General features: G+C 47.4%; 1 protein-coding gene across 1 annotated transcript; it reads left to right on the top strand.

The window, feature by feature from the left end:
- The first annotated feature begins 12,169 nt into the window (after positions 1 to 12,169).
- On the top strand, positions 12,170 to 88,574 carry LMNB1 (lamin B1). The gene is made up of 11 exons (XM_078675598.1): positions 12,170 to 12,870; positions 25,149 to 25,305; positions 29,343 to 29,468; positions 30,019 to 30,186; positions 34,671 to 34,796; positions 36,262 to 36,482; positions 41,081 to 41,306; positions 43,152 to 43,256; positions 80,781 to 80,900; positions 82,675 to 82,797; positions 87,947 to 88,574. Exons 1-11 carry the CDS (start codon positions 12,506 to 12,508, stop codon positions 87,986 to 87,988), a joined length of 1,779 nt encoding a protein of 592 aa, XP_078531724.1. The 5' UTR covers positions 12,170 to 12,505; the 3' UTR covers positions 87,989 to 88,574.
- Positions 88,575 to 144,179: the final 55,605 nt, after the last annotated feature.

Here is a 144,179-nt window from a genome sequence, read left to right on the forward strand (position 1 = left end):
ATGACGTGTTACCAGGGAAAACTGGGGGCTATGACTTCTGCGCTAGAAGAGGAGACTAAAGTCTGGAGGGTCAGAGCGACATGTACCTAGGCATATCTAGTATCTGATGTTTAGAGAACATGTTGATAGAATCCAAAAGTTATCAGGGTAAAGGCTAATAGACATTAAGACTGGTGCATGCATTATTCTACATGTAGTTCGTGTGCGAGGAATATTCTATGAATATTAATACAGTATTTCCCTTACATGGAGACATAAAGGCTAGACCATGACGGAAACTATTGATGTGATTCAGTAGCTTAGGAATGCAGAGAAGGAGGGCTGGACTGATAACTAGAAACATAACATACTCTTGGCAGACTGGGAGACAGAGCCAGGCCGGGCCGGGCACTGCGAGGCAGGAAGTAAGTGAAGGGTCAGGGATACAGGTGGGGGCTGTATCGCGCCTCGGAGAGGGTTCGGAAGACAGGAGCTGAATCTGAGTCCGGGCCCTTTTGAGGCCTAGAAACGGGGACAATTCAATGAATTAACGTGCACACTGTGAAATGTGGCAACGTAGGTTTGCATAGGCCTAATATTCGTTGCTTTCACGAAGACTGGAAACTAGCATACTAGAGATGGACACAACTGTAATTGCGTCTTTAATCGATCATAGGGAATACATGCATATCGATCATGCACATATAACATAGGATGGGGAACACGTAGGCACATATAACATGGCAAAATTTACTTTTCCACAAATTGACTGTGTATACAAAAAAGAAAAGACCAGTGCCAGCTGAAGACTTTTCTAAAATTCCACTAAAAAAGAAGAGAGACTGTGCAACCTCTTCTATTCTTTACCAACCTATCTCTCCAGCTATGCCTACTACTCCATATGCCCCATACTCTCCTGCACGCTCTGACTACAACCGAGATGAAGATCAGGACGCAGATGTGGGTTTTGGATATCCACAAAACCCATATGTAGACCCCAATTTACAACCATGGAGAAGGGGGGGTGAGCCAGACTCTGAGGGGGCTCTACCCATTACAGACCCTACTGTATACCCAGCAAAACCATCACCCACAGAAGACACAGTGGCTTTTAACTCTTTACTAGATAGAGCAGCAAGCTACCATAAGGTAGACATGCATTCAGATGCTGTAGAAGAGGACTTTCTATTTGATACACTAGTGACATCAGAAAGATGTATCAAAGCAGTCCCCATGTTAAAGGGTGTCCTAAAGCACGCAAATGACATATTTAAAGACACTGCTAGGGCACGTGTCATCAACCCTAGAATAGAGAAGAAGTATAGGGCTGCACCAGTAGACCCTACTTACATCAGGGGACAACTGCCCTTAGATTCATTGGTGGTATCCAATGCAAGAAAGCGTGCTAATTCACAAACTACTGGAGAGGCTCCTCCTCCTGATAAGGAGTCCAAGATTTTGGAAGCATCAGGCAAAAGAGTAGCTGCTCAAGCAGCAAACTCTTGGAGAATAGCCAATACTCAAGCCTTGTTGGCTAGATATGACAGGGCACACTATGACACTCTAGAAGAACTTCTCCAACACTTACCTGAGCCTTACAAACAGCAGGCAGATGAACTTATACAGGAGGGAAAGCTCATCACCAATGCCTCCATTAAGTGTGCTCTAGACGCGGCAGACACAGCTGCCAGATCTATCAACACAAGCGTACTGCTTAGGAGACACGCATGGCTGCGCATATCTGGATTCAAAAATGAAGTCCAGGCTACAATTCTTAACCAGCCTATAAACCCAGATTTTTTGTTTGGTCCAGCAGTTGACTCAATTCTGGACAAAATGAAAAGGACACGGAGACTGCAAAGTCCATGGGAGCTCTTCAGTCCCAACAACACAGAGGCTCCTTTCGTCGCCCCAACTATAGAGGAGCAGCGCGTGGTAACACATTGCAGCAATCCTCCACATACAAAACAAATACACAATCCACATACAACAAAAACACAAATTGTGGTGGATACAGAGGAAATAATAACAAAGGCAGAGGTTGTGGAGGCAATACCAATAGATCCTCCACTAATACCAAACAGTGACTTTCTGGCACTACCCCCAGACCATACAACACCGGTCGGGGGAAGAGTACAACAGTTTCTATCAGCCTGGCTAAACATCACTACAGACAAATGGGTCAGGCAAATTATCCAACATGGCTATTGCCTAGAACTAACATCAACACCACCCAACATACCACCCGTACACCGTCCAATGTCACAGGAACATATAACGTTATTGCAGCAAGAGGTCATCAGTATGCTGCAAAAGGGGGCCATAGGACCAGTCCCATTCAAACACCAAGGAACAGGAGTATATTCACTATACTTCCTCATTCCCAAAAAGGACGGGTCTCTCAGACCAATATTGGATCTCAGGCCCCTCAACCACTACATTTTATCAGAGCACTTTCACATGCTCACTCTGCAACAAGTCTTACCACTGCTGCGGCAGGGAGACTTCCTAGCAACTCTGGACCTCAAAGACGCATACTTTCATATACCAATACACCCTGCTCACGGAAAGTATCTCAGGTTTACAATTCAATTCAAGGACAACACTACCAGTTCAAAGTCCTACCATTCGGTGTAACAACAGCTCCGCGGGTGTTCACAAAATCCCTAGCAACAGTGGCGGCGCATCTCAGGAGACAACACATTCATGTGTACCCATATCTGAACGATTGGTTAATACAAGCGCCATCGGCCCAGCAATGTGCCAGCCACATGTCAAATACCATTCATCTCCTGCACAGTCTAGGTTTCTCGCTGAACTACCCAAAGTCACAGCTACAACCCTCCCATATACAGCAGTACCTGGGAGCAACAGTAGATACACTAGCAGCAAAAGCATATCGAAACTCAGCACGGATCAACGGAATGCAAGCGTTAATCCAAAGGTTCAAACCACAACACTCATTGCCAGCCCGAGTGTTTATTCAACTAATAGGCATGATGGCCTCATGCATATTCATAGTCCCTCATGCCAGACTACACATGCGTCTGCTACAGGAGTGCCTAGCACAGCAGTGGAACCAGGCTCAGGGACAATTAAAAGACCTAGTGTTGGTGACCAGTCGAGCAAACAACTCTCTGCATTGGTGGAATCCACAAAACCTTTGCAAAGGGCGACTGTTCCAGGAGCCTGTCCCACAAATAGGGATAACAGCGGATGCATCACTGCTAGGCTGGGGATCCCATGTCCTGCATTACACAGTCCAGGGACTATGGACTACGCAACAGAAAAAGTTGCACATCAACCTACTAGAGTTGAAGGCGGTCTTCCTAGCCCTAAAAGCGTTCAAGAAACACTTATGCAACAAAACCGTGTTGATCTGGACGGACAACATGACAGCTATGTATTACATTCAAAAACAGGGAGGAACACACTCTCCACAGCTATCACAACTAGCGCAGAGTGTGTGGAAATGGGCCATTCAGAGGAACATGTTTCTCATGGCAGAACATCTCCCAGGCAAGGACAATCAAATAGCCGACCTGCTCAGCAGGCACATTCAACCGATGCACGAATGGGAGATTCACCACTATGTGCTCCAACCATTCTTCCAGCAGTGGGGACAACCAGAGATAGATCTGTTTGCCACAAGCAAAATCGCAAAATGCCAGTACTTTGCCGCCAGGTTCCCACATCCACAGTCGCAAGGCAATGCGATATGGATGAACTGGTCAGGCAAATTTGCGTACGCTTTTCCCCCAGCTCCATTAATACCGCTAGTAGCACGCACAATGCGCCAACACTCGCTAACGCTAATCCTAGTTGCTCCCACATGGGCGAGGCAACCCTGGTATACAACGTTCCTACAACTGTCAGTGGTGCCTCATCAAAGACTGCGACTCACACCCAGTCTTCTGACTCAGAGCCATAGCGAAATCCAACACCCAGACCCGCACAGCTGAACCTAGCGATCTGGCTCCTGAAATCCTAGAGTTTGGATACCTCAACTTGCCTCCAGACTGCATGAATATTATCAAAGAGGCAAAAACACCCACTACCAGAGCATGTTATGCAGCTAAGTGGAAACGTTTCGTCATTTACTGCAGTAACAACTACATAAACCCATTAGATGCTTCTACACAAAACATCATTTGCTATCTCTTGCACCTACAACGTTGCAATTTAGCCTACTCATCCATACAAATACATTTAGCTGTATTAGCAGTATATCTCCAAAACAGGCAACACCTTTCACTGTTTAGAGTGCCAGCAATTAAAGCATTTATGGAGGGACTCAAACGAGTAATTCCCACAAAACACCCACCTTCACCAGTCTGGAATCTAAACATCGTTTTAACCAGACTTATGGGACCACCTTTTGAACCACTACACTCATGCGAACTGCAATTTCTCACTTGGAAGGTGGCTTTCCTTATTGCCATAACTTCACTTCGAAGAGTTAGTGAGCTCCAAGCCCTAACTATTCAAGAGCCATTCATTCAAGTACATGCAAATAGAGTAGTTCTCAGAACAAACACTAAATGCATGCCAAAAGTGGTATCCCATTTTCATATAAATCAAACAATAGAACTGCCGGTGTTCTTTCAAAATCCACAGACAGTAGCTGAAAGGGCCTTGCATACTCTAGATGTTAAAAGAACTCTGCTATACTATATAGATAGAACTAAGACATTTCGAAAAACAAAACAGTTGTTTGTTGCTTTCTCACCACAACACAAAGGCAACCCTATTTCAAAGTTGGGTATAGCCAGATGGATCGTTAAGTGCATTCAGATATGGTATTTAAAGGCAAAACGCACCTTAACAGTTCCCCCTAGGGCGCATTCCACACGCAAACTATGGGCATCCATGGCTTTCCTAGGAAATATTCCTTGACACGAAATTTGTAGAGCAGCCACATGGTCAACCATACATACATTTACCAAACACTATTGTGTAGATGTACATTCCAAACAGCAAGCTGCTGTAGGACAGGCTGTTCTCAAAACTCTGTTTCAGACTGCTGCAGCTGACACAGGCAGCCACCACTAGGGGAGATATTGCTATACATTCTATGCACAGATATGAATTCAGCAGCCCACATGCCTCGAACGGAATATGCTACTTACCAGTATGCATCTGTTCTTGGCATGTAGGGCTGCTGACATTCATATCGCCCACCCACCTCCCCGGTGCCTGTCGCGGTTGTAGCATTCACTCTTTGCATGGACATCTCTTACTGTACTATACTCCATCTCTGCCACATTGGTGAAAAACAATCTGAGGATGGAGAGGGTGCCCATGCGCACTGTAGTCCGAGGGAGGAGCCACCTATCTTGTGATACTTCGAAGACTCTTCCAGGACAACAATGTCCGGACCCAACACTAGGCGGCGATCTATGCACAGATATGAATGTCAGCAGCCCTACATGCCAAGAACAGATGCATACTGGTAAGTAGCATATTTCTTTCGACACATGTCATAAAAGACTGGACAATTTAAAAAACAATACATTTGTTAAAAGCCAGGGACGAGCTGTATTACACTGTGATATTAGAAACATATTATTCCTACCAAATAATCATGTCTTCTGGTTATTCCGTTACAATTAATTAATTATAATCCTTTTGCATCAATATGTTAAAAATAAAAGATATACAAAGTTTAAAATCTAGTCAATAATTTAAGTTTAAAAAGGTGTGAGGTCATTATACCATTCGCGTCACATTGGTGGTAGTGCTTAAAAAAAGAAAAATTAAGATGAATATACTTTATTTATTTAAACGTAACTTAACTTTCTCCTTCGTATGTCCCACATCCAGTGCAAAAATTTAGAAACAGCAATTATTATACTTTCAGGACAGTCCGTTTTAAAGATCCTTAGTGCCTCTGTCCCGTTAGTAATGCCCTTCAGCAAACATATAGACTTTAACCACTTAAGACGTGAGAGTTTGTACTCTGGGCAGATAAGATGTGGGCTATGCTCTCTGGTTGGGTATTACAGAATGGGCATGATACACTGTTTCCGGTCGACCATTTGCCAGTAAACAAATTAATGGTGAGGGTGCCCACTCTGTACTGGTGAAACCGTTGCCTGTCCTCGGGGGTTGTAATAATATCCCAATAAGATTCATAGGTTGGTTCGTGCTTGAGCTCTAAAAAGTCTTGTGTGAGTGATGGGCCGTTGCATCTTTGAAAGTCTCGCATTAACACCATTGACCAGTAGAGCTCCTTTAGAACCTTGCGGGTGGAAAAGGGTTATCTGCAGGTTGCTCCCACAATTTACCCAGACCCATAGCGCCTTAACCGCTCTAAACCATGGAATTCTACTTGCTGAGTCCATATCCCGGACTCTGAGTAGGGCCTAGGCATACTGAGAGAGTTCTGGTGTAACCCAGAGCCTCCTCCAGTATGCGGCGGGTCTGTACCACGCCACATCCTCAATTCGCTGGCAACCCAAGTCTAGTTAAAGGGGCATGAGTGGCGTAGATGGCGGAAGACCCACTAATCCCCTCACAAACTTATTTTGGGAAATAACTAAAGGTGGAATGTTGCTAGGCCCCCATAGTTCAGCCCCGTACAATATAGAAGCACGTATCTTGGTATCATAAATTTTAAGTGCTGGGGCGATGGGTTTAGTGGCCGAGCAGCGCAGTTCCCTTAAGAGTACTCCCGCCAGTTGTGCGTGTCTGGCCACTAGATGGTTAATATGGGGTTTCCATTCAAGCCTTGAACCCTCCTAGGTAGGTGAAGGATTGAGTCTGTTCGAGCAATTCACCATTCATGGTGGCCCTCCCTTTCACAAACTTATGTTTGTGCATGACCATAAATTTGGTCTTCGACACATTAATGGTTAGTCCGTAATCTTTGCAGAATATTTCAAAGCGCCCGATTGCTTTCTGAAGCCCTTGTTGCGTCTTAGAAATTAAGAGTATCATCAAAGTGGTATACCATATCCCAGGGCCTGCAATCTAAATGCTACTAGTACTAGTACTAGTGAGCCTGCAGCACTCCTTGTGCCATCTACACAAGTAGCCTTTCAAACATGCCTCAGGCCTGCCATTGCAGTGCCTATGTTTGCAGTTTACTGCCACTTCGACTTGGCATTGAAAACTACTTGCCAAGCCTTAAACTCCCCTTTTATTGCACATACGTCATCCCTAATGTAGGCCTTAGGTAGCCCTGAGGGCAGGGTGCTGTGTACCTAAAAGTTAGGACATGTACTTCTAAGTTTTACTATCCTGGTAGTGACAAACACATAGATATGTTTTTCAATACTATAAGACTTACTCCTGTCTTAGGCTTGCATTGGGTATTCCATAAAACACTTTTAGGTTGTAATTCCTGATCAGAAAGGAGTAGCTGCATCATGTTTCATATATTTGGAATGGTAATCATATTTGGAATGGTAATGACAAATCCTCTTTACTGGTAAAGTTAGATTTAATATCACTGTTTTAGAAATGCCACTTTTAGATAGTGCAAAGCACACAAAAATGTCTAGCTGGCTATTTCGAAGGCTGCCACTAATTTAAGCAGACTGGTACCAAACTATCTAATAAGATGGTCAACATCGTTTATTCATGATTATTCTTCATGTTTTCATATTTATTTAAATATGACAGAAAGAAAAACACTTCAAGAAATTATATAACATCAAAGCAACTCTTAAAGCAACAATCAATTTGCAAACAGTTATGCAGATTATACCAGTCAGTAGCAAACAAACAATAATGTGAAAGGTAATCTGTGCCAACAATTTCAGAATAGCAACTGCGGATTACTGACCACAGGGGAATCAACATTCCGAGGAACATAGGATATACATTTTTAGTACATTATTTTTCCTGTTGCGAGCAATTTTTTTTACTAGAATTGGGCCCCTATTGGTGCTTTATGCTACAATCAACCTGTGCTAGCGTTACCTGACCCTGGCTTTTGGCTCGGTGTGCAGATGTGTGTAATATTTTTTAGCACAAACAGTGCATGTACCGTTTTTTTTTCTTTTGTTAGTGTATGAATTTTTCTATTGTTTTAAAGCTTTTCTTTACCACCTGCTTTTAATTGATGGTATTTGAAGGTGCAATTTTCCACAAGTTTTTAATGACCTCTCATACCTGTAATTGAGTGTTATTTATCACGTGTTGTTTTTGACATGTAGTAAATTATTGCATCCATTAAATAGCGCATGTGGACTAAGGACATGTAGTATTTAACACACGTGCTAAATAAAACATACTTTTTAACTCATGATCTGATGATTCATTAAAATCAGGTGCTATTTATTCCTGCATGTGGTAATCACCACTATGCCTAACTCATAATCAGGGCTAAAGAAGGGGATACGGACTCATCTCGCTCGGCAGATGCTGATATGGGTGGGTCAGAGCCTGAATTGGAGGAAAACACATCCAGTGCCTACAACCAACAGAGGTCAGTCAGCATCCCAGAGAGGATGTAGTATTGGGTGACACAAATGCTCCTACAGCTCCAGATGTTTTTGACAACTTCTGTCAACCAGAGCTTAAGTCCATGGGCCTGATTCACAAACTGCACTTTGTAGCACTACAAAACATGCTACAAAGTGCAGGTGTTGCCTATGCTTAAAAGCGTGGAGTTATCTGCCCTAACTGACAGAGCCTCAGCACATGTCAGTATAGGTTTTAGTAGTAAATGTGGGAGGGACACAGGGGAGTGGATGAGAAAAGGGGCAGATTTACTACTAAAGGGAACAGGCTTAGGAAGGAGTAAGAGGGGTTTACGGAGGGTTAAGGAGGCGTTTAGAAAGGGACGTCACCCACCTACACAAGAGTATGCCAATTGTAATAGTCTGGGGTGTGGAGACATGTAACTTACACTTTTTTAGTAAAGTTATATTCAGAGTTTGTGAAAAGCAAAAGTAGTAAACGTACTACAAAGTATAAAATTGCTCAAAAGTAAAACTTATCTTAGTGAATAAAGCCCATTATCTCTATATTAGTTGAGACATCACAATGGTCCAAGTGCAAAAAATGAAAAGACATTGGCAAACTGTTTTTGTAGTTGTCTTGCCACCTGATATACTACAAGACCGATTCCTCCAGTTGTCAGTGATATTTGTCATGGTAGGCTCTTTCTCGTTATAACTGTAAAAGCCATGTCTTTGGATAGAATGGATGGCTAAGTGGAGATAGCTATCAAAAGATCAGCTTTCACAATTAAACTCTGATTGTGTGTGTGTGTATTCAAGCCACAAATCCCAATGAATATTTAATTAATTACAGTAGGTACATATTGTACTTCTATGTTGTGGGGACTGTGCTCGTTATGTGGATATTATGGAGTAGGAGGTCTTATTCCTCGAGACCACCTTCCTTGGAAGGAGCACTTTGAGCAGCATTCATAATTTCTGTATGCAATCCAAGGACAATGACTGGATGAACACTATTTTGATCGTCCCATTCTAAGGCGTAGATTCTTCCACCTGTAGTTGATAATCCGATTAAAATATGCCCAAATAAACAAGAACTAGTTGTGTTATAATTTCCCAAACATCAGATCATCTATCAATTGCAGTTCTCCTCCTGTCACTAATCACAATTGTCAAGCATTCCTTTTATTAAAAATCCCACTCCATCCAGCTTAGCCTTCGTGAGTGCCTGTTTCAGTCTGGAAACAGGTGCATATCTCCTCTCATCATTAAAAGGCATCCTCGTTGGATTAAGGAGCCCTGAAGTAATCAGCAAGTACCATTCCTCCCCTCAACAGCTAGGGTTTGTTCATTGTATCACTTACCAGATGTCCACCAAGAGGCAGGCCTGATTAAAATGTGTACAGACAGACACTTGGCAGGAGGGCATGGTTGTGTGCCTAAGGAAGTATAGGGGGAAAGCATCTAGTGTGGCCTCTGATAAATCTATTGTGCAAGTGTCCTGCTCTGCTAGATATTAAGATTTCTGACAATTACATCTTGCACCTTCCAAACCACAATATATCCCTACAGTCTATAATTCATCTGGTTCATCCAGATTATTTATTACATCTCCAGACACTCTGGACACAACATACCAAGTCACATCTGCCACATTAACGCGTTCTAGGTTTAACAGTGGATTCCAGGCACTGCCACTTTGCAACAGCCCCATTCAGGAAATTCTAACTATCATCTGTGAAAAATCTGCTCACCAAAGAACTGGGATCAGTGAACAGGTTTCTACCAAATTAGGGGTCAGGTCTCCACACCTGCCTTTTGTATGCTTCTTCTCTGAAGGCACTGTCAGATACGCAACATGCTCCAGGACTTTAGATTTCATGTTAATTACAATAAATGCCTATGGATCCATTGCAGGAATTTCTCTTCACTGGGGCCTACTTTTGGATAGACACATTTATGGAATTTCTGCCTTCCGGTATGGTGGTAAACACTTCAGATGCACGAAGAATTGTCTGTGTGCAGGAACACTGTCTGCCTGTGGCTCGTTGTCCTCTAGCCCGGTGTATGGCCAAAGGTCATGTGCAGCAAGGATGGAAATACTTCATGGAAGCTGGCTGGAGTATATCATCAAAAATCCACAGAAATTCAGTGAGAAAAAACTACAGAAAGTGAAACCATGGTTAGGATTTGGTTAGAACACTTTAACTTACAATAAAAAAAATTATTACAACAGTTATCATTGTGAAATAAAATAGAAAAAACACTGAAATTAATAATAGTTAGCTATGGAATCAAAAACTTGCGAAACAGCCATGCAGACCCATAGCAAGTACACGAATAAGTAACATCACCTATAGGAACATCATTAAATAACAAACTCTCGAACCAATAAATAATACTGTACTCACAGTTGACTCATTTATAGCGTAATTGATAATGTAATCTGACCTGTAAATCATGCATGACGATCGTAATAGCTTTTTTTTACATCATGTATGAGGCCATTAGCACTGTAGTTGATGTGTAGTTTGCTTTTCTCTTTTGAGAAGTACCAGGACATGACAAATACATAACAGTATGTATCCAATTAGGATTGAAACCTGGCTGCTTTTTAACGATCAGATCTTCATTTTTAAACCGAAGTCGGAATAAATATTGAGAAAAGCGACAAAATACAGCCCCCCCCCTTCTGTAACATAAACCTAAAACAGAAAATACATAACGAAATCAGTTAGAAAGTATTTGAATGTTGAGAAAATTGTTTCAGAATTAATTTTTTTAAACAAACACAGGGATAATCGCCATGTTAAAAGAGAAGCTTTACATATTTATACAAATTCATTCACGTCCACCAGCTCTTGGTTGTTCCAGAACATTAAAACGTAAACCAATGGTTTATATTTTATTTCTAAGAAAACTGGAGCCCTAAATCAGATTTGCCAACATTTGATGATTCCGCATTTTAATTACTGTTACCGTGTGCAATTATTTTACACAATTCAGTTTGATTGCTCTATACAATGATGATCCGTAAATGTTCAAATAACACGACACGCTATGCCTAGCTGAATATGTTTTTACCAAAAGGCATAAAGCTGGAGAAGGCTAGGCATAAAGCTAGAGAAGGCTATACAAAGTAATGTGTCTCCACTTTCAGAAGACGATGGAGAGGGAGCAGTTTCCATAACAGGTACATTTCAGACATCCACTGGAACAAGTGTGGTGAACGAAACCGTAGAACAGCGGTTCTTAACCGGTAGTCCGCACACCCTTGAAAAATTGCAACATCTATTCTGGGAGTCCTTAACTGTTTAGAAAATTAAATAATATTGGCAGATTAATACATGATATATAGAACAAACAAAATCAAAAATGTCTGATATCTACTTGTGTCTGTATTTTTCTGTTATTTTAAGAGTGAAATCGAAGAAATTGCTTAGGCAGCGGTCCCTCACTTCTGGGAGGAACAACATAAGTCAGAAGCTTAAGAAACGCTGCCGTACAGTACAGGGAATATATCTCACCTCTTTAGTGGCGAATAATAAGAGGCTGTCTTGTCATATGGCAGCTCTGTTGTCTAAGTAAGCGCCCTTGTCCGCCCCCTGTCACGAAAGCCCATCGCACCCCTCCCCTTCTCGTCCACTACTTACAAACCGCCCCTGCAGCTGTTTGAATTTAGCTCCCCTGTTCAACAAGCCACGCCATTGGCCAGGTGAGAGTCACGTGGGGGAGATTCAGAGCGCGCGCTTGCTGGGCTGTTCATTTGTCGGCCCCTCCCCTTCAGTTTCTTTCATTCGTCTCGTCTGGGGAGCCAGCAGTGGCGGTAGGAACGGAGAGAGCAGAACTGGGACACAACGCTTTTTATTTTTTTAGTTGTTTACAACTTCTCTTCCCTACCGTTGCCTTTTTTTATAAATATAATTTTATTGCCATCTGTATCGTACATGTAACGGCAGCGTGTTGGTATCCTCGGATTTTTGCACTTTAGTTTTTGCTGGTTTCGCCAGGCGCAGCGTGCATTTTGGAATTGTAGCAGTGTCTGGTGTCTTGCATCCTCCCGGTTTAGTATTGTCCCCTTGCACGTCTGCAGCCTCTTTTCTCCCGCCGGCGACATGGCCACCTCTACGCCGGTCCAGGGCTCGCGCTCGAGCTCTCGCAGAGGCAGCGCGGTTGGCACCCCTCTCAGTCCCACGCGCCTTTCGCGGATGCAGGAGAAGGAGGAGCTGCGCCACCTCAACGACCGCCTGGCCATCTACATCGACAAGGTGCGCAGCCTAGAGTCGGAGAACAGTGGACTCCGGCTGCAGGTGACGGAGCGCGAGGAGGTGCGCACCCGCGAGCTCACCGGCCTGCGCCAGCTCTACGAGACAGAATTAGCCGACGCCCGGCGCGCGCTCGACGACACGGCCAAGGAGCGCGCGCAGCTGCAGATCGAGCTCAGCACTCTGCGCTCCGGGCACGAGCAACTGCAGAACAGGTGAGTTGTTTTTATGAGAGATGCTATGTATTGTAAACCTGGTGCATCTCTGTACAGTGAGCTTTCATGCAAGAATGCGGGTCAAGTGATAAGTATTCAAAATGTTCATTGTGCGTATGCGACAACGAGAACAAGTGGAACTGGAGGTTTGCAACTGCATTGAGCGAAGGGGACTTGATTCAAGCAGTGAGGGTAGACTGGTTGAGGTAACGCTAGCTGACAATGTTGTTTCACGTGGGTCGCTTGCATAGTTTGTTTATTTTGCTGTGTGTTCGTTCTTCCCGTTGAGGGATGTCGCACTCTGCAGTAGCTCGCATTTCTTGCCTATACATTAGGTACTCGATGGGAAGCCTCTTGTTCCTAGCGTAAAATCAGAGGTTTAGTCTTTGGGCTGCATTGTGTCTGTGGTGCATTGTTTCATGTTGCTTTTAGGGCGTTACTTAACTCTAAAACAGTGTTTATAAGGAGGACACGTGACCCAGTACCCACTAGAGTAACTGTTTCCTCCCTAAAATGGGGAAATGAGCGTGCAACGGATGAATTAGTTTCATTGAATATAATTGTATGTGGTTTGATTATTTTATCAATGGAACAACACCTACATGCAGCCTCTTCGGTAAGTCACACTTGCTGCTTAAGCCAAAACATGATTCGGGCCATTTAAGGTGGCCTGATGCCACCTGTGTTGGGATGAACTATTTGTAGTACTAACTGTCCACGTGGGTGGAGGTGAGTTTTGTCCCAGTCAAGCAAAAACTAGGGCCCCTGAGTACCAGGCAGAAGAATCGGGGGAATGAATACAACAAAGCAAAACAAAGGAGGCTGTCTGGTCCATTTAGTTGGAATAGCTCACCATAATCCAAGGATGCTTAAAAAGTCACGTGTGTGTATCATCGATTCAGAAAAAAGCATCACAAATCATCAGTCATTATCCTAGTTCTCATAAAAAAAATATGTAGTACTAACTGACCACATGGGTGGGGGTGAGTTTTGTCCTGTGAGACAGGTGCATGCTGCACCAAGCAGCTCATGCCTCATCTATAATTTGTCCGGGTGGTGTAAGGAGGACTTTCGCCTGCGTGATTGTACATACTTGGAATACCTGTGCTTTGTGTTTCGGTCATATTCAGTTGTGCGAAATACTGTTCTTCTGTGAATGTTGTACCGAAACACTAAATTGTCTGCCTTTCCCGACAATTGTGCATTCCACGAAGGGTGTAACTAAAGACGTTTTCACCCCGCTGTGTCATGTTACTACGTAGTTATTTTATGTAAACGCGCCTTTGTGTGCCATACACAGCTGTTGTCAAGTAAGTCTGAACTGTCATGCGGACTTATTGCGTGCACGCGTGTTTCCAGCCGAACACTGGTTGTGCTTGCTGTCAGCAGTTTCTTTTACCGTGCCTGGCAGAGTTTTTTTGCTAGTATACTGGGATTATATGCTTACAGGAGCAGGCGAGGTTAAAGGTCACAGCAGCTTCACAAATCCGCAGCAGAGCTCACGAGCCTGACATGCCATCTGGCGAACATTATAGCTGGCCACTGCAAACCAGCGTCTGAAGCAGCTGCACTGACACCTCGCGTGCACCTTTCGGACTTCATAAATATGATGTACTGGGCGCAAACTTCGTGAGCGTTTCATAGCAGTGGATGCTAGTGATATTCTGTAATGCAATTGTGCCAGCCTTTAGCCTTACGAGCTCCTTCTGGATTTGCCATTTAGCAAATGTTTCAAATATGGGCAACTAACAGCCCCGTTGTAGTAGCATACAATGACCGGTGCCAGCCATCTGTGAAAACCGGAGCTTGTCTCATGTCTTGGAAGAGTTTGTGGTGGAGTTCATTTTAGTTTATTTTTATTAATTGTTTTTTTGTAAAGCGAGTTCTCCACTCGAAATGGCGGTAAACATTACCTTACAGAATCGCGTTGCTTCGCAAGACGGGATGCAATAGATTTGTATTTAATACTTATGCCTGTATAAATGAACCTGTTAAAAATGTGTATATCGTTTACCCCACACACTTTCAACTTGATTACCATTTTGTATATACTGATTTGTGCAGCCTCAATGGCGAACTGCGCAGGATGAATTGAACCAGTAATAGGGAATTATAGTGCAGTTAAGTGTATGTTTGATGGGACTGATAGGATTAAGAACAATGTCTGGGCATTACTAAACCAGACAAGACTAGTGTAAGTTTGCTAAACAGCGACGCAACTGAGTCTATGCTTTTCCTTATAGGTTAGCTAGCATTTAGAAGTTCAAATTGAATGAGTTTCTTTTAATCAAACTTCAATGGATAAGCAGTTTGCATCCTTGTCATGGAGTTGGGAATCAAATTCATGTATCCACTTTTGGTTATCAGAACCAAACACGGGGTATGGCACCTGTTGCTCTCCAGACTCTGGGAAACATTTGATTATAGACAGCATGATAGTGGCCACAGAGGTCAGACTGCCAGTGAGGGAAACCACACCTACAAAGTGAATTCGCCTTGTATCGGATAGCACCGTTCATTAGGCCCATATTCGTCAGCTGTAGTATCTAAGCCACAGAGTAGGAGGGTCACTGCAGTGCTCCCAATCTGTTTATTTATTTTAGACCAATGGCCTTTAAACCACAATAAAATATGACCGCAAGTACATATATAATACATTTCATCTTATAAAACCATAAATTACCCATGTAAAATATATATTCAAATAAAATCTGCAGGTAATCCTGAAAAATACATCCGCACTCCTACTAATTCTCAAACCCTGCACTGGCTGCCCTCCTGACTCTTCCAATAGCACATGCTATGTCTAAAAAGCGCATATCAGTTGAAAATTCTGCAGTGTGCAGATAATAGTTTTAGGGCTGCATACGTGCTTCTAGAATATCCCATGCCAATACATGGATCAGAGAAAGGTAATGGGTAACATGGATATCGGTGATGGAAAACTGGGGACCTGTAGACATGCCAATCCTACTGAACCTGGCTGCATTGTACAGTGACATTGATTGTGCTGTACATTCTGATTTTGGTGACATAGGTCAGAAGAGTTTCTCTTCCTTGTGTGTGTGTTTTTTTTTTAATGAGTATGCAATCCTTTTTTGGGAGAATTATTCTCTTTTCATTGATAACTGAAAATTGTAGACAGTACAAGACTGATTGTGAGGAATGGCATGGGGTAGCAATGTGTAAAAGTATTTAGATGAAGTAAGTAGAATGACGAAAAGAGGTGGTGGCAAGTTGAGTGAGGTGAAAGTTGATCCAGAATGTTTGGAATGAGTTGAAGGTGGGAAAGAAGAGTCCAGGGAGGGAAAGTGAGAGAGGATGGAGAAACCTATTTTTGTATTCTGTTTTGGGCATTGTTGGATCAAATGTCATGCTGGTGCCACTAGAAATAAGTGAATGGAAGCTAGGTGCTTATCTGAATACGGGCTGCTGGTCTCGTGAATTTTGCTAGACGGTTCTCTATCATTTTAAAATATTTTGTTCGGTCTGCCCCTAAATTATATACATTTGTATTGCACACTGGCTCCAAACTCTTATGCTGCACCCATTTAAATTGAGTGCTACAACAGCTCATTTTAACTAGGCTGCGCCCACCCTCTTGAGCAGATTCCAACTACCACAGTCATGTGCTTGTATATGAATTTGGGAAGTATATTGGGTTAAAATACCATGCATTCTGTGTCAGCGTGCAATACAAAGAAGATATGCCTTTTTTAATGTTATTTGAATGCAGCATTGTGCTACAAATGACGATAGTAGTAAAATAATTCCCAGTCTTCAGTTTGGGATTCCTGCTCTTGAGAGCATATCGGTGCTCAGGATGCCACAAATTCAACCACAGTGTTGTGATTATTGTACCCAAATACCTAAATTGATCTTTCCTTAGATATTGGGAAGGTGGTCGGGCATTGATCGTTTAGTAACCTCACATTTTGCAGTAATAGCCGATTTACACCTCTAAAGTCTGGAAACAAAATACTGCATTTTCCAAATGTAAAAAATAATCCTATGATGATCTTGGACTCCTGCGTAGAGAAGTGTACCAGCCTGTAAATTATCTTCTAGTCACTATTCCACCTAAAACCCAGATTTTAATCTTTCTACCTAATTGAGGCGGCCACGGGCTTCAGTTTCGGGGTTAATCTTTCTACCTAATTGAGGCGGCCACGGGCTTCAGTACCGGGGTAAAAAGGGGGGGGGGGAAATCCCTGTCTCGTTCCTCTCCTAAATTGAGCAGACTTCATTTAGATTAACTTTCTCCACTCATGTTTTGTAGACCAGTATAAGCCATAGAAAACATTGACCAAATCCCATACTTGTCAAGGTTGTAAACATAAAGGCCCATTCAACTAAGTTGAATGCCTTTTTTGGCATCTAAATTTGAGAACTTGTTCTGACACTGATGCCAATTAAAGGTGATTATAGGGATACCAGAGGGTGGAATCTGTTTGATCTATTTATCATTTTGAATTGGGTATGAGAATCTGATTATGACCCAGGAGAGATGGTTTGTAATTACTTCTGCCGTCAGAAGGGCTTGGGCATTAATCAGCAATATGAAGCTGTATTTTTTTTTCTGTAATAAGAGTATTATGGTTGTTTTAAGATTTGAGACACCCTTCAGTCAACGCAGATAGGAATGTGGCCTGCTGTACAGTTGTCCATATGAGAGCTGCCTCCCATATGCTGCACACATAAATGAATCTTTGGCAACTTATTAAAATTGTCACTTCTGGAACATAACCCTGATATTTATATATTCAAGCAGACAGAAAGGGGGGCAAAGTAGCAATCCAGAAACCACAGGAGCACCGAGACCTAGGCAGATGTAGTGTACCTGGAGCAGGAAAATTCTATGAGTAAATTCAGTTTGGTACCCATTGGTGATGTATGTTGTGTTAAAATCTGGTTTCTGCTGTACATTATATGCCGGGTTGTGCAGCACACCTGTTCCTTCCTCCTCTCAGTCTCAAAGGGTTTGCTAGCATTGGGTATTCCTCAAGAAGCTACAAGAATGTAAGTCTAGATCAAATTAGAAAGTGGGTACAGGACCTGTGCTCCCCCTAACCCATATGGCTCCCATTGAATGAGATTCAAACCTTCAACCAGCTACATGCCATAATTTGCCCTCTACACATGTCTTCTCTGCCCTCCATCCCATTTTCCACAGAGCTCCTTCCATGGTCAAAGGCCATGGCATTTCTCCCCTCATGTCAGCACTTGCCAGTTACATTGGATGAAACCACTTGTGTGGGTGTAGGAATTCCTTCCTGTCCATGCAACTCCTCCTAATAGAAATAGACGTGAGGGTAGATTGAGATAATCACGTGTGTTGCTCCTAGGTGATTAATCAGCATTTAGAGTATTCACTAGAAAGATAGTTACTGAAGGTAAGTAACGCATTTGAGTTTAGTCAAATTTCAGGGGAGTGGTGAATTTGCTACTATATATCCTATGGTAGATGTCAACTTTTTTTGTAAACAATAATCAACATTTGTCATTCGACATGGGAAGCAACATCAGCACTACAAAGGAACATATGGGTGTAGATTTGTGTGTAAAATTACACACGAGCTAGCACTCAAAAGAGTATCATATACAAAATTAAGACCTAAAAATGAGCAGCAATTAACTACTTTAGGGAACGTTTAGATTAGAGACCTAACAGTAGACAAAAACTGTTCGAATTGGGAAGATTTAGAATAGTATATTGGCAACAATCGTGCCAAAATTAGAGTTGCAAGTGTCCATGTATTGAAAAATGACATTGCTAAATCTGAATGGAATCCAGCAGGATTGTTTTATTGATCGAAACGGAATTGAGATGGAGTGAGTCGGTCATTTATTTTCTTTGTGACTCGAGCTTTTTCTGCATAAAGGCTACGTGAACATTGGAGGCGTTAAGACTTCTCAAAGAGTTGACTCGCTTCTGTGAACATTTAGGAACCTATTGTAGGTATAGGCATGAACCTGCTTGGCCTTCAATAACATTTCTTAATGAGGGTTTTGGGGTCACCCTATTTGGAAGTGTAGAGAAATGCTGTAGCTAATGGTGCATTTCAGACATCCTGCAACAATATGGGTCTAATCTTGGTAAGATTGAAAGATCACTTAACATGCTGGTGGCTGGGAATTCTTAAACACATGGTAAATTTAGAGCATAAGGTGCATTTTATGGCTGTTGGGTCAACTACTCAATGTGGTATTATAGAAACATTGCAAGAGTTTGGGATTGTCTCCAACACATTTTTGGGTGGTTCTATAGGAGATGGTGTATATCACATTAGGAAAGTCAAATTCTAAAATCCTGGTAGGTTGTATGTGCACTTTAAATCCATCTTGCTGTTTTTCGTAATGGCCTTGGTATCACACTCCATTTCCAAAACACATATTTTACCTGTACTGTCCTCTGTAAGCTTGCACAATTCTCCCAATGTGCACGCTTTGCAAATTTTATAATGGGTCTACGGGAAAATCACTGGCTTTTTTTTTTGTGCTATTCTTTACTGGTCTTGAACATTTTGGGGTGAGTGCTGATTTGTAAGATGCATGCCTTTGAAGAGTGCAATAAAATGCTTCACTCAACAGTTGCAGTACTTTCCTAGATCCATCCAACTGGGCTTGTGGACTACTAAGTATCAGTATATTTCCTAGTATCCGCATGCCCTGACAGGCAGCCTATCCCACAATAGCAGGAGTTGCCTTTGGATAATCGAGGCGCACAGCTCTATAAAATTAATTGTTCCAGCTCCATCCACGCCATAAGCCGCCATTTCAAGGTCCAAAATAAAAACAGACTGAGGAAAGTGTGGGTGTGGGGTGTTTGAATTTCCTATTGGCGCAGTTAACATTTTGAACACGTTCATCATGTCTCAATTAGCACACATGGACATTGCTACATTACTCACCTTCACTCTAGTTTTCTATGGTAGCCAGTTAAATCACTTAACCGTTTTGCAGAAGACCCAAGCTATTACTTTGCATTTTTCCTTATGTCTTCAAATCATTTTCACGCCTTCCCAATGCAAGCAATATACAATGCTGCCAGTTCCCTTCATATATTTCCCAGTTAGCCCACTTTGACATCCAACAGTTGCATAGCAAGCACACATGCTGTTTTCCATAATGCATGATTTTCCTAGTATACTTATGTTGTGAACGTCAAAATGCTCTAGGTATCAGATTGCTGTTGCTACTTGTGCCGTGTATTCACTTCGTTAAGTGACATTACTGTGGTCAGCCTTTGGTGTTGGTATCTTTTTTGGACTATGGATAACATTGCTTGATCTTCTAGCACAAAAGGCATCAGCATTGGTAGCATGGGGAACTGGTTCAGTCTAATTCCAGGTGTTGAAATGCTGGAGTAGAGGTATTTTGTTTTCATCCTCTCCCCAGATGCTGTACTCACCAGAAGCCACTTTATGCCTCCTGCTCTTGTCTCCAGTGGAGATTTCAGAAGGACGCTTGCAGTTCTTTTTCTGAGAATGCACTGCTGAGTTTCTTGACCGGATTTGCTTAGTTCAGAACCACATCTCTAGAATTCATGCAGTTTCTCTTACAAGTACTTTGTTGCCCCTAAGTGACCCATTAAAAAATACAATCAACATATGTACGCTATTGTTAAACAACACTCCTATAGGCAATGTCCAACAGATTCATGTGGAATACCCTGCTCGGACACTTGTTATGCAAGATCATGCTACTAGCTCTGACCCGGCCCTATCAGTCTTTTAAAGGTACTTGCCTGAAAGTGAACCTGACTTTTTTTTAGGTCTCGCCTGTCGATGCGCATGCGCATCGAGCTTGCGAGCCTATTGCGGCTTAAACAACTTTTAACTAAGAAGTAAGGAATCGTGGCGATTCCTTGCAGTGCCCGTGACTTTTAAGCTCAATGCGCATGTACATTGAGCTTAAAAGCGCGTGCACAGCCGCAATCGCCGTCAGCCGCATTCCTCCGACACCTTTTGAAGTGAAGCTTAGCTTCACTTCAAAGGCCCGGCTTCTTAACACCCACATGCCGCTCTCCCCGCTCCGCCCCCTCCCCTGCCCGCCTTGTTTCTTTTCCTTTTTATTCCACCCCTCTCTCCTTCCTTTTCCATCTGCCTTACCCTGCTAGCGGCCCCTCATCCGTCACATGCTGCCCTGTCACCCCTCTCCCCTGCCTCTGCTCCGTGCAGATTTTACCCCTGCGTTCCGTCTCTCATGGCCCGTGATGCGTCCCTGACTCACTCTCAGACTTCACAGAGACTGTTAGGTTTCTTTGATTGTAAAGGGGATTGTTGGGGGGCGGGGTGTTTGCAGATGACAGAGGCGCTTACACTGCCGTCTAGTGAAATAGATGGCTTCCACGCCATGTCAAATCTCCCATTCGGCTCCGCGGTCCCTTTATAATCTTACATTTCCGATATGTGGCAGTCTTCTCTCATTCTGCCTGCATTGCTCTTAGGTCTCTTGGAGTGGCGCTACTGCTACAGCAAGAGGTTTGCTTGGGGGCAGGAACGTGGCGGGACTGGGAGATGATGCTGGTTTTACTCCTGACTACCGAGGTTCAACAAAAATCTTTACATTTTTGGCAGATCGCCTCATTTGCTCGTGCATGTAAACGTGAATGTAACATGCATGTTTGCTAATTGCACGTTCACCTCTGGAGCTTCTTGGCGCTGAATAACCGAGGTTTACTGTTACCCGCCGCAGTGATACTCATTTTATGTTTCATGTAAATATGTCATTTAAAAGCACTTGTATTTTTTACTGTCCCAATCACGCGTACACCCCTCCGTTTTGTGTAATCTAATTCACAGCACTGCGCTGCGCCAGATATACAGGGACGTGTCTGTAGAGCTCTGTTTGTCACTGCAACAAGATCTACGCTGTGTCGGTCAGGGGGTTTGCTGCAGAGGCAGTCTTCTGAGGAACTGCCTCAGTTGTGTGATCCTGGGCAACTCGCTCTGTATCACTGCGTTCAGATCGGCATTCATCAAAGTGAAGCAAACCAAAGCCAGTGCCTACCATTGTGTGAAAATAGGACAGTGTGTAATCTTATTTCAAGCAAAAGTCATACATCTCAGGATGCGCTCACAATCCCTAAGTTATCACAAATTCAACACCCTGCAAGTGGAATGTGTTAATTTGTGTGCGTGTGAATTCGAGATCCTACATTTTTTAATTAAATAGTGGAAAGTATGAGGTCCTAGAACAATGCCCTCGAGGGACCCCTCTGCCACACCCTGAAAACGCCCATTATTATATGTGCACACATGTTGGTTCTATGAGAGCAGTTACTTCACAGCCTTAAGGCCACACTCCATGTGACATCCCTTTTATGCACCATATGAACATGACCTGCACTTGCTTAATTCTTAGATGTTTGTATTTAGCCCCTATGCAGAGGGTTGAGGCGATGAGGAAGGTCACGTGCCCAGTAGATGTCCCAAGATCGTGAAGACAGGTTGTCTTTTATTCTGAACCCTCTCAGATGTATGCATGACCTTACCATATGCATGTTCTTTCATATGCCTGGCCCTAAGATGTCCCCAGACATGCCTGACCATAACATACTGTGAACAGAATATGAATGTACTTGCATATTTTCTCAGAGATGTCAGATGCTCTTGGGTGGTGTGCCTGCATGTACGCAAGAGCGTGTGTTGCTTTGACTAAAAAAAAACAAGCACTGGTGTAGCCAATAGGTCTCGCAGTAGGAAAGTTGGAGCTATTGGTTTTGTACATGACAAAGCCCTTTATGTTTTTAAAATTAAAACAAAAATAAAAGGCATTGCTATTTGCAATTGTAATAGCTCCAACTTTCCTACTGCGAGACCTATTGGCAACCCTTCACCCTCAACCTCTCACTCACCCTCACTCACCCTCACTCACCCTCAACACCTCAGCCTCACCCTCACTCACCCTCACTCACCCTCAACCCCTCACACTCACTCACCCTCAACCCCTCACACTCACTCACCCTCACTCACCCTCAACTCCTCACCCTCACCCTCACTCACCCTCACCCTCACTCACCCTCACCCACACTCACCCTCACTCACCCTCACCCTCACTCACCCTCAACCCCTCACCCTCAAACCTTCACCCTCAACCCCTCACTCACCCTCACTCAGCCTCAACTACTCTCACTCACCCTCAACCCCTCACCCTAACTCACCCTCACCCTAACTCACCCTCACCCTAACTCACCCTCACCCTCACTCACCCTCAACACCTCACTCACCCTCAACACCTCACTCACCCTCAACACCTCACTCACCCTCACTCACCCTCACTCACCCTCAACCCCTCACCCTCACTCACCCTCACCCTCACTCACCCTCACTCTCACTCTCACTCACTCACCCTCAACCCCTCACCCTCACTCACCCTCACCCTCACTCACCCTCAACCCCTCACCCTCACACAGTGCAATAGGTCTCAGACCATTTCAGTTAGAGCTTTAAGAAATGTTTATGGCTTTTTTTTATTTGTAATTCTTTAGCATTGGCTACAGGAAACAAAAATGCTAAACATTTACAAAAAAAACCCATAAACAATTCTAAAAGCACTAACTCTAATGGTGCGAGACCTATTGCATTTCCAATGCTTGTTTCTATTTGCAAGTAAACCTCCACTGAACTAGTGGTGACCAACCATATCAGTGTTCTAAACCTGTTTTCGGCACTGGGTCAATTTTTGCAACCTTGAGCAAATAACTTTGCTTCTTAACCCCCGTTTTCATGGGTAATAAAAATAGAAGAGCATTGAAGTTAGTTTGCACACCATCAAAAGCAAACCATAATTGGTAAACGCCCATAGATCTTGCCTATGCGAGAGCTATTGTCTTTGCCAATATCTATTAGCCATGTTGTAGAGTAGTATCAATAAAAGTTTGAGTGCGTCACAGCACACTCTTTTCCATGTAGTTTTTTGTGGTGGGGGCAACAGACAATGGAAGGAAAGAAGCAACATGGACATGGGGGAGTGGTTGGGGAAGAAGCGACATGGGCTAGGGGGCTGAGAGGGAAAGAATCGATATGGACAAGAGTTGGGAGGGCGAGAAGAAATACAAATTGTAACCCAATCACAAGCGAGCAGTGATAGGACACTAATCAAGGTGAAGCAATCAGCACTTCATCCATGAGCCACACAAGAGGAAGTGAAGCCGGCTAATGATAAGCAATGGACGGACTCCGCGCACCTTGTTATGTGCGGTATCTCTCGCAAGCAACCGTGCATGCATGCTGTCTTAGGCAAGACCTAAGTAAACACAGTTTGCTTAGCTTATCGTAAATCAGCATCGTAGGCACAAATAACAAGATCATCAAATGGAGACTAGTGCAGGAGCTATGGTGAAATAGTGTTCTTAAAATAAAAATATTTCTTGTAGAGATCTGCTCTTTAAAAATTAGCTTATGGCTTCTCGGATGTTTGCCTGCAGGGCTGGAAATGCGCTTTCATTAATGGAAATACTTTCCAAGATGGCTGGTGTTAGACATGTCTCCTATTGCATGCTGCAAGACATGTCTCCTATTGCATGCTGCATGTGTGGTGATTCACACAACCGGCTGCCATATTGAACCTGTAAATACATCAAAGTAAAAAAAAAATGGGTTTTCATGAGAGAGGGGATTAATGGCTCTGGAGCACCTGCAGCTGTCGGGGATTTGTAAAAATAAATGATGGAGCTGAAAATAATAGGAAGAGGGACAGCTAAGGGAATGCAAGAAGCGCTCTGGGAATGGGAAAATCATTTTTTATAACAGAACGAGGTGGGTAGCAATGAGGAGCATGGGGGGGGTGACTGGGCAAAAGGGAGTGCACAGCGGAGATTGCAAAGAAACATTACTTCCCATGGAGTTATCAATTTTAAAACTGTCACCTCAAGTATGCAATGGGAGGATACAACTCATCGAAGTCAAAACTATGATACCAAAATATTTCTGCGAGTGACAAACACACAATTTGGAAATAAAGTAAATAGTCAAGAGCCGACAACTAAGACCAGATCATGAGCAAGGAGCTCGCCCTAAAGCCACTCCGTGCTTGTAATGGATTGGAACCAAAAGGTCCGGGTAACAGACAGCCAAAGATGATGGTTGGAGATACCTAGAAATCAGAACAAGATCATTGCTTCTGTAAATGTTGCTGCTCTTTCTAATGAAATAAGGGTGGCTCCTTTCCCTTCTGTAATAAAGTACTTGACTTTGTGGTTAGCAATGCCTTATCAGTCAAACTGGTTTAAGTAATTTACACTTTTTTTGTGTGTTTTTTTTTTTTCTTTGCAGCTATGCAAAGAAAGAAGCGGACCTCGGAGATGCACTCTCAAAGCTTAAAGCCCTTGAATCATCACTCAACACAAAAGATGCTGCCCTTGCTACAGCCCGCAGTGAAAAGAAAGCACTGGAAAAACAACTAGATGACCTGCAGGAGGATTGTGCACAGGTGAAAAAGTACTAGCTTTACTTGCTGCTAGAACTCCTGCACCGCTTGTCTTGCATATTAACTTGAAGAGTTAACTGTTGTGGAAGAGGATTCTCCTCTGCTCTGGCATTGTTTTTTCACTTTAAATAAGGGTGTTTTTGGTTACGATTGTGTTTCGTTTCTGGCCTTCCACTTACTTGACAGCACTGTTGTCATCACCTTTTGTGGGATTCAAGACATTAGTGAGTGGAGTCATGTACATTTTAGAGTTCAAAAGATAGTACAACTAAACTACCTTATTTGATCACTGAATTTACATTTTTTTATCTTAGGGGAGTTATGTATCCGTGCTAAAATGAGTGGCCTGCTGAATGCTTTTTTTCCTTTGTTAGTCTGTGGAAATGTGGTGTTTTTAAATAACCTGTGGTTTCTCCTGGTGTATAAAGAATTTTCATGAGCTGCTACCAGAGTAATCTTGTGATTTGACCTAACCACGCTGTGAAAACATTTTCCATGGTACAAACGCATCATAATTATTTGCAGTATTTTGCATCTTCTTTGTAAGTTGTACCAGTGGTAGAATTGAGACTCTGTACAGCTACATTCCTGGACAACGAGTAGCAACCAAATTGCATCAATAGCATTGCATCTCATTAAAGACAAAATTTAAATGATTAATACAGTGATCCATCTCCTTGGATCAATATCTTTCTCTAAATTAAGCTCTTTGCTGTAAAGTTTTTGTATGGCATACATACTACATAACTTGGGAAAGGCATGCACATTGCTTTCTGAATGAAGGCCACTCCATCTTCACGGAGTATCGGGTGTTTTCAGTTTTTGGTTACCAAAATGTTGGTGTGGAGGCAAAGTATATTGATTTGTAGAACAATCCATTGGACTTTGTATGATGGCCTTAGAGCTGAAAGCCAGATTTAGAATTTCAGGATTTTTCTACGTACGCTTAACATGCCAAATTTCAGTACTCATTGATACAAGCTTTTAGGCTCCCTCTTTATAAGGAAATGTGTTTATTTATTGTCACCCTATGTTTTTGACTGCTGCTGGGTTTTTGACTGAGTGCACTGAAGTCTACTAACAAGACCTCCAAACCCTGACCCTAAAGTGCATGTCAAATTGGCAATACCCCATTGGAAAAGGCTAACTTACCTGTAAGTCTCTATTAAATTCTTTCTTTGTCATGACTTGTTCGCGGTGGAGTGAAATTGCATTGATTAGGTCTCGCCTATGCAGCGCGCACTCGCTGTATTGGAGGAGACCTTTAGGAATCGATTAGCTTTTTCGCCCAAAAACAGGCACGCTTTGCATTGCTTTCAATGGCAATGCGTTCACGTTTGGCGATTCCCTTGCAGGCGTGAACTTTGGCGACATCTGTTTGTAATTAACTTTCAAACAGATGGTGCCCCTGCTCGCTCCCACAAGGGAAGTGCTATGTGGGTCCTTTTTTTGTTGTTGATAGTTTTATTGCCCCTGTTTCCTATTTACATACAAGGGCTTAATTCGTTGCAGTTTCTTCTAATTCACGTCTGCTTTCCCGGCTACGATGCATATTTCGTTTGCAGGAGAGTCCGAGCTGGCACTTGTCTGGAATATTTCAGCATATCTTGTATTATGCATGTATTAATTCCCCATTCCCCTCCCTCCGCCCACCAGCCCCTGCCAGCGGGGTCTCGCTGCTGAATGCAGTGCCAGCTGCGTGCACTTCTCGTAACCAGCCCCCTCCTACGGGGCCGGATGGGGGCTGCGGACTGGATAGCCAAAATGGTCTGCTCTTCCATTCCCCACAATCTCTTGTTGCGCCTCCCGACGTAAGACAGTCGGGTTCGCCATCATGGCTTTCTCCCGTCTCCTTTCTTCTGCATCCTTTTCTACCTTGGGTCCCAATTTCTTTCCGTGGTGCAATCTCTCCTCACTAACCCCAGCTCTTCTTCTTCTCTATAACCTTTCATGCATTTTTCCTTACAGGTTCTTTCCTCTCGTCCCTCTCTCCTTTCCTCCTTGCTGGTAGCTCCTCTGGCTTCTCTCCTGTCTGTGACAGCCCCAATGCCCGTCCTTCCTGAACATGCTCTTTTCCGCTTCCCCCATCTCTCCTCTGTCCTTTTGCCAGCTCTTCGAAGCTTCCGCCTTCTCTAGTTTTTCTCTCCGCATTCAATCCTGTTGTCTGTCTGAGTTCATTTTCCTCATTCTTCCAGCTCTTCTCACTTACACCACCTCTTACCCCTTCCTCTCAGCTCCTGGTCACCCTGCTCTTGTCCTCTGTCATGTTACATCTCCTGCTGCCATAGGTCTTTTCCCTCCCAGCCACCCTTGGTCCTGTCCCTCCTCACTACCCTCACCTCTCACCCGACTCGCTGTTCTTTGCTTCTACCCCAGCTTCCACTCCCTTTCATACCCGGTCCAGTTGCTTCCCCCCCCTTGAGCCAGCCATTTCTGCTCTTCCGCTCAGTCCCTACCGTCTCTTGTCTACTTACCCTATCTCATTTTCTTACACCCCAAGTTCCCCTCCTTTAATTCTTCCTGCCAAGGCTGCTCTCTTCACACAGCTAGCTCCTGTCCCCCAGTTCCTTGTCCCTTAGTCTGACAAAGCCAATAGTCCTGGCTTGAAGTAGGTGTAATATAAATTGTATTATATATCTGGGTGCAATGAGAGAAGAGAAGCAGTAGAATACCAGTCTGGTGGAGCTCTATGCTAAGCACAATTTTTTAGTTGTTTAGTTGATGTGTTTTCAAGCCACGCCCTTAATTACATCGACCACACCCCTTTGAGGGACCCTCCCCCCAGCTTTTTCATCCCACTTAAAGCCCTGGGTATGGCACCATTGTTGTTAGAATTTCGCCTCGTCCCATATCCTGAGACTCTTTACAACCCTTCTTTTTACAACTGGAGAGCAGGCAGACCTTCATTCGTAGCCATGGCTGCAGATAGTGTTAGCTGTCTTGGAGACCCCACGTCATCAGTTTTTCAAGAAAGTACAAATAAAAAGTTCTGAAAAAGGACAGGCTTTGGGGCACAACAATTCAGACATTGGCTTGCATGTGTTTTTCATGGCTTACCATTGCTAGAATAGGCTGTCCCTCAAAACAGTGGCATTTTGTGGGAACTTTCTTCATACCATTGTGTTACCGTTAAGGAGCGCATTTAGAGTTTGGTGGCAAGGGCGCTCCGCTGTAGCAGTGACAGAGCACCCTCTTCCCCCAAACAAACAGTTCACCTGGCCAATTTAGAGGTGGGCAGACCGTAAGTATGGCGACAACGAAGCCAACTCCAGCTCCATTGCCAGCATACTCCTTCGACAGCCCAACTGGGTACGGGCCACCGGAGGTTAGTCATCTGACTGCCCCCAGATTTAGAGTTGGCACTCAACGGCTTTTTCTTGCTCTCTGGCCGCCAGGTAAAAACCTGCCAGCGAGGGAGATAACTTTTTTTTTTTTTGTGTGTGTGTTAACCCCCCCCCCCCCCCCCCCACCCCCCCGCACTATCGGAGAACAAGCATTGGCATGGCCAGTAGGTCTCACCTTTGAGACCTTAGTTATCCAGCACAATATCCTTGGTGCAACATCAAGTGTTGCATGGCTAAACACTTATAAGGTCCCAAAGGCGAGGCTATTGGCTATGACAATGTTTGTTTTTATTATTGCTTTTAAAATGTATGTCCCCGGAACCCTCCGGTGGATCTTTTTAGTTCTACTGTCTACATTCTTATAAAAATAGTCTATTTTTATAAATTAGTGTTGGACTTCTCGAGTCTAGATTTCTTTAATTGTTTTGGTGCGGTTTTAAATGCTTTGCACTTGTTCCTCTGTGTAAGCCTTTCTGCTCAGTGCCACAGCTACCTAGGATTGAGCTGAGGGGTTGACAGACTAATCCCAAGGGTCCCAAAGGGCTTGGTAAGTGTATTACAACACCACATAATGCACCCCGTTTTCTCACTCTTCAACCAGTATTGTGGTGTTAAACTTCTTGTATAACAACTTTGTTCCTTTTCAGAATTGTTTAAATGCATATGCTAATTTATAATTTTTGTTCTAAATTGTAGCTTGCAGCCTCCTTGAACTCTGCCAAGAAACAGCTGGGTGATGAAACTTTGATTAAAGTGGATCTGGAAAATCGCTGTCAAAGTCTCATAGAAGAACTGGAATTCCGTAAAAACGTTTATGAGGAGGTACTAAAGTTAATTAAAAAAAAAACACGCCATTTATTTTCCAGAAACATCTGTTTGGATACATTCCCGCACTTTAGCTCTTTACTTTACCTCTCCAGTTGTCTGCAGCCATCTAATGTCTTTGTACACATTCACCCCCTGACCCTAGCATGTCTTATTTCAGCCACTTTATCCCTTCAGGATGTGATTCAGAATACATTAGCATTATTCTTGAATGTTCTGGGTGCCAGCGTTCTTATCCTTATTGGATATAAAGTGAGTAGGATTGGTCTGATGGCAATGCACGGGTATTGGTTAAAAAAATATTTCTGGCTGGTCTGGAAAGATGTGTACAGTAACTAAGTGCGTGCTCCCCTTTTCTGTAACAGAAAGCTGGCATCTTAACTCCTCCTTGCTGATTGGTGTGATTCAGTGATCTGGGGATTTAAATGAGCTGAAAATGCCTTTGCAGCTTTGGCACTTCTGTAACTTTCTTCATGGCTAGCAACATGTAAACTGACTAGCACACAAGCTGTATGAGTACTTCTGTACACCTTTTCTTTGTTCCTAGGAAGTTAAGGAGTCCAGCAAAAGGCACGAAACTCGTTTTGTTGAGGTGGATTCTGGACGCCCGGACTATGAATTTAAACTGGCTGAAGCTCTTCAGGATATTAGAGAGCAACATGACTTACAAGTGAAAATATATAAGGATGAACTGGAGCAAACTTACCAGGCCAAGGTGCGTTTCTGTTTTTGCTTTTTGGTCAACTTAGTATAGCGTGAACATGACGTGCAGTGTTTTACATAAGAACAGTTGCTACTGCATACTAACAGTTTAGTAAAGCTCAGTAACATTGTTTCTTTTATGTAAGTCGGCATACAGCGTAAACAAATGTTGCAAACACGAACAAATTCCTACATTTGCATTAAGTCTCTTACCATGTAGAAATGGGATTGACCGGAATGACAACTAAAGAAAGGCAACCATAGTTTTAATTTGAACATGGCTATTGAGGTCATACCAAGATTGAGCGGCTACTGATGAAGATGGTTGGCATTCTTGTTATCAGGTCACCACATAGTGCCCTCCATGTTTGGGGGGGAGAACGGGGTAAGATATTAGCATACTCCACTTTATAGGGACCACCACATGAGTAGGGCCCAGGCAAACACTAGCATCCATGTCTGCTAAACCCAGACACTGTCTTCTATTGAATCGTCATTGTGCTGTGCTTCTTTTAAGGCAGTTGTTTAGCTAATGGTCAATTAATGTACTTGTGCTGAGGTAGCAGTTGCTAGTGCTGGCGGATGAAACTTGTCTGTTTGTGAAATGTGAAAAATGTAACCAGCATGTGCACTGTAACACATTGCTCAAACAAATGTCTCACAAGAAGGTGGCACCCAATCACTCTGTGTCTGATAGGCTGGATCCGACAGTTGAGGCGTGGGCTTTGATCACATCAGATATCCTCATTTCATTTGACAGGTTGTGCCCTACTGCATTATGCGCACTGAAAACCATGCCTTTGGTTGCTGCCTGTTTTGCGTTTCCCTGTTAGTGAACCTCAGCCACCTGACAGTCACCCTGGTGTTAGAATACGTTAGTGCTAATCATGCAGTTTCATTCTCCAAAAGAATGGCTAGGCTGTCCGCTTTTACTGCTATTTAAAGCGGTTGCTTTTTACAAGCAGGTCATATTTGTGCACATGTACAGTCTTGATTTGGAAAATATTTTGTTTATATTTGCCAAAATAAAATGCATACGGGGACGCACTATAATTATTCGAGGTAGTAGTTACTAGACCAGCAATTTTCTGTTTAGTGGTAGCAGATGAGACGCATGACCCAATCAATACTTTATTTGACTGTTTATGTCCATGTGTTAAACAGCTTATGCTTTGCAGACTGCATGATCTACCAAACCAACCCACTCTTGTGAAGTGCTGTCCCTCTCAAACGGTTGGCATCCCCTCCGTTTTCTGTTTAGTTCTTACAACATTTTTAATAGTTACACGTTGAGCAGAATAGCAAAATATACTCCTTTCTAGGGTAGGCCCGGAGCATACATTTATTTCCCATCTCGTGGAACTCTATTCCGTACCTTAGTGTACATTGATTGTGTCAATGAACATAGGCGCTGAGGCCAGGGGGTTTGTGTGGGAAGTACTGTGTACCGATAACCTCCCACATCTAACAAACCCAGAGAAAGAAGCTGGTAAGACAAAATCGTGGTTCTTTCAGTAACTAGAGGATCCATAAGAATGATTTTGGCAACCTGTTCTCTTCCGTTCATATGTGCCCCAAGTGTTACATGTGGCTCAACAGACCTATCAAACATGATTAGACTGTGGTGTCAAATGATATCCACAGCCCTCACTCTGAATATTCCATTCAGGTCAGCCTATTGTTTCTTTCCTGGGAGGCATTTCACACCTATCCAAAGCTTGACCACAGGTTGAGAGCTGGCAGAGGCTAATTCTAATTAGCCATCTGATAGTTCGGGCTCAGAAAGGCTACCTTTCTAAAAGTTAATTTTCCTTAATATTTATTAAACACCTGACTTCACCAGCACAGGCATGGGTAGTATATAAGAACAGAGTCCTTGTGTGATTACAATACTGCACCTTGGTGTACACCACAGCTAGCGAACCTCATCCTAATTGCTCCATCTATTTCAGAGAACTGACTATAGTAAGTGTCAATCTATTCCATATATAGAATTTGTTTTTTAATAACCAGTAAACAATGTAACATTTTTTGTAGCTGGTCCCATTCCCGATGTATAGTAATCTATACTTTGTTTTTTCATAGATATTCTGCATAGGACAGCTAGGCCTGTAACGTTAATCTTTTTTGGGCCATGTCACTGTAGGGGTATGTTAGCTTAAAATACCACTCAACCTTGTGGACTACAAGGCCTATATAGGGATGACTCGACTAATATTTGCAAAGGAGGTTATTACTTACAGGTTTACACTAAAACAGTCAGGCTAGACATGGTAGGCCTGAAGCCATAATTAGACTGATACTAAAGCGAATGGCACAATAGGTGCTGAAGTTTTGTATATAACTTCTGTAAAAGAAAACTTCAGTTTTCCCTAAAGTACTTTTATCTGGAACAAGAGGCATACTTTACCTCTCCTTGATCAGTTTCTGACACTTTGATCTACAGGGATGGGATTTTCTGCTAGTCTGAATTTCAGATTTTCACACCTTTCCACTACATGGTGGACTTATGTACTCCCCCCCAAAAAATTTGGACCTTTTGTTACCCCAGCACAAAGTGGCTCTTTTCAACTTTGTAGTAGTTGGGCACAAATGTTTCTACCTAAAATGCTTCATGCGTATCCTTATAATATACAATAGTCAATTTAATACAATTTATAATGTGCTTTTAGGAAAACCACTAATTGAGATGGATAACTATTCATTTTTGGTGACTTGTTACACATAGACGAATGTGGAAGAAAACTTAGAAATGGATGAGAAAATTAGCCTAGACTGATAATGGAATGAGAAAAGGTTATAACCAGGTAATGGGTATATCTTAATGTATATACGAGTAACCAGTGCTGAGAAGAGCCAGATTAGGCATGTTCTACAGCAGAATTTCTACGCGGGGGGGGCTTCATTGAAGATTTAAATCGTGATATAACCCTGAAGGAATGGTGTTGCAGTGAAGAAGAGAGCGAAAGGAAGGAACTACATCAAAAGTGGGGGCCAGGAGATTTGGTTAGAAGATGTTTAGTGGATAGCAGAACATGCTTCAGGACTTGTCTGGATTGTGCTGGGACCGTATTGGGGGAGATTGGGAGAGAGGTGGACATATTTGTCCATAAACCCACACCGAAGGCCCCAGGACATGAGTGATAGTTACTCCGCAAAGGTCGCAAAACTGCTCCTATCTTAAAACCTGTAGAAAAGGTTTGATACTAGGAAACCTCTTTCTGTGCTTGATCCTCTGATACTTCGAGCCTGCTTTCCTTCAACAGTATCAGGTTATGTAATTTTTCTATCCAAAATGTTGAGCCCGATGTTCAGGGACACCTCCGGGCAAGGAGATGTTTCTATCATAATTTGAAAAGTTAAATGGATTACACAGTTGTGACGCTATGGTCTTTGCGGTGTGCCCTACTGCTCTGACCTTGTGTTTAAAAAAAGAAATTAAAAGCCTTAAGGGGGATGCTCTAGTTTAAGACTAGTGCACCTTTTGCTTATTGCCTGTGGTAACTGATCAACACTGTAACTGATATTCTAACATCAAGAACAATCTGTACTTGCTTCACTTGTATGTTATTTCAATATGTGAAAAGTACCTAGTGTGGTCAAGATTTGTCCAGCCCTCTAAAACTTGAGTTACTATTCTTATGGTGTTTTTATTTTAATCTCCTTCTACAAATGAGGGAGGGGCGGTCTGAAATAAAATCGAGATAGATGATTTGTTTTTATGTGTAGAATTTTTTATTTTTTTTTGTATTCCGCATATTGCATCCGCAAAGACCACACCGCCGTATTTGTGAGGTTCTACCCTGGTGGTCCTGGACAACATAATTTTTGTTCGCGTTCCACTGAACACGTCCGTTTTTAAAAAAAAAAAAACTGGTAAAATATTTGACCGGACAAGTTATAGACAAAAGTTACATTTTTGAACTGTGGTTGAGTGTTCAGTTGGAAAAAAGAAACCAGTTTACACTCGACAAAAATATTACATTTCCAGGGTCTGATTCGATACATACATCCTGCTGTGCAGAGTTAACAACATTTTTCCATTTATTCTTTGATAAGGTCTTGTTCACATAGGTGAATTGTAGCCCGCAGCAATCCAGAGGAATAGGAGTGTTGTCTACAAGCTGACTGAGCTTTATAAAACTTATTTTTTTTTTTTTTATCTGACAATGAATTGAGGAGAAATGGGCCTTTCTGGTTTTACGTTTTTTTACTTTGGAGTGGGGAGGGGTTTTATATTCCACTTAAGATCATCCCTGCGGAGCTGCAGAAGATAAAAAGAAGTTATTTACACGGACACGCCTAGCTCTCCGAGCCCTGTGTAAAGTCTTCTCTAAGACAGGATGCGTTGTATTTTTTTTTCTTTTAATTTGTATGTGTGGCCAGGAAGTTGAGGTAGTTTGCCAGCATGCAAGAGATTGCTTAGCCGTGTTTCCTCATTTGTGTGCTGTAGTTTGCCACTTCAAGAACCTGCAGTGAGAGTTGTTTGTATTACAGCTGGAGAACGCCAGGATGGCTTCTGAGATGAACAGCAGTACGGCCAGCAGCACCAAAGAAGAGCTGATAGAAAGCCGCATGCGTATCGACAGCCTCTCCGCTCAGCTTTCTAATCTGCAGAAAGAGGTAAGCATGGACAATTTGTCGCTCACTAGTATCCATACAGGGGTGGATGCGGTAGCGGTGTGATGCAGGCCACAATGCGAAAGCGGTAATGGTTTAATGGAGTGGAACAGCTGAGGCTGGGAAAGTATTATTCTGGAACGAAGTGCATGCATTCTTCGTCAGAAAAGAACACAGAGGATCCAAAGTGTTTTGATAGGACAGCGGGCACAATGAAGGACTCACGCAGAACCCATTTCGTGCAACAACAAAAAATTCTAGTTATTTATGTTGTGCTGTGAAGAATGGTTTTCAAACATGTAGACAACAGTGGGCTTTTTTTCCTCTAATATTCATTGCTCTTCACGGTTCATCCTCCTATCAAGTAGCCGAAAAAAATAAGCTTCAACTAGTATTTTCACAAAGGTAGCATGGCACTTTACTCTGAATTACTGGTGTGTTGTTAAATGGTCAACAGTGTGACTTGGGAGTGCACAACTCCTTCGGGGGTTTCATCACAACTAAGCATAGCTAGTTTTTGGTGTTGAAAGACTATTGGAACTTTTCAACAAGGTGCCCTGGTTAAAGGGCTCAAGCAGCACTCGGTTGTATTTGTGCACTAGATTAACTGCAAGACTCTCAAAGCAGTTTTCAGAGCTGCTTTTTTGTTTAAGTTCATGCCCCAATATAGTAGAGGTTGAAAAGAGGAAGTCTCACCCAGCAGAGTTGTAACGTAGCAATAGATGAGCAATGACCATCTTTTACGAGCAGGACATGAAGCAATGTTTTTGTTTTTTTAACTTGGTGTACTCTACACCCTCCAATTTCCGGTATTGCTTCACTCACTGCTCCTAAGAGGTAGCAGTGAAAGTTGGTTCTGTGAAGATACAGATTTAGCTGCCGTTGTCAAGTATAGGTTGTGATGGGACAGGACCGACACGACAGATTGTCCGTTTCGTCTGATTCCTCCCCGCCCCTATACACACGCACACAACACACACATCTGAATGTGCGAGTTCTGTGGTACTTATTTTGGAGTTCAATCTTTTGCGTCCTTATAATTGATGCTCTTGTATGTGGGCCCGATCCCCAATCTGTGGGTAAAGATCGCCCTCTAGTGGGAAGTACTAGAATTAATCCTAAAACAACGGGTGCGAATCGATTCTACTTTCACAAGTGTTCATCTGTGACCCACAGTTTAAGCAGGTCTCCATAGATTACCTTGAAAATTCTGTTGGAGAGCTACAGGAAAGTGTTGCGTAGTTGCATTTTTTTCTACCTTAAGGTTGCTTATTTCATTTTTGTTTCCATAAAGTGTGGGAAATCTTTGAGCTTCTCCACTTTACTTTTTGGATGCACTCCTCTGATTTATTTCTTGGCAGTCTCGTAAATTGTTCACATTTGTTATAAATAGCACCATAGCATTCTTCCCTTCACCTGTTGTTTTTGGTCTGTAAACTAGTTTTATCTTTATTTCCCTCTTGTAAAGTCAAGAGCATGGCATGATCGGATGCAAGAGTTGGAAGAAACGCTAGCCAAGGAACGTGATAACTGTCGCAGGATGCTGGCGGAGAGAGAGCGAGAAATGTCAGACATACGAGGACAGATGCAACAGCAACTTAATGATTACGAGCAACTTCTGGATGTCAAACTGGCCCTGGATATGGAGATTAATGCTTACAGAAAGCTTCTGGAGGGTGAAGAAGAGAGGTAAAAAAACTGATTGGTTTAAAAAAAAAAAGTATTTGCTAATTTGGATTCATGTTTGTTTGCAATAGCTCTCCCTGTCAGACTGAGGTAGCAGGAAGTAGATGCTTGAGGCGAAAACCCAATGTTTTCCCTCTAGTCATTTCAGCAGTCCTAGTGGCTGCTGGAAATGCACAGTGTTCTTGTTTTTTTTTCAAAGTAAGAGCTTTTAAATCGTGGTCACTTAAATTGTACCTCTTATCATAAATGCCACTTCTACTTGGGGTGTATGGTGACTGGAAGATGGGACACTGATTTTAGTCCCAGGCTGCAGATAATTTTACATGTGTTCGAGTGCTTACTGCCTCCTCCCAGTAAAAGTTATCTCGTCCTCCTTGTGCGTGTATGAACAATGTGTGTATTTCTGATTGATAAATTCTGACTGCAGAATCCTCGACTTTTAACCCACCAGACTGTATATGGAAAATGTCCTGCAGCAGCTCCCCATACGCTAGCAAGGTGGAACAATGTGACTTAAGTGGTGGCATTGACCTGCCACTGGAAGTGGTCATTCAGACGTATATAGCTACTACCGCTGCACACAAATGTCAGTTTCTTTTTTGACATTTTCGTTTGGTGCCAAGCGTTACTTGCAAACACTCTAATGCACCCTAAGATTATTGGGGAGTGAGAAGACAAAATTGTACTTTGCCAAGCACAAGAATGTAGGCAGGCAGTGCTTGGCATCCTGGGCTGCTGTCTGTTCAAGGCTTGCCTGGTTCAAGTTGCCGTTCTCTGTTAAATCCAAGGCAAAGTCAACATTTCAGTCTTGATGCAAACAGTCTAAGCTGAGACAACTCCACCCTCCTGCTCCCTCTCCAGGGAGAGGATGCACAGTCTGCGTTCTGAAGATCTTACTTCACCACCATTGTCCTCTTTTCTATGGACCTGCTGTGCCCTGAATCCTCGTCAATTGACTCTTCAGCAGGTACAGGCCTTCAAGTAGGTGCTGCTTCAGGTTTTGTTGGAGGATCAAGGCCCCTCTAGAGGGCCTATAGGCCCATGGATCTGCTGATGTCTCCAGTTGGACTGTGGTTGGCGGGACACTTACGGAAACACTCGATTATGTTAGGCCTGTGCCTGGCCTCAGGTCACACCACCAAGCGTTGACTGAAAAACATGCTGGTTTGCCTCTGACCTTGGCTTCAGAGACTCCACTTCAAAAGCAGTTTCGGAGCCAGTGTAGAGTTTGGCTAAATGTCGTCAAATGTCATGCTATGAAGTCAGTTCAGCCCCATGCATAGGAAGAATTCCATATGCCTGTAATTTGACACTGGTACTACAGACAGACCAAGGTTTGTTGATTCCATTCTGATCCTGTATAGGACACTCGGGGCATGTGCCCATGTTAGACCGTGAAACTCTGGACAACTTGCTCCCTCAGTACAGTGATGCAGGTGTACACTTGGACTTAAAAATGATAATGACCTCTTTTGTTGTACTTGCTATTTTGTTCCCCTACCAAAAAAAGTGCCTCTTAATATGGTAGTAATTCGCAGAGCTGCTAGAGCTACAATACTGATGGACAACACAACTGCTATGCGATACTGCAATAATCATGGCACTGTGGGTGTCCCGCGTACTGTGCATGGAGATACTGAGAATCACTGATTGGTCCAGTGGGAGGTTTCCTAATTGTCAACCAACTGGCAGTCTCCCTAAATTCCTGAGCAGATGAGCTCAGCAGGTATCAGTGGAACATAAGCAGTGTTTGTACCTAGAGGTTGATGATTTGCGTTTTCGCATGCAACAGGTAGGTCTTTTTGCTATGTCGGAAAACACAATTTCTTGCCCCTGTAGTTTCTTCCTCTGGTATCTCGGGGATAAGTGTTTCTCCTTCAGTGGGACTGCTTACTCTCTGAAGCAACAGATACTTCACTATGGTATTTGAGGCACTGCATATCTTATTGCGTGGCATGCTTACAGAGTGATGCAGCTTGTGAATGAGATTTGGAGGAATATGAGGAATACCCTGTGATATGAATCATTCAAAACTCCACACATTTTCAGTGCTGATATTCTTTATCCAGGCATTTACAAAAATGTACATTGGCTGAGGGAAGGGGTAGGGAAATGGGGTTGATATCATTGTGATTGATCGGGAAACATTTGCCTTTGCTTTTATATGAACACCACTTCTTGGAGTGCTGGCCCACAAGGTTACGATTGCACATCACAATGCCAGAAGGGATTTGCAATAACATTTAGATAGAACTGTGCACAGAACAGTTGTTTCAGTTAAACACAAAAAGCCAGAACAATCGCCAAAGTTGAATAGATCCAGAAGGGCTGTGGTGTGTTAAATGTTGCTTATTGTCAGGTAATTAGGCAAGTTCACATGCAGGATTTCATCTGACTTGGACGTACTGGCTTTACCACCCCTTTAACTGCCAATTTTGGAGAAAGGTTTATTTGTAAGCACCTTGCTGGTCCAATTTCCCCAAGGTAGATTAGCGGGTGTGACCGTACTACATTGAGACATTCTGCTTGCCTTGTTGTTGACGGACAGTAATAGCTGATCTGGAATTTTGGCGAGCCTTAATTTGTCTTGAAAGTGCTATTATGTTTTTTACACTGGTTCTTTAATCTGAAGTGTGCATTCATAGGAGTTTGACCTTCACATGTATTACTTTTTGCCACAGTAGTGCATTTACTCTGTTGCCTAACAATCCCCTACAAACACCGGCCCTACTTTATTCACTTGACTGGCAAATCGGGTATTTTTACTTGTAAACATCCGGTGAAAAAGCTTTCTGTTCCATGGTACTGTTACTGTATTGTAGAATGCTCTAAATCTATCTTCATCTTCTTAAACTTGTTAATCATATTCTCTAGACTCACTTTTTAATTCAGTGAACAAATTCAGCTAGATTTTTGAAGCAGACCTCTCAAGGCTCCACCATTGTGCCGCTGTTTAACTCCTCCTGAGCCATCTCCCAGACAGCCCAACTTAATGCCTTTTCTATTTTAACTGTGACCTTCACATCATTTTGAAGCAGCAAACGACTGCTAATCTGGACCGCAGCACTCATGGCCTGTGCTTGGTGTTGTCCAGGGGATTCATCAGCTGAGGATTGTGCATGCTGGCTGTAGGCTTGCATGAAACACCCTTTACACGGTCAAGTCTTGCATTCCTGCAATACCATCATAAAAGGGCAACAATTTTCAAACTCAAGCTTGCACCACTTAAATCTATGAACACCGGATAATGTCTCCCAAGGTTAGAAATAGTAGGCAGTGTGCGCACGCTCTTCCTAAAAAAAAAAAAAAAAAAAAAAATTTAAAGGGGGGGTGTTAATGATTTAGAAAACAATTAAAAAAAAAAGTTAAATATATGAATTCCTTTATATCCAAGTTTAAGAGATGTTATGTTTACTATTTCCTCGTTGGCAAAAAAGTATTTGAAATTCTGAACTTGTGTTTACCAGTGCAGTGATAACTTGATCACTAATCCCATTTTACTACATATGTCACATGACTGGTGATATAATGTATCTTAAATTAGGATTGCCACGGTTCGAGATGCTGTGTGTTTTATCAGTATTTTCCTTTATTGGAATGCAATTGGACTATTTTGGTTGTTAATGGAATGAATGCCCTTAATGTTGGTGGTGAGGCTAAGTCGCATGTGATTTCTTTGATAATGTAATTTGATGTTCTGATGTTTGAGATCATGAACATTACATCTGGACCACTTATTGTTTTACTTACTATCAATAGTGGGTTTCAGCGGGTTGTCAAGTGACATCTGACCCACCCGCCAATTCCCATTTGTGATGTATGGCCCTGTTTCTCCGAAATCTGTTTGGCCTTGCGCAGCAACCGCTGGATGAGTGCCTTGTGCTCAGCAACTGCCCCACACAAACCAGCGATGCACTCTTTGCCCCTTAAAACGTAATCTCCCCACCGGGCTTTCGGTGGATTTTTCTTTTTAAAAAGAACATACAACAGCTACTCTAGCACCTTTTGTGAATGGAATAGCGCACTTGTGTGGCAACAAGTCTAAGGCAATGTTTGGAGCACCTCTAGGTACCTACATCCTAGGCAACATGGTTAACAGGTGACCAAGTGCCCTATGACCCGTGCCCCAAAGTTGTCGAGACAACCACTTGTGGACAAAGCACCTGTGTTTTTAAAGCAAGTTTGCACCAAAACCAGCCATTCAACTGGTGGCATTGAAGTCCTGCTTCAGCTCAGACTGGGCAAGCTGAGTGCTAGAGAGCGACTCTTGAGGCATTGATGGCGTCTGCAAATCCAATGGTAATCCCATCAATTGAAAGCCCTACGACAGCATAGTGCACTTTATAGCCAATTTAAAATCAAAACAATCGGATAATTAAAGCAGATGTCAGATTTTTGAAGGTATAACTTTCTCATTAAAAAATATACATTCGCTCCTTTGTTTGCTTTCCGTTGGGTAGGCTTGCTGGATAATTGTGACTTGTGTCTAGATTTTAAGTGGTTCTGCGTTTAATGGATGTTTATATGGCTTTGCTGCATTACGAAGAAAAAAAAATCTTAATCTACATCTGAAAATGCTATTTATTTCAAATTTTTTTTAGGCTGCAGTTGTCTCCTAGTCCAATATCCAATGTGACTGTTTCTCGAGCCTCATCGAGTCGTAGTGTCCGCACAACAAGAGGGAAGAGAAAGAGAGTGGATGTAGAGGAGTCTGAGGCTAGCAGTAGCGTTCGGATATCCCATTCTGCCTCTGCTACTGGAAATATTACAATTGAAGAACTGGACATAGATGGGAAATTCATACGCCTGAAGAATACCTCTGAACAGGTAGAGAAATTCTCATTTTTAGTTTCAAGAACTCAAGTCAAAGTCAAAAGATCTTTATTCGGAATAAAAGAACATCCATAAAAGTACAAACAAAATACATTTAAAAACATTCAATTCAATAATGACAATTGGAGAATAAATCCGAGGACAAACGAGCATAAGAACTAGTTTAAAGACAGTGGAATTCTTAGTGCTCAATGCTTAGAATATTGTTTGTGGGTCAAGGACAATAAGTGAATGTGTGTTCAGAAGCCTAGTTGGTTCAACCCCCTGTGATACAAACTTGTGTGCAGTGCCACAATGTGGTTGCAGGAAGGATGATGTGTCCAAAAATATTTGAGAAGTGAAAATCCGCGATAGAGGTTGCAGACAGTTCTGGACTATTGTGCAATTTGTTGTCTTTCCTAATAACACCCAAAAAATATCTACAACTTGAAACTACAAAAGACTGATTAGTTTTACTAAACTATAATGCGTTTTTTAAGGACTGTTTTTAATATCATATGGATAAAACCTGATTTAATTAAACTTTGTCGATTATATGCCAATATTTAGACCTCCTCAGTTGGGTGTAGCTTATTTCTAGTGGCATGCCTGTATGTGGTCTCTTGCTCACTTTGCCACTGGAACCAAGTGACACTCGACTGAAGATGCCTCAACGTAGGGTGACTTTACGCATTAGTGGTAATCAGCGTTGTTAGAACTAGGGGTGTGGCACCAAAGTAAAATGTACTGAAGGATCTCCCATGGGTTAGGTGAGAACTTTTCTAATGGTTGGATTCTACTAGATGTGGCTATTAGGTGCTTTAAATGCATTGCAAAGCTGGTGAAATTACCCAAAAGCAAATGTAAAGGAAATTGGGAGTGGTTAAATAAGAATAAAACTATAAAGGTATGGCCACCCACCAACATTTTAAAATACTGCTTCTGTTTTGTACTTCACACAATCCCCCCTATGTCAATGTTCCCAACTTGTCAATCAAAAAATTCAAAGTGCTGTTGGAAAATAAGACTCAATCGCATCTCCTACAATGGGCTGCCAGACTAGTTTATCCCTGCACAATATTAATGCAGCTGTCAAACTGTTACTTAAATTTCCTGTCATTGCTGTAAGACTGGAACTTTTGTATGTAGCTAGCAGTAGTAAGTGGCCATCGCAGTGATCATTGCAACATGCTGTTTACAGGTTCCTGCTTACGGGCATCCCTGAACACCATCCACACACCAGATGTTAATCTGTTAGGTGTAATTGATGTGTGGTAATTGCTCTCAGTTGCAAAGCTAAACTTTGGATGTTATTGGTGTGATGCATTAACTATTTGGCATACTAGGGCTACCACCCCAATACGGCCTCTGGTTTTAAAATAAATAGAATTTCTTCTGTTTGTGCACACAACAGACCAAAATTGCAAGTGTTTTACTGGAGTAGATGGGGGGTAAGGTAGTTGCTTGGACAGCATCATTCAGGTAATCTCAAACTGGCTTACTTCGTGTCTGGACTAAAGGACTACTGCCTCATTCCCGTGCACTCAAGTCTTTAAGCGCTATCCAGTGTCCCTCAGATGACACCCATTTCTCTACCCCAAGTCAAAAACCTAAGTGCCACAAAGTTCATTTGGCAGTTTCCAATTCCTTCTCCAAACTAAATGTGGAGCACAATTAAATGACTGTGTTGTATAAACTCCTGAAGAAACAACGAAAGCTAAAACAAACTTTATTTGAGGTTTTTTTTTTTCATTGAACGTTTAAGAATTCAGATTTTTGTTAATCGAAAAATCACTGAAGGAAAGCCTATTTTTTTTTTGTTGGTTTTTTGCTGTTAACTGCTTTTTTTCTTCAAAATAGGATCAACCTTTGGGAGGCTGGGAGATGGTGAAGAACATTGGAGACTCCACAGCTGTTTACAAGTTTACCCAAAGATATGTACTTAAGGCAGACCAGATTGTGACTGTAAGTGAGATCATTTGTTTAATTAGCGGTCACTCCATGTGCAAATTGCTATAATGTTTACCTCTGGAACGGCTGCATCTTTAAATTGTGTTTGCGCACGCATTCTAGGTGGCTGCATCAGTCTATCTTCACTGCTGCGTGCCCTTTTGTTAACTTCAGTTTGTTTATCCCACTGGTTGCCTGGTCTTCGTTCTATATGCAGTAGCATGTATTTATACCGTGGCCTGTGATAAAGTGTGAAATCCAACACAAAATCTCAAGATTGCAGAGAACCAGGGATTGCCTGGGCACCCACACACTACCTATTAGGTTTCCTAGTTTTATTTCCATCCTTTGTTTTGTGGCTAAATGCAAGTTTATCCAGTGTTCACCTTCTTTAGCACTGACCTATCCTTTTTGCTTTGGCTTCTGAAAAGTTGATTCTGCTTTAGATTAATATTACATTCCCATGCTGTTTCAATATATCTCCCATATCCAGATCGTGGTTAAAAACCTAGAATCTATGCCTATCCTTAAAACTGATCCCTGCTTCTGCACTGGCTCCAACCTCCCCATTGGACTGATTCTCTAGTGCATGTGGGGGGCCCCTCTTGAAAGTTTCTATCTTTTCAACATATTTTTTTTAAAGCTGCTTGGTCAAGCGCTTACTTGACCGAGGATTTGGTGGGCACGGTCTCCGTGCCATCCTGTACTGTGAGGGGTAACTTCATTTTTATTGAGCCTATGAGCTGGAATTATTGGTTAAGAGCTACAAACATTCATTACTCGTGTTTTGGATTTTTCACTACCTTCAGCTTGCTCCTTACCATCCTATCATCCTCCATGCCCATATCACATTCTCTCTGTCCCCACTGCTCCCAGGATTACTGTTATGTTTAGTCCCATGCACCTTAATGCTGAAAGCTCACAAACCCCCATTCCCTCCAAGCTACATGTCTTTACTAACCTAATTTTTGACTTTTTGGTCTTACTCCATATGATTTCAAGGGTCTGATCTCTCTGCACCAAAGTTAACATTGAGCCTGGCACAGATCTTATCCACTTCAAAAACAAATGTTTTGAGGTTGCTCCCTTTGTCATTGTTTCCAAATGTTGAGGGGAAAAATGTGTGCGCACCTGGCTAAGATACTATATTGGATTTTACAGTACAAACCGCATTAGCAGGCGATTGTCTTTGACGGATAACTTCCAAAGACTACTACAATCTGGCTTTGTCTGTACAGAGATCGAAGGACTACAATGTAAAATATCAGGTGGTATATAGTTGTACTATATTCTCAAATATGCAGCAAATGTCAACTGCGTGGTGCTGTAAAGCGTAAACTACAGCTATGTAAAGTGTGTGTTGGGGGCAGGGGGGTGCAGTGTCCTAAAATCGCAGAGGTTGAAAAGCTAGGCCAGGAACTAGTCAATTCTATGGGTCAGTGGAATAGCTTCCATAATACACACCTACCCATCGGCATGCCAAGTTATGGGCTTTAGATAGGGGTAGTAGCATGTGAATGTCAAGAGAGCAGAGGAATGTTGTGCGGGATCATGGGGGAAGACAGTCGTTCCCTGTCTCTTAATGGAAGTGCACTAGTAGAGCTGCCCATTGGGGAAGAATGGGCTGTTTGCGTAAGCTGCGTACCTTCTCATGGAGTGAGATGATCTTCCGCAGTGCTAGTGCTGCAAATCGGGTGCATCCTCTGGGGAGGACAAAGAATTGTATATTAAACCGAGAGTTGCAGAAGAACTCAACGCTCTGTCCCATTCCCTGTTGTGTAACACCCTCTGTCATCCTCTCATTTCTGTTGTTGTGCTGCCAGGTCAATCACCAGTTCGCAGATAGCTTTATAGAGCCAGGTAATGAGTATACATCTGTTACCCGTGGTGAGAGCTTGTAGAACAGAGTGTTGGGTTCTTATGTCACTATATCCCAAAAGGTGTGGCAAGTATGACGGAGCTGCCTGTGTAACAAATATTGACCTGGTGAAAGGCTGTACTCCTTTACCAGCTGGTCGAATAGTAGATGTCTGTCAGAGAAAAGACCACCCCTGGTGAGTATCAAGCAGTTCACTGGCAGTATAGAAACCCGGGCTTAAGGTTGTCCGGCTAGACATCCGGTCGGAACATAACAGCAGGAGAGCCATGTGAAAGAGGATTCATCCGGGTCATGCACATCCAGGCTGCTGCCGCTTGCAAAGGCCATGGTGTGGGAGGTCGTGCCCTTGGGAGAAAGAAGCCATGAATCGTGGATACCGCCAGAAGGCCATGTTGGGTGCAGGTCTTGGTTAGATAGCTTCATGCGATCCACTGGTTTAACTACTGAAGTTTAGCTGCTAGGAAATATGCCACGAATGAGGGGGCACCTAGAGCTCCCCTGTTTGATGCCCCAGATGAGGGTATAGAGAATGGTGTCCAGCTCCTTAAAGATGGAGCACAGTGGAACTGCGGGTAGATTTGTAAAGTAGTACAGACAGTGGGACAGGATTATCATTTTCTCCAGAGCAATCTTGCCTATAGGGCCAGAAGAAGTGACTGCCAAAACTGCATGTTCGAGGCATGTGAGCTGTAGATCACCTGCTGTGCACAGCCCACCATCTAGTGTTTGGTCCAGATGTTTGCACTTTGTTTTTGTTTGAAGACGTCTTTTCCAGTCACAAGGTAGGTGACTTCTCCTTTCAGTGATAGTGCCACGGGATGTGAATTGCTGCGCTCCAGTTCAGCACCTGTCTCGGGTTTGTCAACACGCATTCCACTACCCTCTACGGCAGATGTCTTCAAACTTTTGTAGGTTGAGCCCCCCCAGCTGAATTTTTTTAGTTGTTGGGCCCCCCACCACCTGACAGAAATTTCTGGACTCGACCGCCACGCGCACATTCCGGGCATATTCAGCGAATAACATTCAATACAATAAGAGTGTTTAGTAAACTGCAGGTTTGTGAGTGGGAGGGTGTGGTGAAATAACAGAGGCTTATTACACAGCTCAAAACACCACTTTCCAAGCTAAAATGTGTTCATAATAAGGCCAATGTACAGCTTACTTACAGCTCGCAGCAGTCTGCAAATCAGTGTCGACGTTGCATACGCAATGAGCGTGTATTGTTTCACAAATGATGCAATGCTAAAAACAAACCACAATGTCTGATTTCAATGTAGGAGCCGTGCACTGCTTATGCAGGAAATTGAGAAACGAGGGCAGTGTGGCAGACAGGTATTTTGGCTGATTTTGAAAATCACACAATGACCTTGTTTTGCTGTTGTGCGACTGGAATGCTCTCAGGCAGCCCTGGAACGTCCTCGACCGAACGTATAATTTCTAGCCTGCCGTGCCGACTGATGCCCGATACAAACACTTCTGTGCCCCATTTCTTGTACTATGACCAAGTCATACTTGAGGTGTGCAGGATAATAAATATCACTGAGCCCTCACTGAAACTCATCTTTCACTACCCAGTGTGGAGGACGTACACCTGTGAACACTAACGTGTTGTCACATTCACAGGCGAGTCTATTGGGTCAGTGTGTTGGCTTGTCTATCGTCCACAAAACATTAACAACAAACAAAGAAGTAAACTTTTACGTTTATTGCTTGTACTGACTAGGCCAGTAAGTCCTACTTTGATGTTTTATATATCCAAACCTGCCCTCTCTAATGACCGCATAATGATGCTACCCAATGCTTGTTTCTAAATGCCTCGAATCCTATGCATCATGTCAAAAGTGTCACCAGTTGGTAGGAAGACCAAAAACCAGTTCCTAAATGTTGGCTCTACTTCAGGACTGGAGATCCGGGCATGTTTTGCTTGACCCATGTCCTTGGCCTGGGCTCTTCTGTCAAGCACTTAAACCACCTTAACCACTGTGTATATTCTTCCCAGTCCCCAGCTTTAGCATCCAGATGAATTTACTGACCGTCTTAGCACTTAAAAAAATATGAATTCAAAGCCCCTACGAACAAAATGTGCTCACTTTGCTCTTTTGCCACAAACGGGCTGTTGGATTTGTTTTTTATTTGATGGTTTTATTATTTGTGATGTGCACATTACACATGGGAAACTAATGGCGGCACTTCATGTGTTGCCATCTGGGTCTTTTCAGAGTATTTATGGCCAGATAGCAGTAATCGCACCAGTGCATTGTCTTCATTTTTGGAAACCCTCCTGGATGCCTTCGTCAGACTAACACTTCAATTTCCGCACTTCCCAAATCTAGCAAGAACAACAACAAAAAAGAACAACTAAAGTTTAATTTTTTAATGATATTGCTGCGTTCCCTCATTGTGTTGTTTTGTTAGGCACGGGGAGATTAAGTGATTTGCCCAGAATCACAGGATGTTCAGCTTCTTTGCCGAGAGTCGAACTCCGGAAACTTTGTCGTTCTAACTCTCTTACTTGCAAATGCAACAAGGGCCAGAAGAAGTTTGATGTGATTTCATTTTAACCGCCTTTGTCCAGTTACTCTGTAAGATGAAGTAAAATTGAAAACTGAATGCATCCGAGAGACGAACACAGCGAAATTCCACGTACTGACTCACCATCTCAAGCCTGTAAAAAAATAAGGTGCAAGGTTTCTCGCTAAAGCAGGTAGAGAGATTGCATGAAAGTCTAGAATCCCGCAAAGCTTGCATAAGAAGCAGGCACCGGAGGCACCCTCCATGCACACAGGCATATGATTGAGGAAATGGATGGGAAGAGACCATCAAGAAGCTCAAATCTACGACTTTATGAGCACCTGTTGTATAATATCTTCACAAGGGATGACTCTAAACTGCACATTAGATCTGCTTCTGGCTAAAAACAATGCATGTCAGGTTCACCCATGTGATTCCTTATCACTGCTACCAAAGCCACACTGGCAGCTTCAGGGAGCACCCAGTGAAATCTAGAATCTCCCACAGAGAGGGCACTGGGGGTCCCCCAAAGGACTCGGACCATAAGTCACAATTTATGAAGGCTCTGCCATTTCGGGGGATACTAATAACAGAGAGAGGTTGATTATGTATTAAATGAATGCTTCTCTTAGAGTGTATGGCCCCAAAAAGTATGTCAATCATAAGCTTAGAGTACTATTTTGTGTCTTTCCACATAATTCCCTAAAACAGCCCATGCCACAATAAAGTGCGGATAAATGGCTCGCACCTCCCTTCACCCTTACTGCCTAGGAGGCGCTGTGATGCTTGAAGGACTGGGTTGGCCTTAGTTATTAGCTACATTAGAAAGTTCCACTTTGTTTTCAATCTTCCTTGACATTTCCATCGGTCACAAGAGCTGCACATAACTCTTCCCGACACTCTGCCATGATGCCAGCAATCTTCCGCAGATAATAGAGAAGGCCGTGTTCCACTTAGGAGTTCTAACTCTCCCAGGAGGGGGTTAATTCACCAAGCTGAAATGCTTCAGCTGCAGTGGGAGGCAAGGGGTCTCCTCTGCTAAAACCGAAACCGTGTCTGTTGGTTTGCTTTCGGTTTTAGCAGAGGAGACCCCTTGCCTCCCACTGCAGCTGAAGCATTTCAGCTTGGTGAATTAACCCCCTCCTGGGAGACTTAGCAAGACAAAAGAAAGGGCACGTCGTACCCCATCGATCCCCCTCCCTCCCCCTTCCACATACCAAAATCGTCCAAGAAGACATGCAGGGACGGAGTGACACAGGGAACAAAGGCGAGATTGAAGTGGAGTGCGCGCCCCCCCCTGGGAAGGTGTTGCGCCCCCCCAGTGGGGCGCGCCCCACAGATTGAAGAACACTGCTCTACGGTATTGTTTCTAGATCGCATTTCCTATTCTCCACGTATCGTTTAGAACCAAGAATCTTCGATCTGAACACTCGTGGAGTGCCTTTGTGCCTAACCGCGCCCGCTAGCAGTCGATGGAACGGACTTCATTCAAGCTCTGTTTCTGGTGTTGCGCCAAGTTTCTGTGTACAGACCTGCACGACCTGTGCAATGTGTTTTTCCCCGGAATACAACGAGAAAGACTGCGACTTGTGCCCATCGTTTCGATCGAAGAAAGACTCTCAGTGACTGCTGGGCTCGACGTCACAAAATGCAACAACCCGGCGGCTCTGTACCGGACATCTAAGTAGAAGATGCCGAGGAAGAGCATCATGTGTCCATGTCCGAAGCTGGCTTCTACATGGAAGAAGAGGAGCAAGTTCTGTAGTAGGGGGATCTCTGTGTATAGTCATAATCTAGTGAATAGTCCCGCTCATGTGCGGGGACCCCGGAGCAATCAAAAATAATCTCTTAAGCGGTCTTCTTTGCAGTAGTGCATAGACACATGAGAGGGAATTAAGGACAGATAATGCAGCCTGTATATGCAAGGCTACACTGTCCAGTACTTCAACTAGAAATGAAAAGGATATTCCACCCATATCACATTTAAACCTGTCAGCCAGGTTTCACCATGGAAAACACCCCCCCCTGTGCCTTTATGGAAACTTTCCAGAACTCTCCTGGTATCTTCCCCGGCCAACAAGGGACCGGCACCAACACCAACAAGGGGCGAGACAACTGTTTCTTATTTCTTATGCATGGTCTCGAAGATGACGGAAGTCCGGGGCGCGGGCACCGTGAGTGTGATGCCCAGCTTGGCCGCTCCTTGCAGCAAAACCTCCTTGAAGGAGACAATGTCGTCTATCGGGGACACCCTTGTCCGAGGGGAGTCCGTCAGGGTCGGCGAGTAGTCCCTGGCACTGGACGACTCCGTGTGGCGGGATCTAGACCTGTCCCTCCTACAGCACCGTCTGGACCTCGTGGACGAGCGATGGCGACTCCTGGACCTATCTCTCTGTCTTGAGCGAGACCTCGACCTCCGCGGCCTCTGGCGTTCCGGAAAGGAGGGCGTTCCGGAAAGGAGGGCGCTGTGGAGGCTGAACAGGGAGCCTAGGTTGACTAGAGAGGGGCAATCTTGAGGCCCTACCCCAAGTAGACGAGCGACCGCGCCACCGCGACCATGTGCTTGCTGAAGCCGAGGACTCCGTCCTGGTCCTAGAACGTCTAGGCTTCTTCCTCGACACTGAGCGTCTCCTTTACGTCGAATGTCGCGTCGACAGTCTGTGCCTCGACGTCTATTTTCTCCTCGACGGCGATCTTCTTGGCGTCGATGCCTCGACGTCTATTCTATTTTCTCCTCGACGACGGCGATCTTCTTGGCGTCGATGACCTCAGTCTCGACACTGATCATCGTCTCGACATCGTTGACTTGCGTGTCGGTGTCGCCTAGACGGCGAGTGCCGGCGCCTGGACCTCTCTCGACGTTGATGATGGCTCGACGACGAATCAGTCCTCGACGTCTACCTCGTCTGAGGTCTCGACGTCGGTCCCCCTCGGCGTCGAATGTCGACGGCGCTTCGACCCTGAGCCCTGGGGAGACTGGGAACAGACTGTGGTAATTCCTTTCGACGCCGAGGCAGTCGACGGAGACCGGTGGCGTTTCCTGGCCTTTTCCTTACTGGGGTGCCCCCCAGAGGCCGACGCACGGGCAGAGGAAGGAGCTCCTTCATGCCCAGACCCACCTTGTCCTTGCTGCCTTCTCTGTTCCAAACCTTGGAGCCTGGTCTTCTCCCTGTCCTTCAGGGTCCTTTTAGGGAACTGCAGACAGATATCACACTCCTCAGGAACATAAGAAGAAGGCAGGCACAGGATGCAAACCCTGTGAGGATTGGATTTTGGCTTTTTCCTGGAGCACTCAGGACATTTATCAAATAAGGCAGGTATATTTGATTAACAGCAGCCAAAACACCAGAGAAAGTCCAGCAAAGATGAGAAGAGGCAAAACATGTCGAGTGAACATACTCTAACACTTTAAAAGTGCATAGTTTGTAGGGAAAAAAAACAAAAAAAGGGAGAGCTCAATGCTCCAGGAGCCGGAAAAAAACTAAGTGGAGGAAGTTGCTGTGCATTCTGGGATACCAGGAGAGTTCTGGAAAGTTTCCTTCGGTATCCCTTTTTAAGCCACATAATGGCAGCCTATGGGGGCTTGTCCATCCTGTCCTTCCTCTATCATTCCAAGGATTTGATGAGTGGGGGGGGAGATTTTGTTTTCCATGGTGAAACCTGGCAGACAGTTTTAAATGTGATATTGGTGGAATGTTATGTTATACTTGGTTTTGTATAGCGCACGGCTACTCAGTGTGTCCCGGCGCTTTGGTTTGCACACCTATCTCATAACATAACAAGAAAAGACAACAGAAAAACAAAGAATCCAGAAGGAAGAGAAAAAAAAAAAAATCCTTTGCATTTCTCGTTGAAGTACTGGACAGTGTAGCCTTGCATGTACAGGCTGCATTATCTGTCTTTAATTCTCTCTTGAGTGTCTATGCACTACTGCAAAGAAGACAGCTTAAGAGATTATTTTTGATTGCTCCAGGGTCCCCGCACTTGAGCGGGACTATTCACTAGATTATGACTATAACTGAGATACCCCTACTAGAGAACTAGAGTTACAGGTAAGAAACTACTCCTTACACAGGGTCAACGTACGATGAGTTCAGAGACCCCCAATAACCAAAACCTATAAAGGCTCAGTCCTTCCTCTACCCGATGCCAAAACACAAAAAAGCCTTCTCGCTTGAGATAGAGTTGGCCCCATAGCGGCACGAACTGAAATCCCCGGTGCCGATAACCAAGCCTGTCCATCCTCCATCTTTGTCCAAGCCTAAATCTTAGGTACCGAAGAGTTCGGAGCGGAAGCTCTCTACGCCGAAAGCTACATCTAAAGAGACAAAGGCTCAAACAAAAGATTTTCGGTCTGATGTTCCACCTCTGGATCCGAAATAAAAAGAACTGGTTATCAACCCAGATACTGGGCATGTTCTGCCAAATTACCTGGAAAAAGTAAATTGGCACATCAGAATGAGCATCATATACCTCTAAAGAAAAGAAATATGGGTACAAACACATCACCACCTGATATTCACCTCCTTCACCTACTTATTACCCCCACTAATTCACCACCATCACCTGACTCGCAGGATGAGGGGGATGTGGGATGACAACCGGCCTCCAGATGCTGATCATGGGGAGGATTATCAAACTGTTCCACAAACACACGGACCCTGATTTGTATCCATCTAGGCCATCACCTCCCAATGACAAAATAGGTTATATTGAGCTTCTTAACAGGGCTGCTCACTATAATGGGGTGGAATTACATATAGAAACTTTGGAGGAGGACTTTTTATTCGAGACATTAAGCTCCACTCAAAAAATAATACACTTTACCAATGCTTAAGCCCGCAGATGGGGTTTTTAAAGACCCGGTCAGGGCAAGAATAATCACGGCCAGGGTTCAGGGAAAAAAGAAACCAGCACCTACTGACCCTGCTTATATCAAAGGTCAACTGCTCTGACACTCTTTGGTTGTCTCTAATGCTCGTAAAATAGCAAATTCACAAACGGGTGAGGCCCCTCATTCTGCTAAATAGTCAAAGTTAATTGATGCCTCTGGTAAAAGGGTAGCGTCTCAATCAGCTAATCACTGGCACATTGCCAATGCCCAGGCTTTGCTAGTCTGATATGATCGAGCTAATGATGATGAGTTGGAAAAACTTATCCAATATCTGCCTGATGAGCATAAAGCTAAGGCAAATGATCTCATACAAGAAGGAACACTCATTAACAATACCTTCATCAAATTTGCATTCGACACAGCAGCAGCACGTGCAGTAAACACAAGCGTGTTACGCCGACACGCATGGTTAAGAATATCCGGTTTCAAACCGGAGGTACAGGCCTCCATTCTTAATCAACTTTTTGACAAGAGACACCTATTTGGCCCAGCAGTTGATCGCTGAAGAAAATTGCAAAGGACACTGAGGTCGCACAGTCCATTGGAGCTTTACAATTACCTGATAGTAGAGGTTCCTTTCGCCCGCCCCTTTTACAGGGCTGGTTCCAAAACTATTACCGCAGAAAATCACTCCTCCTCCTCTTACAAGGGCAACAATCAATCGCCCTCCTCTTACAAGGGCAACAATCAATCGCCCTATCAAGAGTTTTTTTTCTTTTTAGGAGGTTTTAAAGGAACAATTGTAAGGGAAGAGGCAGAGGCAACTGCGCACACACTTCCCCGCTAATAACAAACAGTGACTTGCTTGCACTACCCTCTGAACATTTCACTCCGAGAAGAAGTCTCTCAATTTCTCCCTGTCTGGAACACCATCACCTCAAACAAATCGGTTCTACAAATTCTCCAATATGGTTACTGCCTGGCACTTGCAGACTCATCCCCAAACATTCTTCCAAGATCACATGCAATGTCACAGGAACATCTCACCCTTCAAAAAAAAAAGGTTCAATCTTTGCTAGAAAAAGCAACAATAGAGCTAGTCTCATTAGAACATCAAGGAACCGGAGTAGGCTCCCTGTACTACCTAATTCCCAAGAAGGACTGATCTCTCGGGCCTATACTGGACCTCTGAGAACTCCATCTATACATTCAATCAGACCACTTTCACATGGTCACTCTACAACAAGTACTTCCACTCCTTCTACAAGACCACTTCCTGCCCACTCTGGACTTAAAGGACGCCCATTTCCATATCCCAATACAGCCTGCTCGTCCCAAATACTAAAGGTTCGTTGTAGCAGGACCGCATTATCAGTTCAAAGTGCTCCCATTTGGAGTAACTACGGCACCCAGAGTTTTCACCAAGTGCTTAGCAGTAGTCGCAGCTCACCTTCGAAGATCACACATTCACGTTTTCCCATATCTGGACGACTGGCTCAGAAAAGCCAGCTCGCAAAAAAGCTGTCTGTCGCTCACTAAACAGTGCAGTTGTACCACGATCTTGGATTCACAGTAAACCTGTCCAAGTCTGCTCTACAGCCATCCTACACACAGATGTATCTGGAAGCCGCAATAGATGCACAAAAGGCTTTGGCCTACCCCAATCAGGACAAAATCTGCAACATGCAGACTCTGCTCAGCCTCATCGCTCATTGCCAGCTCGAGTTTTCATGCAGTTACTAGGGATGATGGTGTCTTGCATACAAATAGTCCCTCGCGCAAGACTTCACATGGGCCCCCTTCAAGAGTGCTTAGCACGTCAGTGGAACCAGGCTCAGGGTCGGTCATTGGATATAGTGTTGGTGGACGGCTGCATCCATCGCTCTCTGCAGTGGTGGAAAACACAACTTTTCAAAAGGGTGGTCCTTCATCGACCCGGTTCCACAGATAGTGCTAACTAGCAGACGTGTTGCTCACTGGTTGAGGAGCTCATCTCCAAACCACTACAATGCAGGGCATGTGGAGCCTGCAGCAAAAGCAGCTCCACATAAACCATCTAGTGCTGCTAGCAATATTTCTAGCGATCAGAGTTTCAAGTTCATCTAGTTGGCAAAATGGTCCTAATCGTACAGACATGACAGCAATGTACTACATACAAAAACAGGGGGGGGGGGGGAAGACACACTCTCTCCAGCTGTCACAACTAGCTCAGACCATCAGGAGATGAGCCATACATCACAGAATGTTTCTCCTGGCAGAACACCTTCCAGGAGTAAACTATCAGATTGCAGATCTGCTCAGTCGTCAAAGAACAGTGGGAACGCCACCCTCAAGTTCTCATCAGTCTTTCAAATGTGTGGCTTTCCAGGCACAGATCTGTTCGCCACAAACGAACGCAAATGCCCAAACTTCGCATTCCAGGCATCCACACCCATTGTCCAAGGGCAATGATCTATGGATAAATTGGTCAGGGATATTTGCCTATGCTTTTCTGCCTCCCACTCATTCCATTAGTGGTTTGGAAACTCAGACAGGCGTCCCTGACATTAATCCTAATTACTTCCACATGGGCTCGGCAGCCCTGGTTCACTACCCTGTTGGAGCTCTCAGTAGTTCCTCACCAAAAACTGCATGTCACTCCCAATATGCTCACTCAGAGCCATGGAGAAATAAGACCTCCAGATCCCAGCCATCTTAGCCTTGTGATCTGGCCCCTGAAATCTTAAGAGTATGGCTACCTTAATTTTCCGCCAAACTGTATAAATATTATCAAAGAGGCTAGATGTCCTACCACAAGCGCATTCCATGCAGAAAAATGGAAGCTATTTGTGATATACTGCAATAACAAGCAAATAGATCCAATGGACGTTTCAGTTGAAAACATCGTTTGCTATTTACTACATCTGCAGCGTTCTAATTTAGCGTACTCTTCCATACACGTAAATCTTGCTGCATACCTACAGAACAGACCTCTGTCTCTTTTTAGAGTGCCTGTCACCTAAGCATTTATGGAGGGACTTAAAAGAATCATTCCTCCAAGACTTTCACTTGCTCCAGTGTGGAATCGCAACATTGTCCTCACCAGGCTAATGGGTCCACCCTTTGAACCATTGCATAAATGTGAAATACAATTTCTTACTTGGAAGGTAGCTTTCCTCATAGCTATCACATCTCTGAGGAGAGTGGGTGCGCTTCAGGCACTAACCATAGAAGAACCATTCTTATAAATACATCAAAACAAAGTGGGTTTACGGACCAACCCTAAATTTCATCCAGAAGTAATTTCTGCCTTTCATATCAACCAATCTGTTGCGTTGCCTATGTTCTTCCCTCAACCCGATTCTGTGGCAGAACCTGCTTTACACGCTTTAGATGTGAAAATTGCTATTTACTATAGAAAGAACACAACCTTTCAGCAAAACTATTTGTTGCTTTTGCTCCACAACATAAAGGCAATCCAATATCAGTCGGGCATTTTAAGGTGGATAGTCCAATGCATGCAGATATGCTATGAAAAAGCAAAAAGAACTTTAACAATTCCCCCTAGAGCATACTCCACTCGCAAACTAGGGGTTTCTGTGTCATTTTTAAGAAACATACGCATAGATGACATCTGCAAAGCTGCAACATGGTGTACACCTTACACATTCACAAAACACTATATTGTGTAGATGTGTTCGTAAGACAGCAAGCTAGTGTTGGCCAAGCAGTTTTACGTACACTATTTCAAACCACTGCAACAGCTACAGGTTAGCCACCACTTTGGGAAAATAACTGCTTTTTAGTCTATGCACAGCATGTGATCTACAGCTCACATGCCTCAAACAGAAAATGCTACTTACCCAGTATGCATATGTTCTTGGCATGTAGAGCTGTAATGTCACATGCACCCACCCGCCTCCCCAGGTACCTACACCTGTTGCAGTTACATCTTACTTAGATATATACATACATGGACATCTCTTACTTCTCTTACTAACTCCGTTAGTCTATGCCCATGTGCACTCTTGCCGAAAGGAGGAGTTGCCTACCTCGTGACTGTTTTTGTTCAAAGTAGTCTTTTCCAAAGTGCAAACATCCGGACCCAACATTAGATTGCGGGCTATGTACAGCATGTGACTCTACATGCCAAGAACAGATGCATACTGGGTAAGTAGCATTTTCCTTGTGCTCGGATTCTCGCTAGGACTTTGCAATGGTTCCCCTCATCGAGGTTCACTCCTAGGTAGCAGATCACCTAAGCGCACCAGTGCAGGCTATCTCACTACTCCGGCTCAACTCTCGCAGTTACATGTCTGGGTTAAGAGGGTAGATGGATGACTTTGCCCAGTTAACTCTGAGCCCAGCTGCTGAAGCATACTCTGTCTGGGTGTCCCAGAGGGGTGATAGGTCTGTCATCACATAGGTACAGGGTCACATCATCTGCATGCACTACGAAAGTGGGATGCCCCATATTTGCCCCTCCTTGCGCAGTTGTATTCCTAACTGCTTCAATGAAAGTACAAATAGCAGTGGGGAGAGTGGGCAACCATGTCTTGTCCCTCGATCTACTGGGGAAAAAGGCCGAAATGAGGCGGCCCATGCAGATCCAGGAGATGGCGTTAAAATATGAGCCGAGTGTACGCCAGGAGCTTATGACCAATACCCGTGCATGTGAGGACTGTGAATAAAAAAAATGCCAGGTTAGGATATCAAATGCCTTCTCCATTCTAGGATGAGGCAGGCTGCCAGATGAAATCGTTGTTGACCTGATCATGTACATGGAAAAGACAGCAGATGTTCTGGGAAGTGCTGCTGCCCGGGAGGAAGCCATTTTGGTCATTGTGTACAAGCTCCAGGAGTTTCTGGGCGTACCAGTCTTGTAAAATCCTGCCCAAGATTTTATAATCTGCCCCGCGGATGGCTATGGGTCTATAGAATGTGAATTGCTTGTGGTCCCTGTCCGATTTTGGGATGGATACTAAGATTACCAAAGAGTGGGAGCTCACTGGATTTTAAAGCAACATACTACAGTTCTTCTAGGGTGTGTGCCAGCTGGGACGAGAAGGCGTGGTAACATTCAAGGGTCAGGCCAACTAAGCTTCGTGTTTTGTTGTTTGCAATATCCCGGATTGCCTGCTTCACATCAGTGGACGTTATTGCAGCATCTAAGAGCCTAGTGGATGCTATGTGTGTGCAAGGGTGAGATCTGCGAAGAACATGTTGTAGTGGCTCGTCGTAGTAGCTGGTAGTTCCTGGCATATAGAGGAGTAATAATCCTAGAGGACCAGTAGGATGTCATTCTGCATGCGTGCTGCGAGGCCTGTGAAAGTAGCTACTTCTGTGATGCGGCGTAGCGAAGACTCTTTCCAGACCAGGCATGTTTGGAGTCCGTTCAGATTTGTCCTGCTCCCTATGGACTTTGGCTGTTTGCCCTGCAAAATTGTGTAATGACGCAGGTGCTCCAGTATGGTTGCGTACGTAGTCTTCGCTTTGGCTATTGTCTGGGTGAGTCACGGTCTGCTTCTTTACCCAGTGTGACTAGGTTGCTCTCAGCAGCTGTAATGTCTTTCTGGGGTTCTGCGGGTGCCCAGTATGGGTGGGTGCAGATGCCTCATCGTGGGTCCGGTGTGAAGGAGGGTTGACCCCCCCCCCCCCCCCCCCCCCCTTTTGTGAGCTCATGTATGCAGACGTTGCTTGTGCTGAATTGCTGAATGGTAGTTTGTGCCAGGGGTTGGAGGGTGGCAAGCACTGTTTCGCTTTCAGGGACTTTGTCAGTGAGCGTGCGTTGATCATTGCCCAAGAAACTGATTCCTGCAGTCAGGGAGCCAAATCTAGCTTCCATGGAGATCAGGAAGTGCCCTGTGGCCGCTAGGAATCTGTCCAGCTTGTCCGATGTAGATGGGGTGGTGTGCTGTCTTATTGTGGAGTGTCTGGGATAATGAATGTCAAGGTTGCTGTGGCCGTGGTGGACACAGTCTGCGCATTGCTGGTTTTAGGTACTGGCTGACAATGGCTACACCAAGGTGAATCAATGCGGCACTCCTTGTAAAGGAAAAGGACTGGCCAGTGTAGAGATGCAGGAGAGGAGGGGGTGGAGAATGTAGATGCAGCTGATGTTTCTGAGGAACAATGATCGGCAAACCATCCATGCGTCCCCCTGGAAGTGACACTGATGCAAAGAGGCCAAGGTGCCAGGGGCAAGAGTTATCCTTGCTACGGTGAGCCTTAAAGAGGAGTGGAAAGGTTCTCAAGATTAACCAGCAGGGAGGAAGGCACCTCATCCGTGTGATGGGAGCAGTTCGCTACAGGGTTCTCGTGTAGTAGCAATTGGCTCTGGGACTCAGATGCACGCCACAAATGTGGCGCTGAGGCGGATGTGCCAGGCCCTGGTGTGTAGGGGGCGGGGGGAGCTGCCAGGAGTTGCCCGAAATCTGCTTGTATGCATGCTCAGTCCCGTCAACGATTGCCCCCCCCCCGCCCCTACTTTGTAGGTTAACCATGGGCCCCTCAGTAACCCCATCCCCACCAGGTCGCTCGTGGGTGTCTTTAGGGTAGGATAACTGGAGCGGACTCTGTTCTCCCACACAGCAAGGTGGCTGAGACTGTGTGGTAGTTGAATGCTGTTGGACTCACCAAGAGGCTTGTTTGAAAGGTCTCCAGGGCCCAGGTGTAGATGTTTTGCAGAGGTTAACGTGCAATTAAGAAACTCGAGCACATCATCTGAAAGCCAGGCGATCCTTGACAGCTAGGAATTGAGCACCGTTTAGAGGCTTGATAGCCCAGTTTTGCTCAGGGAGAAACATTCTTGCATCAGTTAATTTCAGCAGCTGTTTAAGTCTACTTTCCTTTGGTTAAGGGCAAACGTCCCAGAACTAATGCCACAGACTAAGGAAGGATGCCTGCAGGTGGTAGCAGGAGAAGTGAAGCATAAAAAGCATGTGTAAAGTCCACCATGAAAAGGATTTCAACCGCCAGGGGGAAACTAAGGCCAACAGACAGTTGATTATGGCAATCACTCATTGTGAAATGCGCACTGCGACTAGATCCATATAAGGCGGTACCGAAGGCAAAAAAAACCTTGCCCCTCCCCCTAACACCACATTTTTTTTCTATTTTACATCTATCTGGCATTGCCAGATTAAAAAAAAAAAAACAATGAATGATGCTAAGCCATTTAAATACTTAGTTGTTAGTTATAGATATAGAGTTATATTTGACTAGGTCGGTCAGGCAGTGTGACCAGGTTAGTTATTACTAAGGGTGGGTGATTAACTCCAGTCTGCTGGTGGAGTTTTCAGAGCACGGAGTTCTGTCAAAACTCCGCCAAATGCTGCCTGAGTTTTTCCTCACTTGCCTCGCCAACGTTAAGATGGTGGGCAAGTATTTGTGCCCCCACCCAGTTTTCTAGGGCAGTTGCGGCAGGTCACTACTGTTCGCTTTGAGAAAGCTACCGCTAGAGTTGAAATTCTACTCAAGCCTTAGCAAAAAAGCAGCACCCTCTGGAGTGCCACGAGGTGGGCTTCATGCTGATTTTACACCGTGGAACAAGCTCCCAGTGCTAAAAATCAGTGCAACGTGCCAAAATTCAGCCACTCGCAGAACTTGGCGGAATCTCGTTGAGTTTTTAGCCAACTCCACAGAATTCCGTGCAGTGAAACTGAGTTCCGACCAGCCCTAATTATTACTAGAGGGCATATTGACATTGAAGTTACCATACCAGGAAAAATACCTTACCAGTGTGTCTAACTGCATGCTTGTCAAAGAACTGCCACTCTTGCATGCACAAGAAACATGCATGGGAAATATGTAGGGCAGCTTTAAAGTTATGTATTCTTTTTGCAAGTATTACTGTCAGTTGCTTCAGTTGGTAATTACTTCCTTGAAAAATTCCAAGCAAGTTATTACACTGATTTCTTTCTATTCATTGCTTGGTAATATATTAAAGTAACATGCTGGTTTATCAAAGACCCAATAGTAAAGACTTGTTTCTAGCCTGCCATCTAGTATTTGGTCTGGAAAACTGCTATAATTTCTCCCATGTTTTCTGCTTCATCCTTAGCTGTAGTGAAAAGGATACATTCCTGTCTCACACTGAATCCCACAAATGCAAGAACTAGTGCTTTAATAGTGAATGAAGAACACAGATTATTTATCTGCCACACTGGACCTTGGGTATAAAGTCGCACAAATGCGGAGGTGCTTCAATACTAAGATCTTGGAAAATCTCCACCCTGGGGTTAGGTTCTGTAGGTAAAACCTCTGACACATTCAGAAGCTGCTAACAACTTAAAACTTACAGACCATTAATGCTCAATCTAACTTCTACCTGCGCAATACATACTTACATTGAAAAACCTACAATCTCTTGTCCTTGTCAGCCAGTTCTAGGCCTGTGAAGCATTTCTTTTCCATTAAGACGGACCACAAACCGTTGTGAACATGGGCAAAAGTAGTGGGATTAACCTGTGGAGTGTAGAAATGCCATAATTATTCCTTGTGTAGAAATAGCCGGTACCAATGTGGATGACCATGTCCCAACCAGTGGTTACAGTGAGGAAGGTTTACCCGGGCTCTGAGCGCAGTCACACTAGTCCTCTGGAAAATGCTGCATTTGTAAAAACCAAAGACTCCTAACACCACAACTTAATCTCTAGGCAGATTTTAATGGTTCAACAGCACTGAGTCACGTCCTGACCCTAAGTTGTCCTTGAGTGGGCACGTTTCATTGAGTTCTATCCCAGAAGTTGAAAAAGCATAGTCTTCCAGCCAAAATTTAAATGGATGTTCTCGCACAGTTCAAGTTCTGCAGTCTTAGCAGCTGGGCAGGAGATAGGACCTTGAATAAATGCTGTGCCGTAACCCAAGAAAAGACCATCCATTTTGTCCCAGAAGTGTACATGGACGCTAAGTGAATAAGATGGCTGCGCCTCTAATGCAGGTAGTTAAATAGCTCAATTTTCAAGATGCAGCCATGCTAGGATTCAATGTTACAAAGCATAAAAACACACCATATACAGCGGCGTCTGGCCAAATCATTTTGCTTTTAATCTATAAGCAATGGCAAGACTACCAGAGGAAGAATGCAACCAGGGTGCTTACATTTACTACATTTCCAGCTCGTCGGCATTGACCAAAATCTGGATAATCAATATGATGCTTTGGAAGGGATCGAAGAGAGACTGGTTGCCTGGAACACTTATCAATTCGAGGGAGGAATAGAGTCTTCCGTCAACCTTCCAGTCTCCATCAAATGAGATACTGGCATGTGCTTGATTCAAAGGGTGACCTATGACCATGGACTGCCTTACCAATACAAAATTAAGATAGTCATTTCAGTGACCATATAAGAAGTTTTTGGCCTGTGATAGCCACAAGTACTTAAACCACAAGTACTTAAACCACATGATCCAAACCTTGGGTGGGTTTTAACATCTACTTGCATATCCATTTTGTTTATATTTGATCTCTTTGAAAAGGGAATTCTTTTTCTTTGTGTTTCACGGACCCAAACCATCAGGGTACCTCCCTTATATTGTTGGAATATCTCAAAACTACACCACCATGATTCCACAAGCAAAGCAATGTGTTGAATTGAATGACTGAATTAATATCAGCCACTGGTTATTGCTTGTGATTTGTTCCAGTCCATCGTTTAATAACCTACTTCAAGTTAAACACATGTCCAGGTAATCCTGTAATGGTGAATACCTATCTGAATCGAAGAAACTCTGCCTTCGATGGCAGACTTGCTTACGTCATTAATTCCATCTTTACTACCTGCTTCCCACCGGGTTCTTGGAGGAAACTTTGTCATGTAGTTCTTCAAATATAATTCTTGCTCACCCTATTAACTAGAATTCTCAGCCACCAAAAGTAAATGGTTTAATTCATTATAAGATAGCATGCCTGCTCTCTCGCTGCGCCTTCCAATGAGGTTACAAACAACGCCCTCTGGTTCTTGCTGTTGAAATATTCTTCTAAGCAACAAAAGCCTGAATCTTATTAATTTGTTCTCTGTTGCATGTGTTTGGTTGCTCACTATGACCCTTTGCTAAAAACCCTCCTAATGCACAATGTTCACGATCCATGCACAGAATATGCATAAACGAAGAAAATCTTCGAGTTGTGTGTATTTTCTGGTAGACTTTTAGCCGCAGATACCGCAACTTTTGATTATTCCCCAGGCGTGTGACTAGTCTTGAACTTTTCCAGAGTTCCTCTGCGTGCTGGAAGATGGCACCATGTGGCTCTGCACTGATGCCGTTCGGCTCCTGAAGGGACGTGTGGGCCCCATATAAGCTCCACTCCTGCATGCTGATGTTTTTTTTTTTTTTTTTTGCTCCACCAGACGTGAATCCAGAGCTGCTTCTCATCTGAGACCCCTACCATGAGGTTTTGTGTTTCTCTGCTCTTAAAAAATATTTTAGGGTTCGGGGAGGTCAACCCCTAAGGCAGGTCTTAAACCCTGTTGGAAGCCGATGTCTAGGATGGATCACTACCCTGTATGATTGTGGTGTCTGTAGTTAGCCAGAATTCAAAGACCTGCAGAGACTGCGTATTGATGAATTAGAGGCCACCAGGGAACGCGAGGCAAAAGTTTGTCATCTAGCACAAGAATACTCTTTGATCCTCTCAAAGTTCTGCTCCCCAGGTCTGTTCCTGGAATCGATGGGGCTGGTCTAGAGGCGGTCTTTGTTGCGTTCCAAGTCCTCTGGTAAGCACACAAAAATACAAGAAGTTGAAGGTGAATTTCAATCCTTTGCTCCATTCACCTGATTAAGTGTGTGGTCAGTGCCAACCTTCTTGCTCCTGCTCTTGCAGTCGGCCGACTTCAGAGCAGAATCTGCAGTTGTTTTTGGCACAAACTGAGATTTCTGTGCCTTCATTCAATCTATGCCAGATCGAAGAGTTCGGTGCAGCTATGCCATGTTACTTCGGATCTCAGCCGAAACCCACTGGTGCGCCCATGGGTCCCACGGAACCAAGAGGTCTTTCACATGGACTATCGCAGGCGTGTGTGCCCTTTGTGCCAGCTGCGCCCTGTGACCCACTTCAGCCCCAGTTTCAATGCTGCACCTGGCACCCATACCCAAGTCAGAACAGAGTACTCTAACCCAAGTAAGAACAGAGTACGTCAGTATCCACCTCCTCCCGAGGAGACTGTCATGATGGTCCTTTCTGATGATGACTGGACACTGGTCTGAATTCAACAGGCGCTGCACTGAAATCTGAATGCTGCACCAGTTCCTGCACTCAAACTTTCGCATGACAAACATTCATTGCATTCCTTCTTCGGTATGGATTCGGACAATTATTATGACCAATTTGAGTTTGCTCACCCTAATTACTTGGAGAGACAGCCTTTTCTCTCCGCCCAGCTACTGAAGAATCTGTTTCCTATGCTATGGGTATGCGTAGGGCAGCTGAAGTCCTTGACTTTCAGCTCCCACCATGGAGTTGGAAAAAAATTTGCTGACTGAGGCTCTAAACCTGGGCCCGGCTACCTCTGAGCCCCAGCTCCCTTTCAGTGAGTCCATGGCAGATACCCTCTTTGGGGCTTGGACCAACCATTGGACTGTTCCACTTTACTGACAAATCGCCAGGTACAGACATCCTGCTCCAGGCAACCAAGTCTTTTTGTCACATCACCTTTCTTTTGAAGGCCTCCACTGGCAGGACAAACCCAAACAATGTTATCACCTGTGACTCTTTCCCCCCCTTGGTGGTGGTTCTTTATGCTTTCTACTCCCAAGAAGGACCCATATTTTCAGCCTAATCTAGATCTGCGACCTCTCGACGCCTTCCTCTGGAAAGAGATATTTAAAATGCTCACCCTGGCACAGGTCTGGTCCGCTTTTGACCCTAAAGTCTTAGTGAGGGACTTTGAAGGTGCGTATTTCCATATTCCTGTTCTGCTGGCTCTTCAGCGCTACCTGTGGCTCATGGTGGGAAAGGGAGCATTTTTAATTAGCTGTACTCCTCCTTTGGTTTTACCAGCACCCCTCTGGTTTGCACGAAAGAGGCGGTGGAGGTCAAGGGGTGCCAGTCTTCTCCTTCAACGTTTGTACCTTGAAGGTGGGCTCAACCCAGGCAGTGGTGAACCACTTCCAGACAATGGCAAGTCTCCTGTCCTCTTTAGAGTTCATTATAAGAAGTCGCATGAAACCCTTCTTAGACACCCCACTTCCTCAGAGATCTTCTGGACCGAGTTGTTTCATTCCTTTCCCCTAGGGAAGAGTCCAGGGCATTCAGGCTGATACCGATCTTTCATCATTGGTCCTGGATTTCAGTAATGTCTACTATGAGGCTGCTGGGACTGAAGGGCTCAGTCAGCCTGCTGGTCAAGCACACCCTCTGTTATACAAAGGCTTTACCATTGCGCCCAACATCAAGGAGACTTCCCAGACCAAGTGGATGAGTCTGTGAAAGATCTGCAATGGTGGCTATTGGACCACAACTGTGACTGACACGTCTGGGCTGAGGCAGCCACCTGGGAGATGTGGAAGTCTGAGGCCTCTGATCTTCCGCAGAGTGCCAATTCGATATATATATACCTTATGGAGCTGATGGAAATGCACTTGGCGTGCGTCAAGGAGAGGCTGATGCGACAACCACTGCAACATGTTATTGCAACAAACAGGTCGCGGTGGGGTCACAGGCCCTGTGCCAGGAGGCTTTGCGCCTCTGGAAATGGTTTGACAACCAAGGCATCTTCCTCGTGGTAAACCACCTGCCAAGGTCATTGAACGTCAAGGAGACTAACTCAGCCATTGGCTCCTTGCGAATCACGAGTGGCACTTGCACCCATAGGTGGTATAGTCTCTAGTCTATGAATGGAGAGAACCTTGACTCGTTCGGTTTGCCACTGCGGAGCTTGCACAATGTGAGCACTTTTGTGCGTTGGAATTTCCAAGGTTTCTCTTGCTTAGACTTGTAAATTGTAAATAAATTGATACTTGTATCAATTTATTTACAATTTACATGTCTAAGTGCTCACATTGTGCAAGCTCCGCAGTGGCAAACCGAACGAGAGTTCGACATGTTAAACCTCAAGTGGAACTTGAAACTCCTGTATGTTTCCACTGATGCCACTCCTGCTCAGATTTTTCAATAAGATAAGAACTGACTGGGCCCAGGTCTTGGTGTCTCCAAGCTGGGCACAGATAATATGGTATCCAGAACTCCTGTGCTTGACTCTGCCCTCCGATCAGACTTCCCTTTCGGGAGGATCTGTGGATGCTCTGAAGGCAGGTGTGGAGAACCTGACCTTTCTACTATCTCCACCTTCATGCATGGAGGTTGAGCGGAGCCAGCTGAATGCCTTCGATCTCCCTATGGAGGTGGTGTATGTGAATTTGGCAGCCAGTGACAAAGCTTGTATACACCTATCTGAGACCTGTTTGTGTTTTGGTACATCTCAAACCAAATTGACCTCATCCAGGCTCAAATATCTGATGTTCTGTAGTTGGGGATCTCTGTGTATAGTCATAATCTAGTGAATAGTCCCGCCCATGTGCGGGGACCCCAGAGCAGTCAAAAATAATCTCTTAAACTGTCTTCTTTGCAGTAGTGCATATACACTTAGGAGAGAATTAAAGACCGATAATGCAGCCTATACATGCAAGGCTACACTGTCCAGTACTTCAACTAGAAATGCGAAGGATATTCCACCAGTATCACATTTAAACCTGTCTGCCAGGTTTCACCATGGAAAACGCTTCCCCTTCACCAAATCCTTGGAATGATAGAGGAAGGACAGGACAGACAAGCCCCATAGGCTGCCATTATGTGGCTTAAAAAGGGATACTGTGCCTTTAAGGAAACTTTCCAGAACTCTCCTGGTATCCCAGAATGCACAGCAACTCCCTCCACTTTCAGTTCTTTTTTTCCTGCTAGCAGGACCCTGGAGCATTGAGCTCTCCCTTTTTTGGGGATTTTTATTTCTACAAATTAAAAGTGCACAAAGTGTTAGTGTTCACTCGACGTGTTTTGCCTCTTATCTTTGCTGGAGTTTCTCTGGTGTTTTGGCTGCTCTATTATCAAATATGCCTGCCTTATTTGATAAATGTCCTGAGTGCTCCAGGAAAAAGGCAAAATCAGATCCTCAGTGTTTGCATCCTGTGCCTGCCTTCTCATGTTCCTGAGGAGTGTGATATCTGTCTGCAGTTCCCTAAAAGGACCCTGAAGGACAGGAAGAAGACCAGGCTCCAGGGTTTGGAACAGAGCAGGCAGCAAGGACAAGGTGGGTCTGGGCATGAAGGGGCTCCTTCCTCTGCCCGTGCACCGGCTGGGGGGGGCTCCCCAGTAAGGAAAAGGCCAGAAAACTCCACCGGTCTCCGTCGACCGCCTCAGCGTCGTAAGGAATGACCACAGTCTGTTCCCGGTCTCCCCAGGGCCAAAGCGCCTTCGACGTCGAGGGGACTGACGTCGAGACCTCCGACGAGGTCGATGTCGAGGACTTATTAGTCGTCGAGCCATCACCGGCGTCGAGAGGTCAACACGCCGGCGCTCTCCTTCGAGGCGACACCGCCAACGTTGACACGTAAGTCAGCAACGTCGAGACGGAGGTCGTCAACGCCGAGAAGACTGCCGTCGTCGAGGAGACGATTGATGTCGAGGCCTAAGCGAAGGCCATAGACGCCGAGCAGGCGCACGTCGAGGAGACGCTCGTCGGCGTCAAGACGCTAGTCATTGAGGAGGAAGCCTAGGCGTTCTAGGACCAGGCCGGAGTCCTCGGCTTCAGCGAGCACACGGTCGCGGCGGCGCCGTCGCTCATCTAAGAGGGGTAGGGCCTCAAGATTGCCCCCCTCTGGTCAGAAGAAGAAGAAAAGGAGTGGAACAGTCTCCGGGCTCGGAGTACTCAAGTTTACTCACCCTGCAAACCGAGGTCGCCTACACCTCCTTTGCCCGTGGATCCTCCTCCGCGGAACCCAACTCCTCCTCCTCTGGTTCCTCCGGCTACACCTAGGTCGGCCTCGTTGCCTCATTTGCCGACGCCGCCTACGGGGCCTCCGCAACCTAGGCTCCCGGTTCGGCCTCCACGGCGCCCGCCTTACCAGCCTGCGCAACGCCAGAGGCCGGAGGTCGAGGTCTCTAACGACTGAGGGATAGGTCCAGGAGTCGCCGTCGCTCGTCCATGAGGTCCAGACAGCGCCGTAGGAGGGACAGGTCTAGATCCCGCCACACGGATTCGTCCAGTGCTAGGGACTACTCGCCGACCCTGACTGACTCCCCTCGGACGAGGGTGTTCTCGATCAACGACATTGTCTCCTTCCAGGAGGTTTTGCTGCGAGGAGCGGCTAAGCTGGGCATCACACTCATGGTGCCTGCTCCCCAGACTTCCGTCATCTTAGAGACCCTGCACAAGAAACGGTTGTCTCGCCCCTTGTTGCTGTTGGTGCCTGGGCTGGTGGAACCGGCCATGGAGCTCTTCCTCACCCCTGCGGTTACGAAATCAGCTCCTTCCAGGCTGCATAAGAAGTATCGGGCTCCCGACTCGGATCCGGCGTTTCTTCGCCTGGACCCTGCGCCGGACTGTGTGATTGTGACGGCGGCGAGGAAGCAACACGCCACCACTCCGTCCTTGACAGTGGCTCCTGACAAGGAGAGCCGCTGGATGGATTCGGCGGGCAGGAAGGTCTGTGGGATGGTTGCCACGTCTATGAAGGCCGCTAGTGCCTCAGCCTTGTTGGGAGGTTATGATCGGTCCCTATGGGAATCCCTCGCACGGTTCGTGGAACTTCTTCCCCGGGAGAACAGGGAGGATTTCCAAGAGATCATGAATGAAGGACTCGTGGTCTCCGACCAAGTGATCGGCTCTGCTGCGGATTCCTCCCTCCTGGCAGCACACGGATACTGTCATGGGGTCAACCAGAGGCGCCACGCCTGGCTGCGTCTGACGTTTTTGAAGCCATGCGCGTAGCAGAGGGTTGACAATCTACCCTTCTCGGGCGACACCCTTTTTGGGAAACCTGCGTACGAGGAGATGGCCCGCATGAAGGCGGAGGCTGAGACCCTGACTGCTGTTGGGTTGGTTAAGCCGAAGGAACAGAAGACCTTCCGCTCGTTCCAGAGACGGTACGGGGCGCAAGGTAGAGAGCAAGGTTGACAGGCTGGGCAGCAACAACAGCAGCAGCAGCAACAGTTCCAACGACGCCCGTTCCAAAAGCGCCAGAGGGGCCGTGGTGGTCAGCCATCTTCATCCGCGACCAAATGCCCGGCTGGGTCTAGGCCCTGGGGTGCTTCTTCCTCCTCATCCGTTACCTGCTCCGGTGGGAGGAAGCATCCAACATTTCCTGGCAGAGTGGAAAAACATTACTCAAGACAACCGGGTGCTGAATATTGTTTGTAATGGATACAGTCTTCGGTTCACCAGTCCGCCTCCAGCAATTCCACCAGTTGCCTCGCAGTTCCAGCTACGTGAGCTCCAGGCGGAGGCAGACACCCTGTTAAGAAAAAGGGCGATAGAAGACATCCCTGTGTCTCAAATGGGAAAGGTCCTTTACTCTCGCTTCTTCCTGGCGAGGAAGGACTAGAACGAGTTCAGGCCCATTCTGGATTTGCGACAAGCAAACAAGTGGATTCGCAGGGAAAAGTTTTGCATTCTGTCGTTGCACCAGATTTACCCTCCGCTGCATGGGAGACAGGCTTTGCGCGATAGATCTGCAAGATGCGTACTTCCATGTGCCCAATGCACGGAAACACCGGAAGTTCCTGCGCTTCCTCGTCAGCACCAATCACTATCAGTACACCGTACTACCGTTTGGACTGAAGTCTGCACCCAGGACATTTTCGAAGTGCATGGCTGGGGTGGCAGCGCACCTGCGAAAGACCAAGGTTTTTGTCTACCCGTACCTGGGTGACTGGTTGATCAAGGCCTCCATCTTCCAGGAAGCACAACTGCACTTTAACAGGACGGCTGTCCTGCTGAATCAGCTGGGGTTGCACATAAATATGTCCAAGTCTGTTCCGATCCTGGTCCAGTGCCTGCAGTACTTGGGAGCCTCCATCAATACGCTGTCAGCAAGCGTGTCTCCTTAGGAGGAGAGACGCTTATCACTCCTTCGGAAGGCTCAGGCTCTCATAGCTGCTCCATCTACAACAGTGAGGACGGTGTCTTCTCTACTGGGGTCGATGGCCTCTTGTATCTTCCTCACCCCACATGCGCGTCTGCACATGAGGCCGCTGCAGGAATGCTTGGAGGATCAATGGGACCAGAGGAAAGGGTCCTGGGACGAAGGATCCAGTTGTCTCTTCATGCCCAACAGTCCCTGAGGTGGTGGTGCTCGACAGAGAATCTACTCAGGGGGGTTCCTTTCCACAAAGATATCCCGACTCAGACTATCGTGACGGATGCGTCTTTCCAGGGCTGGGGAGCCCATTCAGACCATCTACAAATCCAGGGAACGTGGTCTCCAGCGGAGTCCACGTATCGCATCAATTTCCTGGAACTCGGAGCGGTCCACTTGGCATTGAAGGCCTTTCATCCGTCCTTCCAGACCAACTCCTTGCTTGTACAGACAGACAATACGACCACGGTGTATTACAACAAGCAGGGGGGCTCAAGATCGCGCACACTGTCGCAGGAAGCGCTGGTGAGCTGGCACTGGCTGCTAGCCAGAGGACTGACGATAACTGCAACTCATCTGCCAGGTGTGCAGAATGTTCAGGGGGACGCCCTCAGCAGACTGCTACAGGAAAACCACGAGTGGGTCATAAACGACGAGGTGCTCGGCGATGTCTTCGCCATGTGGGGCACACCAGACGTGGATCCATTCGCCACCGCCGAAAACAGCAAATGCCGCGACTTTGCCTCGAGGGATTATCAGCCAGGGACTCTGGGGAACGCGTTATGGATCAGCTGTTCGAACAGCTTTCTGTACGCTTTTCCACCCATTCCCCTGATTCCAGCAGTGCTCATCAAGCTGGCCCAATCCCGGGCGCGGATGATCCTCATTGCTTCGGAATGGCCCAGGCAGTGGTGGCTCACAGACCTGCTTCACCGGTCGAACCTGCCTCATCGGCGGCTGCCGTGTCGGCCGGACCTTCTCACGAAGTTCGGGGGGCAGATGGTGCACCCCAACCTCTTTTGTCTTTGAGTTTGGCGGCATGGCTCCTGAGAGAGTGCAATATGGCCACTTGAATCTTCCTGAGGATTGCATGGACATATTGAAGGAGGCTAAGAGGCCATCTACTAGGACCTCTTATGCTTACAAATGGAAGAGATTCTGCATCTGGTGCATGTCTAAGCACTATGATCTGACGACCTGCAAGGAAGATGTCATCCTTCCATACCTTCTGCATTTAGCTCAGTCTGGACTTAATTTCCATTCCAGTATGGTTCATCTGGCTGCGTTGACTGTGTACAGGAAATGCCCTTCGCAGACATCCTTCTTCCAGATCCCTGTGATTAAGGATTTTTTGGAAGGGTTGAAGGTGTTCCCTCCTGTTCGGCTTCCTTCGCCTGCATGGGAACTGAATGTGGTGCTGTCCAGTCTGATGAAGGAACCCTTCGAGCCTATTCACAAGGCTTCACTGCAGCACCTGTCTTGGAAGGCGGCGTTCCTCGTGGCCATTACATCGGCCCGCAGGGTGAGTGAGAATCTGAAAGAGACACGTTGGTATTAGATTCCTTACCTTAGAATATCCCCAGGCGTCAGACTGGATCCGTAAATTTTTGCGTAGCAGTACCCTTGCGCGTCGGTAGGCGTCGTCTGCGGCTCCGCGTTCGTCGTCGTCGGCGTTGTGGGCGCCGTGATGACGTCGTCTGAGTACTTAGACGTCGCCTCCGCGTGCTGACGTCAGTTCTTCTTTTTTCCGCGCCAGCGAGCGCAGATCTGGAAAAAGCAGTAACCCTAGTCCAATTTTTGACTAACTTTTTGATCGTTTTTTGATCATTTCTCAAAGTCTTTCGACTCCGATTGGTGCCGTAGGGATGCCCGGCTTTAAGCACTGCGAGGATTGCGACCGCACGATGTCGGTCACGGATCCTCACCACCTGTGTTTAACTTGTCTAGGCGTCGATCACGACGACAAGGCCTGCTCCGACTGCTGGTCCCTCTCTTCGAAAGCCAGGCGGGAGCGGTCCCGCAGGCGACTCGAACTCCGGCAGTCGGTCCCGCGCCGCGAGAGGTCTCGGTCCCACGGGAGGTTGAGGGACAGGTCACGGGCTCGGAGCCACCACAGCTCCGAGAGTAGGCCGCACTCCTCCGGGTCGAAGTCGTCGTCAGGTAAGAAGCACAAGAAGTCCAAGAGGCGTCATCGCTCTGCGGACTCCCCGGACGCTCTCACGATGCGGCCGGGGTTCGGGTGACACCGCCCACGCGGCTCTGTCGGAGTCGCGGGCGCCGCGTTCAGCTCCACACCCTCTGGTCCCTGGGCTCAACGCGACTCCGGAGGAGACCGAGCGCTTCCTCATGGCCATGAGGAAACTCTCTCCTCCGACGGGCTCCGCGGCGGCTTCGGGCCCACAGGACCCGTCTGGGGCCTCTAGCGGGGGTGGGGGTTTTCGGCCCCGACTCCGTCGGGTGCTTCGGGCCCGGCGCTGCAGGTTCCCGCTATCCCGGCGCCGCTAGACCTTCTTCGGGATCTGGATCGTCGCCAGTGGACCTTACGACCTCCCCGGCGTCAGACCATCAGGTGTCGCCTCCGGCGCCGTCCTCGGGCGGCGCCGTCCCCGATGCCCCCTTCATTCCTGTTCCGACGTCGGGACGGCCCCAATGGGCGCCGCTCCAGACGTCGTTTGGGGAGTTTCACTTCTATGAGCAGGCCCCATTAGTTAAAAACCCTGAGTTTCAGGAGATGGGTGATGAAGGGGATTGGGGGGGGTCTGAGGACCCTCTGACCCGAGACTGTCAGTCTCATGAGGACTGGGCAGGAGACCTTGGGGAGGCCAGTGGCCTGGACAGCTCTCCAGACACTGGTTTTGTCTCCCCTCCTACCGTGGCTTCGAAGGAGGGGGCAACCTACAGTGTTGTGTTGATGAGGGCTGCCAAGGCCTTGGGCCTTGAGCTCCCCGTCGCGGCCGTGAGGACTAATCTCCTCACTGAGGTCCTTAAACCGCAGTCAAGCTCGGCCGAGCCTCTGCTGCCCTTTAATGAGGCCTTGACCGACGTTCTTCTGGGCACTTGGTCCAAGCCCGCTACGGGTTCGCCCGTACATGGGAACGTGGCCAGACGCCACCGCCCAGCACCTGGCGACCCATGTTTCCTGTCCACCCACCCTACCCCCGATAGCCTGGTCATCCAGGCCTCCAATTCCCAGACCGCATTCCCGTCGGCACCGCCGGACAGGGAATCCAAGCGGTACGAGCAGTATGGCAAAAAGATCTTCTCGTCCCTTAGTCTGGGACTGCGGTCTTCCAACACCGCATGCCTCTTGGGCCGCTACACCACTCTCTGTGGGATACGGTTGCGGAAGTGCTGCCAGAGTGTCTGTTGGGGGTACGGGCCAAACTCTGCCAAGCCCTTGTGGAGGGCCGGGATGCAGCCAAATATTCTATACGGTGTGGGCTGGATACCACCGACTCACTGGGTAGAGCGATGGCAACGACTGTGGCGGTCAGACGTCACGCCTGGTTGAGGTCCGCCAACTTTTCGGCCGATGTGCAGAACACCTTGATGGAGATGCCGTTTAATGGCCGTCGCCTCTTTGGCGACAAGGCAGACCATGCGCTCGAGCGCTTTAAGGACTCCAGGGCTACGGCCAAGTCCTTGGGCCTCTCGGCCCCACGCCAGCAATCGGCTGCCTTTCATTCCTTTCGTGGCCACGGAAGGGGTGTACCCACACGCGCTGCCAGCCACGCTCCGCAGGGTAATACCCAACGCGGTGGCGGCCGTGGGAACCGCCGTCCCGGCGGTCTGGGACAACGGCGAGGTCAGTCCACACCTTCCCCCGCAGCATCCGCCTCAAGACCCTCCTAGTCAGTGCTTTCTGGCCCATGTGACGCCAGTGGGGGGGGCAGGGTTCGCCATCACCACCTCCACTGGCGCACCGTCACTTCGGACAGGTGAGTGCTGCAGATCGTCCGAAGGGGCTACTCCCTCCCCTTCGAGGCGACTCCTCCAGCCATGCCACCGCAGAACCACCGTGTACCGGGGGATCATTTGCGACTTCTGCAGGAGGAAGTTACGGCCCTCTTGGCCAAGGGGGCCATCGAGCGCGTTCCTGGGCCAGAAGTAGGGTGTGGTTGCTACTCCCACTACTTTCTGGTACCCAAGAAGGGCAAAGGGGGCCTACGCCCTATCTTGGACCTAAGGAACGTCAACGGCTTCCTCCGGAAGGAGAAGTTCAAGATGCTGACACTGGCTCAGGTCCTAGCTGACCTGGACCCAGGAGACTGGATGGTAGCGTTGGACTTGCAGGACGCTCATTTCCACATCCCCGTCCTGCCGGCCCACCGGCGTTACCTTCGGTTCACGGTTGGCCACTAGCACTTTCAGTATACCGTGCTCCCCTTCGGCCTTACCAGAGCCCCACGGGTGTTCACAAAGGTGATGGCGGTGGTCGCAGCTCATCTGCGCAGGTTAGGGGGTTCAGTCTTCCCCTACCTCGACGGCTGGTTGTTGAAGGTGGGCTCGCCCCAGTCAGTCGTCAGCCACCTCCAGACTACGGCAGATCTCCTGCACAGGCTGGGGTTCGCCATCAATGTGCCGAAGTCACACCTGTGCCCCTCTCAGAAGCTCCTTTTCATCGGAGCGGTTCTCGGCGCGGGGTCGGGTTTATCCACCCGAACAGCGGGTCCGGGATATTCAGGCTCTGATTCCCATCTTTCAGCCGTTATCCCGGGTCACGGTCAGGTTGACGCTGCGGCTTCTGGGGCTGATGGCCTCCTGCATCCTACTGGTGCATCACGCCAGGTGGCGGATGCGGGCTCTGCAGTGGGACCTGAAGTTTCAGTGGGCCAAGCATCAGGGCAACCTGTCCGACCACGTCCTGATCTCGGAGGGCACTGCGAGACAGCTGCAGTGGTGGCTCACGGACCGCGATTGGGTCAGCGGAAGATCCCTCTCCCTTCCTCAACCGGAGCACGTAGTTGTGACGGATGCGTCCCTCCAAGGCTGGGGAGGCCACATGGGAGAGGAGGAGATCAGAGGCCTCTGGTCTCCGGCGGAGGCCTGGCTCCACATCAACCTGTTGGAGTTACGGGCGATTCGTCTAGCACTGAAGGCATTCCTTCCCTCTGTCCAGGGGAGTGTAGTGCAGGTGTTCACGGACAACACCACCGCCATGTAGTACTGCAACAAACAGGGCGGGGTAGGGTCGTGGACCCTTTGCCAGGAGGCTCTGCGCCTCTGGCAGTGGCTGGAACGCCAGGGCATGACCCTGGTGGCTCAACACCTGGCAGGATCTCTGAACGTCAGGGCGGACGAGCTCAGCCGTCGGTGCATGATGGATCACGAATGGCGTCTGAACTCTGACGTGGCACAAGGCCTCTTTCAGCGATGGGGAGAGCCTTGGTTAGATCTATTCGCCACCGAAAAGAACGCGCAATGTCATCAGTTCTGCGTGTTGGAATTTCCAAGGCGGCACTCGCTCGGAGGCGCTTTTCGTCGCGAGTGGAGATGAGGTCTACTGTACGCCTTTCCGCCTATACCACTTTTGCCGAGAGTGTTGAAGATCAAGCGTGACTGGGCCCAAGTCATCCTTGTGGCTCCGGACTGGGCTCGAAGGTACTGGTATCCAGAGCTACTCAGTATGTCAGTCGATCCCCTGGTTCGTCTGCCTCTTCAGGAGGACCTTCCTGTCGCAGCAGCAGGGGACGGTCCTCCACCCGAACCTGTCCAGTCTCCACCTCCATGCTTGGAGATTGAGCGGCGACAGTTGAGGCCATTTGACTTGCCTCCTGAAGTCTGTAATGTCATTCTGGCAGCCAGGCGTCCCTCCACTAAGTCGGTATACGCCTGCAGGTGGAACAGATTTGTGGCATGGTGCACAGCAAAGGCTGTGGATCCTCTTGCTGCCCCTCTTTCTGAGGTTCTTCTCTTCCTTCTTTCTCTTCCCCAGCAGGGCTCTGCTCTGGGCACTATCAAGGGCTACCTTTCTGCCCTTTCGGCCTTTCTGAGGCTGCCTGATCAACCTTCTTTGTTCAAGTCCCCTATTGTAAATAGATTTCTAAAAGGCATCACACACACATTCCCTCCTGTTCCGTTTGTGATGCCTCAGTGGGACTTAAACCTGGTTCTTACGTTTCTGATGTGCGCTCCCTTTGAGCCACTTCACAACTGTCCTCTTCGCCTTCTTACTCTGAAGACTGCTTTCCTGGTTGCCATCACCTCTGCCAGGAGAGTGAGTGAGCTCCAGGCCCTTTCTTGTACTCCACCTTTCCGTCCATCCGGACAAAGTGGTGTTGCGTACTAAGCCTTCTTTCCTGCCTAAGGTTGTCACGGCCTTCCACATCGGGGAGTCTATCACCTTGCCCACCTTCTTTCCGCCACCGCATCCCTCTAAATAGGAAGAGCAGCTCCACCGTCTGGACCCAAAACGTGCGCTCTCATTCTACTTGGATCGCACACGCCAGTTCCGGGTGGATGACCAACTCTTTGTTGGTTACGTGGGCGCTAAGAAGGGGAAAGCGGTACACAAGAGGACCATCTCCCGGTGGATCATCTTGTGCATCCAGGCATGTTACTCCTTGGCTAAGAAGGAGCCCCCTGTTGGATTGCTGGCTCATTCCACCCGAGCCACGGCGACTACCACTGCCCTGAGCAGGGGAGTGCCCTTACAAGACATCTGTCCGGCAGCTACGTGGGCATCGCTGCACACGTTCGCAAGACACTACTGCCTGGACAGCCAAGTCCGGAGGGATGGCTTCTTTGGCCGTTCCGTCCTCCAGGACTTTCTGGTGTGATTATTGGTTCGCAGACCCACCACCGGGGTTGGTATTGCTGGGGTATCTATTCTAAGGTAAGGAATCTAATACTAACGTGTCTCTTTCAGATGCACAAGTTACTACTTGTGTAACGATATATCTGTAAGAGACATTAGTTAGTATTAGATTCCTTACCGACCCACCCATCCTCCCCGTTCTGCGAACCGATATCTAGGGTTAGGGTTACCCCCTTTCAGGGCCCTAGTTTCAATGGCACCAGTGTTGGTTTTTAACATGGCTCTGCGTTTCTGGCACGGAAAAGCTGTGTCTAAGAACTGACGTCAGCACGCGGAGGCGGCGTCTAAGTACTCCGACGCCGACAACTGACGCGGAGCCGCAGACGACGCCTACCGACGCGCAAGGGTACTGCTACGCAAATATTTCCGTATCCAGTCTGACGCCTGGGGATATTCTAAGGTAAGGAATCTAATACTAACTAATGTCTCTTACAGATATATCGTTACACAAGTAGTAACTTGTGCTTCAGGCATTGTGTTGCCAGGAACCTTATACTGTATTTCATGCTGCTAAGGTTGTTATTCGTACTCACCCTAAGTTCCTTCCCAAGGTGATTTCTGATTTTCATGTTAATCAGGCTATAACTTTACTGACTTTTTTCCAGAATCCTTCCACTCCAGCGGAAAGGTCTCTTCATTCCCTGGATGTTAGAAGGGTGTTGAAATTCCATCTGGATAAAACCAAAGACATTCGCAGATCCGACCAATTGTTTGTCAACTATTGGTCGGTTAGGACTGGTCTGGCTACTTCGATACAGTCCATCTCTAGGTGGATTGTGTCTTGTATCCAGCTCTTATCAGAAAGCGAATAAGACCTTAGGGGGTAAGCCTAAGGCTCATTCCACCAGGGGCAAAGCGGCTACAACAGCTTTGCTTCGTAATGTTCTCTCCCTCGCCAGGCAAGGCTTTGCGCACTGCTAAAGGTTCTTTTGGCTCTTTTAGTTTTTCTTGCGGTTACCTTATCACTGATTGTGGTGAAGTGTCTGAAGGGTTTGCAGCATCGGATTCCCCCTTTGACTTTTGTAATGCCCCAATGGAACTTCAATCTCATCCTTACATTTTTGATGTTTATTCTGTTCCAGCTGCTCCTTATCTGTTCCCTATGGATCTTCATCCTTAAAACAGTGGCAGTTGCCATAGTTTGAGCTTTGGTCTGTGTCTAGCCACAATATACTGCCTTTTTCCCTGATCAGCTGGTTCTGCAAACTACGGCCTCCTTTCTACCTAAAGTCGTAACGCTGTTCCACTTTGGTCAAAACCATCACCCGGACTGTTGTCTCCCTCACCTATTTGAGGGGAGACTCTGCTGGTTTGACCCCAAAAGAGTGCTGAGGGTCTCTATTGAACATAATAAAAACTTCCAGGTGGATGATCAGCTCTTTGTGGTGTTCGCTGGAGCGAAAACTGGCACGGCTATGGAGAAGAGTAGCGTCTCAAGCTGAATCGTACTCTGCATTAAAATCAGCTATGCATTGGCAAAGGAGAAGCCTCCAGAAGGGCAACACGCTCATTCCACTAGTGCCAAAGCTGCTGCCACTACTTTACATGGGCATTCACATAGCACTATTGTCTGGACAGTCAAATCTGCTGTGAAGGGCACTTGGCCCACTTGGTCCTGCAGAACTTCCTGGTTTAAGACCATTCACAGACCACCATCTTTTAGGTACTGCTTTGGTATCCAATCAAAAGATTAGAAATCTGCACCTAGAAGTCTTAATTAGAGGAACAAGTTACTTGCCTACGGTAACGCTCTTTCTGGTAGAGACTCTATCTAGCTGCAGTTTCCTCATTGTTCTGACCCCCTTCCCAAAATCCTCCCTGTACTGTGATTGGGCTCTACCTAGTAATATCCCAAGTCTGGGACTAGGCACACTGGTCTATCGTTTTGCTTTTGAGGCTCCACTTCTGGAGGTGTGGATAGTCTCGCAGGCAGCGTGTAGGAGTGGGGCTTAAATAGCCCCCTCACCATTTCTGGAGTGGAACATCGTCTGTGTGGAGCCACATTGTGATACCTACCGGCACACAGAGATACTACGGAAAAGTTTTCAGATCAGGTCTGAGGTCTTTAAGTAGATGCATTTAAAAGACCATTACAGACTGTAAGTAACTTGTTTTTCCTCAAGCTTGTTCTGAGATATACTGATTAAATCAAAGACTGAGCTTTTTAAATCTTAAGTATCATTATGGGCGCCGGTTCTAACTGCTGTGCTTAACGCAGCCGCTGAACATGGCTGCCCACGGTCCTGGGGTACTTCTACAATCGTGCCAATATTCAAGAAAGGAGACCATAACAGTACCACCTGCTACAGGCCGATATCTCTTATCCACCTGCTACAGGCCGATATCTCTTATCGACTCTGTGGTCAAGGTCGTGGGAGGTGCAATTCTGAATAGACTTACATCCTGGGCCGAGGCAAACAGGGCATCTCTAGAATACAATATGGGTTCCGGCCAGGTCACTCCACATTTGCACAATGTCTCAATTTGTATATAGTCCTGGGGGGAAGTACATTATAGCAAGGCGGGGCACTGTCTACATGGCGTTCATGGATCTCTCCTCCGCGTTTGACTGTGTCAACCGAGGGAAATTGTGGGAGTCCATGGGGGTCAAGCCGGCTTTGGTTAACTTCCTGAAGGACCTGCACCGGGACACAAAGGCCGACGTAAGGTATTCACAGGACCTTAAGGTACCCAGGGATTTTGGCGTTCATAAAGGTGTTAGGCAGGGCTGTATCCTGGCCCCCTTTCTTTTTAACTTGTACATTAACGATTTAGAAGAGTGCCTGGTTAGCACTGGAGTCGATTACCCTTATGTTGGCGAAAGGCGTCTACCGGTTCTGCTATACGCAGACGACGCCGTCCTTTTAGCAAGAACTGCCAGAGGTCTCCAGTCCCTATTATGTGCCTTCCACAGTTTCACGGCTGCCCGTGATTTATTTATTAACAGCAAATCTTACATCATACAGGTGGGGCAGCACACCAAGAAACAGTACCCTTTTATGGTTAATACAGAGAAGGTACCTATGACGACATTTTCTTACCTGGGAGTCTTAGTTGACGACCAGTTAAAATGGGGACCACTGCTTCAAAGCAAAAGGGGAGAGATTACACGGGCGAACTCTGCTATCTTTAATTTTGCCATGGAAATGGGCAAGCGTCCGATCGCTGCTCTACTAAAAATCTACCAGGCAAAAATTGTCGCATTAGGCAGCTACGGTAGTGAACTCTGGGGTTATGTGGCTGCTGACGGCATAGGGGTGGCTGAGAATAACTTTTTAAAACAGCTCCTGGGGGTACCAAAAGGAACCCCATATCAAATAGTCCACGAGAAAATCGGCACACCGTTTATTAACGATATTATAGCACTACGGCCATTAGTTTTTTGGCTTAAGTACTGGCTTAATAATGACCTGGACCTGGTCCTAAACCTAAACCACCTGCTCTTAAAAGATGTCCTGACCATGGATCACATGCTCAAAATCCCATGGTTAAAATATCTAAAGGACTGGGTATTTTTTTTTTTTTTTTTTGCAGTAGGGCGCCCGGATCTTTTTTCGAATCCAGATTCTATTGCTCTTACCGATGTGGAATTTGTGAAGAAATCCTTCACCTCACTAAAGCAAATGAATCGTGATGAGGTGGAGTTGATTAAACCCAGTGTCCGTAAACACATCATGTTGTACAATTTTTTTTTTTTACCCAGGTGCGCCCAGCCCTCTGTTATCTACAATTGTTGAAGCCTGAAAGCACCTTGTTCTTGATTGGTTTTTTAAAATCAGACTTAAAATTTAGAAACAGTAGGGCGACTTAATTATCTGTCAAATTGCTGCTATTCCAATATTTGTTTCTCAATGGCTGTTTCTTCCTAACACATTTAAAAACAAAATTAAGGAATGTTTTTAAATATATGGTCTTTTTTTTTTAATGTTTTAACTATGTATTATACTGACTGTGGTAATATTGCTTTTATGTTTTTTTTATCTCTTAAAACATAATAAAGTATATATTGATTGATGTATTGACTGAGCCATAACTTCATACGCATACCTGCAATTCTAGTGATCTCACCCTGTCTTTAGGAAGACAGACCTCATATAGGTAGATACATGCTAGGGATAAAAAATGAGTATCTGCCTGGACACAACTGCATTGACCTGATGTAGAGGCACGTCCTGCAGTGTTCAGAGCGGCTTGCAAGATGGCATTCAAAAGCACACCCAAAACAGACTTTTTTCTGCCAGTATGTTAGAAACCAGGAGCTTCATGCATACCTGATTTTGCTAAATGCTAGGGGCTCTTCCTTAAGTTTTAGGAAACCAGGTCATATGTATTCCAAATGAACTTGCACCTGTTAATTATTTTTCGAATGCTTCTAGTTGCTTCAGATGTATGTGAATCTATTTTTTATAGAATACTTAATGTGACTTGCAACTTACTTTTTATTCAGATCTGGGCTGCTAATGCTGGAGTGCCTGCAAGTCCGCCTTCTAACCTCCTGTGGAGGAATCATAACTCTTGGGGCACTGGTGAAGATGTTAAAGTAGCATTGAACAATTCTCAGGGAGAGGTAAGCTTTTCACCTGTTGTATATGTCAACATGCCATTTATATAGTCTAGTAGTAATGTTTGTATGAATTTTTTTCTTTACTATTTTCGCTGAAACTGAGAATATTACAAATATGCCAATAGAGATCGGAGCTTTCTTGGAGTGGAAATGTGTAGATAGCAATAAAACTATCAGTTAAAACACTTGCATGCTCTTTCTTTTTCGATGGTTTTGATTAGTTTTCAAACCTTTACTTTTAATTGGGACTGTCAAGTTCTCTTTAGTACTAGAACTTCCTTGCATTACACACATTTATAATATGTTCCGGGGATAATAGATTAGCAAAATAGAGGATTAACAGCTATGCATGAAGATTATTTTTTTTGCAGTATATCCACTGTGTTGGGCTGACTGGCAGGCAAATCGGTGGACTTCTCTGACCGTTTTTTCAATAGACCATCTTGGAATCTTATTATGCCTCTTATATAGATTTTTGTGTGGATGTATGAATAGATGTGTGTATAATTACTGTATTTATAAACTGAAGATTTAGCCACACAGCAGAATGCTTTACAAGTAACAAGTGAAAGCATGGCCGTTACTAGATGAAAAGTGGGGAGCTAGGAAAGCGATTAATCTGGAAGGAAGGCATTAAGTCTCTTCTGAAAGTAAGAAGGATAGAGCTTAACCTTATGTGATGTGGAGTAGAGATCCCCAGTCTGGGGACTGAGCAATAAAATGCCTTTCTTGATGATTCTTTAGTAGTCTTAAAATATGGTCTAGGTGCAGTCAGTGCTTAGTCATTGGATGCCTGGAGCAGCAATGACTTTAGTGTAGAGGAGGTTTAACAACATCTGGATGGATTTTCGTGCAGTTATCAGCGAGTAGTATTTGAAAGTGGTTCCATTTGGAGGCTGAGGTTGTGGATGATGGTTAAGATTGATTCTTGTTAAACTCCATCAGTGATGCACTGCTTCTCTGATCTGGCAGAGCCCTTGTGAGCAGACTGGTCTCAAGTGAGCCGTTAGGAGAACTGGTGGAGAATGTTGTTTTGGAATCCCATTAAATACTTCAGGGTGTCGAGGGTAGGGTGGTTGATTTTGTAAATGACATTGCACTACTACGCGATGCAATAGTTGTATTAAAAGCAATTGTCAGCTTCACGTCAGTAAAATCTAGGTGGGTTGCAAAGGTTTGTCGTTCTAGAAACTGGGTTATACAAAATTTAGGAAGCACTAGTCTAGAGGGAGGGTCTTCATAGTCTTGGAACTCTGGGAATATAAATTGGGTGAAGTTGACTATTTTGAGTAAAGGGTGAAATGGATGGTACTGACTGGCCTCAAATGAGGGTAGATCTTTTAGGAGGAGGTAACTTTGCCAATATGCCCAACTCTTTCAATGTCTGCAAAACAGTGGTTTTCAGGATTAACCAATTGTGGAATGCAGCAAGGAGGGTTGGGTGTGAGATTTAAAATGTCAAACCTTGAGTAATTTCCTCAAAGAACTTAATGGCTCTACACTAGTCTAGGGACTGTGGGATCGAAAGTGATTGGTGCAATGCTTGATAGTCTAGGTTGTGTGATTTTTTTGTACATACCTAAATGCTTACCAAGCAGATGTATCTTCATAGATTCACATGACGGCTTATCCAGACTTCAGTTTTAAAATGTTCATATGCTTAGTTATCCTTATGCTAGTCAAAATAATATTGTGAGCATTTGTCCTGTGAATTAGCAAAGGTTAGCAAGCAGTTTACCTTAAGCTGAAGGTTTGACCTCTCATTTCCTTTTTCCAGGAAGTTGCAACTAGAAGCACAGTCTATAAAGTGATTTTGGATGGTGAGGAAGTTGAAGACGATGAAGATGATGGACGTGAGGAAGATGTTGAAGTTGTACAACAAGATATTTTCCGTCTGCAGGTATATTTCAGTTTGTCTGTTTATACAGTTAATATAGAAAAGGCACAATTTGCTTACTGAGATTTAATCTGCACGTGTAAAAGGAAATACTTAAATGCTTTATTAATTACATTTTGTTGTTGAACATGTTGATTATATATAAATTCTTCCATATCCTTTACTTAACAATTTGTTTTCTCAGGGTACCTAATGTAAGGGATAATTGCAGATTACATGCTGGTGAACAGGTGGATTTTTTTATCTCTTGAAAAATGTCAGGGATGGGGGGTGAACAGTCTTGAGATAGTGAATTCATTGACTTGGTGAAAACACCATATCATTTGCTGCAAGTAGAATATGGAGTTGGTTGAGGCGGAAATCTTTTCACAGCTAGTGTTGTGAGTGTCATTATTGCACGGATATGTTGGTTATCAAGGACTTATTTATTGCCCTGGATTATAAAGGGGAATCTCTCGGATTTGTGATTGGTAGAATCAACTAATCGGGTGTGACATTGTAGGCCTGATTCACAAAAGTAAACTTTGATCTAAATCTAAATTTTTAGTATTCACAAAGGTGCAATACTACTAGTGGCTGTTTGTGATATCAGTAAGTTGATATACTGTGTAAAGCGTCATGGGGTTCCCTTACGAGCAGTCATGGGCTTGCTATTCAATCCCAGTGTGCTCTATTAGGAGGTAGTAGGAGTATGGTCGAGCAGCCTTAGGCCTAATACAGAGGAGTGCAAGACACTTGCAAATGCACCCCATGATCAATAAATGACCGCACGAGTTGAGATCCACACCAATTTATAAAAATGTCCAGTATCTTTACATAGAATTTGGGCACCAGAGAAAAAATAGTTTGGGTAAGTACGTTTTTAAATATAAATTCTTTTCACTTTAAAAAGCGGACACTTAGTGCTGTTTCTGAGTTCTGCAATGTTATCCTATGGAAGGAAGAGCAAGTTCTGCAAACTGGTATGGTACATAGACTTAAAAGTCCAGTCTCCAGAAGTTGAGTTGAGTGGTGGGCAAGGTCCAAGGCAGCACCAACATTACACCACCAGTGGTGCAGGGTTCAAAACTGTTGTAAGCTCAATATATTTAATTAGAGATGGGTCACTGTGGAAAGAGGCTGCAGGCTCTGGCCCCTTCTCCCAGTCCCAGGGACGACTGGTGCTGGGGTTTCTTTAGGTGTCCAGTTTTTCCTTACCAGAACAGTCACGGTTGAAGGGGCCTGCTTGCAGAGGCGGCTGGTGATGTCTGGGAGTCCAGGGGGGGTGAAACCATGATATATTTGACTCCTGGAGAGCTGGGGGACCTTGTTGACACCGGTGGCCCACTTCAACTCAGGCCCGAAATGACGGGTGCAGTGATGGGGTCGCAGGAAATCCTGAGTCTTTTGAAGGCAATGGGGAACGGCTGCCTTAAAGTGTGTGAATTTTCATAACATTTTAAGACATTGAACAGTCAAAACTATACTTATTGTTGCCAGGGCCTCTTGAGGAGGGGATGCCCGCTTCCTCCACTTGATAGTGTTAATATGGATTAAATGAGACCTCCACACATCAGTTAAAATGTTATGTTTGTATATAATCACCAACGAGGGAATCTAAGTGCTTGGGCAGGTGTGTGGTCCCCAAGGTGCTCATACGAAGAGCCAGGTCTTCAGCTTCTTACAGAACTCCAGAAGTGAGGATTAGGCTCTGTGTTGAGGGAGGTTGTTATGTCTTGCATGTTATGAAAAAGAATGAGGAACCTCCCGTTTTGCTCGTGCTGCTGCAAGAAATGTGTGCGAGTGAGGCATAGCATACGTGTCTGGTGACAGTGTATGCAGCTGTTCAAGTATTCTGATCCTGTGCTGTGGTGGCTTTGTGCGCAACAAGTTTTAATTTGCTGTGCTTGTGACTAGATAGTCAGTGAAGCTTCCTGAGGTGTGGTGTGGTGTGGTGTGATGTGGGTGCGACGTGGGAGTTAAAGTATGAGTCTTGCGGCAGTGTTTGGATGGTCTGCAGTCTATGTAGGAGTTGTTTGGAGATTCCTGTGTAGTGTTGCCATAGTCCAGCCTGCTGGAGATTTGTGCTTGCAGCCAGTCTGTTTGGTGTTCTGAGACAACAGTTTGAGGATCTTTTGCAGCATGCATAGGATGTGGAAGCAGGATGTGCACACTGCGTTGACTTAAGCGGTCTATGATGATTTCTAGATTTCTTTTGTGGTCTGTGGGTGTGGATGTTGGTCGTAGCTCCGAAGGGCCCGGGTGTAGACCCATGCAGAGATCTTATTGGGAAAGACTAGTACTTCAGACTTGTTCAGTATATGTTAAAGGTGGTCCTGAAAGTCGATCCCTGTGGGACTCAGCATTTCAGTTTCTTGGTCTCTGATGTGAAGGGGGCAGCCTGAACCTTTGGGTACTTCCCGTTTGACCTTCCATTTGAGATCCTTGTATGCCATTCTCATGGAGTCTCCTGATGAGGGTTTTCTGGAAGACTGTGTCAAAGGTTGCAGAGAAGTTGAGCAGGATGAGGGCCTCGGTCCAGTTTTATTCGAATGTAGTCCGTAACCGCAGTGCCTGCTGTATTCGGTGCTGTGGTTCTTTCGGAATTCTAAATAACTATTGTGATGGTGAAGTTCAAGGTGGTTGTGTGATTGTTGATGGCCTTCTCAATCACTTTGGCTTGGCTGGGCAGGGGAGCCGGGATATTGGTCAGAAGTTGCTCAGTTGATTTGGGACAGCTGTGGCCTCCTTGCAGAGGGTGTTGATTTCTGCAAGTTTCAGTTTATCCAGGAAAGTGGTGGACATGGAGGTGTTGATGTGGTGCTGATTGGTGATGATCCCTGGTTGTAGATATGGTGGGGGCATATGTCCTTTGGGTCCCCAGAGTGGATTGTTCACATGATTGCTGCCATGTTTCTGGTGAGGGTATTCCTTTCAGTCAGGTGGGCGTCTTGGTGGTGGTGGGGGGTGGGTAGGTTAGTGATGAGTTCTCTGGTGTTGGGTTGGTGTTGTACCCCCTTACCACAACTAGCCCTCTAGTGGGCTGGCTATTTGGTCCAGTCCAGCCTGCCACCACAGACTAGTTTCTGACCCCATAGGATGTGAGAGCCCTACTCTTGGAGGACAAACAATGCCTGGCGATCTGCATATCAAGGCTGGAGGCTTCAAAGGCCTCTGCCACCTTTGTCATGCGACCCAAGGCTTCCTTAAACAGGGGAGATGCCACCCCTTTCCCCTGGGCCCATTAGGCACCAGGACAGGCGGGTACAATTATTTATGCAGGAGGCAAGTTGGACAAATCTCTAGGGTGAGCAGCCTGAAGTGAACACAAAGTTGGCAATTCCAGCATCTTGTGTGTGCGGTGGAATTCAGAATTCTGGGACAGGGTGATGCCCACTCTCTCAAAGGAAGTGGTCATCTAGGGGTGAAGTGACCTAATGGGTAAGTAGCCCATTGGCTACTATTCCTCACTCGCTTTTCTTAAATGCTTGTAAGGATGGTGGGTAGGGGAATATAATTGACAATTAAGATTTCCAAGAGTTGAGACCATCCTCTATCAGATGGTGTTGCTGTGTACATTACAAGGTGTTGCTGTGTACATTACAAGATGCAACACTGAGAGCCACCAAAATGCCACTCACACTTTGGTCTAAGAAAACCAAAGAAGCTTCTAACCCAGCTACCGTGCCAGCAGATCATGAAGAGTGGAGCCCTTCAACCCTTTGTCACAGGCCCAGGAATTCCCTAAAGCTCAGCAGGCTGTTCTTAGACATCGGAGCTCAGAGCCATTACTAGTACACAAGGGTTCGACCATCAAAACTGTCTCTGCCAAAGGCCCCCTCCCCGCACCCCCCAGCAGTAGTCTGAGCATCAATCCCAGAGTCTGAGCATCAATCCCTCTGGTACCACTGTTGGCTATGAGCCCACTCTACGCCAAGAGCCCACATCCGCTACAAACCAGCCTCAAGCCAAGTCCTTGGGCCTTTTAACTCTGCCCACACCAACTCGACCCAAGGTGCTGATTGTCCAACTTCTGAATCCAAAATTGTTAAAGCAATCTCGGGAAGAATTGTGCACAGAATGAATAAACTGCAGTCTTCGAGCTCCCAGCGGTGCCTGATGTAGGCCAGTGAAAAATATACTTGCATCACTCATCCAGGAAGGTTTTGGCACGCCCTCCCAAACAGGATACATAGCCAGTCCACTCAACATTCCTAAGAAAGAGGAAGCTAACATTCAGGGAGGGAATCAGCAGTTCGCGTTCTCGCCTTTCCCAAATAGATTAAAGATGAGCCGACCAGTTGTGTTCCACAACCACTATTGTCTCCTCCACAGTTATTCCCCCGACAGCATTTGCTATTGGAGTTGTGTAAATGAGTAGCGCTCTTAACGGGTAATGTTGTCCACTTGCCACAAATGACATAATGGTGTTGTGCTGAATGAATGAGGGATGTGTAGGTAGGCTTCCTTGAGGTAGAGTATCGCCATGTCTCCTGTACAGAGCAGAGGGTGGACATCCTGCAGGGATGTAATTATAAAATACTTCGACAGGATGTATTGTTTGTGTTCTGCAGCTGTATTATTTTGTACTTTTTGAAATGTCTAGCATGCCACGGGAGAAGCTACCCATCAGAGCAGCCCTTCGAACTGTTTCTGGATGGAATCTAGTAATTTGGCACCTTTTAGGTCTTCAAATTGGAGTACCTTAAATTAAACTTCTCTACTTGCATCTCTCATCCATGGGGGGGGGGGGAGTGAAGCTTTGTCCTGATGTGTTGTGGTCTTTGGTGAAGATTCACTGGATATCTTGATACAGAAGAAGACATTGAACAACTTGCAAACGCCCACACCAACACTAGATTGCAGGACCTTGCAGAGCATGTGAATCAACAGCATGACCAGCTACAAATAGTTGCAAGGTAAGTAACCTTCTCTTTACCTAGTCTATATTTGAGAATAGAGGTATTTTACCTTGGTCTTAAAATTGCATCACTATTTACGCCAATTATTATTGGACTTGGTTCTATATAAGTGGTTGATGGTCCCTCTAAAGGTATGCTCACTAAACCCTTCCCTGTGTTGGGAAGTGAATTTACTCCAATGCCTAAAAAATGTTTTCTTGTTCTACTAGTTTTCAACCTAATTTAAAACTGAACCTTTGTTGCCTTTCTAGGGAGAACAAAGAGATGTAAACAGAAGTTGCTCTGTTATGTGAGATTGCCCTAGGGACAAGCTTCAAAATCCAGATCTTCCCTACAATGAAGACCCTGCTCAAAAGCACAATATATTTTTGTATTTTCTTTGTGAAATTATGAAACTTGCATTTATTGCCTTAATTTCTTGCAACATGAAGGGGTGCTTGTAGTAACACATCGAACCGTGAATCATTGACATTGAACTGTGAATTTTTATTTTCTTAACTTACCATTTTGAAGTCTTGGGCAGTTTTTTCCTCATTGTACAGAGTGGATCATTGTTTGCTTTTTCCAGCAAGAAGACTGTACTGTTTTATATTGTCCCTTGTTGAACATCCTTGTTCGCTGAAGGTTAAGTAATGTTAGAGATGGGAAGGAATTTTCAATATAACTTTTTATACCACTATTTTGTACAGTGTTTAGGTTTACAAAGGTTTTAAGAGCAGCTATGTAAACAGTAAACATATCTAATCATGTGAAAGTACTGTTTTAATTATTTTTTTTAGTCTGAGCCCTGCTAAAGAGGTAGAAGGGGTTGTGAGAATTTAGAACTTTTAATAGTGTTGTTTTTTGTATGTGGAAAAAAAATAAAAAAAATGTTTTAAATGGTTTGTAATGGTTTACTCTTAGCACTACTACAGGAAGTAGTTAAGTTGCCTTCAAGATTCAAGATTGAGCTTAAATGATGACTGTATTGAGTGGCTGTGTGTTAGATGCAGAGTGTTTATCCAGAGGTTACAAAATAATTATATAGATTGACTTCATGAATTGCAAAGCCCAAATACATTTGATTTGCTTTAAAATGAGGCAAGGTGAAGAAAAATGGCTCCAATTTTGATGTCCTTTGATCTGCCTGTTTGAATCTGTGGATTGACAATTTTTGCCAATTTAAGAACCCCTGCAGATTGCATAATACTTAATCTCCATCTTTAAAAATTATTTTGAATTTTTAGTTTGGTATTTTCTTCATGTTGTGATTTCTGACGCCCATGTATCTGCTCATCTTTCTAGATTTCTATTAACTGACCATGAACCACCCTTGCTCTTACTGAAGGTGTGACTTCAGGTCACTATTATACATAAGAATATGGGCATATAACTTTACAGGTTGTAAAACATGAATAATGTAATCTTCCATAGTGGTTAGGCCTTGACCTCAATCCCTGGTGATAGAAGCATCCCTTCTTTGGAGATAGAACTCTGAAACACTGTAGAAAAAGGAGGGCAATATTGTGCAGCAAACTCTAGCTTGCTTTGTCCAGCCACTTTAATATCTTTTTCATTCTACCTTTTACCCACTGTAAAATCTATGGTCCGTTCAAAAATGGAGAAGGGTTTTGAAACCATATTAATACACTTGCAAGCAAGGTCCATGTGTTCTCAACATATATATTGTTTGTCCTTAACGCATTTACCATTATTAATCTACTACTAGCAGTACACCATTGTATGTTGGCTATCCACCTCGAGTTCAGCTCCTCCAAAAATGGATATTCACGAATTTGGCAACGAGTTGAATAGTCCTCTTTCAGTCATATTGCATAATGAGCTAGGACCCGCCCCGCTTCTTCATATGCAACTCAATTGAGTAATGTGGGAGTCACCATGGTGTACAAATTATTCCTTCTATCACTAGTATCAATCAATCAGGGAACTTGTAAAGTGCGCTACTTACCCGTAAGGGTCTGAAGGCGCTGAGGGGAGGGGGGGTACCTCTACTGCTCGAAGAGCCAGGTCTTGAAGAGTCTTCTGAAGGTGAGTAGATCCTGGGGCTGCTGTAGGTGGGTCGGGAGGCTGTTCCAGGTTTTGGCGGCGAGGTAGGAGGAGGATCTGCCGCCGGAGGTCTTTCGTTGGATGCGGGGGACAGTGGCGAGGGCAAGGCTTGCGGAGCGGAGTTGGCGGGTGGGGGTGTGGAAGCTGAGTCTGCAGTTCAGGTAGGCTGGTCCAGCGTTGTGGAGGGCTTTGTGTGCGTGGGTGAGGATCTTGAAGGTGATCCTCTTGTCGACCGGGAGCCAGTGTTGGTCTCAGGTGGGGGGTGATGTGGCTGCGGCGGGGCACGTTGAGGATCAGTCGGGCTGAGGTGTTTTGGATGCGTTGTAGTCGGCGCAGGAGTTTGGCTGGGATTCCTGCATGGAGTACGTTGCCGTAGTCTACCCTGCTGCTGGTGAGGGCCTGTGTCACTGTTCTTGTTTCGGTCGGGAGCCACTTGTAGATCCTTCGGAGCATGCAGACGGTGTTGTAGCAGGAGGAGGAGACGGCGTTGACCTGTTTTGACATGGAGAGGGAGGAGTCTAGAACGAATACTAGGTTGCGTGCATGGTCGGTCGGTGTCGGAACTGTTCCTAGCATGGTCGGCCACCACGAGTTGTCCCAGGCTGAGGGGGTTGGTCCGAGGATGAGGACCTCCGTCTTGTCAGTTCAGCTTCAGACGGCTGCTTCTCATCCAGTCGGCGATGGCCCTCATTCCCCCGTGGAGGTTGGTTTTGGCGGTGTGGGTCCTTGATGAGGGAGAGGATGAGCTGGGTGTCGTCGGCGTAGGTGATGATGTTGAGATTGTGCTGGCGGGCGACGCGTGCGAAGGGGGCCATGTATTTGTTGAACAGCTGATGGATGAGCCCTGGGGGACGCCGCAAGATGGTCGGTGGCTTCGGATCGGAAGGGTGGGAGGCGGACTCTGTGTTCTGCCGAAGAGGAAGGACTAGGTCCAGTCTTCATCAGCCCACACGCCCTCCCCTCCGCTGACTACATCCTCCTAGGGGACCTCAACTTCCACCTAGAGAACAACAAGGACAGCAACACCACCACCCTGCTGGACAACCTCGCCAACCTCGGACTCAAGCAACTGGTGAACACCCCCACCCACTACGCCGGACACACGCTTGACCCAGTCTTCTCCTCCAGCAAGGACGTCTCCTTCAGCCACTCCACTGGACAGACCACAGCTGCGTCCACTTCAGCTTCAGAAGGACCACGACCCACCACCACCCGCAACAGGTTCCCCGCAGGAGCTGGAACCAGATCACCTCCGACCAGCTCTCCACATCCCTGAACCGGAATCCCCCCGCCAGCTCAACGGACCCCAACCAGGCAGCCAACAACCTCACACAGTGGATCACCAACTGCGCTGACGACCTCGCACCCCTGAAAAAACATCCTAGCAGACCCGGCAGCAAGAAGGCTTCCTGGTTCAACGTTCTCATGAACTCCAAGAAGAACTGCCACACCCTCGAGAGAGCCTGGCGCAAAGACCCGACTACAGACAACATGACTGCCCGCAAACACCACCAGCTGATCCACGCCACCAAGAAGACCGCATTCAAGGAGCGACTAGACTACAACGCACACAACAGCAAAGAACTCTTCAGCATCGTCAAAGAGCTCTCGAACCCCAGCGCCAGAAACCAACGACATCACCCCCTCGCAAGAACTCTGCGACTCACTCGCCTCGTTCTTCCACAGCAAGATCGCCGACTTGCACAACAGCTTCGGCACACAGCCCATGCACCCAACCACCGAACAGACGCCCCCCACCACCACCCTCCGCGCCTGGACCCCGGTCGGCACCGAAGACACCATCCACACAATGAGCACCATCCACGCCGGATCACCAACAGACTCATGCCCCCACCACGTCTTCAACAAGGGCGCCTCCGTCATCGCACCCCAACTCCGAGACGTCATCAACTGCTCCTTCAACACCGCCACCTTCCCGGAGAGCTGGAAGCATGCCGAACTCAGCGCGCTCCTGAAGAAACCATCAGCAGACCCCACCGACCTCAAGAACTACCGCCCCATCTCGCTCCTCCCGTTTCCTGCTAAAGTCATCGAGAAGACCGTCAACCGACAGCTTGCCGCCTTCCTCGAGACGAACGGAGCCCTCGACCCCCTCGCAGTCCGGCTTCCGAGCCAACCACAGCACTGAGACCGCCCTCATCGCAGCCACTGACGACATCCGAGCCCTGCTCGACAACGGGGAAACAGCAGCCCTCATCCTCCTTGACCTCTCCGCAGCGTTCGACACTGTCTGCCACCGCACCCTAGTACAACGCCTCAGCAACATCGGAATCCAAGAGAAGGCACTGGAGTGGATCATCTCGTTCCTCGACGGAAGAACCCAGAGAGTCCGCCTGCCCTGTTCAGATCTGAGGCCACCGAAGTCATTTGCGTCATACCACAAGGATCATCACTCAGCCCCACCCTCTTCAACATCTACATGAGCCCCCTCGCGGCCATCGCACGCCAACACAACCTCAACATCATCTCCTACGCCGACGACACTCAGCTGATCCTCTCCCTCACCAACGACCCAGCCACCGCCAGAACCAACCTTCACGAAGGGATGAAAGAAGTAGCCGAGTGGATGAACAGCCGTTTAAAACTCAACTCGGACAAGACGGAAGTCCTCATCCTGGGACCATCTTCCTCCTCCTGGGACGACTCCTGGTGACCCCCTGCCCTGGGCAGCGCACCCAAACCAACGGACCACGCACGCAACTTGGGCTTCATCCTAGACTCCTCCCTCTCGATGACCAGACAAGTCAACGCCGTCTCGTCCTCGTGCTTCAACATCCTTCGCATGCTCTGGAAGATCTTCTGATGGATCCCCACCGAAACCAGGAAGATGGTCACACAGGCACTCGTCACCAGCCGACTGGACTACGGAAACACCCTCTACACCGGAACCACAGCCAAACTACTGAAGAGACTCCAACGCATTCAGAACGCCTCCGCACGACTCATCCTGGACATCCCCCGTCACAGCCACATCTCCGGACACCTGAGAGACCTGCACTGGCTCCACGTCAACAAGAGAATCACGTTCCGACTCCTCACCCACGCACACAAGGCCCTCCACGACCTGGGCCCCAGGTACCTCAACAACCGTCTGACCTTCTACACTCCCACCCGCCAACTTCGTTCGACCAGCCCCGCCCTCGCCGCCGTTCCTCGCATCCGAAGAGCCACCATGGGAGGAAGATCCTTCTCCTACTTGGCAGCCAAGACATGAAACTCCCTCCCCATCCACCTCCGTCAGACCCAAGACCACCTCTCCTTCAGGAAGAAACTAAAGACCTGGCTGTTCGAGCAGTAGCAGACCCCCCTCCCCCAAGTGCCTTGAGACCCTCCGGGTGAGTAGCGCGCTATATACATTTCTTGATTGATTAGTCGAGGGCCTTCTCTTGGATTCCAGCTTCTTGGAGGCGTGTCTTTAGTGTGCGGTGGCAGACCGTGTCAAAGGCTGTTGACAGATCCAGGAGGATGAGGATTGATGTTTCGCCGTTGTCCAGTTGGCGTCTGTTGTGGCGATGAGGCTTGTCTCGGTGCTGTGGTTTTGTCTGAATCCGGACTGGGATGGGTGCAGGATGTTGTCTTCGAGGTGGCGGCCAGTTGTGCGTTGACTATTTTCTCGGTGACCTTCGCTGGGAACGGGAGATGGGCCAGAAGTTCTTGAGGTCCCTCCTTGGGATTCTTGAGGAAGGCATTGATTTCGGCGTGCTTCCAGCTTTCCGGGAATGTCGCTGTTTCGAAGGAGATCTTTCGTAGCTGGAGTGTGATGGCTATATCTGCTTTTGTTGAACACGTGGTGTGGGCATGGGTCTGACTGAGACCCAGAGTGGATGGAGTTCATGACCTTGCGGGTCTAGTCGTCGCTGACATTGGTCCAGGAGGTCAGGCGGGTGGTGGTCGTAGGGGTGGAGTCGGGCATGGTCGTGGTGTCGCAGCTGTTGTGGATGTCTGCGATCTTTCGGTGGAAGAAAGAGGCCAGTGAGTCGCACAGTTCTTGTGAGGGCGGGTTGGCGCTGGGGTTGGAGAGTTCCTTTACGATGCTGAAGAGCTCTTTGCTGTCGTGTGCGTTGTTATCCAGGTGGTTTTTGAAGGACGATCTCTTGGCAAGTCTGATGAGGTGGTGATGTTTGCGGATGGTGTCCTTGTGGGCTGCGTGGCTGTCTGGTGTGCGTTTGTGGAGCCATTTCTTTTCCAGTTTCCGGCAGGTGCGTTTGGAGGTCGTCTGAACTAGGTGGCTTTCTTGCTGGCGTGTTTGAAGGGTTTCTTGAGTGGTGCAATGGTTGTTGGCGCAGTCGTCGATCCACTGTCTGAGGTTGCGGGTGGCGGCGTCTGGGTTTGTGGGGTCGGTTGTTGGGTTCTGGGCGAAGGTGGTGGTCAGTTGATCTTCGGTGACTTAACGCCAGCAGCGGCGGGGTCGCTGTTGGGTGTGGTGGTGTGTGGTTAGTTTCTTGTAGGTGAAGTGGATGCAGTGGGGTTCGGTGGTGTGGTTGAAGGTGACGTGGGTGCTAGTGGAGAGGATGGGGTCCAGGGTGTGGCCGGCGGCGTGTGTGGGTGCGGTGACAAGTTGTTTGAGGGCGAGGTTGTCGATCAGGGTGGTGGAGTTGGTGTTGTTGTTCTCGAGGTGGAAGTTCAGGTCCCCGAGGAGGATGTAGTCCGCGGAGGCGAGTGCGTGGGTGCTGGCGAGGTCGGCGATGCTGTCACTGAACGGTGCCCGGGGTCCAGGGGGGTCTGTAGACGAGTGTTCCTCTGAGGGTGGTGTTGGGGTCGGTGTGGATACAGAAGTGCAGGTGTTAGGTCTTGAGGGTGTCGTGTGCGTGGGTGGAGCCTTGAGGGTGGACTTGTGGACGATGGCTATACTTCCTCTGATACCGTTGGTGCGGTCCCTGCGGGTGATCTTGTAGCCGTCCGGGATGGCTATGGCGATGTCAGGTGCCGAGGAGTTGTTCCACCAGGTTTCGGTCAGGAAGGCGACATCGGGACGGAGGTGTCGAGCAGGTCCCAGAGCTCGACGGCGTGTTTGCGTGCGGAGCGGGTGTCGAGTATGCAGCGGGGGTGGTTGGGTCTGGTCCTTGGGGGGGGGGGGGTTTGGTGGCTCTGTCACAGGTGAAGTGGCAGGTTTGGCAGGATAAGGGTCCGTGGGTGCGTTTCGGGACGGCCTAGAAGCAGGTGTTTCTGCCGGCATTGAGTGCGTGAAGGGTGCTGGCGTTGTGGCGTTAGCTGGGTCCAGGGGTTCTGGGGCTGGGCGCGGACGGGCTTGCTTCTGGTGCGCCTCCAGCGTGGCCTCCAGCGTGACCGCACAGCGGTCGCCATAAGTAGGGGTGGGGTGGGAGCAGGCTGGATCGGTGGGCGGGGCTGCGAAGGCAGCAGCGGCAGAAAAAACACCGGGAAAGCCTGGAAGGGTTACACAATGCCGCAATGGAGAAACTGGGTACAGATGGGAAGGGGACACACAGAGGGGTCAAGGCTACATGAGCAACCACCCCAAGTGCTAAGGCAGAAGCAGTGCCGCGGGGGGGGGGTGCTGCAGAGTCGAACCAGGAGGCTCACGGAGGTGCTGGGGTCAGGCGAGGCTGCTGAGGGGGGGCTGGAGTGCTGACCTTTGACCGAAGGTCAAGTGGCCAAATGAAACTTCCCCATTATGTCTTCCGATTTTTCTATTCTCCATGGTTTCTATACAAGGTCCAACCTTGAATCCCATTACTACTAGCTACATAACGTCTGGATATGTGCGTGGGCGCTGCATAGGTGGGGAGCTTGACCAAACAGTACAATGGCAGCTTTGCACTAAGATGGTGGTTCAACACATTTTGAACTGTCCTCATTATTGCCCATGGAATTGGTAAAGTGCTTGTGGGGAGAGATGCATGAGAGGGCACCACTACCATGTTACTGATGGGAAGTGGGAATCACAAGGTCCACTGTGCCTGACAGAGCAGTACGGGACAGAGCCATGTGGAACACTGAAGGTAGCATGTGACATTCTGGGCATGTGTATTGTGATAAACCCTAGCCTGGTTCATTTGGCTAGAGCAGAGCCGGCTGTGCTAGCATTAGTACAGAAAATCATGCATAATGAATGTAACGCACATTTTGTAACCAAGACGTTCTCGGCGCACTGCAGTATGTCTTGAGAATGTTGTGGTAATTGTGCTGCATGCAGTGGTTGGCCAGTTAAGTGCTTCTAAAGGAACACTTTGTAGCTTGTGTGGAGCCTGAACAAGGAATTAAAGTGTAAAGGCCGACCAGGCAGTCTGATTACCTTTAGCATTTATTGTGTGCCTATACCTGATAGACTACTAGCTGCAGATTGCCCCAGTATTGGAACTTTCATAGATTCCAATGCTTTTGTTTCATTCCCCGTCGTCGGAATGGGAGTCTCGGTAACAAAAATACCATAGCTTTAAGTACAAAAGAGAAAGAAAAAGGCCTAGGCCTCATTCCCTTTTGTTGTATAAGAAAACAGGAGTGTGACCCATCTACCTAGTCTGTATTGGGCTTCTAAGATATAAAAACAGTACAATATCCCAACAGGTGTAATTACAAAGGCAATTATTATTAAATGCATAAAGCATTACATGAGCAAGAAGAAAGGAGACACTTATTGAAATAACTTAGATATAGTTGTTACTTTTATATTTTCATATAGAAACAAGAGAGGGTCATATTCAAACAATTTGTCCAGCACAAAATTGAAAGATTCATATGACAACTGAAGAAACTTGGTGCACTATATATACAAGTGATATGTGGCGACGCAAGTGAGGGAGTGAACGGCGCAATGTGAACAAAATTATACAGTGAGTGGTTCAGTGCGTAACTAGGTTATAGTGACTTCATATCGCAATTCACAATTTCAGAGAGCCACAAAAAAAGATGCACCTGCAGTAGCGCTGTGAAGTAGACTGCGTTTCGGTCCTTAATCAATTAGGACCATCTTCAGGACCAGGTTGTCTCATTTTTAGTGCTGTGGGGCAAAAAGGACAAGTGAGGATCGCGCTAAAGAGGGAAGAAAAGGGAGAGCGGGGGCGTCTAGGCACGGGGGCCGAGACCAGGGTTAGAGGGGACTTAGCAATTGGCCAGAGGTCTAATGACTGGTGGTGGGCGGTGGTCAGGCTTAGCCAAGGGCAAAGACTATTGGAAAAATACCCATAGACCAGAAGGGTCGTTAGTTTAAATCTGACAAACCCATGTGTGAGGTAAGTAGACTGGAAAACTTCAGGTAGAAGCCCAGAATGTCATAAAGGTACTAGAGGGCAGGGTAGGAAGCCCCTATTCCAGGTCATGTCAGCCCGCAGGGATACTCTGGAAGGAAATAAATAACAGCAGCTCCATTAATAAGAAGCGAGGGGAAGACTCAATGGAGGGATCAGCGAGAGTGCACTGGTCGTTTGCTCTAAGTAAGCCGATCTAGGGGGGGGGGGGGTGTATTGGGTTATTGTCCGGGGGGGGGGGGGGGTTGTTTGTGGGCCTTGTAGGGGAACGGTACAACTAGAGCAGCGTGAGTTAATAAAGAGGGTACAGATATAAAGGCATACCTGAGGACCCGTTCCGGTATGCTGGCTCCAGGAAGGATGGGTCGGTGACTGCAGGGCCACTGAAACAAGGCGAAAGTCACGGTAACTATGTGGACGCTGTCAGGCAAAGCCGAAGGCGAAGGGAATGGGAATACTGATAAATATTAGTTTACCTGGCAGTAGCACGAGACCAGAGCCGCTGGTTAATCCGCGTCAGGGCGAAGGGCAGTGATCCAAGTAAATGGATGAGTTAGACCTAAAAGATAGAGGGGCCAAGTCAAAACGCGTGCGTACCAGGGAATCTACGCAGTGTGGCTGGAATGAAAAGAGGCAGAAGTTACCTGTATCGGTAAAGCCGGAGTTTAAAGTTGTCGGCGTCTGGGTGGAGAACAGTAATATAGATAGTCCGCCAAGTTAGACCTAAACAAATATAGAGGCATCGATTATAACTTAAAATCATGCCAAGCTGACGGCGGTAGCTAAAGAGTAATTTGCGGCAGGAATAGCTGTATTAGTCAGGATCGCAGTTCGAAATTAATCCGAGTGGGCTTGTGAGCAGGAATGAATGCTGCAAGAAGCTTCCGTGTTAGGAGGTCACGGGGCCGTGAAATCCCGAGGAGATGATTGGGAGGGGGGCGTGGTTAAACTTGGAGCCATGACATGGCGTCCAGCTTCCGCGTTAGGAAGTCACGGGACCGTAGAGTAGCGTGGAGATGATAGGCATGGTTTAACTTGAAGCGGTGACGAAGAGGTGGGGGCGGGGCGGGCTCAGGCAGCAAAGCGCATGACAGAAAGGAAAAGGTCAGGTTTAAAGTGACTTAGCATATTTACAAAACATACAAACGACACGTGTATACATGACTTTAATATATCGATAACACCAGAATAGGTAATGGAGTTGACCGAGGGACAATTATTAGGGGAAATATTATAACAGATACAGCATTTAAATACAATTGTAGAAATGACCAAGTTGCATATCGAGAAATAAAACAATGAATAAGGTACAGAAAAACATCTGGATAAGGACACAGTTCGGGAGCAGGACATGTTTGGTGGATACGATAGTCATCAATGATAACTAGATTACGGCCCAGTTTTTTAGGAAGAGGAAATCAAGGGGATACCATTGAACAGGGAGGCGGGCCAGAATCCAATAAAACAGGGGTATTTGAGGATAAATGGTGTAGGTGGCATGAATTGAGGGTTTGCTACGTGGTAACTGTTATTCCGCTCATCTAGAGTGTTAAGGCCAGCAGTGACCGAATTGCAGAGAGTCATCCACTTACATTCTGCTTTATTCAGCAGGATTTTCATGTCCCCTCCACGGACTGGAAGTGTTGGTTTATCAATGACTTGCCAACTCAAGTCAACATCTCGATGTCCCATTTCGAGAAAGTGGGAGACAAGTGGTGCTGTGATTACTTCATAATTGATCCTGCTTTTATGCTGGATAATCCGCTGCTTGACCATTTGGGTTGTTTGCCCTATATAGATGAGATCGCAGGGGCATCTTATTGCATAGATCACATTTGGCGGTTTTTTTTTTTTAAATTTTTTTTTTTATTATAAACTTTTATTGTCATTCAAACAGTTACACAGCAGTGTGCCTACAACCATATATGGACGGCAGCGATACACACACACTGGCACATTGGAGCCTCTATCAGTTATGAGCATATAGAGAAAAGAGCAGGCCGGGGCAGGCATTAGAAACACAGTAAAGTGTTGGTCCAAGCATAACAGGTCCAGGCAATGGGGAAGCTGCATTTGGGTGATTGTTAACGGCAAAACGGGACTTGGGGCAATGGAACCAGTAATCAGGTCAACACTTCGGCAGGCAAGGGGGGCATTGTACCCATCCAGCACATGATCCAGTAGGATCCCATGATTGAGGAAAAATGGAAATCACAGTTTACAGCAGAGTAACTAAGGAGCTGGGCAAAGAGACGTTACAGTGGACCAGACCTGTCGGGCATGGACCACACATATCCGTCACAACTTCATGTGCATATAGTTCTCGTATTACATAAACCAGAAACAGCATAAACATATAGCAGTCCTCCCCGTCCATCCCAGATCAAGACATGGTATGTGAGTTTAAACCGGTTCAGCCATTAGGGGTACATCGTCGGTCGCAATGACCTCCTCCCCTTGTGTTGCAGTGGTGAGAAGGTAAGTCTGCAGAGGGCCCCAGATGTCAGCCGGCCTGGAGTTAAGAGGCAACAATTCCGAGAATATCCCGTACTGTTCCTGACAGTATAACATGTCATGCAACCAATCTTTGAATTTAGGAGCCCGGCCCCATCTACATGCCAGGTGTCTCCTTGCCAGCAATATTGCCACATTAGTATATTTCCTAACCGTCCGTGTAACCTTCGCGGTGTATCCCAGTAGGAACAACTGTGGATCCATCACCACCCCTTGTTGTAAATAATTTTGTCCACCCTAAGCGTGGAAGGGTATACTCAGATGTGAGTCCCTTGCTCATTGCACCATCAGGATTCAAGCAAGCCGGGCCGAAGACGGCTGGAATGCCAGAAACCGGTCCCCGGAAGCTTGTTTCCTTCCCAGTGTAAGAATTGGCTTTTGTAGTCTGGTCTGCCCTGTTCCCATGATGCACTGGGCCAGGGACAGACTAATTTGCATACAGCCAGGTTCTGAAACTGGGATGCTGCAATGAGCTAAAAAACGGTGTTGGATCTAGCCCTGATCTCTTGACTGGGTGAGAGTACTCTGCTTAATTCAGAGGCTCTGTCCATCACCACCCCTTGTTGTAAACAACTGTGGATCTAAGGCCAAAGCATCATCTATCATAAGGGAGATACCCTCACATACCTGCGTCCAGTACTCCTGTACTCGTGGACAACTCCACGCTAAATGAAAGAAATCCGCCCCTTCCTGACCACATCTCTCGCATCTATCCGAGTCGACCAGGCCAAATCTAAACTTCCTAGCCGGAGTATAGTACAACCTATGGAGGAACTTATAATGTATAATTTTAAAGTGACAGCTAGACATCACTGCTCCCGACAGGTCACAGCAGTACTCCCATTGCTCGTCTGTGACTTCCCTGCCAAAATCCGATGACCAATGCGCCCTGGCCGCACTCTCCACAACAGGTAGGTCCTCTCGCAGGCACCTATATATATTAGACACTAAATGCGCTCCATCAGTGCTATTCAGCACTACTGTAAGTGGGGCTACACTGGGAGGTTCACGAGGGTACTCTGGCAATAAGGCTCTTAAGCCTTCCCGTAACCGTAGATAATAAAATAATTCCAGAGGGTTATGTGCACATTATGTGCACATTCCCCAAAGAAGTCCTCTAGAGACCGGAATATTCCGTTGCGGAAGAGATCACCCCACGTACGAATGTTTAGCCGATGACACAGTCGCTGAAATCCCACCTCCTGAAGGAGCGCCATCTGCGGATGATAAGATAGTGGCATCCGAGCTGTATACAGTAATGTGGTCTGCAACCTTCTCCCTATTCTATGCCATGCATCCATCGTACAGGTCACTGTATTAGAATGCATATCCAGTTCCGATGCAGGGGCATGAACCACGCCAACCAGCGGTAGTGGGTGAGCTATCCAGTCTTCCGCCGCTACCTGCGGCATGAAGGCAGTCGGTTTCATCCAATAATATAGGTAGTGTGCCTGAGCACTCAAGTAGTATACCTCGAAGTCGGGCACGTCAAATCCTCCCACCCGATATGGTTGTGTCATGACTGCCCAGCGGAGTCGTGCCTGCCTGCCCCCCGTACAAGACGTATAAGCTCAGAGCGCAAGGTTTTGAAGAAGAATGCACCTGGGTGGTAAGGAATATTGAGGAACAAATATAGGAAACGTGGCAAGACCATCATTTTTATGAGGGAGATCCTCGCCGCCATCGACAAGGGTAGTTTAATCCATCGGGTCACTGAGTCAGCTAGCTTCGTAATAGCCACTCCGTAGTTCGATCGCAAAGTATCTCCCCTGTCTCTCGATATTTGTATTCCCAGGTAGCGCAGCTCAGAGGTGCACCACTCAAGAGGGTACTCCAGCGGGAATTCCGATACAGCTGGTGTCAGAGGGAAGAGTTGGGATTTACCCCAATTAATAGACGCCAGAGAGGCCTCCAAAGGCAACAAACTCCCGTAATAATGCATTCAAGTTAGAACGGGGGTCTTTGACGTACAGAGTGACATCGTCAGCATATAGTGAGATGGAAAGCTGGCGCTGGTGGTAATTAAAGGCACCGGCTTTATGAAGCTGTCGGATTCGACAGGCCAGCGGCTCTATCGCCACAGCAAACAGTAAAGGGGAGAGGGGACACCCCTGACGGGTACCTCTTGTTATTGCAAAGGCCGTTCGCGAGTACTCTCGCCGTTGGGGCCGTGTATAACAATCGTACCCAATTTACAAATATCGGGGGGAACCCCATCTTTTGCGAGACCGTGAACAGGAACCCCCACTCCACAGAATCGAAGGCTTTCGATGCATCTAAAAAAACTGCGGCAAGAGGGATCTCAGGGTGAACCGTTTGGATCAGGGAAAAAACAGTACGAAGGTTGTTGGAGGTTGATCTTGTAGGGACAAATCCGGACTGATCAGGCAAGATGAGTGTGGTCATGAGCAAGGAGAGTCTCGTTGCGAGCACCTTAGCCAGAATTTTGGCATCACAGTTCAAGAGCGACAGTGGGCGATACGAGTCACAGTGTGCAGCATTTTTGCTAGGCTTAAGTAAAGACGTAATGATGACCTCTCGCATGGATCTTGGAAGCACACCCACCTCTAAGGCATCTTCAAACACCTCCCGCAAAACTGGTGCTATGACATCTACATAACATTTATAAAATTCTGCGGGAAGACCATCATGACCCGGTGCCTTCCCGTTGCCCAGGGACATAATGGCATCCCGCACCTCGTCCAACTCAAGTGGCGCCCCCAGAAATTGCCTGTGGGCGTCGCTTATCCAGCAGAGCGCGATATCCCCCAAATAACTATCCAGGTCAAAGTCCCCAGTCGCCAGTGACGTGTAGAATCGTTCATAGTGTGTTTGGAGCGTGTTCAGGATCCCAACAGAATCCCTGTGTACCTCCCCATCCGTTGTGGTCAGTTCTAGGATAGTATTCGAGCCACTTGCCACCCGCACTGCCATGGAAAGCGCTCTGCCCGGTCTCCCTCCCTCATTGTAAGCGCGGGCCCGCCAGTACTTCCCCTTGAATAGTACCTCTCTTTGCGCCTCTGCCTCATAATCTGACAACTTAGCCCTGAACTCACGCTGTACTTCCCCAGCAGCCCTCTGTACCATGCAGTTCTCTAGTGCCTTTAGGTCTTCCTCCAACTTATTGAGAACGCACTGTATATCTCTCAGCACTCCAGAGCTCTTTGCAATGCACCATCCCCTCACCGTAACCTTGAAAGCCTCCCAGACTGTCTCTACGGTATCCACAGTATCCTTGTTTCGGGGAAAAAACTCTTCTATATCGGCCCTAAGTTCTTCACGGAAGACAGTATCTACCAGAATGCTAGGGTGTAAGCGCCAAGGCGGGCGCTGTTTATTAAATCCGGGCATGTCTAGAGTCGTTGGAACTGGGCAATGGTCAGAATGCGTTCTGGGCAAATGTTGAGAATGCAAGATATGTGGTGCTAGATTCATGGATACAAAGATATAATCGATTCTGGCCCATGTTCCAGTGTATGATGTGAAGTGCGTGCCATCTAGTAGATCAGGATGCAGTCGTCTCCAACTATCGATCAATCCCCCCTCTTCAACTATCTTCCGAAGGGAATCTCTCGCCTTAGTATGGTATGTTGAGCAACCGTCTGCTCTGTCCAACCTCGGGTGCAAGGCAACATTAAAGTCTCCACCCCATATCAGGTACCTGGAACCCACATCCATTATACCACCCCAGAGCAGCGTGAAAAAGTGAGGATCATCGATATTGGTGGCATAACAATTGGCAATGGTAATCGTTTCCCCACCCAGCCTCCCCCACACAATCACATATCTTCCCTCCTTATCAATGAGCTGCCCCTGCAGTGTGAACGGAAGGGCCCGGTGTATAAGAATAGCAGTACCCCTGGCGTATGAGGAGTAGTTTGAGAAAGCCCTCACTCCTGCCCATCTCGCGCCGAATGTGGAATCAGATGACGGGGGTTGTGAGTTTCTTGTAGCATAACCACCTGCACATTATGTCTATCCCAGTACGCCAACATTTGCCTACGTTTCCGTGCATCCTTCAGTCCACGCACATTCATGATATGAAATTACATTGGTTAACAATGCCTGCACCCGTAGTAACCTGCTTTAGCCTGCTTTAGGATTGTACAATGCACCACCCATAACTGCAGTGTATCACAATCAGTCCCTTTCGCATCCCTCCAGTGTACCGCTGTGTCAGTCTGCTTGTGTATTTCACATTCAACCAAGTCACATAACTCCCACACTTTCCCCCATTCCCCACCCACCTCCCACAGAGGCATCCCCAACTCGCCAGTGTAGTCTTCCACCCTCCCCCTCCCCGATTCCCTCAACAACCGAGGGTGAGAACATACCCTACAACAACAGTAACCGTATGGGTAATACCCGCTAGGTAGCATTCCAGGTGGCAACACAGCACCCCCTCTTCTCCTCCAGTTCCTAATGGCGGAACTCACACAGCCAGTGAGAGAGAGGGGGGGGTACCTGGCGACGAGGATCGAGATCAGCTCGTTTCGGGCCACATCCCCCACCCTCCTTAAAGTTTAAGAGAAACCGAGGTCAATGATCATAGCCATCGTCATAAAGCAGTCCACATCTCAGTACTCACATACAGGAACCAGATTGATATCTAAGGTGCAAGAAGCAGGAGTTCACTGTTCCTCGTCCTCCATATGGTCGTTTCTGCGGTCAGGTTCAGCCATCCCATCTCTATTCTGGAACGCCGTACGTTTAAAATGTTTGATAAAATCCTCAACTTGCTGCGGTTTCGTAAAAAACTTTTGGCGCCCCTGATAAGTGATCCGTAGTCTAGCCGGATAGAGCAATGCGTAATCCACTTGAAGAGCACGAAGTTTCGCTTTAACATCCAAGAACTTGCGCCGCTCCTCCTGGACCATGGGCGTAAAATCAGGATAGATCGTAAAATTGTTACCATCATAGTTGAGCGAGTTGGAGGTCCGAGCTGCCCGTAAAGCAGTGTCTCTATCCCTATAGTTCAGCAAGCGGGCTATGATAGGTCTCGGTTTCATGCCCGGCTTGGGTACCGGTCCCAGGGATCTATGCGCCCTCTCTACTATGAACTGGGGGGAGAATGCTTCTGAGCCTACTGCAGCCAACAGGAGTTTTTCCACATAGTCCTCCATTTTACCCACATTGGTGGATTCCGGAATTCCCACTACGCGTATGTTATTACGTCGACTTCTCGCCTCCAAATCTTCGTTCTTTGCCGCTATTGTGCGTAGTAGGTCATCCATCCGCGTAAGTCGTGTCGTATGTTGTCCTGAGGTATCTTCAACATCCGAGACCCGCTGTTCCACCTCCTTCAATCTCCCCTCATGAACATCCAGTTTGTGAACCACAGCATCCATCCGGGACGACATTCTGTCCACCTTATCCGCAATGTTCGCGAATCCCTGGCGCATCTCACGAAGGATTTCCTGGACATCCGTGGAGGTGGTCGCCTGGCTATCGGTAGGACTACTAGTCTCTGCCTGCTTCTGTTGTTCCGGGCTGGTGCGAGTTGTCTTCTTCGTAGCATCAAATGTGAGCTTCGGCTGTCGCGCATCAGGTCGGCCCATCTTCACCACCGAGCACTTATTAGCAACACAGATCGCGATGTAACGGGCAGCAAGTTCACCGCGTATGTGCAAGCTCGTCAGTTAGAATCAGCCCAGTGTCTCTTCCGCCCTGACGAGCGCCAGCAGGGATCGGCACCCGTGTGGGGTCAAAAGCGTGGTGGAGGCTGGTGTCTTGCGTCTCCTCCGGTCACTGATCGCCCCTCCGACTCAGACCAGGGATCACTCCGATGATTACGCCACACAATCGTCTCACCATGCGCTAATGGCGATCAGGGCAACGAGGCTGCAGCTTCCCTAGTGCTATTGCCCGGAATTCAGGCGTGCAGAGTAGCCGGTAGTATGGAGCAGTCTACCCACTCGGGTTGTAAATAAGGAGGTGTGGGGCGTAGGATGCAGACAATAAGGACTACAGCGCAGTAGTTCGCCAGATCCCTTCCCTGTTGTAAATGCCTAGTTCATGCCTCCAAGGGTGTCGAACCACTGCAGCCCCCAAGTGTACGGTACCACCAGTATATATAGTCTCTATCACGCCGCTGCACGTTCTCACCTCAGGGCACAACCAGCTCCAGTGGATGGCGGGGGAGAGGGGAGCACCCTGTGCTGCAGTAGGAGAGGTGTATTATATCCTCAACAATGGCCGTAGCCAAGGACTCCTCCCAGCGCTTCCCGCTCCACGCACCTCGCAGGCAAGGGGCAGACGGAGGATCAACTGCCGAGATGGCGGGCCCCCCAGACGGTAGCAGGTTCCTCAGTAGCTCCCAAATGCTCACAGCATTAGCGCTCAGTGTAGCGTGCTCAGCAGTGTCCTCTACGCTTTGAGGGTAGGTTAATTTGGATCCCCTGAAGGCTGCGCAGGTAGGAGGAGGGCCACTCCCAAAATGGCCGCCACCTTCGATAGGTTTCAGCAGGACAGTGACCGCGCTCGGCGGCAAACAGAGTGTCTAAGAGGGCAAAGAAGCCGCAGTGAGTACCTTAGTGGACCGGAGGGCAGGGCTGCACCACTGCAAGCCTCGAGGCGCCGCTATAGGGAGAGGATCACTGATATCGTCTTCCGCTGCCGCCGCTCCGTGACTTTTGCGCCATTCAGGGCCCAGCCGACATCTCCAGATCCTCGGTCTCGCGTCGTGCAGTAAGCCGCCCGGCCGCGTCGAGTCTTCCAGCAGTCTGGGTCGCTGGAAATGGGGAAGTCTCCACCAGCCTCAGGCTACGAGCAAACGGCCCAAAAATTATACCGGAGTAGCTGTGCAGCCCCCTCAGCAGGTGGGAGCAGTGTCAGCCCGATCAGTCACCGATAAAAGGATCAATTAAAGGATCGATGTCGCCAGGCTGTGAGAGCCTCACGAAAAGGCTTCCATACACAAGTGCGCCACCTAGCGCCCCTCGTCACCGCTCCAAGTTAAACCATGCCTATCATCTCCACGCTACTCTACGGTCCTGTGACTTCCTAACACGGAAGCTTTACGCAACGTCATGGCTTCTAGTTTAACCACGACTCCCTCCCAATCATCTCCTTGGGATTTCACGGCCCCGTGACCTCCTAACACGGAAGCTTCTTGCAGCATTCATTCCTGCTCACAAGCCCACTCTGATTAATTTCGAACTGCGATCCTGACTAATACAGGTATTCCTGCCGCAAATTACTCTCTTTAGCTACCGCCGTCAGCTCGGCATGATTTTAAGTTATAATCGATGCCTCTATATTTGTTTAGGTCTAACTTGGCTGACTATCTATATTACTGTTCTCCACCCAGACGCCGACAACTTTAAACTCAGGCTTTACCGATACATGTAACTTCTGCCTCTTTTCATTCCAGCCACACTGCGTAGATTCCCTGGTACGCACCCGTTTTGACTTGGCCGCTTTATCTTTTAGGTCTAACTCATCCATTTACTTGGATCACTGCCCTTCGCCCTGACGCAGATTAACCAGCGCTCTGGTCTCGTGCTACTGCCAGGTAAACTAATATTTATCAGTATTCCCATTCCCTTCCATCGGTTCGCCTTCGGCTTTGTCTGACAGCGTCCACATAGTTACCGTGACTTTCGCCTTGTTTCAGCGGCCCTGTTTCAGTGGCCCTGTTTCAGTGGCCCTGCTTCAGTGGCCCTGCAGTCACCGACCCATCCTTCCTGGAGCCAGCATACCGGAACGGGTCCTCAGTTATGCCTTTATATCTGTACCCTCTTTATTAACTCACGCTGCTCTAGTTGTACCGTTACCCTACAAGACCCACAACCCCCCCCCTCCGGACAATAAACCAATACACCCCCCTAGATCGGCTTCCTTAGAGCAAACGACCAGTGCACTCTCTCTGATACCTCCATTGAGTCTTCCCCTCGCTTCTTACTAATGGAGCTTGTGTTATTTATCCCTGCGGGCTGACATGACCTGGAATAGGGGCTTCTTAGCCTGCCCTCTAGTACCTATATGACATTCTGGGTTTCTACCTGAAGTTTTCCAGTCTACTTACCTCACACATGGGTTTGTCAGATTTAAACTAACGACCCTTCTTGTTTAAGGGTATTTTTCCAATCGTCTTTGCCCTTGGCTAAGCCTGACCACCGCCCACCACCACCTAGTCATTAGACCTCTGGCCAATTGCTAAGTCCCCTCTAACCCTGGTCTCGGCCCCGTGCCTCTTCGCCCCCGCTCTCCCTTTTCTTCTCTCTTTAGCGCGATCCTCACTTGTCCTTTTTGTCCCACAGCACTGAAATTGAGACAACCTGGTCCTGAAGATGGTCCTAATTGATTAAGGACCGAAATGCCGTCGACTTCACAGCGCTACTGCCGGCGCATCTTTTTTTGTGGCTCTCTTGAAATTGTGAATTGCGATATGAAGTCACTATAACCTAGTTACGCACTGAGCCACTCACTGTATAATTTCTGTTCACATTGCGCCGTTCACGCTGTCCACTCCCTCACTTGCGTCGCCACATATCACTTGTATATATTGTGCACCATGTTTCTTCGGTTGTCATATGAATCTTTCAATTTTGTGCTGGTCAAATTGTTTGAATGTGACCCTCTCTTGTTTCTATATGAAAATATAAAAGTAACAACTATACGTTATTTCAATAAGTGTCTCCTTTCTTCTTGCTCTTGTAATACTTTATGCATGCAATAATAATTGCCTTTGTAATTACACCTGTTGGGATATTGTACTGTTTTTATATCATTCCATTTTGTAGCAGATCAACCTCTTTTTGTAAACGAGACCAAACTTGGGCATCAGCCAATCAGAAGTGCCTCACCCCTTAGAACCCTCCTGAAGGAACCTCAGAGCCTTGATTTTCTACCGCACGTTGTGCTTAGGGAGTCTCTTTTGAGCTCTGCTCAACTTCTACTCTTCAAGGAGTTTCTTCAGGATTTTTTCTAAATATTCTTTTCAGATTAACTTCAGAATTGTTAGCTGCCTTCCAGGATGTCTGACAAGGAGAAGAAAAAGGCCCTATTCAAGCCATGTTCCACCTGTGGCAAAAAAAGGCTTTTTGTGGAGGATAAGCATAAGGACTGTATCTATTGCCTCTATCCTGACCACAAGGCTGCGGACTGTAAAATCTGTCGCATCTTTTCGACCAAGACCCTCCGGGACCTTGAGGGTAGGCTTTTGACATGGCTCCAAAAGCTGAAATCCAGGAAGGATACTGTCTCTAGTGACAGTGAGGATACAGCAGCGGCATCTTCCTCAAGAAGGTCAGTGAAGAGGGGTAGGGGTTCCCCTTCTCCTTCTGTGGAGCGTTCTACTAAGGCCTCAAAAAAGACCCCCAGTGAGTCTGAGAGACAGGGTCCCAGCAAATCTCCTCACCGAGGTGAAAAGGAGAGGGTAGGACCAGCTACGCCTTCCAAGGGTGAGAAGATTGACTCAGCCTTCAAGAAACCCTCTCCCCAGTCTTCTGAGAGGAGTTCTAAGTCCTCGACGACGAAGGCGTCGACGGCGGAGTTTCCGTCGACTAAGAAATCGAAGTCAAAATGAAAATTGGTTTTGTCGACTAGCTCGTCGACGGGGATTCGTCGACGAAGGGATCGTCTAAGAAGGAAGCATTGACGGCAGGTTCATCAGCGTCGACGGGAGGTTTGCCGACGACGAATGCATCGATGACGAAGGCGTTGACGGTATTGTCCTCTGAAAAGAGAATTACAATTTCTGTTACAAGAATTACGCTGGAGATGACATCTCCTAGGAGAGTGACCCCCTTACCACCAGCTTTGCTCTTTGAGGAAGGGGAGTTGGATGAGGATGACCAGGACTTGTACAGCTATGCCAATAGTCCCTCTCAACTTCTAGTCAGTTCAGGGTTTTACCCTTTGGACTCCGTTCAGCCCCGAGGATTTTTACAAAGGTGCTGGCGCCAGTAGCAGCATTTCTGCGAAGAAACAGTTTCCAGGTCTTCCCCTACCTGGACGACTGGTTGCTGAAGGCCCCGTCCAGGGAGGCAGTGCTGGACGCTGTTCAGGCTTGTACAAATTTGTTTCAGAATCTGGGACTCACTCTAAACAAAGAAAAGTCATCCCTGGTCCCGTCCAGAAAGGCTCGTTTACTGGGAGCCATCCTGGATTCAAAGCTCTCGAAAGCCTTCCCTACTCTGGAAAGGAAAGAAAAACTACAGACCTTGGCTCGGGACTTACAAGAAAGGTGTCTTTCAGTATGCCGCTACAAATCTCTGCTGGGGGTAATTTCATCATGTATTCCCCTAATTCCTCATTGCAGACTCAGAATGCGCCCTCTACAGGAGCAGCTAGACAACCAATGGAAGCAGGTTCACGGATCATTCGAGGACAAGGTGATCGTCACTCCAATGATGAGGGAAGCGGCCTTATGGTGGGCAAATCAAGACAACTTGTGCCAAGGTCTATCTTTCGTAAACGACCCGTCTCCTCAAGTAGTAACAATGGACGCGTCAATGGAGGGTTGGGGAGCAGTGATGCAAGACCTACATGTCAGCGGTCATTGATCCCCTCAGGAACAACGACTCCACATCAACCTTTTGGAGCTAAGGGCAATAAGACTGGCTCTGCAAGCCTTTCTTCCTCGCTTGGGAGGTTCGCAAGTGCTTATCAGGACGGACAACACCACGGCCATGCACTATGTGAACAAGGAAGGAGGAACCAGATCTCGTCCATTGTCGCAAGAAGCTCAACAGATGTGGGAATGGGCGATCCTTCAGGGAATATCGCTAAAGGCAGAACACTTGCCAGGAGTTCTAAACGAGAACGCCGACAGACTGAGCAGGTCATCCTCAGTCAGCCACGAGTGGGAATTGAACCAGCGAGTTCTGGAAGAGGTCTTCAGCCAGTGGGGCAGACCAGAGGTGGATCTCTTTGCCACACCGACCAACAGGAAATGACGGTCTTACGGAAGCAGATTTCACCATCGGGGGTCACTGGGGAATGCGCTTTCGATAGCCTGGTCAAGGACATTTGTCTACGCCTTTCCCCCATCCCTCTGATCCCGTAGCTCATCAGGAAGATCAAGGTGGAGCCGTGCAGGATGATCTTGATAGCCCCTGCTTGGCTGAGACAGTTCTGGTACACGGAACTCCATCTGTTGTCGCTCGCTCCTCCTCTTCCTTTGAGGGTTATACCAGATCTCCTCACAATGTCCGAAGGACAAGTTTGGCACCCCGATCCACAGTCATTACACCTGACAGCATGGCTGCTGAGCAGCAAGAGTTTATGAATCTCCCCATCTCAAGCGAAATTAAGGAGGTCCTCTCCCAGGCAAGGGCTCCTTCAATGAACAGGACTTACCGTCTTAAATGGAAAAGATTTTGTGGCTTGTGTAGGAGAGCAGATTGACCCCTTCGCTTCCAAGCCTCATCAGCTACTACCTTATCTGCTGCCCCTGGCTAAGTCGGGACTAGCCCATTCATGGATTAAGGTCCATTTGGCGGCCATTTCAAGATACAGAAGGTCTGGGTCTGGGCCTTCCTTATGGTCTTCCAGGATTGTCAAGCAGTTTCTTAAGGGCTTGTTCAGAGTCTATCCACCAGTGAGGCCTCCGCCTCCTACTTGGCATTTAAATCTAGTCCTTTCTCAGCTCATGAAAGGCCCATTCGAACCAATTCATCGTTCTGACATGAAGTACCTTTCATGGAAATTGGCTCTCCTCCTCGCTCTCACATCAGCTAGACGTGTTGGAGAGTTGCAGGCCTTAACTATCCAGGAACCTTTCCTACAATTTAAAAGAAACACTGTAATCTTGAACTAACCCAAGGTTTATGCCTAAAGTACCCTCGGGCTTCCACTTGAATGAGCCGGTTATTCTGAAGGCGTTCTTTCCTCAACCAGCTACACCAGCAGAAAAAACACTGCATTCGTTGTATGTTCAACAATGCTTGAAATTCTATTTGGAACGTACTAAGGGATTTTGGAAATCCTCACAGTTGTTTGTTGCCTTTGGGGGTCCAAGCAAAGGGCCTTCCGCTATCCAAACAGGGTATTTCAAGATGGATCACAAGTGCCATTCTGCATTGCCACACTGCGGCAGGAAAACCTCTGACTGGCAGAATTCGGACACATTCCACAAGATCTGTGGCATCTTCAACGGCCCTCTTTGCGGGGTACAGATTAAAGACATTTGCAGAGCTGCTACCTGGAGCAGCGTTCACACCTTTACTAAGCATTACTGCTGGGAGTCCTTACAACAAGATGATGCGGCAGTGGGACAGGCTGTCCTGAGGAACCTCTTCCAATAATTGGTGAGCTTTCCTTTCTATCCCGCCTTCCGTGTTACAAATTTTGCATCTTTGTCATGTATTGCCAACATGTCATAAAGATGCAAAATGACACAAAATGTGGTTTTATTGCTAACTGCTTGCTACTATGATACAAAAGCATGGGAATCTATGAAAGTTCCAATACTGGGGCAAGAAAACAAGTTACTTACCTGTAACTTTGGTTCCCCAGTATTGGTAACTTTCATAGATTCCCTCCCCGAGGAAAGCTCAGCCTACAACAGATATGGTGTCTGGTACACAACGGCTACGAAAATCTGAGGCTCTGAGGTTCCTTCAGGAGGGTTCTAAGGGGTGAGGCACTTCTGATTGGCTGATGCCTAAGTTTGGTCTCTTTTACAAAAAGAGGGTGATATGCTACAAAAGGGAATGAGGCCTAGGCCTTTTTCGTTCTCCTTTGTACCTACAGCTATGGTATTTTTGTTAGAGACTCCCATTCCGACGACGGGGAATGATACAAAAGAATTGGAATCTATGAAAGTTACCATTACTGGGGAACCAAAGTTACAATTAAGTAACTTGTTTTCTTCCTTAATGTAGAATTATCCCCAGGCGTGAGACTGGATCCAGAAAATGTTTTGCCACGGCATCCGTGCGCCGGGGGGACGGCACCACGTGACTCCGCCCTGACGTCTGTGACTTCAGCGAAGATACACAAGTCCCACCCCGACGCACCTACGTCAGTGTTTTCTCCTTTCCGCGTGCCACGCAGATCCGGATTGTGTCCTGGCCTGTTTTCGGGCCTTCTAATCTTTTACACGCTTTTGCGTGAAGTGGAACAGTGTGCGAATGCCTTCAGGCTTCAGGAGGTGTACCTAATGTGCGCGTCCCCTGTCTGCGACGGACCCTCACCCAATTTGCATGTGGTGACTGGGTGAGCACCATGACTCGGAGAGCTGTGACTCCTGTCAGCACCTTAAGCCTAAGTCACGGCGGGAGCACCGGATGAAGTTGCTGTCTGTGCGCTTGTCCAGGCCGGTGTCATCCCAGTGTCCGTCTCCTACCTCAGAAGCAAGGAACCGCCGATAGCGTCTGCGACATCGTCTTTTGCTGCGGCCCCAAGGGCGTGGCTCGCCGGTTTGTAGGTCCTTTAGTTTGTCTCCGAGGCCTTGTCCTCTTCGCGGTGGGCGCCTGCTTCCCCCGGGATATGTGCCCCGCCCCGTCTGTCTCCTTCCTTCCTACCTGCCGTTTCCTGGCATAGAGGCGACTAGGGCCCAAATGTCAGCCTATGTGGCGGTGCTGCAGGCTTCTTTGTCCCTTCCGCCACCTCCTCAGACATCCGCGGAACCCTTGCCTCTTGCTGGGCCTTCTGCGGAGTCGCTGGCAGCTCCGGAGCTGGACTTTCCAGCTCCGGAGCCGGACTTTCCAGCTCCGGAGCCGGACTTTCCAGCTCCGGAGCCGGACTTTCCAGCTCCGGAGCCGGACTTTCCAGCTCCGGAGCCGGACTTTCCAGCTCCGGAGCTGGACTTTCCAGCTCTGGAGCCGAACTTTCCAGCTCCAGGTCGTAGGAGGGTGGTGCAGTCGAGGTGTGGTCCTTCGGGGCTCCGGCACTTGGTAGCATGAGTTGGCCTGGCACCACAAGTGCCTACTCCATCGCCGATTGAAGTTGTTCAGGCCGGTGGCGGACTCCACAGAGCCGCGCTGGGTCCTGGATTCATCCCCTGAGGTCCCTTCTTCTCCGGAGGTCGGCCATCTGTTGGTGTGTTCCTCCCCGGAGACAGGGTGCTGGGTTGTTGCTTTTTCACTGGCATCTTCCAGGGAGGGTTCCTTGCCGTCCACACGGCCTAAATCCTCGAGCCCTTCTTTTCGTGGCTCGCGGATGGCTTTTCCACCGGCCTCTTCGCCTTCCACTGGGGCCCTCAAGTTCCCCACTCCTCTGTGGATCCCCCACTATTACGGGGCTGGCCGCTTCCCCCTGGACATGAGGACAGGCTTCTCAGTTTGCAGCCGTCGCCCACGGAGGAATTACTTTCTCCTTCGCGGTTCCCTACGGAGGCTAGTGTTGCCTTTGTTCGGGCTATTTCCACAGCGGCTGGTATTCTGCGGATGGGTGAACCTGTCACTCCGTTTCCTACAGACAACCTTTTGGAAGTTCTCCACCAGGGCTCTGGTGGACAGGAGTTGTTCCTTCCCTTTGAAGCCTCACTCCACACTTCACTTTTGGGGGAGCCCTGCCACGGCTGATCTGGTGCCTCAGGCCCTTCTGCATCGTCACCGCCCTGCTCCGTATGACCCGGTCTGTCTTTCTTTCCACCCTTCTACTCAAGGCTCTCTACTACGGAATGCCTTTCCATGTTTGCCTGTGGTGTTTCCTCCATCTCGGAAGGCCCAGTGGTTGGATTCAGGGGGGCGTAATGTCTTCGCCCCGTCCAGCGCTGCCTTGCAGGCGCTTGACACTGTGTGTGTTGACCATGGCTACTTCCAGTCTGTAGGACTCTGTGGAGTCCCTTCTCATGTCTCTCATGAGGCTGCCCATGCTGATCTGCGGAGCCATGTGTTAGATGGCAGGGAGTTGGCTGCATTTATTCTTCGTGCAGCCTTGGATGTTGCCTATGCTCTCGGCCGTGCTATGGCCACTTCTGTGGCGCCCCGTCGCCATGCCTAGCTAAGTGATTCTGTTTTTCCTGAAAATATCAGAGAACGTTTGGTTGATCTACCCTTTGAAAGGGTCCTTCTGTTTAACACCCATGTGGACTCTGCCGTTCAGCGTCTTCTTGCGGGGCTCCGTCCTCGTTGGTTTTGTTGATCCTCCGGATCTTGGTGGGAGGTGTTGTTCCACTGATCCTGGAATCTGGAGTTTGTGTGAACGTTACAGTTTCTGTGAGATACTGTGCCCTCGGGGTCCTGTGTTGACCTACTTGTTCAGTTGACTGCTGGTTCAGACCCCTTTTTTGGCAAGGAGGGTTCCTTTTGGCTGCTTACTAAGCCTTCTGTTGTTTCTCCTGCAGGTTTTCTAACTTGTTCTCTGATGCGGGATTTTCTTCCCTAAGAGTGGTTTCCATAATTCTTGGGCCGTGTCCTACCCTACGTGGGTGTTTGTAGCTATTGGATAGCCCAGTCTTACATGGGGAGGGTGTGGACTTCCCCTAGTGGGTTCCTTGCCCTTCCTGATATGTGCTGCTGGTGCGTTTTCTTGAGCAGCTGCGGCGTTGCGCTGCAGTGTCTTTTCTTTTTTGCCCTTTGTCTGCTGTTTGGCCTGGTCCTCTGTCTGGTGTCCAGAAGGGGTGTCTTCCTGTGTTGACGACTTGGTTTGTCCTACTTGTTTCTCCTCTTGTTTTCCAGCTGGTTGCTTGTTGGCACCCAGCGGTGCCTGTCTGGATGTTTGGTTTAATGGTGCTTGTCTGATCCACGGCTAGGGGCCTTGGAGTGGAGTCCCTGCTTCTGGTTTTTCGGGATCCTTATGAGCCTATATTTTTTCTCCACCTGCCTTCTTTCTGAGACGCTGTTCTGTCTGCTCTGTTGACGTCCAGCTGTGATGCGTTTGGCTACCCTCTTCACTGGGGGTGTTCCCAGTGAAGGGCTCTTGCCCTTGTTTCTGCTCTTCTCCTTGGAGTCTCTGAGTTACTCTTCTTCCTCGGTACTCCCCTGTGTTGCCTGTACCTGGGGCTTCTGATGGAGGTCCCTGGTACATTAGCTGCTGGTCTCCTCTTGTATTGCCTGTACTTGGGGTCTCTGGTGGAGGTACCTCTGGTGAAGGTCCCTCCTTTCATATTGCCCTTCCTTCTCCTGCTTCATGAGGGTGGGGCTGCTGATTGCCGCTGTGACACATCCCCTGTGGGGCAGTGTTTTCCAGGACATTGAGGTTTTGGTTTGCTTGGGAACGGGACTGGGCTCTTTTCCCTGTTCCTGCGGCTCACCCCCTGTTGCAGAGGACTGAATTGTTCCCTGTTCCGGTGACTTGTCCCCTGTCGTCTTGGGTTCGTCTGAGCTGGGCAGGTCCTCTCGCAGACCCTCCTTCCCCTTGGGTATGGCTAGGGTATCTATTCTATGTTAAGGAAACTGCGGCTAGTAGTCTCTATCAGATGTACGAGTTACTTACCTTCGGTAACGATGTATCTGGTAGAGATGATTCTAGCTGCAGATTCCTTCACGACCAGCCCTTGCTCCCTGTTCTGCGAGGGCCCCCTTGGTCTTCTGCACTCGCCAGCCTCGGGGTGGTTGTCTTTTGCGCGTGCCTTTTCTTACTCCCTCCTTCGGGGAGGGAATGTTCGTCTTATTGTTATTGCTCCTTTCTTGACTTTTATAGGCACTTCTGCGTCCCGGTATCGTGGTCTTCAGTGAGAGGTTTGCTCGTGCTTCTTCCCTTTGTTACTTGCACTTCTGTCTTTGGCAGTCCTTGGGGTTGCAGTGCATTGGCTGGCTCGGCCTTGGCTTTCTGGAGATTTTCTCCCTGCCGGTATTGCCTGAGGTTGAATGGTCATTGCTCTCCGTTCTGCCTTGGTGTCTCTTCCGTTCTGGGAGGTGGCTGAAGACTTCTTGGCCAGCTGTGTACTTTTGATATGCTTCTGCCCTGGGGAGGCGGTTTTATTTGTTTGCAGGATTGCCTTCCAGTAGCGGTGCCCTGTTTCATTCCAGATCTTGGTGCCTCAGTACCTGGCTCTATTCTGGATGGTGCTGTTCCTCACCATTGTTTCTTCCTTTCTGTTTAGCAGGGTTTTTAAACACACTGTTCCAGTATTCTCACCGTTTTTGTTTGTGATTGCTCCGCGTTGTAGTGCGGAAAAGTTCTCTGAAGAAAACTGACGTAGGCGTGCCGGGGTGAGACTTGTATATCCTCGCGGTGGACTTGGTGCCTGTAGGAGAGTAGGGTCTGCAATCCTATGATCACCCAGATTTTTGCTTTTTGCTGCACTGGTTTACGACTTTCCCTGGCTGTGGGCCTGCTAATCAGACCCACAGCCTAGCTGTTCTCTCTATCCAAATTGTACTCAGGTACTGAATTGGCACTGGGCCCTCTCCAAGTCCCTGTACCCAGGGCTGAGGTGTACCCAGAAGTCTCCCAGGGGCTGAAGCATGTATTATGCCACCCCTGGGCTGACTAACTAAACTGACACAACTGGCTGCACGACAGCTGGGGCAAGGTGGTGTACTCACCCTTTGCTTTAGATATAGTATACCTATATCTAACCCTAAAATGGACACACAGATCTCCTATCAGTCACTCCTATGGCAGGCCTTAACAATCCTGAAGGCAGAGTGCTTGGAATCGTGTGAGATGGTGCTCTGGCATGAGCTGAGCCTGTCTGCGGCTTTCGGGATCCATCCCTTAGCCGTTTCCATGATATCGCATACCATATACTCTTAAGTGCATTATAATCCTCGCGGTTATATGCCAACTCTGGTATCGCTTTATCAAAACATGTCGAGTAAGGTGTCATACGAATTGGAATACTAACCCCTCGCCAATTCTGGCGACGGGGTTAGCATTCCACCCTTCTAGAGGGACACGACATGTATGTAACCCCTAACCCCGGTTAAAGTCAAACAGAGCCTCAGCTCCACAAAATGGATGCTGCCACCGAGACACAAGTCTGCCCTCCTGCTGCTGGGAGTCCTCCCAGAGCAGGAGATAAGGACAAAGGGTTTCCTGCCAGGGGCGGTGCCAGCACCGTCCCAGACAGGGTTTTGTGTATTGTAGGTAGGCAGGGCTTTAGAGGAAGGTGACTGCACGTGGCACCCTGGTGCTCACTGTGCATAGGCTGGCTGGAACCAGTTCCAGGGTCACTCCAGACCCTGTGCTGGGGAAAAGCCCGCCAAGGAAGTGGGTGTAACCACCCCCCTCCTAGTCCCACCCCTAGGGCAGGACTTAGTCGCGTGCCAGCCCCTTTTTACAGGATAAAGGTAGGAACTGGCCCCCTTCCAAATCAGATCATCATTGAATCCTGAAACTACTTTCCACGAAAGGAACTCAAGACTTCTTCCTAAGATTTCTCCCTTGTGACTAAGGAGTAGTCACCCTGCATCCGCAGGCACCATCTTAAGAACACTGCGGTCTGCTGCAAGTCTCTCCTCCGGATCAAGACTGCCCAGCTCGACGAGAACCGGCTTCCCTGGCACCTCTGACCTCTACCTACATCATCAGTCACGCTGAGATTCGTGGGTGTGACGAGACCTCGAGGGACCGGCCATCTTCAAGACTGCACGACTTCTTTCCAGCAAGCCCGCCGAGTAATTTCCTGGTGAGTGCTTTGGGGTCCGAGAAGCCCCGACCCTGAGCAGCTCCAGCACCGAAGTGCAGCCTCTCCACGATCTGCGTGGGGCCCTTCTGCTTTTTGCTGCTCACCGCGTTGTTTGGCTACTAGCCCGCTGGCTTGTAGCCTTCTGAACGACGCCCGACGACATTTCTGCTGCTAGTCTGGTTGCTCCAGGCTGGCCCTTGCTCCCTTCCAAAAGAGGAGCACCCCGGACCCTCCTGGTCCACTCAAGACGCCATTTTGAGTCCACCGCGTGGGCTTGAATTAGCCAAGGCTTGTTGCCCAATCCTGGGTAACTTCGACGCCGACAGCTTCATCCATCGTGGGACAGCTCGCCTCTCCATCCTGGTCGCCGACAACGCCTCCTGGTCCGTGAGATCTGCAGAGCCAGCGTCGCCCACTCACCTAGTCGAGGTGACTTCGCCCGGTGCCATCTGGTGCCCACTTAATCACTGGCTAGTGATTCAAGAACTTGGTCCCCTCTGCTTTCAGGTTTTCTTCTTCCTTGATCCAGGCTTGGATCCATCGAACTTTTCTTCACTGGTCGCCTGCCAGCAACTTCCTTCTTCCAGGCTCCTGGTCCGGCAACGAGATCCCCGACGTCTTTTTAGACCTATGCAGCTGCAGCCCCTGGGCTAGGTAACTTCGGCACTTCGGTGTCCCAGCATAGCCTCACTATCCTAGGGTCAGGATCCACTGTCGTTTTCTTCCTACCAGGTCGGGTTCGCCCGTGAACACTAACTTTGCCTTTACTAGCTTCCATAGACTTTGTCCCGCATCCCGCGTGAGAGTGCACACTCTGCACCCGAGTCCCCTAGGTCTCCTAGAAGTAATCTAACGATTCTATAGTCAAGTCCTAGCGATTCCAAAGCCTATTAGTACTGTACTTACCTGCTAGTAATTTCGCATTCCACTTTTTTAAGTATATGGTTTTTCGTGCCCCTCGGGCATTTGTGTATAACGTGCTAACTTAAGTATTTTCGTAAGAGTTTTGTTGTGTGCCTAGCACCCTGTCCTCATAAAGAGTACAGGGTTGTTGTGATTCTAATAAATACATTGTTTATTTTCATAACACTTGTGTGGTGTCCTTTCACTGGGTGTTCAAGGGGTAATGTGATGGTAAAACAGCTGGCTTAACACGCCCTCTAGAGTCTTAGCCTTAGACTGCTCGTATCCATGCTACTAGGATAGCTGGTCTATAAGGTTGACTTACAACCAATCATCAATAAGGGTTGTTTGGACTGATATATAGTGATCACTAGAATAGTGAACACTGCACATCAGGCCAACTTCTCACATTGGTGAGCAGCGGTTGGGATTTGAGCTTGCTGTTGTTTTACCACACATGCCCTAAGAATATCTTGTGAAAGATCACATAAGTACTAAAGGTACATATAACTTAGCTTAGAATACTCTGAGTTCTACTGAACCAGCTGTTGTAGCTCCTAGGGCCTAGCACACCCTAAACTACAACTCTAGCAAGGGATCAGTAGGCAAACATATAGTGTAGGTAAGTGCACCACTTACACCTCACTAGAAAAGCATGTCTACCCAGGGAGATTCTACTGAGACTCCCCTGGTCAGTGTTGACCCTCCACAGGTCACTTCAAGATATGCAGCTCTCAGTTTCCAGGAGATGAGACAAATCTGTGTCTCCAGAAAACTGAAGCAGGGGTCTAACCCCACCATTCCCTTTTTAATAGGTCTCTTAGAGACTTATGATGCGAGAAAGCTTTCTCAGCTAGATGGGAATATGCCAGCCTTAGAGGGTACCTCTGGGGATCCAGACCTCCCCAACATTGCCAATGCAGTTGAGGAGGAGGAGGATCAGGAGGAACTCTCTGGGGATGAGGTAGACAAAGGTCTTGAGGTAGTCAGAAGGCTAACCAGGGCCAACTTAGACTTACTTGGGCTAGGATCTGGGGGACCCCCAGTACTAACCCGAAGTGGGCCTAACCTTGGAGTTAGGAGAGATAGATCTCTTTCTAGGGACTCCAATAGATCTCTGCACTCTAATGCCTCTTCTCAGGGGAGAAGGAATCCTCCACAGAGGAGATTTACTTCCCCTCAGAGAAGGGAGCATGAAGCTAGGATGAGACAAGCTGAACTGAGGATTGAAAGGGAAGAAATTGCCCTGGCCAAAGAGAAGCTTGCCCTGGCAAGAGAGCAGCAGATGAGTGGGTTAGCTCCCACTGGTGGCAGCAATCTCCCAAGAGATAGAGAGAAGGGTTTAGATACTAAACACCTGACTAAAATAGTGCCCCCCTTTAAGCAAGGGGATGATATCCAGAAATGGATGGCTGCTCTGGAGAGGGCCTGCACTGTGCAGTGCATTCCCCAGAGTCAGTGGGCAGCTATACTGTGGCTCTCCTTTGATGGTAAAGGTAGAGATAAGCTCCTCACTACAAGAGTAGAGGATGCTAACAATTACCAGGTCCTGAAGAATACACTGGTTGATGGGTTTGGTTTAACCACTGAGCAGTACAGGTTGCTGTTCAGAGACACCCAGAAAACTCAGTCTCAGGACTGGTCTGACTTTGTGGATTGTGCCACTAAGGCTTTGGAGGGCTGGTTGCTGGGTAGCAAGGTTACAGATTACACAGGATTGTATAATCTAATGATGAGAGAACAAATTTTAAACAATTGTCAGAACCAGTTGTTGCACCAGCACCTTGTTGATTCAGATCTGACCTCTCCCCAAGAATTGGGAAAGAACGCAGACAAATGGGTCAGGACAAGGATCAAGCAGAACCAGAACCAGAACCAGGGTGGTCAGAAGAAAGCAGACCAGAAGGGTAATGTTAAGAATGAGCAAAATGACCAGAAGTCTTCACCAGGTCCCCAACAAACCAAAGAGGGTGGGGGTCAGGCTTCCCAGAAGAAGAAGACTCAAGAAGGCCAGTCAAAAAGGTGGTGCCAGTACTGTAAAAGTAAATCTCACTGGTTTAGTGAGTGCACCAAAAGAGGAGGACAAACTCCTGCCACTACAGCCCCTAAGGCAACTGCACCCCCTAGTACAGTCAGTAGTGGTAGTGTACCTCCCAAGGCATTAGTTGGGTTAACCTTGGGTACTGAGGGGTCTGACAACTTAGTTGGCACACTCACTCAGGCTGTCCTTGTCTGTACAGGGGATATGGATATAACCCCTGAAATAAGTCCCAATACTTTGGGCAAATACAGGCAGACACCTTTGATAAATGGCAAAATGGCTCAGGCCTATAGGGACACTTGTGCCAGTGTCACCATGGTGACACCTAACTTTGTGGACCCATGACAGATCATGCCAGGTACTGATTTCCTGGTGACCAATGCCAGCAATGTCACTACTAGTCATAGTGTGGCAATTGTGGCTTTCTCCTGGGGTGGAGTGAAGGGACAAAAGAAAGTTGTAGTCAGTTCAGACCTCCCAGTTGATTGTTTGTTGGGCAATGATTTGGAGTCATCACAATGGTCAGAAGTGGAGCAGAGGACTCACATGGAAATGTTAGGCTTGCCAGCACATGTGCTTGCTGTGACTAGGTCACAGGCCAGAAAATGCCCCACTGAACAGGTGCTGGATCCTGAAATTAGGGACCAGACACCTTCCAAGAAGAAGAGCAGTAAGGGTAAGGCTTTGCCTTCCCCCTTGCCCCAGGTTGAGGATCAAGTCTCTGAGGAGGCTGATCTGGAAGAGCTGAGGGAAACTGAGCCTAAAGAGCTTGAACTTGATCAAGTTGAGTTTCTGGGCTCAGGGGGACCCTCCAGAGCAGACCTGGGGAAGGAACAGTTGAGCTGCCCTTCCCTTGAACCCCTCAGACAGCAGGCTGCTGCTGAGGCTGCAGGGAATGCCACAGGTGCCCACAGGGTATACTGGGAAGATGGACTCCTGTACTCTGAGTCAAGAGACCCCAAGCCTGGTGCAACCAGGAGGCTGGTCATCCCCTTGTCTCTGAGAGGTTTCCTTCTCACCTTGGCCCATGAGATTCCCCTTGCAGGTCACTTAGGTCAGACAAAGACTTGGGACAGGCTTGTTTCACACTTTCACTGGCCCCATATGAATGAGAATACCAAGGAGTTTTGTCGCTCCTGTGTCACTTGCCAAGCCAGTGGTAAGTCAGGTGGCACAACAAAGGCCCCCCTCATACCACTACCTGTGGTGGGGGTTCCCTTTGAAAGAGTGGGGATTGACATTGTTGGTCCAATGGAACCCCAGACAGCATCAGGGCACAAGTTTATACTGGTGGTAGTGGATCATGCCACCAGGTATCCTGAAGCTATTCCCCTTAGGACCACTACAGCACCTGTAGTGGCAAGAGCCCTAGTTGGAGTGTTCTCCAGAGTGGGTTTCCCTAAGGAGGTCGTTTCTGACAGAGGTACAAACTTCATGTCAGGATATCTGACTGCAATGTGGAAGGAGTGTGGTGTGAACTACAAGTTCACCACACCCTACCACCCACAATGCAATGGGCTTGTTGAGAGATTCAACAGGACCCTCAAAGGGATGATTCATGGGCTACCTGAAACTCTTAGGAGAAGATGGGATGTCCTGATCCCCTGCCTCTTGTTTGCTTACAGAGAGGTCCCACAGAAAGGGGTTGGCTACAGCCCTTTTGAGCTTCTGTATGGACATCCTGTAAGAGGACCCCTGTGTTTGGTGAAGGAAGGATGGGAGAGACCTCTCAAAAAGCCTGCAACCAACATAGTGGACTATGTACTTGGTCTCCGCTCCAGGATGGCTGAGTATATGGAAAAGGCATCTAAAAACCTTGAGGCCAGCCAAGAACTTCAAAAAGCTTGGCATGACCAAAAGGCTGTTCTGACTGTGTACCAGCCAGGGCAGAAGGTGTGGGTGCTGGAGCCAGTGGCCCCAGCAGCTCTGAAAGACAAATGGTCTGGGCCCCACACCATCATTGAGCAAAAGGGAGAGGTTACCTACTTGGTGGACCTTGGAACTCCCAGGAGCCCTCTCAGAGTGCTCCATGTTAACAGGCTCAAGGCATATGTTGACAGGAAGGACATGAGCTTGCTCATGGCCACAGATGAGGGACAGGAGGAAGAGAGTGACCCTCTCCCAGACCTGCTCACTCAGAATCCTGATGATGGATCAGTTGATGGTGTTGTCTTTTGTGGCAGCCTCACTGAACATCAGCAACAGGATTGCAGGCAAGTTCTGCAATCCTACAGACATATGTTCTCTCTGACACCCAGCCAAACTGATTGGTGTACCCATGATGTTGACACTGGAGACAGTCTGCCTGTCAAGAGTAAAATCTACAGACAGCCTGATCATGTTAGAGACTGCATCAAAACTGAAGTGCAGAAAATGTTGGAGCTGGGAGTCATTGAGCCCTCAGATAGCCCTTGGGCTAGCCCAGTCGTTCTAGTGCCAAAGCCTCACACCCAGGGTGGTAAGAAAGAGATGAGGTTTTGCGTAGACTACAGAGGCCTCAATGCAGTCACTAAGACTGATGCCCACCCAATACCAAGAGCAGATGAACTTATAGATAAATTGGCTTCTGCCAACTTCTTAAGTACATTTGATTTGACAGCTGGGTATTGGCAAATCAGGTTAGCTGAGGAGGCCAAACCCAAGACAGCATTTTCTACCCCTGGAGGGCATTATCAATTTGTGGTAATGCCCTTTGGACTGAAAAATGCACCTGCCACCTTCCAAAGGTTGGTGAATCAAGTCCTCACTGGGCTGGATGACTTCTGTGCAGCTTATCTTGATGATATTGCTGTCTTTAGCTCCACCTGGGAGGATCACCTGGTCCACCTGAGGAAAGTGTTAGAGGCCCTGCAAAAGGCAGGCCTCACTATCAAGGCCACAAAGTGCCAGATAGGGCAGACACAGGTTGTATACCTGGGCCACCTTGTGGGTGGAGGCCAGGTTCAGCCACTGGAGAGTAAGATACAGGCCATCAAGGACTGGACTCCTCCAATCACCCAGACTCAGGTTCGAGCTTTCTTGGGCCTGACTGGGTACTATAGGAAGTTTGTCAGAAATTATGGGTCCATAGTGACCCCTCTTAATGACCTGACAAGCAAAAAGATGCCAAAGAAAGTTCAGTGGACAGCAAGCTGTCAGAAAGCATTCAATGACCTAAAGCAGGCCATGTGCACAGCACCTATCCTAAAGAGTCCAGATTACTCCAAGCCATTCATTGTCCAAACAGATGCTTCTGAGTTGGGTGTGGGGGCTGTTCTGTCTCAACTGAATTTTGATGGTAATGATCAGCCTATTGCTTTCATTAGTAGGAGGTTGACACCCAGAGAGAAAAATTGGTCAGCTATTGAGAGGGAGGCCTTTGCTGTGGTCTGGGCCCTGAAGAAGCTGAGGGCCTACTTGTTTGGCACTCACTTCACCATTCAGACAGACCATAAGCCCCTCTTGTGGCTAAATCAGATGAAGGGTGAAAACCCCAAACTGCTTAGGTGGTCCATTTCCCTACAGGGGATGGATTTTACAGTGGAGCATAGACCTGGTACTGATCACAGCAATGCTGATGGGCTCTCCAGGTATTTCCACTTAGAGCAAGAAGACTCACCTGGTCAAGGTTAGTTTATTGTCCCAAAGTTTGGGGGGGGGGGGTCATGTAGGAGAGTAGGGTCTGCAATCCTATGATCACCCAGATTTTTGCTTTTTGCTGCACTGGTTTACGACTTTCCCTGGCTGTGGGCCTGCTAATCAGACCCACAGCCTAGCTGTTCTCTCTATCCAAATTGTACTCAGGTACTGAATTGGCACTGGGCCCTCTCCAAGTCCCTGTACCCAGGGCTGAGGTGTACCCAGAAGTCTCCCAGGGGCTGAAGCATGTATTATGCCACCCCTGGGCTGACTAACTAAACTGACACAACTGGCTGCACGACAGCTGGGGCAAGGTGGTGTACCCACCCTTTGCTTTAGATATAGTATACCTATATCTAACCCTAAAATGGACACACAGATCTCCTATCAGTCACTCCTATGGCAGGCCTTAACAATCCTGAAGGCAGAGTGCTTGGAATCGTGTGAGATGGTGCTCTGGCATGAGCTGAGCCTGTCTGCGGCTTTCGGGATCCATCCCGTAGCCGTTTCCATGATATCGCATACCATATACTCTTAAGTGCATTATAATCCTCGCGGTTATATGCCAACTCTGGTATCGCTTTATCAAAACATGTCGAGTAAGGTGTCATACGAATTGGAATACTAACCCCTCGCCAATTCTGGCGACGGGGTTAGCATTCCACCCTTCTAGAGGGACACGACATGTATGTAACCCCTAACCCCGGTTAAAGTCAAACAGAGCCTCAGCTCCACAAAATGGATGCTGCCACCGAGACACAAGTCTGCCCTCCTGCTGCTGGGAGTCCTCCCAGAGCAGGAGATAAGGACAAAGGGTTTCCTGCCAGGGGCGGTGCCAGCACCGTCCCAGACAGGGTTTTGTGTATTGTAGGTAGGCAGGGCTTTAGAGGAAGGTGACTGCACGTGGCACCCCGGTGCTCACTGTGCATAGGCTGGCTGGAACCAGTTCCAGGGTCACTCCAGACCCTGTGCTGGGGAAAAGCCCGCCAAGGAAGTGGGTGTAACCACCCCCCTCCTAGTCCCACCCCTAGGGCAGGACTTAGTCGCGTGCCAGCCCCTTTTTACAGGATAAAGGTAGGAACTGGCCCCCTTCCAAATCAGATCATCTTTGAATCCTGAAACTACTTTCCACGAAAGGAACTCAAGACTTCTTCCTAAGATTTCTCCCTTGTGACTAAGGAGTAGTCACCCTGCATCCGCAGGCATCATCTTAAGAACACTGCGGTCTGCTGCAAGTCTCTCCTCCGGATCAAGACTGCCCAGCTCGACGAGAACCGGCTTCCCTGGCACCTCTGACCTCTACCTACATCATCAGTCACGCTGAGATTCGTGGGTGTGACGAGACCTCGAGGGACCGGCCATCTTCAAGACTGCACGACTTCTTTCCAGCAAGCCCGCCGAGTAATTTCCTGGTCAGTGCTTTGGGGTCCGAGAAGCCCCGACCCTGAGCAGCTCCAGCACCGAAGTGCAGCCTCCCAGCATCTCCACGATCTGCGTGGGGCCCTTCTGCTTTTTGCTGCTCACCGCGTTGTTTGGCTACTAGCCCGCTGGCTTGTGGCCTTCTGAACGACGCCCGACGACATTTCTGCTGCTGGTCTGGTTGCTCCAGGCTGGCCCTTGCTCCCTTCCAAAAGAGGAGCACCCCGGACCCTCCTGGTCCACTCAAGACGCCATTTTGAGTCCACCGCGTGGGCTTGAATTAGCCAAGGCTTGTTGCCCAATCCTGGGTAACTTCGACGCCGACAGCTTCATCCATCGTGGGACAGCTCGCCTCTCCATCCTGGTCGCCGACAACGCCTCCTGGTCCGTGAGATCTGCAGAGCCAGCGTCGCCCACTCACCTAGTCGAGGTGACTTCGCCCGGTGCCATCTGGTGCCCACTTAATCACTGGCTAGTGATTCAAGAACTTGGTCCCCTCTGCTTTCAGGTTTTCTTCTTCCTTGATCCAGGCTTGGATCCATCGAACTTTTCTTCACTGGTCGCCTGCCAGCAACTTCCTTCTTCCAGGCTCCTGGTCCGGCAACGAGATCCCCGACGTCTTTTCAGACCTATGCAGCTGCAGCCCCTGGGCTAGGTAACTTCGGCACTTCGGTGTCCCAGCATAGCCTCACTATCCGAGGGTCAGGATCCACTGTCGTTTTCTTCCTACCAGGTCGGGTTCGCCCGTGAACACTAACTTTGCCTTTACTAGCTTCCATAGACTTTGTCCCGCATCCCGCGTGAGAGTGCACACTCTGCACCCGAGTCCCCTAGGTCTCCTAGAAGTAATCTAACGATTCTATAGTCAAGTCCTAGCGATTCCAAAGCCTATTAGTACTGTACTTACCTGCTAGTAATTTCGCATTCCACTTTTTAAGTATATGGTTTTTCGTGCCCCTCGGGCATTTGTGTATAACGTGCTAACTTAAGTATTTTCGTAAGAGTTTTGTTGTGTGCCTAGCACCCTGTCCTCATAAAGAGTACAGGGTTGTTGTGATTCTAATAAATACATTGTTTATTTTCATAACACTTGTGTGGTGTCCTTTCACTGGGTGTTCAAGGGGTAATGTGATGGTAAAACAGCTGGCTTAACACACCCTCTATAGTCTTAGCCTTAGACTGCTCGTATCCATGCTACTAGGATAGCTGGTCTATAAGGTTGACTTACAACCAATCATCAATAAGGGTTGTTTGGACTGATATATAGTGATCACTAGAATAGTGAACACTGCACATCAGGCCAACTTCTCACAGTGCCGTCCCCCCGGCGTGCAGGGATGCTGTGGCAAAAAGTTTTCCGGATCCAGTCTCACGCCTTGGGATAATTCTACGCTCAGGAATCTGCGGCTAGAATAGTCTCTACCAGATACATTGTTACCGAAGGTAAGTAACTCGTACTTTAGGAACACCGATTCAAGGAAACATTTATGCTGCTGTATACACTTAAGAGGACCGGTAGGGAAAGTAAACTTTGCCATATTTACTTTTGTTATATGCAAATTATTTGTCTGTTTTAACCACCGCTGTTACTAGCTGAACTCTGAGAAACTCCAAGTGAGTATGGTGTTTCAAGCTGATTGATTGTAGACCTATGTGCAGATGTTGATCTAGGGGAAGTGTCCCCTGCAAAAACAATTCTCACTGAAGCTTTAAGAATGCAGAAACTTAAATGTGTACAGAATTGCCATAAATACGCAGAAATAGTATTGATAAAAGTACATGTGGTGCTTAAGAGGTATACATTTTGCTAGGTATGTTAGGGAGATGGTGGTTGCATTAAAAGCTTTAGCAGGGATGTGCAATTTTAAGTATCTAGGAGCCGGTCTTGCAGGGCCAAACATTTAAGGCGAAGTTGGAGAAAGTGCAAGAAAGGTTGTACACAGGCTCCAATGCTACATTGAAAGGCTCCATCAGAGATGCCAGAATTATTGAATTGTTGTAGGGAGACGTGTTATGACGATAAATGCTGTTGCAACTATAGTATAATACAGTAGAAAGCGAGAAAAGAAGAATGAAGGGAATGGCGGAGGTTGTTTATAGAGAAGGGAAAAAGGAAAAAATTGTTATAGGTGCCAGTTATCTCATATTGCGAAAGCTAAGAAAAGGCCTGCCATAGATAAAAGTAGGCAAGCACTGCAAGAATAGACATTTTGGCATGGTGTGTAGGGATTTTGGCCACAGAATCAATTGTGTGACCGAGTGGAAGAATGTGGGACTCTTAGATGAAGGAGCAATTGCTGGAATTGTTTTATGCTTTGGGGCAGGACGTCAGAAGAACAAGTGCAAGAATGTATTGAAGTGTGAATTACACATGGTGGTGTCTGCACTGGTGGACTCCTGCACATGGTTAACCATTATAGGTAATTTATCCAGTATTAGGGGTATCTTTCATAGATTCACATGCCTGAATCATTCCCCGTTGTCGGGGTGGGAGTCCCGGTACATAAAAGAGTAATGTCATAAAGACATATACATCGTAATAGGCCAGAGGCCTCTCATTAGTAACATATCCATGTTATTTTGTAAAAAGGACCAAACTTTGGCCAAGAGCCAATCAGATATCACCACCCTCTAGAACCTTCCTGGAAGGAGCCCTAGTCCCTCAGATTTTCTACCGCAGGTCGTGCTAAAGGAGTCTCCTCTGAGCTCTGCTCAGCTTCTTTGTATTTCTGGCTTTTTTGCACAAATTTGTCTCAGAATTATCTTTCTGTGAGGAATTTTTCCATTTAGCCATGGCTGATACTCCAAAAAGGGGGCTCTTCAGACCTTGTGCCTCTTGTGGCAAAAAGAGGCTTCATGTGGATGACAGGCATGAGGACTGCCTTTACTGTCTCTACCCAGACCATTCAGCGAAGGAATGTAAAGTCTGCCGCACCTTTTCAGCCAAAACTCTCAAGGATAGAGAGGGCCGCCTGCTGATATGGCTTCAGAGACTCAAAGACAGGGATCAAGCAGTCTCTTCAGGTGAGAGTGAGTGTTCCATTAGGAGTATACACTCTTCTCCCAAAAGCCCTAGAACATCATCCCCAGGACCATCTCTGCAGCCACCTCAAAAGAGGACACCCAAGTCTTCAGAGGTTCGTTCTAAGGCCATTGCTGTGAAGGTTTCTCCACAAGATCCTGCCTTCAAGAAACCTTTGGTGACGTCTTCAGCTCTGCCTGTGACAATGTCGACAGCCACTATTTCCACGTCGATGGCGTCATCTTTAATATCAACGTCGACGACTACTACATCCTCGTCGTCGACGGGTAGGTCTGTTCCATCTCTTATTGTGATCAAAAAGTCGTCGACGACGCCACCGTCGACAAGTGCCTCATCGTCGACGAAGTCAAAATCGTCATCGTCGATGAAAGTGCCGTCGACGAAAACCTCATCATCGTCGTCGACAAAATAGTCAGCGATAAAGACCCCATTGACGACGACAGGTTCATCGTCGATGAAGACATCAGCGTCGACGAGGCCGTCAACGGTGACACCAGCGTCTATGAAGCCGTCGACGGCGACACCAGCTTCGACGAAGCAATCGACGAAGCAACCATCGTCGACGACGCAGCCGTCGACAACGTCGTCATCGAAGAAGACACCGTCGATGATGGAATCTGGGTTCATTGTCGACGTTCCCCCGTCGACGACCACTCCGTCGACGGGTTCGACGACGGTAGAGTCGCCTCCCTTGAAGTGTACTTATACGCACTTCAGGATGACCACACGTACTCTCATGCCGGAATTGACCTCTCCGAGCAGGGTCCAGCCATTCTCCCCTGCTCATATTCTGGATACTGAGGACTCTGATGAGGGCTCAATGTTCCGTCAAGCCCCTCTGTACTACACGTCAAACTTCATGAAAGCTCAGATTATGAGGAACAAGGACAGGTTGATGTGGAGTACCAAGAGGAATTCCAACCTCCTCCACCTCCTGTACAGCCTATGGTGTGTCTCCCAGCATCCATAGTGACAGATCTGCAGTTTGATTGCGGACTACAAGCAGAGGTTTCCGTCCACTGCTCCGCCTCTGCCAGTTGTGACACCGCCAGTTGTGACACCGCCACCTAGGCCTCGGCCTACTCCTTTAGTCCTTCATCAAGATCCGGCTCCTTCGCGTCCTCCGCCATCCTCTGACGAGGAAGACGAAGAAGAGGAGCAACAACGGGAGGAAGGGGAGCTCCAGGACACACAAGACGAATGGGATGACTATGTGATTCCAAGTCCAGCATCCCCTGTAGAGGCACAAGCGGATTCACCCCCGGAAGACATTGGGGGATTCCACAACATCCTAGAGAGAGCAGCGTTGCGATTCATACTCAAGGTAACGGCAACACAACAGGATTGCTTCCTTTATGATTTTAAGGAACCGTTCCAAAAGGCTGTACGGTCTATTCCCATCATTCATTACATCTGGGAACAAGGGGAGAAAATAATGCAAAACCCTTCATCTCTGGCTCCAGTGCTGCCCAGACTGGACAAAAAATATAAAGCTCCTGACACAGCTCCAACTTGCCTTACTGGCCATCCAAAGCCGGATTCTGTCATTACCCAGGCAGCCCAGCGCAAGTCAAAAAATCCATCGGCTGCATTGGCTGCGCCGCCAGATAAGGAGGGTCGAAAACTAGACAACATAGGGAAGAGGTTTTCGTCCATGTCAGCTCTAACGGTGCGTGCAGCAAACTCTTTGGCACTGTTGGGACGCTACAACCTTCAAATGTGGGCAGATATCGCTCCATATTTGGATTCGCTTCCAGAAGAGCAGAAGGAAGAGGCGAAAAAGATTCTCCTAGAAGGCGAGCGTTCCGCCTCGGAGATGATTGATGTGGCGATGGATATCGCATCCACGGGGTTCCGTCAGCTGGCAGGAGCTGCACTCCTGAGGCGCCAAGGTTGGCTTAAAGCAACATCTTTCCGGCCTGAAGTTCAGACCAAGGTATTGGACATGCCGTATGACGGTCAACTTCTTTTTGGGCAACACATCGATGAGATGGTCCAGGGTGTCAAAAAAGATACTGATACCGCAAAGGCTCTAGGTACTCTCCAATTCAAAAATCCTTCCTTTCGGGCTCCAGAGGAAGAGGTCAGTCCTCGAGAGGTGCTCATCAGGGGTACAAATTCACGTACAGCTCAAATCAGCAGTACAAACCCCAGTACCAACAACAACAGCAGCAAAACCAGTCGTCCTACAACAAGTCTTCCTTTCGCGGACGAGGAGGGAAGAAAGACACAGCCAGAAGGCAATGACTTCTCTCAGCCACAGGTCTCCATTTCCTCTCCACCTTTCAAAGTTGGCGGGAAAATGACATCCTTCCTTCGCAATTGGCAACGAATTACAACGGATCGGTGGGTCCAACTCAATTCGGACACTCTCTGGAGTTTGTGGAAACTCCTCCTCAAAAGCCGCCAGTACCGATGCTGCACAAAAATCTGCATCTGCTGCAATTGGAACTCTCCCTCATGCTCAAAAAAGGAGAGATAGAAAGAGTCCCCCGGAATCACAAGGGCAAGGGATTCTACTCCAGATTCTTCCTAATTGGAAAGAAGGAGAAAAAATGGAGACCTATATTGGACTTAAGAGACCTCAACCAATACCTCAGAAAACAGTCATTCCGTATGGTGTCCATCCTGGAGGTGCTGCAACTCCTAAATGCGAAAGACTTCATGGTGTCTTTAGACCTTCAAGACGCATATTTCATATACCAATTCACAAGAATCACAAACAATTCCTCAGGTTCGCGGTGGCGGGCAAGCACTACCAGTTTCGGGTATTGCCTTTCGGCCTGAAGTCAGCGCCACGCATTTTTACCAAATGTCTCTCTCCAGTAGCAGCGTACCTCCGCCAACATCACCAGGTCTTCCCGTACTTAGACGACTGGCTCGTCAAGGCACCTACTTTCGCAGGCGTGACCAAGTCCTCCAACGCCTGTCTTCAGCTCTTCAACAATCTGGGGCTTACTTTCAACGAAGAGAAATCCATCTTTCAGCTGTCCCAGCGTCTCCCTTTCCTAGGAGCTGTCCTAGATACTGTTCAGAGAAAGGCTTTCCCTTCACGGGAACGTCAATTGAAATTGAGGACCTTAGCCGCCTGGATTCAATCCAAAAAATCCATCACGGTGCGCCTGTACAAATCCCTGTTAGGAATGATGTCCTCAAACATCCTGTTGATTCCACACTGCCGCCTTCGTATGCGTCCACTTCAGGAGGCGCTATCCGCTCAGTGGATTAAATCCAGAGGATCTTTCGACGACATAATCCGGATAACTCCTACCATCGTCCATGCTCTGAACTAGTGGCTTCACCCACAGAATCTGAGGAAGGGTCTTTCGTTCATACTTCCAATGTCGCCACATGTGATAAATACAGATGCGTCTCTGGAAGGATAGGGTGCGTTCCTTCAGGACCTTCAAATCAACGGGCAGTGGTCCCTTGCAGAGAAGCAACTGCACATAAACCTCCTCGAGTTGAGGGCAGTCTACCTGGCATTAAAAGTGTTCCTGCCCAGGATCAAAGATTCCACAGTGCTTGTGAGAACAGACAACACCACCACAATGCACTATCTAAACAAACAAAGGGGAACTCGATCTTTGACATTGTCTCAAGAATCTCAACAAATTTGGAAATGGCTACTTCAACACCACATTTCCCTTCGGGCAGAGTATGTCTGAGCAGACAACGCTCGGTGTGCTACGAGTGGGAGCTGTATCAACAACTTCTCGGCTCTGTATTCGCCCGATGGGGCAGGCCTCGCCTGGATCTGTTTGCGACACAGCACAACGTAAAATGCCAACATTACGCAAGCTTAAACCAAAGGGGTTTCGGCCGTTCTGGGAGCCTGGCAGGACGTCTAATACATTTTTTTTTTTTAAAGTTACCTGGCCACCAATTTCAGTACTGCTAATTAATACTGCAGATTCGAAATACAATGCAAACAATCATTGTACTTTACTTTCATATTTGTATTGATTCAACTTCATTTTAAACAACTATTCATCACTCTTGATGCATAGGAGGAATACACATTTCATTCAGTATATTGTGCGACTCAAAATTATATGAAAAACATTTTACAAAAACATATTAGAAAGTCAAAAACAAAGACAAAACACTGTTGTATTTGCATCAATTAATTACACCAGTCCAAAATTTCAACAATTGCCTGTCAAAATTCAAATTCTATGTGACACTATGACAGGCAGACTGCGGGGAAAATTATTTTTTATAAAAGTTCGCTCTCGGGGTATATTTCAATTATGACACCCTCACTAGAGTCCCATTCAATGTTGGTCCCTCGCAGACGTTTAAAGACGTGCCGACGCGTTTCCAATCCCCTTCTGCATTGGGGGATTATCATCAGGGCTTTAGACCAGGATGTAATCCTAGTAATTAACAAAATAATATATGAGTAACGCCCTTCTTTACCTCTCCTTATCCAACTTTTAAATAAACCAACCCACTAAGCACATACCAAGGGTACCTTATAGCTTTTGATGGTCCACGTTCTGTCCCTAAACACAACCAAATTGATTTTATGTAAATTGGAGTCTGACGTTATGGGGCAATCTTAACTATGATCGTTGTTTTTTATGACTTAGAGTTGGAAGAACTTACTGGAGTCTTCGTACATCTATTTCGATGACTCCCCACTTGTGTTTGTGTTTCCAGACACAGTCAACTTAGGACGTTTTGAATTCACCCTACAAACAAATGAATTGCCATTGTTTAAACAGACCGAAGTTGCTCACTGTTTGTATCTTAGAAAGAGCTTTCTGTGGCGTTTCTCTTACTTGGGTGAAAGGTTCCTCTTCTACCAGATGAATTGCATCCTCATCTAAATTTGGGGCAGCATCATTTCCTGTGGCAACCAAACAGAGGAATTTTTTTTAAAAAAAGCAGTGTAAACGGAAAGCTGTTTGTTTAAATGTGCGCTTTCATCGTCTTTGTTAGTCTATCTGCTGCAGCCCATTATGTTATTGCATAGCATGTTGTCGCGATGGAGTTCTTGTACAACTGTGACATTTTTGTTCTGTATGACAGTTTCACCACAGGTCTACTTCCATCCATGCACATTACATAACAACGTTCACGGCGGGTTTCACTTACTTTGCAGCTGTGTTCTTCTGGCATAGATTCAGTATTCTTCCACCTTGATTCGGAAAGTGGCATCTCTCACCAAACATGCATCACTCGATGCTTGTGCTGTCTCTGCCTTTATACGTGTCCTCATCGTGTTCCTTGTCCCTTTGGATTCTGGGACTTATGGTTCCAATGTTCAAGTTAGTGCTTGATTCAACTCGCTTAGATCATTCAATCCTCTTGTTGTACAATGAAACTTTAGAATGAGATACGCTTCTTTTTTAGCCAGCATATTTTCTAAATTGTCTCCGCGTGTGGGCAGTTTAATACCGGATAGTACAGTCCATTGAAAGTCTTTCTGAATGTTGTTGGTCAACAAAATGTTGCACCATCGGGCCGTCAGTACATGATTTTTGATGCGCGATCTATGTTGTACGATTCGCTAGTTCACCTGTTGTGTCGTTTTCCCAATGTATATTTGAGAACATGGGCATTTGATTGCATAAATGGTATTCCTAGTTTTACAGTTAGTGAACTCATTGTGCGTCCATTTGATACCGTCATGTATGAACTCATGGCCCTCGATTGTCGTACTGCAGACGGAGCAGTTCCCACACTTTCTGTGACCTTGAACGGGGGGTAACTTCCACTGCATGCGCAAATCACTAACTGGCGGTGATGTTCGTCCCAAGTCAGCTCTGATTATTTTTTGCCCAATGTGTTTATTTTTACGCATGGCAAATAGGGGTTTTTCCATCGGGAGGTCCAATCCGGTTAGGAGGTGCCAATTTGATAGAATGGTCTTCTTGTATTTATTGGTATGCGGACCAAACGTGGATACACACACCAGTTTCTCCATGGGAGGTTTCGCTCTTTTGATTAGCAGGGTGTCTCGTGGTGTATACCAAGCTCTTTTGACAGCGTGTTTCAGCAATTTTCGGGGATAACCTCGATCTTTTAATTGGTCAGTAAAGATGGATGCATTAACCATAAAGTCTTCTTTGCGCGCACAATTGCGCCTTATTCTTAGTAGCTGTCCGTATGGTAAATTGTTTTTCAGATTTTTGGGATGGGAGCTCCGATAGTGTCAGATGGTATTTCTGTCAGTGGATTTCCGATGTAGTGTTGTAGTTAGTTTCTGATTCTCTTCAAATACTTCAACGTCAAGAAATGTCAATACTGATCGACTTTTTGTCATGGTAAATTTAATGTCTGGATGGCTTGTGTTTAACCATTCATGGATTTGTGTTAGTCGCTCTTCAGGGCCACTCCACACACACCAGACGTCATTGATGTACCTGTACCACTGTTTCCCCGCAGTCTGCCTGTCATAGTGCCACATAGAATTTGAATTTTGACAGGCAATTGTTGAAATTTTGGACTGGTGTAATTAATTGATGCAAATACAACAGTGTTTTGTCTTTGTTTTTGACTTTCTAATATGTTTTTGTAAAATGTTTTTCATATAATTTTGAGTCGCACAATATACTGAATGAAATGTGTATTCCACCTATGCATCAAGAGTGATGAATAGTTGTTTAAAATGAAGTTGAATCAATACAAATATGAAAGTAAAGTACAATGATTGTTTGCGTTGAATTTCGAATCTGCAATATTAATTAGCAGTACTGAAATTGGTGGCCAGGTAACTTTTTTTTTTTAAAAACCATTACGCAAGCTGGCATCCCCAAAAGGGATCGCTAGGGGATGCATTTTCGTACCATGGTGCAACGTCTTTGCATACGCATGTCCTCCGTTTCCCCTAATTCCCAGGGTCCTCCGGAAACTGAAGGCAGAGCATTGCACCCTGATCTTGAGAGCCCCAGCGTGGCCGCGCCAGCACTGGTTCACAGAGCTTCATCTCCTGTCGCTGTCAAGTCTTGCCTGAATCTCCTCACAATGAACCAGGGACAAGTCCAGCATCCGGATCCAGCATCTCTCATTGTCGGCTTGGCTCCTGAGTTCAGAGAGTTTCAGAACCTATACATTCCTCAAGAATGCATGGCAGTCTTAGCCCGGGCTCGGGCCGAAAGTATCAACAGGACGTATTCTCTAAAGTGGAAAAGGTTCTGTGTATGGTGTAAGGCAAACAAAATAAACCAGTTTTCTTCAACACCTGCACAAATTCTACCTTACCTGCTCCATTTGGCGCACTCTGGACTGGCCCATGCCTCTATTAAAGTCCACCTAGCGGCCATATCTCGGTTCAGGCGTTCGTCATCTGGTACTTCCCTCTGGTCCAATAGGCTGGTTAAACAATTTCTGAAAGGCCTGTTCAGGACATTCCCGCCGGTGAGAGCTTTACCACCCACTAGGCAGCTAAACATTGTGCTTGCTCAACTGATGAAGCATCCCTTTGAGCCAATACACAGAGCTGACATCAAATATCTGTCTTGGAAAACCGCTCTCTTACTAGCCCTAACATCAGCAAGGCGTGTAAGTGAGCTACAAGCCTTCTCTATTCTGGATCCTTTCCTGCAGTTCAAACAGGACAGAGTTATTCTATGGACCAACCCTAAATTCATCCTGAAGGTTCCGTCTACTTTCCACCTTAATGAACCTATTGTCTTGCGGACTTTCTTCCCAAATCCACTTTCCGCAGCGGAGAGGTCTCTCCACTCTTTACACCTCAAACGTTGTTTAAAGTTCTACATCCACCGAACAGAACAGTTTCGGAAATCCAACCAGCTTTTTGTTGCCTTCAGCAGGCCCAGACAGGGTCTTCCTTTAACTAAGCAGAGCATTTCTCGTTGGATCTCTGCAGCCATTACCCTTTGCCATCAACAGGCAGGTCATCCTCTGCATTCTAAAGTTCGAGCTCATTCAACCAGAGCTGTCTCCACTTCAATGGCGCTCTTTGCAGGAGTGCCCATTCAAGTTCAGGCATTTATAAAGCGCACTACTCACCCAGAGGGTCTCAAGGCGCTAGAGGGAGGGGTTCATTGTTTATCGAATAGCCAAGTTTTCAGTTATTTTAAGAAGGAGATGTGATTCTGAGTAAGGCGGAGGTGGGTGGGGAGTGAGTTCCAGGTCTTGGCAGCCAGGAAGGAGAAGGATCTGCCACCCATGGTGGTTTTTCGGATGCGCGGGACTGCGGCGAGGGCTTGAATGGATGATCTTAGTTGGCGGGTGGGATAGTAGAAGGACAGTCGGGAGTTGAGGCATTCTGGTCCTAGATTATAAAGGGCCTTGTGTGCGTGGGTAAGAAGGCGGAAAGTAATTCTTTTGTTGACGGGAAGCCAGTGGAGGTTTTTTAAGTGACCGGTGATGTGCTCTTGGCGCGGGATGTCTAATATGAGTCTCGCTGATGCGTTTTGGATGCGCTGGAGCTTTTTTTGCAATTTTGTTGTAATTCCGGCGTAGAGAGTGTTGCCATAGTCCAGTCGACTCGTGACCAGTGCATGGGTGACAGTCTTTCTTGTTTCGAGGGGGATCCAGCGGAAGATCTTTTTGAGAATGCGAAGGACGTTGAAGCAGGAGGACGATACGGCGTTGACTTGTCTGGACATTGAGAGAGAGGAGTCTAGAATGAAGCCAAGGTTACGTGCATGGTCAGTGGGTGTGGGCGCTGATCCCAAAGCGGAAGGCCACCAAGAGTCGTCCCAAGCTGAGGGGGAGGATCCAAGGATGAGCACCTCAGTTTTGTCTGAGTTGAGTTTTAAGCGGCTCTGTTTCATCCAATCGGCTACTTCTTTCATACCTTCGTGAAGGTTGTCCTTGGCGGTGTTGGGGTCTTTGGTGAGTGAAAGTATCATCTGGGTGGCGTAGGAGATGATGTTGAGGTTGTGTCGACGTGCGATGGAGGCGAGGGGACTCATGTAGACATTGAAGAGGGTGGGACTGAGTGAGGAGCCTTGAGGTACGCCGCAGATGACTTCGGTGGGCTCTGAGTAGAAAGGGGGGAGTCGGACTCTCTGTGTTCTCCCGGCTAGGAACAAGATGATCCAGTCCAAGGCTTTTCCTTGTATGCCGATGTTGTTGAGGCGTTGTATGAGGGTGTTCATTATCGACATATGCAGAGCGGCGACATGGAAGACACCACATACGTTCACCAGGCACTACTGCTTGGATTCAGAACTTATGAAAGATGCATCAGTAGGACAAGCGGTGCTCCGTCATCTATTTCACTAGAGGTGAGCCTTCTCTCTTTCATCCCTCCATCCTACTGTCTCTTCGCACATTTCTCTTTTATATGGTATTTTTGGTACTTGTTATATTTCACAATTGGTATTCTAATATCGAGTGATTTTACATATTGTACCTTACGAAATGTGCTGAGGATTGCTTGCTACTCTGATTCAGGCATGTGAATCTATGAAAGATACCCCTAATACTGGATAAGAAATGCGTTACTTACCTGTAACTGCAGTTCTGTAGTAGGGGATCTCTGTGTATAGTCATAATCTAGCGAATAGTCCCGCCCATGTGCGAGGACCCCGGCAATCAAAAATAATCTCTTAAGTCGTCAGAAAATTGCAGAACTGCAAAGACACTTAAGAGAGAATTTAAAGACAAATAATGCAGCCTATGTCCACAGGCTACACTGTCCAGTACTTCAACTAGAAAATTCCACCAAAAATCCACAAACAGCAAAGCCTGTCCAGATTTCCCTTGCTTTAACAGCAAAAACCCTCTGAAATGATAGAGAGGAAGGCATGGACAGACAAGCCCCATAGGCTGCCATTATGTGGCTTAAATAGGATACTGTGCCTTTAAGAGAACTTTACAGAAACTTCTCCCAGTATCCCAGAATGCATAGCAGGTCCCTCTCACTTTCAGTTCTTTTTTCCGGCTCCTGCTTACAGGACCCTGGTGCATTGAGCTCTCCCTTTTTCAAGGGTTTATTGGAGTTTTTGTACACTTTTTGGATTTAAAAGTGTTTTCAGTTGCTACTTGGTGTTTCCTTTCACTTCTGTGTGTTTGTTCAGGCTTTTTAGGGATCTAAAATGCCTGCTTTATTCGACAAGTGCCCAGCATGTGGAAGGAAGAAGGCCAAGACTGATCCACACGACGTCTGCATTCTCTGCCTCCCTGAAGAGCATGTCCCTGAAGACTGTGACATCTGCCAGACCTTTTCTACAAGGACCCTGAGGGAAAGGCTGAGGATTAGGCTCCAAGGCCTAGAAGAGAGGCGACTGCAGGCTGCAGGTGGGTCTGGGCAGGCTGGGAAGGCTCCCTCTGCCCCTGCTGAGGCCTCTGGGGGGCTCCCCAGAGGCAGGAAGACCAGCAAAAGGTCCCGGTCTCCGTCGACGTCGATTGCATTGACGACGACGTCGAGAGGGATGACGACGATGTGTTCTCCTTCTCCCCGGGGCTCTGGGTCGAGACAGCGTGGAAGATCGACGTCAAGAGGCCTGGGTAGGCCGCCGTCAAGGTCACCGCCGACGGCGTCTTCGTTGTCGAAGTCGGAGTCGAGGCATCACGGTCGACGAAGGAGGCACCGGCGCTCGCCGTCGAAGCGACACAGCCGGTCGCCGTCGAGGGGATCCTCGACGTCGAGGACTGTGAGGAAACGGTCGACGAGGAGGAAGAGTCGACGCTCGTCGTCGAGGTCTCACCGTTCGTCGTCGAGAGGGCGACGGTCGACGTCGAGGAAGAAACACTCGACGTCGAGGAGACGGCGTTCGACGCCGGAGTCGAGGGGTCGCCGTTCCACGCCTGAAAAACAACGCTCGACGTCGAGCAGGAAGAGGTCAGCGTCCCCGAGGATCTCCGCCTCCCCTAAGCGGCGCAGAAGGGATTCTGGCGCGAAAAGTCACGCTGGATCTGGGGAAGGGCGTCGGAGGCGTCGTTCACGCTCTGGAGGGTCTGGGTCACAGGCTCCTCCCCCGAAGAAGTCACCGGGCTCGGTGTACTCGGTGGTATATACACCGTTAAGGCCTGCGACTCCTCCACCTCTACCGAAGGAGGCTCCTCCTGTTAATCCGCCGCTACCTCCACTTCCTCCGCTACCCCCTGCGGGGCAACCTCCGCCGCCGGTCCCACCTCATGGGCCCGCGCCTTTGCCGGAGAGGCCTCCTGTCAGGCCACCGAGGTCGGTGTCGCTGCCTCTGCTTCCGACACCTCCTAAGGGGACACCTACTCCGAAGCCCCAGGATAGACCACGGAAGACGCCTCCACGGAAACCGGTGGAGCGCCCACGTACTGGGAGGTCGCGCTCCCGTTCCAGGAGAAGGGAGCGTTCGCGCAACAGGTCTTCCACGCGATCTAGGCGGCGCCACAGGAGGCACAGGTCTCGTTCCCGGACCAGGTCGTCAGGGACCAGGGACTATTCCCCGACCTTGTCGGATTCGCAAGACACGAGGGTTTCACCGATTGATGATCTGGTGTCCTTCCAGGACGTACTGTTACGTGGTGCGGCGAAATTGGGCATTACTTTGACGGTGCCCACTCCCAAGACATCAGTCATCTTGGAGACGCTACACCAGAAGCATTTGTCTCGGCCGTTACTGCCACTGGTGCCGGGGCTGGAAGAACCGGCCATGGATCTTTTTCTCACCCCTGCGGTGACTAAGGCAGCACCCTCGAGACTGCAAAAGAAGTACCGCGCTCCGGACTCGGACCCGGCCTTTCTGAGGGTGGAGCCACCTCCAGATTAGGTGATTGTAATGGCGACGCGCAAACAGCATGCCACCACGCCTTCCTCCACAGTTCCACCAGATAAGGAATCTAGGTGGTTGGATTCGTCTGGGAGAAGAGTTTGTGGGACTTCGGCGACCTCAATGAAGGCTGCTAGTGCCACTGCCTTGTTGGGTCGGTATGACAGAGCCCTCTGGGAATCCCTTCAACAGTTTGTGGAGCTCCTACCGCGGGACAAGCGGGAAGACTTCCAAGAGGTGCTGAACGAAGGGATGTTGGTGGCAAATCAAGTCATCAGCGCTGCAGCAGACTCTTCTCTGCTGGCGGCGCATGGTTTCTGCCACGGAATTAACCAGCGAAGACATGCTTGGCTCCGCCTTACGTCTCTGAAACCAGACGCTCAACAAAGGGTTGCCAATCTTCCATTCTCTGGCGAAACCCTGTTCGGAAAGCACGCTGATGATGAAATGACCCGCATGAAGGCGGAGGCCGAAACGCTCACAGTGGTGGGTTTGGAGAAGCCCAAGGAGACCAAGAAGTCGTACCGGCCGTTCCGACGTCTGTTCGGTGGTCAAGGCAGAGGGCGTGGCCAGTCTTCTGGACAACAGCAGCAGCAACAACAACAGCAGCAGTTCAGAAGGCCGTTCCAGAAGCGCCAGAGAGGCAGAGGCGGCCATCAGTCGACTCCAGCGACTAAAGGCCAGGCCGGGTCTAGGCCCTGAGCGCCTTCTTCCCCTGCAACTGTTACCCGCTCCGGTGGGGGGAAGCATTCAATCTTTTCTGGCAGAGTGGAGAAAAATTACTCAGGACAAGTGGGTGCTGAATATTGTTTGCAATGGATACAGTCTTCGGTTCACCAACCCGCCCCCATCAATTCCTCCGGTCAGCTCGCAGTATCAGCTGCGCGAGCTCCAGGCGGAAGCCGATATCCTGTTAAGGAAAAGGACGATAGAAGACGTACCTCTGTCTCAGAGAGGAAGAGGTCTGTACTCAAGGTTCTTCCTGGTTCGCAAAAAGGACAAGAACGAGTTCAGGCCCATTCTGGATTTGCGGCAAGCAGAGAAAAGTTTTGCATGCTGTCGTTGCATCAGATTTATCCTCAGCTGCAACGGGGAGACTGGCTGTGTGCCATAGACCTCCAGGATGCTTACTTCCATGTGCCCATTGCACACAAACACAGGAAGTTCCTGCGGTTCCAAGTCGGCGCCAATCACTATCAATACACAGTACTGCCATTCGGACTGAAGTCTGCGCCGAGAACATTCTCAGAGTGCATGGCGGTGGTAGCGGCACACCTAAGGAAGAACAAGGTGTTTGTCTACCCGTACCTGGACGACTGGTTGATCAAGGCCTCCTCCTTCACGGAAGCACAAGCACACTTCCAGAAGACGTGCGTTCTACTGAACAAGCTGGGGTTGCATATCAACATGTCCAAGTCGGTACCGACTCCAGTCCAGTGCATTCAGTACTTGGGAGCCTCCATCGATAGGCTGTCACCAAGCGTGTCTCCTTCGGAGGAGCGACGATTATCACTGCTTCGGAAGGCTCAGGCTCTTATGGCCACTCCATCCACAACAGTGAGGACGGTGTCTTCTCTACTGGGATCGATGGCCTCCTGTATCTTCCTAACGCCCCATGCACCGCTGCACGTGAGACCGTTGCAAGAGTGCTTGGAGGATCAGTGGGATCAGAGGAGAGGATCTTGGGACGACAAGATACGTCTATCTCTGCATGCTCTTCAGTCTCTGAGGTGGTGGTGTTCAGCGGAGAATCTCCTCAGAGGGGTTCCCTTCCACAAGGACATTCCCACTCAGACTATCGTGACGGATGCTTCTCTCCAGGGATGGGGAGCGCACTCCGGAGACCTGCAGATTCAAGGGTCGTGGTCCCCGACGGAGTCCACGTACCACATCAATTTCCTGGAACTCAGAGCTGTTCACTTGGCACTGAAGTCCTTTCACCCGTCCTTCCAGACCAACTCTCTTCTTGTACAGGACGGACAATACAACCACTATGTATTACCTCAACAAGCAGGGGGGTTCGAGATCACGCACCCTGTCGCAGGAGGCGCAGGCGATCTGGCACTGGCTTCTGGCTCGAGGACTGACGATAACGGCTACCCATCTGCCAGGTGTGCAGAATGTTCAGGCAGACGCACTGAGCAGACTGATTCAGGAAAACCACGAATGGGTCATAAACGACGAAGTACTAGGAGAAGTCTTCGCAAGGTGGGGGACTCCAGACGTAGATCTGTTCGCCACCGCCGAAAACAGCAAATGCCGAGACTTCGCCTCCAGGTACTACCAGCCGGGGACGCTGGGGAATGCGTTATGGATCAACTGGTCGAACAGCTTTCTGTACGCTTTTCCACCCATTCCCCTGATTCCGACGGTTCTCATCAAGCTGTCCCAGTCCAGGGCGCGGATGATACTGATTGCCCCGGAATGGCCCAGACAGTGGTGGTTCACGGACCTGCTTCACCGGCCTCTCCTTCCACACATTCGGCTGCCGTGCAGGCCGGACCTTCTCACGAAGTTCGGGGGGCTGATGTTGCACCCCAACCTCTCGTCTTTGAGTTTGGCGGCATGGCTCCTGAGATAGTGCAATATGGCCATCTTAATCTCCCAGAAGATTGCATGGACATACTGAAGGAGGCTAAGCGACCTTCCACTAGGACTTCTTATGCTTAGAAGTGGAAGAGGTTTTGTATCTGGTGCAACTCCAAGAACTATGACCCCACGACATGTAAGGAAGATGTCATCCTTCCGTACCTTCTGCATCTGGCGCAGTCTGGCCTTAATGTCCATTCCATTAAGGTCCATCTGGCTGCTTTGACTGCCTACAGGAAATGCCCTTCACAGACTTCCTTCTTCCAGATCCCTGTTATCAAAGACTTTTTGGAGGGCTTGAAGAAAGTGTTTCCTCCTGTCAGGCTTCCTTCGCCTTCATGGGAACTGAATGTGGTGCTGTCCAGGTTGATGAAGGAGCCTTTTGAACCTATTCATAAGGCTTCGTTGCAGCACCTGTCCTGGAAGGCGGCGTTCCTCGTGGCCATTACATCGGCCCGCAGGGTGAGTGAAATTCAGGCGTTGTGTTGCCAAGAACCTTATACTGTATTTCATGCTGCTACGGTTGTTATGCGTACTCACCCTAAGTTTCTTCCCAAGGTTATTGCTGATTTTCATGTCAACCAGACTATAACTTTGCCTAAGTTTTTTCAGAATCCTTCGTCTCCAGCGGAACGGTCTTTCTGTAGTAGGAGATCTCTGTGTATAGTCATAATCTAGTGAATAGTCCCGCCCATGTGTGAGGACCCCGGCAATCAAAAATAATCTCTTAAGTCGTCAGAAAATTGCAGAACTGCAAAGACACTTAAGAGAGAATTTAAAGACAAATAATGCAGCCTATGTCCACAGGCTACACTGTCCAGTACTTCAACTAGAATATTCCACCAAAAATCCACAAACAGCAAAGCCTGTCCAGATTTCCCTTGCTTTAACAGCAAAAACCCTCTGAAATGATAGAGAGGAAGGCATGGACAGACAAGCCC

The sequence above is a fragment of the Lissotriton helveticus genome, chromosome 2_1 (genome assembly GCF_964261635.1).
Source record: "Lissotriton helveticus chromosome 2_1, aLisHel1.1, whole genome shotgun sequence".
In the NCBI taxonomy this organism is placed as follows: domain Eukaryota; kingdom Metazoa; phylum Chordata; class Amphibia; order Caudata; family Salamandridae; genus Lissotriton; species Lissotriton helveticus.

What these genes read in the sequence shown, in the direction of transcription:
- LMNB1 (XM_078675598.1), top strand. Translation starts at nt 12,506, where the DNA reads ATGGCCACCTCTACGCCGGTCCAGGGCTCGCGCTCGAGCTCTCGCAGA. An exon ending in TGAAGAATACCTCTGAACAG is followed by an intron (nt 41,307 to 43,151) that starts GTAGAGAAATTC and finishes TCTTCAAAATAG; the next exon opens with GATCAACCTTTGGGAGGCTG. An exon ending in TGAACAATTCTCAGGGAGAG is followed by an intron (nt 80,901 to 82,674) that starts GTAAGCTTTTCA and finishes TCCTTTTTCCAG; the next exon opens with GAAGTTGCAACTAGAAGCAC.